We start from the raw sequence: 144,179 nt of genomic DNA, 5'->3' as shown, positions 1-144,179 counted from the left end.
TTCCACAGTAACATATGCTATTAAGTCTTGGGCATCATTTTTTTAATTCCAGGGCATCTATAGTCTTTTTTTTTAATGTTTTTTAACGTTTTTATTTATTTTTGAGACAGAGACAGAGCATGAGCAGGGGAGGGGCAGAGAGAGAGGGAGACACAGAATCTGAAGCAGGCTCCAGGCTTTGAGCTGTCAGCCCAGAGCCGGACGCGGGGCTCGACGCGGGGCTCGACGCGGGGCTCGACGCGGGGCTCGAACTCATGGACTGTGAGATCCTGACCTGAGCCAAAGTCAGACGCTTAACCAACTGAGCCACCCAGGCGCCCCCAGGCCATCTATAGTCTAAAAGGGAGTATCACTTCCTCTTTTTGGAATCAGCATGTTCTTGCCTTCCATTGATTACCCCGGTGTATCCAATGGTCTTGCTCAGTAATCAGTTGATTTAGGCTTTGTAGGGAATGTGTGAGGTGGTTATTCAGTTCATTTAGGGTAAACCCCAAAGCCCTTATTATGGCCCAAATGCTTTTTATGATCTACTGGCTAACTTCTCACCCCTTCCAGTCTCTGCCCAAAGGTGACTTCTCAGTGAGGACAACAACTCTCTAAATTCCAGCATTTCTAATGCCTCTTAGAATGTTCTCCTTTTTCTTTTTTTCCTCACGGTATTCTTCTCTTCCTTACCTTCAATTATTTGCTTATTTATTATCGTTACTGTTTGTTATCTCTCTCTCCCCTTAGAATGTAAGCCTCACAAAGTCAGGGTCTTTGCTGTTGGTTCATTGATGTATCCCAAGTACCTAGTACATGCTGGAAGCAAAGCAGGCACTAAATAAATATTTGTTAGTCTAAATGAGTGAATAATAATGAAATCATAGAAATCAATAGGAAATATTTGCCCAAATCAATCAATATTTGGGCAAATCAATCAATCAATATTGGGCAAATCAATCAATATTTGCCCAAATATTAAAAAATGGGCAAAAGGCTTAAATAGGCATTTCATAAAAGAGGATATCCAAATGACTAGTAAACCTAGGAAAAGATGCCGAAAACCTTTAATGGTTAGGGAGATGACAATTAAACACACAATGAGAAATACCATTACATACTCACTAGAGTGACAAACAATAAATAATTGGAAATACCAAGTGTGGCAGAGGTGAGAAGCAGTGGGAACCCTCATAGTAGCGTACATTGGTATAACGCTTATGGCAAACATTTGATATTATCTAGCAAACTGGAATATATACACGACCTCATGCTTTCATCTATTCTAGGAACACACCTTGAAGCAACACTTGCACATACCTACCAGAATTCAAATACAGGAACGGTCACTCCAGCATTGCTCACAAGCGCCGGAAATTGGGAGCAAACCAAATGTCCATCAGCAGTTAAATGGATAACCAGATTGTGGTATATTCAGGTAGTAGAATACTATCCAGCAATCAAGACAAATAAGTTGTTCCAGGCATACTATGGATGAATCTATCAAATAAAAGCAAAAAAGATGATAAAACAATTCGTAGAGAACCAATTAGAAAGTGATTTCATTCATACAAAGTTCCAAAACAGACAAAAATAAACATTAATAATTTAGGAATGCGCACATAGGTGGTAAAACTATAAATAAAAATAAGGTAATGAGGGCGCCAGGGTGGCTTAGTTAAGCATCTGACTTCAGTTCAGGTAATGATCTCACAGTTCATGAATTCAAGTCCCACATCGGGCTCTCTGCCATCAGCACAGAGCTTGCTTCAGGTCCTCTGTCCCCCTCTCTCTCTGCCCCTCCTCTGCTTGTTCTCTTTTCTCTCTCAAAACTAAATAAACTTAAAAAAAAAAAAAAGTAAGGGAATGATCTCCCCCCGCGCCCCCGACCGCCTGCCGCCCACATTTAGGCAGAGAGAGTTCACCCTGTGAAGTGACACTCGGGCAGGTGTTTTCTGTGTTGCTGGAGATGTCCTCTCTCTTTCCCCTCTGTGGCGGTTACGTAGATGTTTACTGTGTAATTATTTTTTTAAATGTACACAAATGTTTCATATACTCTTCTCTATGTTTGATAACACACAATTTTTAAAAGGACAATAAATTGCCCAATTTTATAGAGATTTCTTTCATTCAGAAGTTTTTCATGTTTTATTCCTTGTGGCAAAGGATCTTGATAGACAATACCCCTTTTTTGATACAGGTCTCTTTCTTTCGATAAGAATATAATATAATCACTTCCACAGCCCTTATATTGCAATTCACAGGAGATATTTCGTAAGGCGGCAATGAGGAGGAAGGGACAAAATAAGATCAACTACAGGCTTAGCTTTCAGGGCAGACCCAGTTTTGGACACATGGTAAGCACCCAATGGAAGCTTGCTGCTGACTAAATAGGCAGTGGCGGCTGGGGCTGACTCAGACAGGGAGTATTTCTCAATCTTTGTTTTAGGAAGAATTCCTTACAATAGGCCACCTGGTAGGTAAGATGTTGTGAAACTTAGGGTTCCCAGATGTTTTCCAGCCAGAGACATTTGTGGGGACGCTGTGTAGACATCTGTCTACAAATGTAGACAGTTGTATATAATTCTGTTTGCAGATGCTCCCTCAGGACTTGCTTCTTTAGTTTGTAGAGCATTGATATTTTGATCTATGGCTTTGGATGGAGCAAAGAGATCATGCCTAATCTTATGAGGCTCTGTAAACTGTATCGTCTTGCCTAACTCAATGCAGTGTGGAGTCATCTCTTAGAACAATATGGTTGTTTTGCAGCAAATATTATTAGCAGATGCTGTGTCTGAATCTCTTCTAAGCTGAAGCCTTTAGGGCAGCATAAAGCCAGGGTGATCATAAAGAATCAGTTGGTGAGCCAGCAAATAAATACAGTTGACCCGTGGACAACACAAATATGAACTGCACAGCTCCACTTGTACACAGATTTTTTCCAATACAGTATAATACAGTAAATGTATTTTCTCTTCCTTATGATTTTCTCACTTTATGATTTTCTTTAGATACAGTAAATAATACATATAACATATAAAATGTGTGTTAATCAACTGTTTATGTTATCATGAATGCTTCCAGTCAACACTAGGCTATTCGTACTTAAGTTTTAGGGGAGTCAAGGGTTATACATGGATTTTCGACTGTACGAGGGTCAGCACTTTGAAGCCCCAATTGTTCAAGGATCAACTGTATACACCCAGTGGAGAAATGCTTCGTAAGCCCATGATGTGGCCTGTTTGTGGCTGGACTCCAAGGAGTAGTGTGTCCTACCAAATAGTGGTGACCATGTTCCCACCATGAAATAACTTCTGTGTCCTGATTCCCTATGTTTATTCAAAGTGGTCTCAGGTATCAAGAGTTGCCAAGTTCCTGGATGAGATGAAAAATAGTAGGGGTCACTAAGGACATCTGCATCTTTTCTGCTCACAAGGGCACATGGGCTAAAAAGGGACAAAACTGGCCCAGGAATAAGGACAACAGGTGGCCACTCTGAACCATACTATCCAGACAGGCTCAGTCCACTAACTTTAGTTCTGCCTGCCATTGACTGTATGACCTTGGTCTAGTAATGTAACAACTCCAACCTTCAATTCCTCACTTGTACGTGTGAGTGATGTGTTTTGTGGGTACCCTACAACGTTGTAAAAATGAACTGAACAGAAAGATATAAAGCTTCCTGTTGACTGCAAAGCCCTACACCATTGTAAGGGTTCTTTTTAATCTTTTCTAACTACACAGTTAACATTTATTATTCATTACAAAAAACATCCAAAGATCAAAAACACATGAGGTTTTTGTTTGTTTGTTCTGGAGCGGGTTGTTTTTTTTTTGTTTTTGTTTTTGTTTTTTGGTTTTATGTGGGTTTTTTTGTTTTTTTGTTTTTGTTTTTGTTTTGAGAGAGAGAGAGAGAGCGGGGGAGAGGGGCATAGAAAGAGAGAGAAAGAGAAAGAGAGAGAGAGAGAGAGAGAGAGAGAGAGAGAGAGGATCCCAAGTAGGCTCCACACTCAGCATGGAGCCCAATGGGGGCTCAATCCATGACCCTGGAATCATGACTTAAGCCAAAATCAAGAATCAGACGCTCAACTGACTGAGCCACCCAGGTGCCCCCAAAACACATAAGACTTAAAGAAAAACTCCTCTGCCTTATTATTAGTCTTTTGCTTATCTTTATATACTTTATGAATGCATGTGTTTATATATATGTAGGTGTATTTTTTTTAACAAAAAAGGAAGCATAACTCTTTTCTAATTCTAAAAATTCTAATCGGCGGACTTTTTTATGAGAGAAAGTGTTATATAGGGACATGGAACAATGATATTTAATGTGAAAAAGTTGCAGAACCACATTTATAATACGATAATATTTGTGTAGACACAGAGCCTATGGCTTCCTCTGGTAAAACTATATTGCAAAGGAATGAGGTAAGAGTACGTTTTACTTCACATAGTTCTCTATTGTTATCATTTTTTTCTTAAGCATATATACTTGAACAATTAATAAAGACTGTGCAAGAGGAAGTAAACAAAATGGAGACAATATACTATAAGATGTAAGTGCCCATGTTAGACCAGAGGGGGGGAAAAGCACTGAAAGAGAAGAATATACAAAAGAAATGGGAAGATGAAATAAAGGAAGCAAAAATAAAGTAAGGATGATACGATTTTCAAAATTATTCATTAGGGAATAGAAAATAAAACTGATCATGTAGTTTCTGCCACTAACCTTCTTATAATATAGACTCACTAACAGGATATTCAGTTCTGCTGACAAGTTCTTTTAAACGATCCTGTGCAACAAAGGGCAAATAGAGCCCAAGACAGAGATCTGTTCAGAGAGGAAGAAGGGCTAAATAGGCCCAGTGCTCAATTCTTTTACAGTTTAAAGTTTTCATATTTTATTTTTTTTAAATGCACAAAACAGCCATAAATTTGGGAGATGTGCAGGAATGACAAGCTAATGTCCCCTGATATTGTCAAGCACCCGACTCTTGATTTCAGCTCAGGTCATGATCTCACAGTTCATGAGTTCGAGCCCTGTATCGTGCAGAGCCTGCTTGGGATCCCCTCTTTCTCCCTCTCTCTCTGCCCCTTCCCCCTACCTCTCTTTCTTTCTCTCTCTCTCTCTCAAAAAGAAATAAACTTAAAAAAAATAATTTTGTGGGGTGCCTGGGTGGCTCAGTCGGTTAAGCGTCCGACTTCGGCTCAGGTCATGATGTTACCGCTTGTGGGTTTGAGCCCCGCGTCAGGCTCTGTGCTGATGGCTCAGAGCCTGGAGCCTGCTTTGGATTCTGTGTCTCCCCCTTTCTCTCTGCCCCTCCCCCGCTCACACGCTCTCTGTCTCTCAAAAAATAAATAAACATTAAAAAATAAATAATTTTGTCTACAGATACTGTGGCTCTCAATAAATGTTTCCCTTCTCTCCATTAACAAATCCTGTCATGTCTATGTTCAAAATTTACCTTGACTCTATCCACTTTTGCTATCTTCATCACCATCGACCCACTTCAAATTCACTCCTACCTATTTTCACTGCAGTGGCCTCCTGACGAATCTTTCTGTTTCCATGTTGGCTCTGTCTCTTCCCCCATGCCATTCCTTTTTCCACAAGAAAATCAGAACAGTCTTCGTAAAATGCTCATGGGATGAAAACCAAAACCCTTCGCATGAAATCGAGGACCCGCACCACCTGTCTCTTGCTCCTTCTTTCCAGTCACCTCTAAGGCTTTCAGCTGCGCTCAGATCTTTCTCACCTTAGTCTTTGCCATGCTGTTCCGCAAACTGAAATGCTCTTCCGTTCCTCAGGTTTCAGTTTCTCACAGAGTTCCCAGCCCCCTCCTGTACTCTAAATCAGGCCACAATTGGTATTTCTATATTTACTTGCATGCTATGGGTTTCATCTGACTTCCCTACACTGTCAAAACTGTATAATGACTATACAGGGGCTCAGAACATGATCCTTTCTACTTTTGTGCATATTTGAAATTTACCAAAATAAAGTTTTAAAATCTGCCCTCTGACCCTACAAACTCAAACCAACAGTTAGGCTTGCAATTATCGTTTTCCATATTTTGTATTTTTAAAAAATTGACTTTCCTGTGCATGATAATTTTTTGTTTGTTTAGTACCCACATTAGAGCCGTCAGAGGCGGTATTTTAAAGTTTGAAACGATGTATTATCTTCAAGAAAGTGAATTTGAAACTAACATCAGATAACCTAACAGAAAGGTCAAAAGTTCAATCATTCTTCCGCTGTTTCTGCTACTGTCTCTGCTACTAAAGTCTTTTATTTGACAGCATTCTTATTCAGTAAAAAGGACCCTAAACCAGGGGTGTAAAACTTTTGATCTAGTTCCAGTTTGCCCCTTGGACAGAGTCATTTGACTTTGCTTCCTTTTTCATAACTAATATAATAAATAGGTAAAGTTCTCAATTTTTTATTTGATTTAAAATTGTTTCCACAATTTGAAAAATCGGGAAAAAAAGTCACAAAAATACCAAAGTTTATTTTTTAAAAACGAAGCGATAACTCAAAAGAACTTTCCTCATATCCATTAATAAGGTCATAAGTCAGCAGTAGTGTGCATTCCAGGTGTATCCACAAAGCCAAGAATGGGAATCACTGTATCTCCTTCTTTAGATTTGATGCTCTCACTCTTCTCTGTTCTATGAACATACTTGTGCAACATGCTATAGTACTGCTCCTTTGGATTGAAAGTATATAGTGATGAAATTTGCTGCCAGTCTCTAATGCTTGGGGTATTGTACTCCTTCGGATGTGAGCACTCAAAGAAACATTTAACATTCTGTTTGGCCAATTCTGTCGCATGCTCTGTGGCTTGACTCTTAAGGATCTGCTGCTCCTGTTCCAAATAGATTTTCCAAAATTTCAGCTGCAGAAAACTAACTGGAGATAGGCATCGGATGATAGATGTAAAAATCAAAAGGAAGATGATAACAACTGCGATTAGGATCCAGCCCAGCACCTGAGGAAAACACAACAAAACAGCAACTTAGTGACATTTTTTCATAACAAAATTTTAAATCCTTACATAAAGGTTGAACTACTCACAGTTATGCTGATGAACAAGCAACCGTTTTAGGTCTTAGTCTCTTAAGAGAAAGAAGAGACAACCTCCCAAACGCCTCAACCACTTCACAGGTCATTTTCCAAGTCCCGTCGAGGGCCCAGGGAAAAGCCTACTTACTCGTCACTCGGCTAGAATTCAACACGTGGAATTTCGGCAAATCCAATGAAACAAGCATTCGTTTTCAAGAGTCTCCGGGCTTTATATGCCCAGAAGCAGTGTGGGGCGGGGGCTTTAGAGCCAGGGAGGCCCATTTTATTGTAACAATTCTGCCTTCTTCCGGCCGGACAAACAACTTGATCTGGACTTGGTGTACTGGCTAAAAAGAGGGTAAGCAAGGTAGGACGGGAGCTGAACGGCCAGGCGCGGTATCCGGCACAGAGCAGGTGCCTTCCCTCCTTTTCGTTCGTTTTACTGAAATTGTCGCCGTTCCAGCTTGTCGCCCGGGGTCCCGTGTCTGGGGCGAGGGCACCGGCCCAGCCGGCCCCGCTCCCATCCTCCCAACAGCGTCCAGCGCCCGCGCCTGACCTGAGACTGGGCCTTGAGCTCCTTCAGGAGGTCCTGCGCGTCGGGCGCCCGGGCCTGGTGGCAGGGCGCCAGCGGCAGCTGGGCCTCGCAGGCGGCGTCGCGGCCCCGGCACAGCAGCCGCGCCAGTGGGGCGCTCCCGCTGGCCGCGCACTCGTAGAAGGCGCCCCCGAGCAGCGCCACGGCCACCCAGGTGAGCGGCGCGACGGCGGCGGTGGCGCTGAGCTGCACGCACACCAGGGCGGCCCGCAGCCGCGGCCCGCAGCCCCCGGGGCGGGCGCCGCGCGCGCAGCAGCCGGTCAGCAGGCGCCAGGTGCGCGCGCTCAGCACGTAGCCCAGCAGGAAGAGCGCCAGCGCGGGCACCAGCAGGAAGACCAGGCCGTACGGCAGGTTCCAGGCGGCGCTGCAGGGGCACTGGAACACCGCGACGGAGAACAGGCGCTCCCCGCCCGCCGTCAGGAGCGTCACCAGGCCGTAGCCCAGCGCGCGGGGATGCTGCAGGTGCAAGTTTAGCACCGCCTGAAACTTATCCATGGGCCTCGTGCCGTGGACGGGGCGCCCTGGCCGGGCCCGGATGCTTCTGCCTCTTCACCGCCCTGCACTTTTCACTGCCCTGCGCTTGCAGTGGTTTGGGTGGACTGAGGTCTAGGGCTTCCCACTCTGCGAAGCAGCAGCTTCCGGACAGGGGGAAAGGTCCTCTCCAGGCTCCGTGAGCTTTCGCTTTCTTATTTCAGGCAGAGCAGCTGTGGCCAACACACACCCTTGACGTCCGCAGGACCCCTGGTGACTTCTCTCTCGCAGTTCAGGAACCTGACTGAGGATAGACCCCATTCCATTGTTACCTTTGTTTCCCCCCAACTTATAAGAAACTAGGGGGCTTTCCTTGGCATCCTGATTCAATGCAGCTACCCAAATGAAAAGAATACACTTTATTTGGGCAGACAGGAAAACACTCCACCTTCCCTTATTGCAGCCACCCTACTTAGTTCCTAAGCCAACTCCAACTCAGATCAAATGATTACGAAAAAACCTGGTCATTTACAGGAAACATTACTCAAGGACAAATTTTCTAGTTTCTCTTTCATAAGCGAAATCACCACAAAGCCCAGCTCAAGTTCGAGTACCTCCGTGATCTTCTGTTCCCCTCCTGTTCTCCTTCTGGACAGAATCACCAGCATAATTCACACGGACTTCTCCTCTCATCTCCCACAGGTCGTTAGACTGGATATATTGTATTGACTTCTGCCTCCATTATTCCCCCAGGTATGTGCTAGCATTGGCAGTACTTTGACAAATGTCCAATTTTTGCCCAGTGACCACCAAGCTGATCAGAAGTGGGTGGTGAGGCAGCAGAGACATGGTTATTCAAAAAACACGGATTGAACCCCCAAAATTCCAACTGCTGCCACATCCAACTAACCTGTTTCCTCCACCTTTCTCAAAAAGCAGCATTGCTCTGACTCAAACTGTCACCATTTCGGTGAAATTGAGCCATTTTGGTGTGTGGCTCCAGAGTGAGGTGAGAGGTGCTTGAAAGAACATAGGCTTTGGGTCGGGTGCATCGTGTCTGTGCGTGTATTTAATAAGTGCGCCCCTCTGAGACTCTGCATCCCCATTTGTAAAGGCAGAATAGTCCTCACCTTTCAAGATTGTTGAGACAAGTAAATTGAGTAGCATATGTAAAACACCTTTATATATAAGGTGTGCCCATTAAATGAATTTTTTTTAATTTTTTTAATGTTTATTTATTTTTGAGAGAGAGAGAGAGATAAAGCATGAGTGGGGGGAGGGTCAGGGAGAGAGGGAGACACAGAATCCGAAGCAGGCTCCAGGCTCTGAGCTGTCAGCACAGAGCCCATCGCGGGGCTCGAACTCACGAACCGTGAGATCATGACCTGAGCTGAAGTTGGACGCTTAACCTACTGAGCCACCCAGGCGCCCCGAATGAATGTTTAATGTGAGGGATTGCCTCTTATATCGCAACGCTGGGAAGAGACAACAAATAACTGTGTTGTACATGATTTAAGAATGCGTATTAATGCTCAGTTTTAGACCAAGGATTGTATTCAGTGAGTCAATGATCTTCTCTTGCCTTAGGAGAATTGGTGTGCCCTTTGAGGTCCACCTCACTACAAGGAGGGTATTTGGTTATGGAGTCTGGGTGGACAGGTCATAGTGAACTGGTTACTGTCAGCACCCATCCACCAGGTTTGCCTTATTCACCTGGGAAGAGTAAGTAGGCTAAGGAACCATGTGGACTGTTAGAGAACAGAAAAGAAATGTATTATTCTTTTCTTAGTCCAGCGTGCCTTCTTAGCAACCTCCCAGTACCAGTGCCTGGCCCCAAATCACCATTCCCTAGCATTTTGATGAAGAGCTGTTCTCTCTGTGTGAGTCTTAAGAAGCTACCCCCAGATCACAGTCTAAACTGTCATGCAGGACAGTTGGGGACCATTTCTCTGAGATTAAACCAGGCACTGCTGGGCTCCCTGTAAACTTGCAGCTAAAGTCCGTATTTGAGGCACATCACTTCTTCTATGACTATCATCTCTTTATTCCTACATCTCAAAAAATTTTTTTTTCTCTCCCGTTGTCCTTCAGGTGATTCTTCCCTTTTACTGCTAGACTCTTCTTCACTCCCACCACATGTCTCCTAAAGATGTTGCCTTCCCCCTCCTCGCTTTCCATATATCACCATGAACAAATTCTTTTATATCCACCTTTATGCAGATGGCTTTATCCAAATCTCCCTTAACTGTAACCAAACTAAAATGTGCCCCCTCTGTCCTCTTGAGTGAGGTTTATTCTCCCACATTTCTCAAAACAAGGAGGAGGGTTGGCTGGCATTCTCCCATTACAATGTCCAAACCCAGGCTTTTCTGTCATCTTCTAATACTTTATTCTCCACCGAGAGTCAAGCTATTCAGCACAACTTCCTCCCCCCACTTCGCTCCTGCCACCCGTGCTCATTCCCTGCATTTATCAAGACTTTCGCATCTGGTGACAGCCTTCCTCATCTCCCTAGCTCCTGTTATTTAGTCAAGGATTTGGTTTCATATCTTTTTAGTTATGGAAACTTTCATTTTGCCAGTCCCCTATCTGTCTAATTTGTTTATTAACAGTTTATTTGTTCATTTGTTCATTCGGTCGCTCATCTAAAATGTGTAATAAGCCCCCATGATATGATAGGAACTTATAAAAGTGCCTGGTATTATTGGGTACCACAAGGAATAACACAAATAGATACCCTCCTTTCATTGAGCTTATATTCGTGAGGAGATAGATAGAGGAGGAAAGTCTCAAGGGTATGCAAATAATTAAAATGGAATCATGTAGTAGAGAGTCTCCTGAAAAAGCCTTTGTAACGGGAGGACATTTAAGGGTCCATCTGAATGACCAAGGCTCTGGGGTTCAAGGGATCTTGGCATTCTGTGGTTGGAAAGAAAGCCAGAGTGATGGGACATTAAAGGTGAAAAGGAAGTTGGCACATTTTGAGGGCAGAGGTGCAGGTGAATGGTTGTTTACGGGCTTTATAGACCAGAGTATGTGGTTGAGAACCCTGCCCCTGAAACTCATTACAGACTGAGCTGCTTCCTGACCGATTATCCTATCAGCTTGTGTCTCCAAACACTACCTCCTGGGGTTGCCACCACCGTACTCCCCAACTCTGCACTTATTACAGGTTACCGTAATTGTGAGTCTGGGTTCTGCCTGCCAGTCTGAATTTTCTCCCAGAACCAGCAGATGAGTCTAGTACCCTGATATCTATCCCTGCCATCTCTGGAGCAGCGGGTGGTTCTAGTTCTGAGTCTATTGAAGATGGTTCAGCCCTTTATACCCAGTTCCGTTTGGAGAAAGTATTGCTGAGAAGTTCAGTGTTTAGTGGAAATAGAGTAACATCCTAATGGTGTGGAGAGGATTCAAGAATTTTCTCTTGAGAGTAGACTAAATAATATTTGAAAGACCTTTACACTTTGGAAAATCTGTAATTTAACACCAATTTACTTTAGCTTTTAAAAAAATGCATGAGAGATTCTCATGGTAAGCATGTTGGAAAACCAATGGTTATGGGGTTTGTTTTGTCTTGTTTTAACTGTCATACTTTCTTTCTCAGCACTTTCATTACCACTGTCAGGAATGGGTTTCAGAAACCACAAAAAATTTCATGGAAGAGACAGGAAAAGAAACTCCTGAAAGAATTTCACACTGAATGGAAAAGTCCCTTCTAGTTGTCTTCGAGTGAGCTAGTTCACAAACATTATTCTCTGTAGTCTTCCTGAGAACTCAGACTACTGGTGTGACCCTGCTTGCAATATGACTGCTGGATTCTAGCAATGTGTTGATCCTGGCCCCAAGACCCGCCCACGAAAGTAAAGTCGAATCAAAATTTGTCTGTATTTTAAGTATCTACCATGTACAAGACAAAACTTTAGATGCCAAAAATAACAAGTAAATTTAGAAAAATCTGACAATCTCAGAGACTACCTTTCTGTGCGCCGTAACTTATGGATTTATTATTTATGTTATGTATTTGAAAATCTTAACCTGATATTATCTGAAGATTTTTGAATGTTTATAAAAGTTCTTCCAGTGGAAGTTTAAAGCAGAAGGAGGGAAAGATCATACCCTTCCCCAGACACAGGATGTCGTTTGTTAAATGGCAGTCCCATGACGTTTCAAGTAACCTTTTTACAGATTCTCTTTTTCTTAGCATGAATTTTCTAAACCTGTTACAAAATTTTAAATATTCACAAAATTTTAAATATTCACTGATTCACACACTAAGAATACTTTTTTTTTTTTTTTTACAAAAGATGATTATTTTAACCCTGAGGACCTAGATGTGGCCAGTCTTTGTTGGGACCACTGTTGTCATCGTCATCGTCACCATCTAACACCGTAAGTCTATTAAAAGTTCTAGTTTTCCCGCCGTGGTTCTTAGAACCTATGTCTATTAAGGATTTTGGTAAATTAAATTATGTTTTTCCTTTGACTCAAATTATTTCACAGGTGATTTTAATGTGTGCTAGAGTTTCATTGTCAATGGCCACTTACTTACACTTTGCTTCATCCCAAGCCTCAGTTCCCCTGCCATGCCGATTTGGTTTACCAGTTTGCAAACTATGATCAAAGGTTTGGATTTCCAAAGATAATAATGGTGAATCGCAAATAAGATTAAAGGACAAGAATAAAGAAGAAAAGTAATTTAATAGGAGGAAACTTGGGTTTCTTCAAATTATAAATAACATTATCGCAAAGTCTCAAAAAAATTTACGTTAACGGAGAACTTAAAAAGTGTTGTGGAAGGTCTTTCCTAAAAGAATATATCACATGAGGGGCACCTGGCTGGCATGCTACTCTTGATCTGAGGGTCATGAGTTTAAGCCCCACATTGGGTATAGAGATTACTTAAAAATAATAAGATAGATAAGATAAAAAATAAGTCACATGAAATATGCCACATATTGAAAACACTCACATGTATGCAAATGGAATACCAAGTAAGTGCACATGATTGAGGTAGATCTGTATGTGCTAGTATGGTGAAAAGGCAGAGTTGACATGTTAATTGGGAAAGGTAAACCAAAATTCTGCCTGTCATACATTTGTGTAAAAAAAGGAAAGAAAAAGAAAATGTATATATGTCCCTTTCAGATGTGTACGCTATTCTGCAAGATTAAAAAAATACTGTCAAGGGATGCCTTGATGCCTCAGTTGGTTAAGCATCTGACTGGGGCTCAGGTCATGATCTCACGGTTCGTGGGTTTGAGCCTCACATGAGGCTCTGGGCGATCAGCACAGAGCTCGCTTCAGACCCTCTGTCCCCCTCTCTCTCTGCCCCTCCCCACATCTCTCTCTCTCTCTCAAAAATAAATAAACATTAAAAAAATACTGTCAAATGTTTACCTCTGAGAAGTAATGGAGAGGGTTGGGAATGAATGCAGGGAGAGAGATTGGTTGGATATCTTTCTTCACTGTTTGCCTTTTTTAAAACATGCATATGTTTCTTCTACAATTAAAAAACACTAACATGAAATGTCTTGATCTAATGGAGAATCTCTGAGGAACAAGTCTGGAAAGAGGCTTTTTCACAGGCTCTTCTTTGTCCTTCCTTCTCTGTACACAGGGCTTTTATCAAGGGTTGCTCCCTGAGCCTGGATGCCAATCATTCACCTCTCCTTGGCAAAAGTAATAAATCATAGCGAGAAACTGACTGCTTTTGAAGAATATAGAAGATAAAGAAACTGAGTGTTTGAGAACTGGAAGGTGGCAAAAAGCAGCAGGAGGCGAAGAGGAAAAGATCAAGTGGAAAGGTTGGGATTGGGTGACATTTGTCCAAATTCTGAGGGAAACAAGATGGAAAGACCCATCTGTCTCCTTCAGAGAGGGCTTCCTCTACTCTGTAGAGTCTCCTATGTATCCATTACTGTCACAGAAACAAGGCAGAGAGGAAAGCCAGGTGGTAAAGAAAGGAGGTGGGTGAGAGTTTAGATTGTGGAGCTTTTGAAGGGCAATAGGGAGTTCAGCTTCCAGCAGTTTAGAAACCACTATTGCTTCTTTTAAATGTTGATCCAGACAAGTTTTTCCTGGGTTTCCAGGAGCTACCTGTTTTGCTCTAGCTTCCTTAAAAACCACGTATGTACGGGGGAGAATCCAGAAAACGAATAGTGTTTGGTGAGTTAAGATATTGTTTAATGGAGGCTGGGGACTGCTCCTAACTGAGCAACAGATTTAAGGAAAGAGAAGTGATTCCTAGTAAAAAGAATTCCAATTTATCCCAGGATCTCTTTCCTGGGGGGCTATTATCAAGTTGCAAGAACAGTAAGAAAAGAAATACCATTAAAGCACTACTCTCTTTCCATGGAAGGAGGAGGAAGTTGGGGCAGATATTAGAAAGCACTCTGGGAATTCATTACTGAATTGAAATGGCTTCTCATCTGTACACACTGACAGATAATCTTCAGGGATACTAGAAAACCAGGTTGGAGGGACACCACTGTCTTCTAGATGGAGTCTTGGCTTCTTCCCAGGAACCCCACACTCTCCTTGCTCCAGCTCTGGGAGCTGCATACTCTGCTCCTTTAGGAAGCAACTCTCTCCTCTTTAGGGATTGCTTTTCAATGATGAACATATAGATCATCTTCTCTGTGTCTACATTCTTCTACTAGGCAGCATTTGCATCTTGGGAAATTTGGGTAATACCATAATATCCTGTCTCCAAGACATTTTCTGTTCCTTCGTCCTGTTCATTATAGACAGTGATGTGATCAGAATATGTCCCCCAAAATTCATACATTGAAACCCTAACCCCCAAAAGTGATGGTATTAGTAAGTAGGGCCATTCTGAGGTGTTTAAGTCATGAGAGTTTTTAAGAGTAGGATTAGTGCTCTTATAAAAGAGGCTCCAGAAAGATCCCTAGCTCCTGGGGGGTGGGGATCTCCCAATAGCTATTAAATACTTCAGTGAATTCTTGTGGTTCACTTTACTGTACGGGGACAAGTACATGTAATCTTTCCATTTGCCAGAAGGAAAGGAATGATCATTAGTTCTACTATAGGCTACTCTCTTGTTTCACTCCTCTTCCCACTCCAGAACTCACTAACCTTCTTTCCACCCCTTCTAACCACCCCCCCCCCCCCCCCAATAAAAACACAAAGAACAAAAAAGCAGAAGTCCAAACATGGAGCTCACAGTCCAGAGTTTGGGTAGTGCATGGTAGTCTCTACATTAGGTCTTCATGTGGCCCCTCTTGGGCTACAGACCCATGAACTCACAGTAATAGATTAATCTGTCCCTCCACAGACAATGTAGAGTGGAGGAACAGGGCCAAAACGAGAAATACTCCATTCTGAAAGGGAAAAATGGAAGCCAGAAGCAGGCACTGATTGACCTCTTATGTTTCTGGGCAAATACCAGAAAGGCCTCTACCCGAACCAAGGCTGTTGAAAAATGTTCCTTGAATCTCGACTCTACCCTCTGGAGAGTCTTCTTATGTTACTGTCCTTGGCCACATACTCAATGAGTATATGCTCTTCTGGGAGCAGACTAGTGTTCTTAGTTCATGTGCTACTTGTACAATGTTGGAAGACCACAAGTCCAGTTGGGTTTATGATTCCTTTGACTGTAAATGTCTCCCCAAATTACTTAGTAAGCTTCTTGTCTCTGATTTCAGTAAAATATGCTTGCCAATACTGTTACAGTTCTTTTCAAAACATAGTTCTCAGATATACTATATGCTTTTGCTTTCTTGCCCCATTCTCTCTCTTCTTCCCTCTGCCCCCACTAATTTGTACATACCTGTCTTTATCTCTTGCCAGTACAGGTACTCTGAGTAAACATGAGACTATAGTTTTCTGTGGGAAAGCTACACCTTTATTTTGATCTTTCTGTGGCTCTTTGCCAATTGAATACCTTAATTTTATCTTTGCGCCAAAGTTCTGAACTTATTGAGAGGTATTGCCAATAGGTGTAGAAGCCACACTTAATTTGGCCTTTCCATGAGTTTATTTTAATGGACTTGGTCTTCCAAGCCTTCCCCAAATTCTCTCTTTGAGTTTGGCGTCTAAAACCTGTCAGGTTTTCCGGTTTTGCAAGTCCTCATTTTTCTGAAATATTTCTATTCCTTGTTATTTCTTCTTACAAATCAACCAGTTCTTTCTTAAGGTCATAAAGTCTTACCAAAATGTAGCCAGCAGCAATCAACACACACTAGAAACATTGTTTTCTAATTTTTTCTCCTAGAGCCACATTTTCTTTAGCTATATATATATATATATATATATATATATATATATATAAATAATCTTTCCAAATTAATGCAGAAGTTCATTTTATCAGCAACCAAATAAGAACTGTGGCCTCACTAGCCTCCATTATCAGCTTCTATGCTGTTCACCACTGGCTTGCTAAACTAACACCACCAATTTTAGGAAGGGAAGTGAAACTTTTTCAAGCAATCTAACAATAAGACATAGAAAAAGTTATTTCCTTTTGGTTGTTGTCTACAGCTGAAGTAAAAAAGAAAAATGCCTCCCTTATTTCATCCTCTTCTGTTTGGGTTTGGGAAGACAGGGGAACAATGGGGCAGATAGTGAGGACGATGACAAATGATTTTTATCATGGAAGTGCCCCACGTCAGATACCAATATTTGGTCCAAACTGGTCATAAGGCTCCACCAAACTGCAAGGGAAAGGGGGAGTATGGTCCTCTCCTGTGCCTTAAAGGTGAACAGAACTGCACAAACATGAATGCGTGAGGTCTACCGTGCGTTACACGATCAGTTTTTCTAAATTCCCCCATCCACCCCTGAATCTTATTACATATGACAGTTTTATCATCTTTTATTTGCTGCTTACGATTTTTTCCATCTCCCCAACTAGATTATAGGTTTCGTGACAGCGAGATCTAACTCCTCTTTGGTTACACAAGTCTTAGCACAGTACCCAGGACATTATAGGTGTTCAGTAAATATCTGTGGGTATAAGGAGTGAATCAATGGATGAATGAATGAATGAATGAATGGGAAGCAGACTTGGATTTTTCTCTTCTCTTACTGCAGACTCAGCACCATGTGTACTTTGCTCAGCTCGGAACTTGAACCCTTCTACAGAGATCACGTCTGTCTGAGCCTCTTGAATTGCCAACCTTGTGATAAACAATAGGTAAACGTATCCAGGGAGAAACAGGGCAACACCAAGGAGACAACAGGGCCATAGGACAGGTTCCAGGTACAGCTGAAGGGCCATCTGGACACCCACTCCCACCCACTTTTGTCAGAGTCACCAAGCACAGTGGGGGGTCGGGGTGGAGCCACAGGCGCTGACAGAATAGTGACTCCCCCACAACTTCCTCCTTCCTGCCCAGCTCAGCCTGTTTACTCAGCAGACTTGTCTGGTGTAAAGCTCTCATCTTCCCCACAACCGGCCCCATTTCTCCACCACCTTCCCATACCACACATAGCTGTATTTCTTAAGGGAGAGATTTTTCTTTTTACGTTAGCTGTAGACAGCAACCAAAGGTAAATAACAATTTGTCTATATTTTATTATTTGATTCCTTAAAGAGGTTTCACTTCCTTTCTTGGGAGCAATGAGCCAAGCATGAATAGGTTTTGTGGACACTAAGTCTCAAGTTTGACTGTGACTCCACTTTGGCACTCTACCTGACCTTCTCCGGTAGTGCCGGGCACCTGACTTACCTTATTAAGTTAATTAAAGTTTGGCTACTAATGACACTCTTCTGGTTCTCCTCCTAACTTGGTGGCTGTCCATCTAAGTGTCCTTCCCAGGCTCCTCCTCCAATCATTAATATTGGTAGTCACTAGAATTCAATCCTTTCCACATACACTTCCCGAATAATCTCCTTTTGGTGCACCACTAGCTAGATGTGTGACCTGGGGCAAGTTATTGGCCTCTGTGTGCCTCAGTTCTTTCATCTGTGAAATGAAAATAATAGTATTATGTGCCTCCTTGGGTTGTTGTGAAGATTACATGGGCTGATATAAGTAACATTCTTGTTTTGAATTTTACTAAGTTTTTAATTTTAATTCCAGTGTAGTTAACATACAGTGTTCTATTAGTTTCAGTTGTATGACACAGTAATTTAGTAATTCTATACACTACTCAATACTTATCGTGATAAGGGTACTCTTAATCCTCATCACCTATTTCACTCATCTCCCCACCCACCTCCCATCTGGTAACCATCTGTTTGTTCCCTATAGTTAAGGGTCTGTTTCTTGGGGTACCTGGGTGGCTCAGTTGATTAAGTGTCTCACTCTTGGTTTTAGCTCAGGTCATGATCTCATGACTCGTGAATTCAGGTCCCACATTGGGCTCTGCGCTGACAGCACAGAGCCTGCTTGGGATTCTCTGTCTCCCTCTCTCTCTGCCCCTCCTACCCCCCTCACAGTCTCTCTCTGTCTCAAAAATAAATAAACATTTTTTAAAAACTAAGTCTGTTTCTCGGTTTGTCTCTCTCCCTTTTTCCTTTGTTCATTTGTTTTGTTTCTTAAATTTCATGAGTGAAATCATAGGGTATTTGTCTTTCTCTGACTGACTTATTTCTCTTAGTATAATACTCTTTAACTCCATCCATGTCATTGCAAATGGCAAGATTTCATTCTTTTTTTTATGGCTGAATAATATATATTCTATTGTATATAAATATATCACCTCTTCTTTATCCATTCATCTATCAGTGGACACTCGGGCCACTTCCATAATTTGGTTATGGTAAATAATGCTGCAATAAACATAGGGGTGTATGTATCCTTTCAAATTAGGTTTTCATATTCTTTGGGTAAATACTTAGTAGCGTGATTACTGGATCACAGTGTAGTCCTATTTTTAAATTTTTGAGGAAACTCCATACTGCTTTCCACAGTGGCTGTACCAGTTTGCATTCCCACCAATGTGCACAAGGGTTTCTTTTTCTCCACATCCTCACCAACACTTGTTGTTTCTTGAGATACATGTAACGTTCTCAGACTAGTGCCAGCCACATGGTAAATGCTCAGAACGTGCTGTCAATTACTTGTTACTCTCTTTTCCCATGGCTTTGACAACCAACTGTATGTTACCATTGCCAAATCCCCATCTCCAGTCCTCCCCTTTCCTAAGTTCTCTATGGGTATTTCTGATTTCCTATAGCAGACATTTTTGCTTATGTCCAGCAATCATCTCAAACCCAAAATAGAACTCATTTTCCCCCAAAACTTACTTTTCCTCCAGAATTCTGATGTCACTTAAGGATACCAGTCTTTCAAGCTGGAAAACTGAGGGTCACCTGTAAGTGCCACTCCATTTCCTGTGCAGCTCGGTGCTGCCCCAGGACCGTCCCTCATATTGGACCTCTTCTCCACCCTCACTGAAAGTGGACCAGGCCCTTATTCCCTCACTCCACTCTAGCTGATGCCACACGGTCCTATCAGACAGAGTTAGCTTCCTGAAAGAAATCTGATTTAGGCTGGAGAAACTGTTGTGCACATGTGAAAAGTACAAAGTACAAAAGCTCATAGCAGTATTGTTTGTATTAGGAAAAAACTGGTTTAAAAAAAGTCAATAAGTATCCAACAGCGTCACACAGGAGAAATTGCAAAATATTCGAACAGGAGAATGCTATACAGCAGTGTAAATAAATAAACGCTGACACAGCGACAACCAACAAGGATGCATGTTAAAAACATTATGTTGTTGGGCTGTCTGGGTGGCTCAGTCAGTTAAACATCTGAGTTCAGTTCAGGTCATGATCTTGCAGATCGTGAGTTCAAGCCCCATGTCTGCCTCTGTGCTGACAGCTCAGAGCCTGGAGATTGCTTCAGGTTCTGTGTCTCCCTCTCTCTCTCTCTGCCCCTCCTCCCCCCTCTCAAGAAGTAAATATTAACAAAAAATATTTTTAAAAAAACATTATGTTGAGCAAGAAAAATCAAACACAAAGAAAAATTTAAGTATGACTCCATTTATAAAAAGTTCACAAACAGTTAAAATAAAATTTTATTTTCTGAGGATGTTTATAAAAGTCATGAAACAGTAAAGAAAAAGAAAGTGTTGAGGAAGAATCACAGACACAATGATTACTGTCTTTGGGGCTTGAACGGGATTATGACTGGGATAGAAAGAAGGGGGAGTGTTCACAAAGTTCTATTTCTATACCAGGGTGAGGGGCACAGAAGTATTTGCTTTATAACTATGCTTTATACAGTATATTTGTTTTACTAGTTTTCTGACTGTGGCTTATGTTTTCTTAACTTATCAGGCAGAAAAAGAAAGAAATACAGTCACATTATTTTCTGGTTGAATATCCTCAATATTCCCATTGTCAAGAGGACAAGTTCTGTATTCCCAGCTATATGGAATCTCTTCCCAGGCCTGTTCCAGACACCTCTGTCCCCTCCATCCCTTGCACCCCAGTTTCCCACAGCGCTGCCCCCTACATTACCTGCACTGACTTATCACAGTGTTCCTCAGTTGTGTCTTTTCATTAGCTCTGCTTGCTACTTGGAATGCCGTTTCTCTGTTCTTCACCTGGCAAACAACTCTCCTCCTTTAATACTTCGTCCAATGTCATGTTTTCATTGAGGCTATCCTTAAGACCCCCAAGTGGAGCTAGTGGTTCTGTTTCCTTGCTCCACACTATTAAATAAATAAATAAGTCTGCAACAGTCCTTACGGTGCCTACTGCAGCAATCCTTTCCAGAATTCTGTCTCCCCTACTAACCTGGGAGCTCCCAGAGGGCCAGGGCCTCTTCGTATTCATCACTGTGTCACTGAGCAAAGTCAGTCATTGCCTGTCCAGCGCTCTTCTCACTCCTGAGGGAGCTCTCACCACATATTAGCTGCCTCTCTTACTTGGCTGTCTCCATTGATCATACAATTTTTGTGAGAATTGAAGTGAGATAGTGGAAAGAACCCAGCACAGTACTTAGGTCATTTTGGTTTTACAGTTAGATTTTATAAAAGATTTTTTTTAGCAGTGGTGACTCAGAAATGTGCTAGAGGGCGCTAGTTCACTGCCATAATAGGCTCTTAGGCTCTATGGGGTGTTAACGTTTGACTTGATCATCTAACAGAGAATCAAAGACAGTTTAGTAAACAAATTATCAGCTATCTTTATTCAGGGGAATAAATGAATACAGTTCAAAAATTTAAGTCTGCAACTTGCTTGAAATTATTTGGGGGAAGAACAATCCAACAGCTGGATTGATGGCATCATAAACTTGTTTTCATCCCTGTTTTGTTTATTCTCCCCAACCAAGGGATGGTCTGACTTACAGTTGGAAATGTCAAAGCAGGCAATGTTGGTTTTGGTGACGCCTTCACCTGCACCAAAGTGAAGAAATGCCAAGCAAGGTGACTCCTTAACTGTGAAATGAAAGGATTGGGCTAGATCATCTGCAGAGTCCCTTTCAACTCTAACATTTTGTAATCCACAATTCTGGTTCTGGAAGGAAACAGGCATGATCTCCAGAAATTACAAACATTCAACCAAAAAGTGCCAAAATTCAATCAAAAGTGAAAAAACAAATAATTCTTTAAGTCTTCCAAAACAGGAAGATAAAACAAAACAAAACAAAAAACAGTTTCATTCTTTCCTTCCATTGAATGCTGGAGTTTAAAAAGCAATGTGAGTAACAAGTGATTGGCTGTCTCAAAGATGTATTGATTGTGAAGTATTTTCTAGCTTCTTTTATATCTTCACACCTGTTAATAATTATTTCAGACAAATATTTGTCTTTAAGAGAGGGAGATGAGGTAGACTTCTTTTATATAAAGTATTAGCCAGCCAATATAAGCCAGCATTATAGTTTTACAATGACTTCATTCATTTCAAACAACCTGAAAAACCCACAAACATTTATAAGTAAGAGCAAAATCCAGATAACAATATTAAGGGATGAATATGAAGAAATCAGTAAATAATTTGTTTTTATGTTTATGAAGCATTGCTACTTCATAAGAATCAAAGTGACTCGCAGTTTGGGTGTTAAGATGAGACCAGAAACAAAAAGCAGAAGTCTGATTCTGCACTGATGATATATCTGATGCCCTGTGTAAGCCGTGCTGCAGAATCTTAAACTACGACAAATAGTTGTAATTTCTAGAATATGGGGTTGTCTTTTAGAGGACAAGCCAGGCTGGGATCCGAGAACGTAACGGGGTAAAAATACTGCTCTGGTGGGCAGCGAGGTGCAGGTTCAGAAGGGCATTCGTTACAGTGTTGCTGAAGCATGGGGAAAATCCAACTGTGGCAGAAGATGGGAAAGAGCCCAAGACTGAGCCAGAAGTCAAGAAGAGTAAGGCAGGAGCAAAGGAAAATGGAAAAAAGGCAGCAGGAGAGGGGGAGTGTATACGAGGACCCCCATCCCCACAGATGGGAAAACCTTGCCCAGTGGCAAATCGGACACGTTCAAGATCTGCACCTGGAATGTGGGTGGGCTTCAAGTCTGGATTAAGAAGAAAGGTTGAGACTGGGTAAAGGAAGAAGCCCCAGATATCCTGTGCCTCCACCAGACCAAATGTTCAGAGAACAAACTACCAGCTGAACTTCAAGAGCTGCCTGAGCTATCCCATCAGTACTGGTCAGCGGCGTGAGACAAGGAAGGTACGGTGGCGTGGTCCTGCCCTCCCACCAGTGCCCACTAAAAGTCTCCAAGGGCATCGGTGGAGGAGCATGATCAGGAAGGCTGAGTGACTGGCTGAATTGGACACCTCTGTGCTAGTAACAGCCTAGGTACCTAACCCAGGCAAGGTCTAAGGCATCTGGAGTACCAGCCACGCAGGGGGGAAGCCTTTCACAACTTCCTGAAGGGCTTGGCTGCCCGTGAGCCCCTTGGGCTATGTGCGGCCTCACTGTGGCTCAGGAAGAAATGGACCTTTAAAACCCCAAGAGAAACAAAAAGAATGCTGGCTTCTCTCCACAAGAGCATCAAGACTTTGGGGGAATTGCTACAGGCCGTACCACTGACTGACAGTTGGGGGCACCTCTGGACCTACATGATGAATGCCTACCAAAATGTTGGTTGGCAATCTTGATTACATTTTTTGTTGTGTCACTCTCTGTTACCTTGCACTGTGTGACAGCAAGTTCTGTTCCACAATCCTGGGCTGTGACCAGTGTCCCATCACCCTATACCTAGCACTTTGACACCTTCCCTAAATTAAGCCTGGGAAGTAAGTTCCCCAAGCTAGCCTTAAAACATAACACCCATCCCCAACTTCTTTAAAAACTGCTCTCTGAAGAGGGGTGCCTGCGTGGCTCAGTCGGTTAAGCACCGGGCTCTTGATTTCCACTCAGGTCATGATCTCCTAGTTTGTGAGTTTTAGCCCCATGTGGGGCTCTGTGCTGACAGTGGGGAGCCTGCTTGGGATTCTCTCTCGTGCACATGCTCTCTCTCTCTCTCTCTCTCTCTCAAAATAAACTTAAAAAAAAAAAAAAACAACCCTGCTCTCTGGAGAAACCTGCACTGTATTTCCCTTCTAATATTTTTTTTTTTTTAACGTTTATTTTTGAGACAGAGAGAGACACAGCATGAACGGGGGAGGGGCAGAGAGAGAGGGAGACACAGAATCGGAAGCAGGCTCCAGGCTCCAGGCTTCGAGCCATCAGCCCAGAGCCATCAGCCCAGAGCCATCAGTCCAGAGCCATCAGCCCAGAGCCTGACGCGGGGCTCGAACTCGCGGACCGCGAGATCGTGACCTGAGCTGAAGTCGGACGCTCAACCAACAGAGCCACCCAGGCGCCCCTGTATTTCCCTTCTAAAAATGTGAATCCTTCAACCAGGCTCTTAGAGATACTCAGGTTTCCTTTAAACCCAAAATTTCTCTCTATTTTGGTGGGTTTTTTCTCCTTCTCCTTCTCCTTTTCTCCTCCCCCTCCTCCTCCTCCTTCTTCTTCTCCTCCTCCTCCTCCTTCTCCTTCCCTTCCTCTCCCTTCTCCTTCTCCTCCTCCTCCTCCTTCTTCTACTTCTCCTTCTTCTTCTTTTTGCATTAAACAAAAGCTACTGATGACTTCCTCTGAATTGTCCACTTGAAAATAAAGAGCCATAGTTTAAAAAAATAAGTAAATAAAATACGGGGGTGTCTTTTAGTCTTTTTTTTTTTAATGTTTATTTATTTTTGAGAGAGAGCAAGCAGTGGAGGGACAGAGAGAGGGGGAGACAGAGGATCCAAAATGGGCTCTGCGCTGACAGCAGAGAGCCCGGTGCGGGGGCTCAAACTCTAGAACCTGTGAGATCATGACCTGAGCTGAAGTCACTTAACCTACTAAGCCATCCAGGTGCCCCAAGTCTATCTTATTTTTTAAAGTCTACTTTGACAAAAAAAAAAAAAAAAAAACCCTTTTGTTGCTGTTTTCAGTTTCACAAGATTAAAGGTAGAAACTGCAGTGACACTTTAGTAGTTTTCACACAATTATGCTCATAACTCAATTAATAGTTTAAATTGTTACAATGAGGCATTTTGAACATTTCAAGTATTAGAAGCAAATATTAAAATATTGTTTTACCTTTTTGATTTATTTGGAGAGAAAGAGACAGAGAGAGAGGGAGAGAGAGAGAGAGAGAGAGAGAGAGAGAGAATGAATCCCAAGCAGGCTCCTCACTATCAGCACAGAGCCCCATATGGGGCCTGAACTCACGAACCGCACAAGATCATGACCTGAGCCAAAATCAAGAGTTGCCATTTAAATGATGAACCACCCAGGTGCCCCAAAACATTGTTGTATTTTGAGGTTCATAAAATAGTCCATAATGATTTCTGTACATCTCTAGTCCCATTTCTTAACTTTGCTGAGCCTAGCTTCCTAATTTATAAGATGGGGCTATAGCTTATATCTTTCTTACATCCTTACCGAAGTGGTGTGCAGATGTCTGCAAAATTCCTGCTCTACAGGTCTCAGTAAGATGGCTATTATTATCACTGCTCGCCCATATGCTTTAACATAGTAATGGTGTAAACATGGAGAGGACAGTGTTTTCATGAATTGTGGGCTCTTTATATCCTATTTAAAAATTTTTTTTCAAATGATTATTTATTTGAGAGAGAGCGAGAGAGAGAGCAGAGGAGGGGCAGAGAGGGAGACACAGAATCCAAAGCGGGCTCCAGGCTCTGAGCTGTCAGCACAGAGCCCGACACGGGGCTCAAAACCACGAACCTTGAGATCATGACCTGAGCCGAAGGCGGACACTGAACCGACTGAGCCACCCAGGCGCCTCTCTTTATATCTTATTTTAAAAACAAGACTTATTTTACAGAATTATCAAATGCCCTTTCATTCCCTTTTCTTCCCCTGGCATCCAAATTATTTTTTTAAATAAAAAAATGACCTCTCCTAAGCAGTAAATTCACAAAGGTCCTCTCATCATCTATAAGACTTTTAAAACATCCACTAAGCAACACAGAAACTCTATTTAGAAGTAGAGAAAACATGCAGTAACTTATATGAGCTCCTCCGCTTGCCAGTTTTCTCCAGGAAGTCCGATGTTCTCCTAGGTGCCCTGGCGTGACTCTCCACGCGTGTAGGTGTGGCTGCAAAGCCAGCTGAATAATCAACCCTCCTGGCCACACTGCCTGCCCACATCCCCTGCACCCACACCACATTGTCCTGTGTTCTCTAGGAAGTCAGCTGTGCTGGCGTCGCCTTGCTTGCTGCATTGCACAATGTCGTGAACTCAAAAGGCATTCTCCTGGGCAGTTCCTGAAGCTTAGCAACACTCTGTTGATTACTGGTGGTTTACAACATCCCACACAAATGGTGTGTTATTTTAAGTCGTGCTTTGGCATCTGGGCTTTCTATCCCACTTGGGACCACCACATGTATTACAGCCATAGCGCAGCAGTTCACATCTGTCTTTCTCATGTGGCTTGTCCTGGAGATTGCATTTTAGAACCACCGCATAGCCCAGAGATTTCAACGCTGAAACAGCTCTAGGATCTAGCTGGAGCATCTCTCAGGGCCAAAGTTCACCGCGATGTGGGAGGTTAGTGACGTTAGCTCATTGTACCAGCTGGAGTTCTATATGTTAAGGTCTTCTGAGACTACGTTCCATTCATGTATTCCGTCAGTCAGTTCGTCAGATATTGTTTGAATACCATGGATGTGCCAGGCACTGTGTAAGAATCATGTATATACAATGAGCAGGAGGGGCACCTGGGTGGCTCAGCTGGTTGAACATCTGCTTCTTGATTTCAGCTCAGGTCATGATCCCAGGGTCGTGGGATTGAGCCCTGTGTTGGGCTCCCTGCTCAGCATGGGGCCCACTTGAGATTCTTTCTCTCTCTCCTTCTCTCTCTCCCTCTGCCCCTCTCCCCTGCCCCATCCTCTCTCTCTCTCTTTCAAAATAAAAAATAAATAAAAATTAAAAAATAAAAAACACAATGAGCAGGAGACCTAATCACTGCCCTTAAGGTTTGTAGTGTAGTGGGGAAGTCAGAGTAGTGATTTTTATGTTCTCTTTATGTCTTCTAAGTGTGAGGTACCCAAGGGCAATTTTCAGTAATAGTGATGTTTTCAGTTGTTATTTCAATTTATAGTTCAACTTTGATAAAAAGTTCTGTGAATTCATCTTTCAAAATAATCACATTTTCCTTCCTTCAGTCCTTTTTGTATAAGGAACAGAGCTTTAAATATATACAGTGCTCCAAGAATTCTCCTCAGAACTCGAATAAATGGCATGGATACGCTTTGTCACTAAAACAGATTCCTTAGAGAGTGGGGCGAGGGAACTAAGGAATCAAGATTATCTGCATAGGAAGGCAATAAATGAGAATTTCCTGTATTTTACCTGTGGTCTCTTACCCTGGACAAAATTAAAAAGTGGTAAACAACAAATGCTAAAAAGTGAAAAGGAGAAAAGACTGCTAGTATGTCCCCTTCACAGAGAAGGGTAATTCCAATATCCTGTTCTTACACTTTCTTTGAAAGGAAAAGAAGGTGCCTAAACCATTGGAAACTTTTTTTATTCAGAAAATAATTCCTAAATATATACTAAAATCACTTCTCCTTGTTTAATTTGGAAAGTGTGAGCTGACTGAAATGTTTTTAGAAGCTCTTGCCTTAAGAAAATCCACCTTGGGGCGCCTGGGTGGCTCAGTCGGTTAAAAGCCGACTTCGGCTCAGGTCATGATCTCGCAGTCCGTGAGTTCGAGCGCCGCGTCGGGCTCTGTGCTGACAGCTCAGAGCCTGGAGCCTGTTTCAGATTCTGTGTCTCCCTCTCTCTGACCCTCCCCCGTTCATGCTCTGTCTCTCTCTGTCTCAAAAATAAATAAATGTTAAAAAAAAATCCACCTTAAACCAAAGCTTCAAAAGCCCACCCCCAATCATTCGTGTTTCCTTTGGGGCTCACCATTAAAGTCACATGATCCTTCCATGACAAAGTTGCCCTATAACTTCCAGAGACAGCAGGAGGAGGAAGGGGCACCTCTAGTTTTCCCATTTAGAAGGTATTTCAACTGCCTACATTAATCAAAATGCCCATACAATTGGTACTATTTAAAAAATTAAGGGGAGAAATTAAAAAATTAAGGGGAGAGAAGGGGCATCTCCTCTACCCCACTGTCTAATGTTTTTAAATTTTTTTAATGTTTATTTATTTTTGAGAGAGAGAGAGAGAGAGAGAGAGAGAGAGCAAGCAGGGGAGGGGCAGAGAGAGGGAGACACCGAATCCAAAGCAGGCTCCAGGCTCTGAGCTGTCAGCACAGAGCCCGACGCGGGGCTCGAACTCACAAGCTCTGAGATCATGACCTGGGCCAAAGTTGGACGCTTAACCGGCTGAGCCATCCAGGCACCCATCCCTGTCTAATTTTTTAGTCTTGTTTTCCACTACCCTCCATCGTACACCCTCTACCCCAGCCACACCAATCTATGTGGAGTCACTGAAACAGGCAGGCTGAAAATAGAGGTGGCAGGAAGACTTGGTCAATTTCCGAAGCTTATTAAGGGACAGTCAAGAGGATCGGAGCAGAGGTGTGCCAGGCAACTGCGCTCTTCTACAGTAAATGGGACGCAGAGACACATACATCCTGAGGGCCCCTGGACTTATCATCTTTTGACCTATCCTTCCACAAAATATATATCCCTTTGGTCACATGTTTTGCCTGTGAGCTGGATCTTAAATATTCCCTCTCTAGACTTAAAGAGCGAATTATCTCCTACCTATGGAAGGACTGTGCAAAAAACTTCCTATCTCTTCCCTATTGGGTCCATCCCGTGTTGAAGCTAAAGCTGTCTTTCTAAAATGCAAATCTGTGAGGTGTCTGGGTGGCTCAGTCGGTTGAGTGTCCAACTTCAGCTCAGGTCATGATCTCACAGTCCGTGGGTTCAAGCCCTGCATTGGGCTCTGTGCTGACAGCTCAGAGCCTACAGCCTGCTTCTGATTCTGTCTCCTTCTTTCTCTGCCCCTCTCCTGCCCATGCTCTGTCTCTTTCTGTCTCTCAAAAAATAATAAATAAATGCTCAAAAAATTTAATGAAAATAAAATGCAAATCTGTCTATTTAAAAAGAAAATCTTTCAATGGTTCTCCATTGCTTGCAGTGATTTCCAACTAGAGGGAAAACTTCCACTAGAGTGAACGGATGGGAAATGGGGCATATGAGCACCACTTCAAGGATTTTTCAAAACCTCACACACACACACATGCATGGATGTGTGCTATCATTACCTCCCTTCCTTCAAGTCCCCTTAGCCACCCTATCCACACATCCCACCTGGTGAAAATTACTGCCATGTTGGTTCAGTAATAGGCATTGTTTGTATCCCTCAGTTATGCTGAAGCATAAGAAAGGTTGAGGAGCCCTCACTGCAGAATGAAGTCCAAATTCCTTAACATGCCATACAAAGTCCTCTTTACTTCTTTATTTTTTCAAAGTCCACTTTAATATTCTCCTGGCTTTCCATTCCAGTCTCATCTTCAACCACTCCCCATTTCATGCCCTATGAGCCAACCACATCAATCTGGGTCAATTCTTGAAGAAGTCTTGGTTTTTCATACATCTGTTTATGCTATTCCACTTACCAAGAATGCATTTCTCCCCTTATACAGCTAGGGATTTTCCATTTAACCTTCAAAAAGATATCAACAACTGAGGCGCCTGAGCGGCTTAGTCAGTTAGGCGTCTGACTCGTGATTTTGGCTCAGGTCGTGATCTCATGGTTCATGGGATCAAGCCCCACGTCTGGCTCTGTGCTGACAGCATGGAGCCGGCTTGGGATTCTCTCTCTCTCCCTCTCTCTCTGACCCTCCCCCACTCTCTCTCTCTCTCTCAAAATAAATAAACTTAAAAAAAAAAAAGGCACCAACAACTCTATCTACAGCCACAGCCTCTTCCTGGATTCTAGGACCATTTGGGTGTCTAGAAAATACACAAGCTCCTGGACTCACCTCTCCCTGGTTATTTCTCCTGCAGCTGGCCACATATCCCACTGACTTCTCCCCCTCAAAATCCAAGGCTTTGCTACAATCCATGAGGGAATGTATAATCAGATCTTGCTTCCCAATATTCTCCCCTTTCCCATTCTGCTCCAGCCACACTGGCCTCCTGTTCTTGAAACACATCAAACACATAGTGACCTCAGGGCCTTTGTAACTTCTGTGCCATCTGGAACACACTTCTCCTAGAAATCTTCCTTTCTTTCAAGTGTCTGCTCATATGTATCACACATGAAACCACTTTTTATAGAATAGTACCAGCTCACCGTCACTTTACATCCCTTCCCATTATTCTCCATAATGCTTACCCTACTTGACATATTATATTTTTATTGTGGTTGTTACTTGCCTCTCCCACTCACCCACTCATATCAGAACATAAACTACCCAAGGACCAGGTTCTATTTTGTTGTTCTCTACCAAATTTCTAGCTCCTAAAACAGTACCTGGAACATAGTAGGTGCTCAGTAAAAGTGTGCTGTTGTCATTCTTACTTACCAACTCTCTTAAAAAGTGATATGGTGCTTCCAGTTAAACATACTGGGTTCAATATCAATTTATATCTGTTTCTTCCTGAGACTCCACTAAACTGACAGTAAAAGGATTTTAAAAATGAAAAGGAGAACGGGAGTGGGGACATCAATGGAGCCTACCCTGACCACCCTATTTAAAATTACACCCTTCCCTTCTCAGTCTCAATTACATCCTCCAGCACCTATCATCCTTTAATAGGCTATGTAATTCACTTATAAATTATGCTAATTTGTCAGACCTATCCCTAGAACATAAGCAACAAGAAGGCAGAATCTTTGTTTCACTAATGTAATATTCTGAGTAATAGAACAGTGCCTTGCACTAAGTGGGTTCTCAAAAAAATAAATAAAAAATAAAAAATAATATATACATATATATATATATTTGTAGAATGAATGAATGAAAAATGGAATAAGACTGTGGAAGCTGAGAGAAGATGGATGGATGGATGGTAACTAAAGAGGAGGCTGGAATCCAAGCAAGCAAGAGAATGAGGTTGTCAACAGAAATAAGCCAGTTTGCTCTGCAGCACTGCAAGGAGGCTCAGGAATTGGCAGGAGGCACCCCTGATTTTGGGGGGGGGGGGGAGAAATGCAGTTGGAAGTGGAAAATCCAACCACAGAGCAGGCAGAGGCACACTTGGACTCCAGCAGAAGATGAGGCTTTGCCTCTCCAGAGAGACTGAGAAGAGGGATTCTGAATTAAAGACACAACACAGCTGAGAGTGGAGATGCTGAGCTTAATCAGAGGATAAGTGAGACTTCTAGCTCCCTTCCTCCATGACCTTGAGAACACAGGCAGTTAGGTTTATTAAGCGCTTCCTCCCCCCAGCATCCCTCCGCTGAAGTAACCAGGGAGGAGAGTGGAGACTTTGCTGAAAATTGCTCTGTCGAGGAGAAAACTCAGTAACATTTGGGAAGTCATGGAGCTACGCCATCACAATTTTGAGGAAAAGTTATTTCCAACCTACAGTAGTTGTTGGCCAAGTGATTGATCAAAAGGAGAGAATAAAAATTTTTTTCAGATATGCAAAGGGGCAAGATATTTACCACTCACGTGTTCTTCCTCAGAAATCTCAGGGAGGAGGGGCAACTGGGTGGCTCAGTCAGTTAAGCATCCAACTTCAGCTCAGGTCATGATCTTGTGGTCCTTGGGTTCGAGCCCCACACCAGGCTCTGTGCTGACAGCTCAGAGCCTGGACCCTGCTTCTGATTCTGTATCTCCCTCTCTCTCTGTCCCATCCCCACTTATGCTCTGGCTTTTGCTCTATCTCTAAATTCTCAAAAATGAATGTTAAAAAAAGATATTAATGAAGAAAAAGGAAGCATGAAGTTCAAGCAGCAGAAGATCTACACAGAAAAAGGCACACAGAATCCTCAGAATGATGGAGAAAAGAGATCTGAGCACAACTAACATGTAAGGAGGGCTGGTCCCAAGAACACAAAGGGCTATCCGATTACATAGAGGTGACTGAACATAGAGGGAGGAGAGTCCCACTCCTATTGGAGAAACTGGGAGATGAAATGAAATTGCTTGACAACTAAGCAAATGGAAAAAAGAAATAGTCATTAACCTTGGGGAAACCAAAGTTCTACATGGAAAGAAGCAAGATAGTGCTCTACATGGCTAACCCGCAGGTCCTACTTATCATGGTGGTAAGTATGGAAATGCTGAATGGTGACTTAACCAAAAATTATGATAGCTCTGTTAGAAGGTTGGGGGTGAATGAAACAGGTGTGAAGAGAGAGGAGATGGACAAGGGAGCTAAATCCTCTTCTTCACTGGTAAGAAGTTTTAGACCTTATCATAAACAAGGACATAACGGACACAACAGCTAAGACAATCAGAAATTAGTTACTTCTGGAAAGCATGAACCTAGAGTGAAAAACGAGTGGGCAGGATGTGTTTAAAATTACATGCCTTTTGAGGCACCTGGATGGCTCAGCTGATTAAGAGTCTGCCTTTTTTTTTTTTAATTTTTAAAAAATGTTTATTTATTTAGGGAGAGAGCGAGAACACGTGTGGGGGAGGGGCAGAGACAGAAAGGAGAGATTCCCAAGCAGGCTCCTTACTGTCAGTGCAGAAGAGCCTGACACAGGGCTGGATCTCACGAACTGTAAGGTCATGACTTGAGCTGAAATCAAGAGTCAGACGCTTAACCGATTGAGCCACCCAGGCTCCCCTAAGTGTCCAAGTCTTGATTTCAGCTCAGATCATGGTCTCATGATTCATGAGATCAAGCTCTGTGTTGGGCTCTACACTGACAGTTTGGAGCCTGCTTGGGATTCTTCCTCTCCATCTCTCCCTGCCCCTCCCCCTCTTGCGCTTTTCTGCACTCTCTCAAAATAAACATTTAAAAATAAATAAAAATGCAAGCCTCTTAGTACTATTTTACCTTTTTAATCATGTATGTTTATAACTTGAGGAAAAAATCTAAAACTGAAAAAGAAACCCCCAAAAACCTCTTTCCCCAAAAGAGAGGGAAACTATACAGCCCAGAAGAACAAGAAAGTCACAGTGCAACTTCGACCTTTGTTCTTCAAGTGGTGATGTGTCTGAACCTGTTAAAATAGAGGACCGAAAATTAACTATTTAGACTATGGAGTGGATTGCATGATTCCTTGCAGTCATTTCCTGAGAAATGTCAGCAGTTCATCTGTGTTACAGCATAAAGCAAATAGCTGAAACACTGCTGGGAAAGTATTTATCTTTGCCAGTAAGCTAAACAAGCTGCAGAAACTGACCTCTTCTCAATGTGATCCTAAAGACAGGAGAATCAAGCCAATGGACTTTGCCAACGGAAATGGAATGAGCGCAGGAATAAGCATGACAGGAAGTGAGAGAGAGGAAAGCCCCTTTGCTGAAGACTGTTTCCCCACCTGTAGAATTTGGAGGCACAATCAGATCATCTCAAGTCCCTTTTTTAGCACTAAAGTACAAGTGAGACATTTGCATGCACCTCCCTAACCTCTTTCATTTCCTGAATTAACTAATTGTCTATGGCATAGATGACCATATGTCCTAGTGTTCCCAGAACAGTCTTGGTTTATATCTGTAGTTTGCTCTTCCTTTAACTCTCCAAAGTGCCTAGTTCAGATGATAAATTACATGGGCCTATTCCCCATCATCATATCCATTTTAATCTTGTTTATATTTCTAAGGAAAAACATGAATGTAGTTTTTAACTTACAAATACAACATTTCACAACTTGCTTTCTCTGAAAAATTTGGAGAAATCTCAAATTCCTTTGTGGGCAGTTTTGTAAACTATCAAGATTTTTTTTTTAACAGATTAAATCATAATGTAAATTTTTCTTTCAAAAAAGCATTCAGTGTGCATGATATTCTGTTAAAACTATCAAACTTAGGACATTTGCTACTTCTTTAAAATCATGACTAAATATTCGTGGAAGAATTAATTCAATATTCTAGGCAATACAATAAGTTTTAATCATTAAAACAGTTCCAGAACAAGGCCTGTCACCGACTTTATTAACAATTATAACAATGATCTCAAAAGAATGTTCTTAGTAGATACGTCTCATCCATCTTCATGGCTGTTTGTAAGCTAATCAGTTAACAACCAGGGAATATGCATGTCCCTTCCACTGCACAAAATGTGTATGCTATTAATTCCCAAACTTTTTTTAAGGTTAAGGCTAGAGTCCTGCCAATCCCCTGAAAAACAGCTTATATTATTCAGTGAACTTGAAATACTCCTTTCAGTGAGCAGCCCTGAAACAGATTCCATAATTGATTACTCCGTTACAAGGGAGATTTAACATTGCTTGGTTTTCTGGGACAAAGAGTTGCTTAGTTTTATTCAAATATGCACTATCCCTGATATAAAACATGTCTCACTATAAAGAGCTGTGATTTGTTTCAGCATTTTCTTTTTTACTTAACCACTTAAGACACTGCCTCTGGAAGTTTCTTTTAAGTGAAATATGAGGTCCAATTAGAAGGGGAAAAAAACCCAGTTAATGAATTTTGCTTCAAGGATGCATGATTACCATATTTTAAAAAATTGCTTAAAAAATGAGCTAATGTGTTAGACTGGGCCATGCTATGATGACTAATTCACTGTCTGCCCTAACCTAACGAAAACAAAAGGAGAGCTGAATCTGGCACTCACTTGCGCTTTTAATCCGTATTAGAAAGTATGCCTTGAGTTTTTGGATCTGAGATCAGGTTTGCTTGGTAGCCTCAAAGAGCAATTTTCCCTTTTTTTTTTCTTCCTAAATTTGCTTTTGATCATTTCAGACAATTCATCCTTTTGAATGAAAAACAGAAGAGAGGAATCTTGAATGAGGTTAAGTAAACGGAGAAACTGTCACATAAAGCAAGTTTAAATCCCAGTAACAGCATCCATGCAGGACAAACGGAAGCATTATTCTTTTGAAAACATTATTCTTTTAAACGGTGTGTAATGACATCCTCCCTAGAGACTTCTTCCATGAAAGAAGGAAAAATACTTCCTCAGAAGTCATTTTCTAGATTCCAAGTGTAATGAGTGAAGCACAGTTAAAAGTTAAAACCTGGGTTTACTTTACGTAAGAAGGTTCAAAATTGAACCGCAAAAAAGGTGATTCTAAGAGTTTCTCCATTTCCTTGTTTTCTGTTACTTACTGATATGTCCATGAACAAAAGGGACAAGTAAAAAGACTGCCATTACTATTTTAAACCTATAAATCAGTGCATGCGTTCTTACTGTAAACTTTGAGCTAAGCATATTTTCTGTTTTCAAGGAGGAAATCTGCAAGACTCAACTATGTGGAACATCAGATAATTTACTCTTAACTTCCCTGGAAGTAGATAATTTTCTTACGCTGAAATATAAACTGTGGAATATGTTTCAAGTACTCTGTGCTCCTGTTACCACCTGAGAACTTAACTAAAATAACTATAGCAAGTTTATGTTTTTAAGTTTGGTATTTAAGTATCAGAAGTTGGCTTTTGTTCCAAATGTTTAAAATAGGATTAGACAACAAAAAGGTACGTAGCAGAGAAAGTACTTCTTTCAATTCAAACACTACTTTATAAGTTTAAGTGATGCATGGTCCAAATAAACAGCTCTCTTCAAAGATTTCAAAACTGTTGCACACACATTTAATGTAATCCAACAATGAAGAAAGACACTATAGATAAATCATAATTATGATGTTTATTTAGCAAAATAAACTTAAAGTTTTCTATTAAAAAAACATAAGAATCATATCCAAACTTTAGCTTCCCCCATCTTCTTTGGTATTGAAATCAATGTTCGGTGTATAAAATATTTTATTCTGAAGTTGAGTCACTGGGTCTATAACAGTTTTCCATGTAAGGAAAATAGAAAATTAAATTGCCTGTAACTGTCTTATTTATTGAACAACCAATGGATGCATTATGTGTGTGCAGAGACCAACATCAAGGAAATATTCATTCACTGATGTGTTTTCTACAGAAAAACATATTTCAATTTTTTAATGATCATCTGTCATCATTTTATTATGCTGTCCGAATAGTAATCCAATATGCAGATCCTGCTGTCACTTCACTGATGAACTACCCTCCAAGGAAGTGAACACTGCCATCCCAGGACTTAGCAATACTTATTTTTCAACATGATTCCACCATTAAAATTTTTCTGAATTTCTCATTATTGTGGGCTTCAGTCTTTGCCATAAAATAGTATCTGGAAACTGCTAAACATCATTAAATTAATATTAATAAAACCCAACTCTATCTAAATCTTTTTATCTCAAGAAAAAATATTACTTAAAATCAGACTTGTTGTTTCTTCTAAGGGTATTATTATATGCATTGCTAAATTAGCCAAGCCAGTTACTTCCAGAAACACCATGGGACAACCAAGCTACTCTTCTTCCTCTGATAAACCTTTGCCTTTCCAATTCCGATTTCTCCATATCCCTGCTTTCTTGTATGAAAAAATCTTCCCCTTAATTTGTTAAAATGAATCTGAGATAAAAAGTCCAGTAACAAACTAGGGCAATTTTTATTTTTATTTTTTTTTTTGCATAGACTCTTGTGACCACACAACGATCTGGCAACGCATGGCTTTAGCGCTAACACTGTGACTGGGAACAGGACGAGTACAACCACAGTAAAATACAGCTGTCTATGAGAAGGACTGCGTAAAGGCATCTTTGGCCATGCAGGCTCTGGGCCCTCTGGAAATAAGTCAGCTGCATTGCCAACATGACAAAGAAAATAGCGATGTTCAGGATCAAGAACAGTTTGGTGTACGAAGCGGAAGGGGCTCTGCTGCGAGTTGTCATCATCCGCGTCTGTCCAAACCGGCCTTTCATCAAGCCCCCGTTTTTGTGTTTCTCATACGTTACATCTGCAAAATCTAAAAGGTCTTTCATCTCTTCATCTTCATCTATGGGCAGTTCTTTCTGTGCTAGAATCTGAGCTTTCTGTCGAATCTTTTTTTCATTGACCTCAATCTGTGCAAAAATATCAGGGACCGCGTCCACAAATTTGTAGCGTTTGCCTGCCCTTCGGTTTTTCTTTGACTTGCTCTGCTGCTGCTGCTGCTGCTGCGATATGGCAAAAATCCTATCAATGGCCTCCTCCGTCTGCCTCTTGTCTGAAAATCTCAGCAGGCGCTCAGCGGTCTTCCTAAAGCTAGCTGTGTTCCGGACTCGGGACAGGATCTGCTTCTCCAGCAGCTGGAACACTGGCTTAAAATGCTGCAGGTTCTGTTCCACAATAGCAGCGTAGTCCTTCACCTCGGGCACAGTGGTGCTCTTCATGGCTGAACTCCGGTCGAACAGAATTTTCTGACGATCTGCAATGACCTGTGCAAAGGCAGACTGTCCCGTGGTCTCTCCTGTCCAAAGGTAAGTGGCGTAGGCATGCTGGCTGGTGGCTACGAACACATCCAGTTGCTGGGAGTCCCCGTGGATGCTGAAACTCTGAACATCTACAGACGGCCCTATAAAGAGGTAAGCGGTCCTGGTGATGGGACTCCGGAGGTGCATGGTGACATTCACGTAGTTTGTCCCGTTGTAGGGATAGCCCCGAGGGTATGTCACTGAAGCAAAGGTTGCTTTCTCACTGTAGCCGGTATCATCCATCCAGTACATTTTGTACAGACCATCCCGTTGCCTGATAAAAGCCCCGTGGACCCCATCTACCACTGTTTCCTCAAAGGGAACATCCACATTGTGGAAGAAGCTTGCAGCGGTCTCCAAGGGGCTGTCCTCTCCCAGGTGTATTTGGTCCACGAGGAGAAGGAGCTGTGGATGAAGGAGGATCAGATTCCTCTGCACGCTCCTCAGATTAAGCTGGGGGTTATAAGCTCCCACACCTTCCCCTCGGATGAAAACCACTCCATTTTTCTCCACTGCTGCAACCACTCTCCCCTGGCAGCTGGCGGCCAGGTCATGCTTGTATTTAGACCATTTTGATGAGCAGTCTTCCGTGACCTGACCCTCCCAGGGAGAAAAGCAGCTCTTTGACACAGCTGGGGAAAACATCAAAACATTGTTGAAGAAGGTGTACTTTGGCCCATAGAGAGCCTCAGTGATGAAAGGCACACCATTGGGAGCAAAAGTAAATGAGTTTTGATCAGGATGCTCGTGCCCGGCATTAAAATTTCTCCATCCTTTGATCCAATCTTTGTATTTGTTTCTGTGGACAATGTCATATATTGCACGGCCCCCCAGTTTTCCTGACTTGAAGGAAAGAAACGATCTATTGATTTCTGCAGGCAGGGCACTTCCGTAAGTCACAACACCCCAGTCTTCAAAATAATGCAACGTAGGGGTGCCAAAATCCGGAGGAGGAACAGATTTCAAGCTGGCATCATACCTGAAAGGATTCATTTTTAAACAATGAAATGGGTTTCTGGTGGAAGTTAAAATAACACATCAGGACTGTGATGCCACTTTGTGACGTGGCTGGAGGAAACAACACAACACTCCCCAGAGGGCCGGCAGTGTATTCTGTATTCGGGACATTTCCGGAAACACCCGTGGATAAGCATGCACAGGGGAGCACCCTTGCTGAATGGGAGAGGAGTACTTCACACCGTGGGATCCTCGGGTTTGAGCCTGAAATGGCTGCTGCTGTTCATACTACAGGGACGTTCTTCACGTAACGATTTCAGAACTGCCATCCAAATGACCAGGGCTCACAGAATTAAGTTCCCATCTAAACTAGTCCAGGGGTGCCTATTCTAGAGAACCCCGTGTTAGGATCTAGACTCTAACAAGCCTCAAGTTGTTAGGAAGTACTGTTCTGTCATGGCTGATATTACTGAAAGTTTGGTAGAGTACTTTCACCCTCTAAAAAAATAGATTTAAATAGAATTGAATTTCACACACTAGATAAAATTTACTACCAATACCACACGTAAGAATGTAAGTGGATGACAGGCGCCTGGGTGGCGCAGCCGGTTAAGTATCTGACTCTGGATCTCAGCTCAGGTCATGATCTTGTGGTTCACGAGTTTGAGCCCCACATCGGGCTCTGTGCTGATGGGATGGAGCCTGCTTAGGATTCTGTCTTTCCTTCTCTCTGCCCCTCCTCCACTTCTGTGCACTCTCTCTCAAAATAAATAAATAAACTTAAAAAAAAAAAAAAAACGAATGCAAGTGGATGAAATTCAAGAAACTATTAATACCAGGAGATTTATAATTGTGGCTACTAGTGCCTACCTGGACCCACAGGTTTTGTTTTAATCTGCAGACGATGTCATGCATTTTGGACAATAAAAGGCCTCTCGTTTTTTTATTTATGACAAATGCTTATTGTCAAATTTATACAATAATTAACATTAAACTTTCACAGTGATTAAGAACACAGGTTTGTGGCTCAGAGAGGTCCCCAAAGTAATCATAAACAAGACTGTTTGCTTTTGATGATTTGAGATAACATTTCTGACAGGTCTGGATGATTTACTGCTCAAGGGAAGAAAAGCAGGCCTAGATTATTAGCTCTTAGATACTTTTCTCTGAAATGAGTCAATCACCAATGGTAGAGTTAATCTTACTGGTGTTTGGTTTTGGCCGTTTTGTCTCTTGTTCTAGAATCTCAGGCCATCAGAAATTGTGTCTCTTTTTAGGTCTAGTTAATAATGTTGACTTAATTATTGTGATTTAACAAATCCAGATACAAGACAAACTGGTAATACTTCTCTGACTTTGGTCACTTTGCATATTCCTATAAATGGCAGAATTTGAACCAAGTGAGATTTAGCATTAATCTGACTCCTAGAGTCAGCTTTATAGGGTTCTCCTGGTCATATATTTAGGGTAAGTGAAATCACATCAAATTACTATTTTATCTGTGACAACAGTCTTTTAAAATGCTGGTTAAAGGATAACCAGTTTCAACTTTATTAATGTCTTTGTCCTCTCTTAATTTTTTAAATTAAAAAAAAAATAATGAAGAGAAGTAGAGCAAACCACAGAAGCTTATCTTGGAGTTGAAAACACATTTCAATAGCTCGAAAAGACATCAAGGATTAATGATTAACCAGTTCCCTGTAATTTTCATTTTAACTTACTGGATGCCAACAATATACTTGGCAGAACTTTAAACAGGAGGCCCTGGCTTCTCTTTCTGGGCTTAAAAGATTAAGGCAAAAAAAATTACATGGTTCTTTTATTATCAAAGTGAAACTGTCAAATACTGTCAAACACTTTTAAATAGTTTTGAAAATTTAGTAACAGCTTTGCTATTAGAAGATTATAATGCTCCATTTGCTAAAACAAAACATTTTACTACCTTTATTTATTTATTTCTTTGGTGTGATTGTCGGAGTAAATCCCAGTCTAAATTTTGTGCTTTTCTCTTTATATGATTTCAAAAATGATGGAAATCAAAACATGCACATCTATTAAATATGTGAGCCTAAGACATCTCCCAGCGTGAGAAAATCAAAAACCGCAAACAGTGATGAGATCTTACATGTAAGGAACTGTTTCTAAATGTTTCTAGCAGTGTCAAAGGCTGTGATATGAATTGAAGCTGCAAGGCGGGAGGGGGCATGGAGAAAGGGTTACAAAGTACTTTAGACAGTTGTTCTTTTTAATTGCAATAAACTAGCACCCTGTATCCCCAGGGCCCAATTCCCCCCTCCCGGCCCCCGTAGACAGACCCACGTGTCATAGCACAATTCCCCCCCTCCCCGCCCCCCTAGACCCACGTGTCATACCAGAGAAATTCTGTGTGAAGAGTGCACCAACGCTGGCCTTTGGATGGTGTTCCTGGACCTTCCACCACACGGTTCCTCCTGATTTGGTCAGCCAGCCAGTTACCACTGCCATTACGCATGACAAATTTATCCAGGAACACTAATTGGCTTTCTGGACCATAAAACCAGTTGTAATTGGAGTCTGCAATAGCCACAGTTCTTTGAAACCCTGGGGTAAGAGGTTTGACAGAATTAAGATAAATGTAAAACTGCATACTCCCATGAAGATCTAAACAATGATTTTTCAATCCTGGTTGCAAATTAGAATCAATTCTGTATCCCGGATTAAAAAACCAAAAACACAATGTCCAGGCTTTACTCCAGCCCAGTTAATCAGAATCCCTCTGAAGCCCTTCCACAAATCCTGTGTACAAGTTTGTGTCTGTTATGTGGCAGCTTATTATTGGTAACAGAAGTGCCATAGTTCCTAATGCGTATGTATACGGCCCCTTTCCTCATTTTCCAATGTCCATGCTACGTGTAATTATATTTGCGTAGACACACAGGCTATCTATCCTCTGGTGCATGGTGAGCTCCAGAACCTGGAATGAACATCAGCCCTCCTACCAACTCAACCCACGTTCTATGCCAAGATAATGACAGAAGGTGCTTCAATCTTGCATCAAATAAAGTGGAAGTGATAAGGTTTAAGGGAGAAACTCCATTTCTATAGGAAGAAAACAATTCCCATAGAAGAGCCTGCTAATACATAATGCTGGAAGTTAGAAAATGCAAAGATCATACAGGAATAGGTCAGCAAAACAAAAGCAGGTAAGACTGGATATGATCCAGGTGTTCCTGAAGAATGGGAGGCAACTCTGAGCCAGACAGGAATAATCGGTACTAGAACAGACATTGTAGAGGGAACAAAAAGAGAAATGCTGTTGAGAACAGACTGACTTTTAACACACAATCCCTTCTAAAAAAGATGCCATGACTGTATTTACATAATTTACAGCTAGTGTTTTCACTTCTACCAGCTTCATAGATGCTACTGCAAATAAGTCTTATGATAAAATGTGACTTCTGAATCTTCTATTAATCTGTGAATTCCCTGCAAGCAGATGATATGCTTTATTTCTCTCTGAATCCCCTGCCTTGTACAATGCCTGGCATGTAGATGTTTAATAAAGATTTGCTGGATTAATTGGCACAAACACATTAATCTTCCTCTTAGAGGTATTTATACTGTCTTCCAGTTTAGGATGCAGTCAGGGACACAGCTCACAGCAGTGATGTGGCTGGCTGTTAGATCTCAGCTCAAATTACAAAGCAGTGAGACCTCTTCAAGATCCCTTGCTTTAGATGGCCTTTGTTTATCAAGATAAACTACAAAACAGACCTCTCCTCCATCTAAGAATATGCAGTGAAACAATAGGGTTCTGAATGTTAAGTCTCAACTAAACTTTAAGAATCTTAGGGTTCTTTTGCTCTGTAGTGTTTTCTAGATGACTAATCCAATAATGGAAGTACTATTCAGTTCATGTGTAAACAACCAGAGCAAAAATTGCATCTAAAAATTGCATTTCACTGGGGTAAAAAAAATCCCCATCCTGATGAAAATCTACATCCTAAACTTTTCCAAACATCTTAGTCTTGTTTAGAAATGAGAGTTATAAGGCTGTCCTAGAAATGAATGCGTTCTTGAATCAAATACATCTGTTTTTAGAGCCAGTTCTCTTAGAAGCCTAAGCTACATAGCAACACAGAATTTAGAAGTTTTATAGCAATTCATTTTTTTTTTTACTTTTCAAATGTTTATTTATTTTTGAGTCATACAGAGAGAGAGAGAGAGACACAGCATGAGCAGGGGAAGGGCAGAAAGAAAGAGAGAGAGAGAGCGAGAGAGAGACAGAATGCAAAGCAGGCTCTAGGCTCTGAGCTGTCAGCACAGAGTCCAACGTGAGGCTCGAACTCACAGACCGTGAGATCATGACCTGAGCCGAAGTCAGACCTGACTGAGTCACCCAGGTGCCCTTACAGCAATTCATTTTTTTATTTTTTATGTAATTTTTTTCAATAAACTGTTTAAAGAAAACACCAAAGCTCCAGCAAATACATAGGTGTAATCTTTCATTTTGAATATATATATATATATAGTTCGGAAATAAAAAACTAAAAACTAAAAAATGAAAGAGACTCAAGTTATGATCATTCGTCAAGGAAAATTACCATGTAATCATAAATGTTTATATTTTGTGAAGATTCATGAAAAGTAATTTGTATACGTACCCAAGTTTTACATCTACAAAAATAAAAGTACTATGGGGGCTATGAATTGTATCTGATCCATTATGCTCCAAGTTTTAGAGTATGTAAATCACAAATCCTCACATTAATTCCCCGAATATTCTGGTAATACATAACTCTTGAATTCTTTATTTTTTTGACAAAAAGTCTAACCTCAGTATGACTCAAACCTCACATTTCTTCTCCTCATCTAGCCCATTTTCATAATCAGAAACAAACATAATTGCTAATGCTTTCCCACTTTCCCACTTCTGATTCCTCACTGTACCTGGTAGGATAGTTCTATACATAAACGCAAAGTGTTGTTTCAGCCATGGGTGGCCAAAGTGGTTGATATCAAAGTGCCTCTGAACGAGAAACATATACTGGAAGAGGGATCGAGTGGTGTAGCTGCCATAGGCAACTCCTTCATAGAGGGAGCCATCCGTCACCTCTCGGAGCAGGACCAGAGACTTCTCCATGATGGTCAGAACTTGTTTGGTCCATAAGTATGCTTCTTGGAGATACCCTGAAGAATGAAAACACACGGATACAATCACTATGGCTCTAATAAAGCATAAACAAAATTTGGCAAAATGATAGCCGAATAAAACCCTCTGAGTCATCTGGCTAGTTTATATTACAAATGGCATTTTGCAAAACTCATTTATCAACATTACAAACAGCATTCTGCTAATCTAGGTTTGGGTCAGGTCCATGATGTGGGTTAAAAAGTTCTTGAATACAAGTCCCTTATTAAATGAAGATAAACCTTGAAATGAGTACCGCTGTTAAATAAACTGAAACCTCATCACATCTAAGATAACTTTATGTCTATATGTAAAGATCTTGTATATTGAGATTTAATTCAATTTTTCTAAATTAAAAAAAAAAATTTTATTTGTTTTTGAGAGAGACAGAGCGTGAGCGGGGCAGGGGCAGAGAGAGAGGGAGACACAGAGTCCGAAGCAGGCTCCAGGCCCTGAGCTGTCAGCACAGAGCCTGACGTGGGGCTCGAACTCACTAAGTGAGAGATCATGACCTGAGTCGAAGTCGGACATTCAACGGACTGAGCCCCTTGGGCACTCCTTCAAGTTTTTTAAAAACTACTACTTGAAAATATTTTTGAAGCTTAATACTTCATACAACTTGCACCATTATTTTATAGGATTTTTAATAAGCTGCAAATACGATAAAGCCTAAGCAGATAGTCTTCAGTTTGTCCTGTCATTAAAGACAGTTTCTCATTCTTCATGTGCTTTTAGATTCCAGAGGATCTCAAAAGGCAGCACAGCGGGGTAGAGAGACCATTGGAGTGACAATCTAATGGTAAAAATGATCAACTTGGAGTTCTGAACCCACCTAAAATGAGGTCCAAAATTTGGTTCAAGCACTCAAGCTGTCATATTTTTCAATTTCTGCAACTGAAAATTAAAGGCCTACAAACTTTATAAAATTCTTTTGACTCAAAAATGCTAGTTTTCTATAATTCTTGCAAGGCTAGCATTTTGGTAACAGTAACAACTCACATTTCTAAAACATTTATAATCTCCACAGCACTGAACACAATCTTACTTAATCCTTTTAACAATTCAATTAGGCATTGTTACTCCAAAATTACAGAAAGCTTGCCTTGTTCAAGACCTCTGACACATGACTAAAAGTGAACAGGACTTTGATCTGAACCTAGGTCTTTAGATTTCAGGTTTGTTTTGTTTGCTTATATTTAAAACATAGAACCAGTGAGGATAAAATTAAGCTCATTGCCTCCTGATGTGGATGGAGTTTTGTGGCTTCACCCCCACAGACATGTGTGTGATCACCAGTGCCAAACACTGCCACAGCTTACTACATGTGCTGGGGGTGAGGGCTTCCAGGGGCCCCGGGACCACAGACCCCAGCCTAAATCCAAGGTCCCAGGCTATGCAGGACCAGGCTCCCATCTCATGAGGGCAGCACTGTTCTCAGGCTCAGCTTTGCAGAGGTGACTGTTAATTGTACACTGACTCCTCCTATCCAGCTCTACACCTGACATGCCAGTCTTCTGGAGAGTTTTCAGTTTCCATTCTCTAATCATTAGGGTTTAAAATTCCAGGGGTGTCCGGGTGGCTCAGTCAGTTGAGCATCCAACTTCAGCTCAGGTCATGATCTCACAGTTCGAGGACTGCTGGAGCCCCACATCAGGGGCAAAACACGACAGCACAGAGCCTGCTTCGGATTCTCTGTCTCCCTCTCTCTCTGCCCCTCCCCTGCTTGCGTGGTCTCTCTCAAAAATAAATACACATTAAAAAAATAAAAATTCCAGTCATCATCTTTTTCTTCTCCATATCTACCATCTCCAAGTGATGCTTAAAATCAGGCCTGCTGATATCGCATTACCTAGCTTTTCCTTATTTTTTCCTTACAACAACCTTGTTCAGGAGACATGAGGCAATGTCTACCTTTGTAAACTTCAAATCTGTCAATATGAGGCGCTGGGATTGTTATTGATGCTATGCTCTGTGTTTATCTACCATCCATATAGACCTTGCCTGGAATGTGCTTCATTATTTTCATTATCCATACACCCTGTCAATCTTTCAAAGTGCTATGAACCTTCTTTAACCCACCTAAAGAAGACTGTTTTCCTGAATTCAAACTTAATACACTCAATTGATATTTAACCATAGCTTCATGGTACCTCTTACTTTATTCTCTGTTGCTATTATAACTATTGCATAATCATTTAAACATTTCACATCTATCTTCTTTGCAACTGATGTGTAAACTGCTTATGTGTGATCTTGCGGTCCCTGTGCACCGAGTTCGAATTCTCCCACTTTTGAGATTTTATGTGAGTCTGCTGAGAACTACCAATACACTAAGCTACCTAGTCAGTATCTACGAGGCTGGTCTGGAGAACGCGGGATTGTTGAAACAGCCTGTGAGGTAGCCCCTAAAGGTAGTGGGTATGCCAACAAAGCCAGGACTGTAAGCCTGATTATTAACTGAGATGTGCAGGGCCAGAGATTTCACCTCTTCGTCTGTCCAATCGTCTCATAAATGTGTACACTGCTGGGGCACCTGAAAGGCTCAGTCGGTTAAGCTTCCGACTTCGGCTCAAGTCACGATCTCACAGTTTGTGAGTTCAAGCCCCGCATCGGGCTCTCTACTATCAGCACAGAGCCCACTTCAGATCCTCTGTCCCCTTCTCCTCTGCCCCTCCCCAGCTGTCTCTCTCTCAAAAATAAACTTAAAAAAAAAAAAAGCGTACACTGCCTATGTGGGGGTTCTGTAAGACTGTATCCCATAGTTCTGAGCAACCAGAACTGTAATCACAAAATAAATGCACAATGAAAACTCCTGCCAGGGGAGAACTACACATTTTGATCCAATCTGAACCAGTATTTTCGATGCCTGCATACTTTCTGGAACAATTTTATCTACCACAAAGAATGAAGAAGTAAGCTCTCTTCCTGCTACTAAAGAACTAAACATTTATATAAAGAAATAACACTATATTGGGCTAAAACCAAGGATCCGGGCTGAGACCTAGCTCATCTTGGGTTCCTTCCACCATTTCATGATGATGTCATTCCACAGGCATTGGGATTTATAAATACTTTGAAGGTTTGCATTTTAATCTTTCATTTTTTAATTAATTAATTTATTTATTTATTTTCATTTTCATCTTTTAAATCTTGTTTGTTTTTGTAAGAGTAGGGGACAAAGGGAGCTAGGATGAAACTCTACCCTCTTAAAGCTTTCCTTAAATTATTATAAATTGAATCTCTATTCCAAGAGAGGCAACAAAATGTAATGGAAAGAGAGTAAACTTTGAGTTTGGCCAGAACTAGGTCCAAATCCCAGCTACCTTATATGGCTAGTGCGATAATTAAATAAAACAGGGAAAAGGATTAGCACGTGTCATATGCTTAGGTAATGTTAGTTTCTTTTCCTCTAAGACTAATTAAAAGTGATGGCTGGTTGGTAAGACAAGGGAGAAAGCTAGACTTGAGGAAATCTGATGTTGGATAATCTACAAAATGCATACTAAATCTCATGGGGAAGTAGTCAAGAGTTCTGTTAGATTTGCCTATTCCAAGTATATATTTAGTATCCTAATAATTCACTGTGATCTTAGGGTTGCTTTTCTTAAATACAGTCTTATTTAATCATTTGTAGACTTTCACAGGTGTTGTAATTAAGTCAGAATTATACAAGCAGAGAAAATGTAATAGCAGCAATTACATAATACATTAATGCAAAGTAGCTATGTGATCCACAAAAGTCACTTCCAAATTTGAGCTAAATGATCTAGATTGGTTGTTTGCAGTCTTTAGAGAAAAAAAGTAGTGTTGTAATGATAGACATCTATTTGCAAAGAACAGTCATTTCAAATAATAAACCACCCACTTAGGTTTTAAAAAGATGAACATATGGGAAGGGAGAAAAATAAAAAGGGAGAGAGAGAAGGAAATCACAAGAGACTCTTAAAGACAGGGAACAAACTGAGGGTTGAAGGAGAGACGTATGTGGGAGACAGATAAGATGGGTGACGGGTATTATGGAAGACAGCACTGGGTGTTATGTTTAAGTGCTGAATCACTAGGTTCTACTCCTGAAACCAATATTATACTGCATGTTAACTAACTACAATTTAAATACAAATTTGAATGAATGAATGAATGAATGAATAAAACTAAAAACTCCATTTATCCAGGATGGCTGTCTTCACTGTCAAAATTCTCTGGGAAAATGAATTTTCACCACTGACGGTGTGCTGTAAGGATATGGCTTGGCACAATCAGAAGCCTTACTTAAATAACCTGCAGGCTAATATAACTAGCAGAAATGAGGAAAGAGATGTGTCTCAATTCTCTAAGGGATGTCCTAGGTATTACTTCATCTCATGAACTTAGTTGGGATCTGACCATGAACATATATACTAAGGCTAGATACAAAAATGCTCTGCTCTCAAGGCAACTGTGACTGATATTGGCTTGGGCATCCCCTCGATTGTGTCCACACGCACCTTGATTCATCAGAACTAGGCTTCCCGTGAGCAAGGCCATGCAGTTGGTGGGTTGGTGATTGTGGAGGTACTGAAATCCCCATCCTCTTCGGTATGAAGTTTCATACATATATCCCGAGACATTGGCAATCACTTCAAGAAACTTCTCCTGCTGTGTCTTACTCAAGTAGTTGTACAAGAAGTCATAGGCAGTGGCAAAACCAACCAGGGAGTGAGCAAGCGGGACTTCATCCCAAGGAGCGTCTTTCACCAGCCTGCAGAGGAAAATCAACCACGTGACTGAGTGCAAGGGTCTTATAGCGTTCATCCCACTTTTCGAGTATCTGTTTCTTAGAAGGAAAGGGCACCACTGAAGACACAATCCAAGAGGTTTAGTGCCTCACAATTAGCTTCCTTCCACCGTAGACACAAGCATAAGGTTCATCTCATGGGAAAATTACAGAACAAATGATTTTTTTCTCTCAGATTTCTGGCAACATCAAGATGTTGAGAATTTTTACTTTTGACTTTTTACTTTTGACGAGAGGTAGAAGGATATGGTCAAAGAGATCTAAAGCATATAACATGTAGTGGCAGGGCAAAATTCTCAGGAGTACCCATTTCACCAATACTCACCCTCCCCTTTTTACCTGTGTAAGAGGTTCTCAGTTTTATTCTTAGGGCTTCCTTGCCAAACCAGTGGAACATGTACATCCCATCTTATTTCCCATAGGCAGGTCAAGGTGAAGGTATCATAGCCTATGAAATCTAGTTAAAGTGAGTGAAATGAACTGATTCTAACTCAGATTTCTACATCTTGTTCTTTCTCTTAAGATGAACTGCACTGCCTTTAGGTCCTTTGAGTAATAACTTCCAGAGAAATGTAAAAGCTGACCTGTGAAATATGAAACCGTCACTTTCTGGGAAGCCAACTTTCTGCTTAACTTGCTACATTATTCTGCAAGTGTTTTAATACTGTGTGGCCTGCATTACAGAGGAAGCTTTTTAAAAGGGATCTTTCACAATCACAATTCTACAGAACTATCCAGAAAGCCCAAACCATCTCAAGATGTATGTGACTAATCTCTAGGAGAAGGACACAAGTGAAGGAAGTGCTGTACGGTTGGAAGGTTGAAGAAAATTCTTGATTGGGGATTAAATGAAAGCTTAATATTTCTATGCCAGGAACCTCCTGACCTCTTGGCAATCTGGTGAAGCCTCAGCCTCTTAACGCTCTAAAATTCATAAGATAGATTACGTAGGGATATAAGGAAAACTATTACTTTGACATCTAACTATTAATACAGAGTTTTTAAAAATTGTGATCTCTGTGCTTCTTTATTACGGCACTAAAAACCAAGATTTAACAGTAGAGATAGGAACTACCATAATTTATAAGTCGTGACAAGCATAAGCAAGAGTGTCTATAATACCTATAATGGGACACGAAAATATCTCTCTGCAACAAAGTTACAAGTTCTCCCAATATTACTATAGCGGTTACCTATGTACATCATTTGGAAGAAATGCTAAATTTCAGTCAGAGTCCGTGAAAACTAAGATGCAGTATTTCTCCCATGCAAACCCCAGAGATCCCAGGACAAGGATACTTAAAAATGTTCTGAAAGGGGCACCTGAGCAGCTCCGTCAGCTGAGCGGCCAACTCTTGATTTCGGCTCAGGTCATGATCCCAAGATGATGGGTTCAAGCCTCACGTCAGGCTCTGGGCTGACCATGGAGCCTGCTTAAGATTCTCTCTCTCTTCACACACACACAAATGTCCTGAGAGACCACTTCCTCTAGACTATAGCCTTCTTTTAGGAGTTTGTATGAAAGACATGATCTTAATGTTGCCTTCTATGGTCACCCTGCAGAATTCCAACTAACAGTATCTCATTTCCCTTTGTCACTTTTTCTGTCCTCTTTGCATTTGTGTATGTATATATGTATGTATGTGTGATTGCGTATGTACATGTACATGTATATGTATGTATACATATACATATGTACATGTATCCTCTACCAGGTGTTAAGTTCTACAAGTGCAGGGTTTTATTTTTGCCTCTGTTGTATTCACTATAGGATCCCTAACCCTACAACAGTGTCTGACACACCGCAGATACTCAGTAAACATTTTTGGAAAAAAAGGAAAAAAGAAGGAATAGGCCTATAAGACCAGGCCACACTGTTAACAGTGAATATGCGATCATCATGAAATCAGGCATCCGGAGAAATCTCTTGGCATTTGATAATTTCAGTGTTTAGTTAGCTGTGGTGATATAGCCTGGTGCTAAACTAACTAAGGTTGATGAGTTTTTTAATCGTTTGGTCACAGACAAAGCAACTAGCATGTACTGGTTGTAAACACACTATGAAGAGTATGAATGAACCCTCCACTTCCAGGGAAAACAACTTATCCTGCAAGCTCACTGTTAGGGAGTTAGGAATACAGTCTTCACTGACTCCTGGTGGTTGCTAAGCAAGCCAGGCAGAGAGTCCAGGCCATTTGTTTCCCAGCCCCTGTCTCTGCGCCATGTCACGATGCATCTATAAACGACAGCATACGTACCTGGCCATGGGAGAGCTGACATCAGTGAACCGCTACCATCGCCCCAATCCTGACACATCTGATTGACCAGGGAACTTATTTTCGTAGATCAAAGAACACTTATTATTATAATTCTCATCCTTCAGGAAGTATTATTATGCAATTTATGAAATTAGGCGAACTATGAAATCTCCAAGATGCCCCCATATACTTGCTTATTCCAGGCAGTTCCCAACTCAACAAAATGCTAGTATACTGACTTTGAAAAAAAGCTGATACCATCCGGCTCATCACTGTATCATTATGAAATCTGACCTGTAAGATTATATTTCTAAAAGGCTGTCTAAATACTTTACCAATACAATTTGACCCAGCCACAGATTCAAAGTGCAATGATGGGAGAGAGCATATTTTACTGTCATGGAAACCAAAGGAAATTTGCTCCTAGCACATGGATAGCAGCAAAGTAACTATCTGATTCAATGTGACTCTCACTACTGGTCAGTAAATCTACTGGAAAAGTTGGTTAAGTGGTGAATCATTAAAAAAAAAAGATACAGGTATTAACTTATGAATTTTACTTCAGCTTAACATATCCGTATGTACATACATTCATCAATCTTTTGAAGGTGAGATAAAAGCCTTTTTTTTAAAAACTGTGAGTCTAAAGATTGGTTTCATTGTTCTTTCCTGCAAAGAACACACACAACACATCATCACAATTGCAAGCTTTAGTTTCTTTATAATATAGAAATTAAAGATATTAGTGAAGGAATGCAGAATCCTTCCAGATTTGCATATTTTTCCCTAACCTTTTACAAATCTCATCCACAGTAAATTATATGATAGCAATCTTTTACAGTAAGTCATTCCAAAGCATTTAAGTTAGTTTTAGAAACACTAAGTTTTTTCTTTTTGAACTCCTACTTACTCACATAATATTAAAATTGTATAACTACAAGTATTGATGGCATTGGCATAAAGTCATTTGAGAATACAACTGGTATTTGCAAAAACACTTCACTCTGCTGGTGGGAACAGAGATGAATGGACATAGCAGAGGACAGCTGACCAACCTTGACATTAAGCATTTTGTGAGAGTTGCTGCCAGTTGACACAAGGAATGGAGGCTAATTTCACTGGCGAGTCAGTTAAGAGGAGGGTTAGAAAAATGTTTACTGTAGCCCTCTTGTTATAAACTATACCTTCTTCCCTTACGGGCCAATCTTAAAGTAAGGTCCATGGATCTCCAGGGCCTTAGAGACTCTTTGAGGGAATCCTCAAGTAAAAATTAGTTTCCTGATAATACAAATACGTTATATGCTGACATTTGCACTGATGGTGCCACAGCACTTACAGGTTAAAAACACTGGCACCTTAAGCAAGAGTCCAGCAGAGGTACCAAACTGCTCTAGCAATCCTTGCCTGATTCTGCATACTGTCATGAACTCTAAGCTACACACACAGACACACACACAAGCCAGTTTCACTTAAGAATATTCTTGATAAAGGGGGCACCTGGGCGGCTCAGTCAGTTAAGTGTTTGACTTAGGCTCAGGTCACGATCCCACAGTTTGCAAGTTTGAGCCCCGCTTTGGGCTCTGTGCTGACGGCTTGGAGCCTGCTTGGGATTCTCTGTCTCCCCCGCTCTCTGCCTCTCCCCTGCTTGTGCTCTCTCTCTCCCTCAAAAATAAATAAACATTAAAAAAAAATTAAAGAAAGAATATCCTTGATAAAGTGTGAAGATTATTAATTTTATCAAATCTCAAATCTTTGCGTATATCTCTTTTCCATATTCTGTGTGATGAAATGAAAACTATGTAAAAAGCACAGTGGACACCAAAGTGCAGTAACTATCACAATGAAAAGAAACTATGCATTAAGAGCTGAAGTAGCTCCTTTTTTTTTTCCCATGAAACATCATTTTTATGTGAGAAAATGACAAACTGACAAATTGCAATTATTTAGACTTAGGTATTTAAGTGGAAGTTTTCTTGAAGATGAAGAAGCCTGCTGGCTCAAAGAAAATTGAAAGCCTTTGCTGCCAATGACTAAATACGAGCTTCCAAGAGAAAATAAGAATTTTAGAAAACGTGTATCTACTACCATGTGCTTAAGAGTTTACCAATACATAAAAGTTTTTCTGATGAGGTCAGTAATAACAAATGTAATTTATTTTTATACTGTATAACTAAATACATCAACACTTGGAAGACTGGAATAACTCAGCAAGCAAACATTCAAAATACAAAAGGCAAGATATTATAAAACCATGCACAGATAAAAGATCCCCTGGACGTGCAAAATCTACCAATGGATTATTCTACTAATTAAAAGATGGGAGCTCATTAACATGGCTTCAGATCCCGTACCTTTATGAATCAGAGTCCATTTAAAACCAACTTTTATGCAACGTCTACTTGTCAAGTTCTAGTATAGAATCAAAGAATATCCATAATTTTCTGAAAAGATTCTTAAAAACTCTGTCCTTTTCAAGCACATATTGATATGAAGCGGTTGTATTTTCTTCATATATAGAAACCAAAACACCACACTGCGACAGACTGAATACAGTAGGCGTGCAAAATCTGCAAGAATGAGCAACAAAGATCTCTTGTGCTAAATGCTTTGTTTCAAAAAAGTATAGTTCTTTCTTCCTAAAAATATGTTAATGTTAATACAAAATGGACCTCTCACCCTAAAAGGAAAAAAAAATGAACCTTTAAAATGAATGCATACATGTTTTAAATATCTTTCAGCTTTAATTTTTAACATAGTAAATATCAATAGGTATAGTCTTCACAAAGCTCTTTGATGGTTTCATTAATTTTTAAGAGTGTAAAAGAGTTCTGACTCTAAAAAGTTTCTAAAAAGCTGCCTAGACCACTTTCAGAGATAAGTTTAAGTGAATTTATGTGAAACAGAAGGATATGAACACAAAAATGAACTATTAATGGCCTAGGTTGGGGGTATGGTGTTGGTGAGGAGAGGAATAGAGGTTATCAAGATATGCTGCTTCCATGAATCAAGATGGCTACAAAAGGAAGAAAAGTGGCATAAAAATCTTTCCAAAATGCAATAGCTTCATTGATCCAAATTTTTATAATAGTTTTATATGAACAGACTGCCTCCATTATCATAAACGCCTTTTGAACCATCTATTATGTACAGAGTACAGTGGGCATCCTTAGAAGTCATACTTAAAATTGGACAGTTTACTTGATAAAACGAGTAAAAAGAAGCTTAACAATAATATTGGCATCTATTTTTATTTGTATAGATTTATGATCAAATGACTGTATTTAAATTTTTTTCTTAAAGCTCTAATAGATACATAGTCTTTCAAAATAACCATCTGTGAAAAGATTAACATTTAGTATTACAAGGTTTACAGAATACTCTACTTTTATGCTATTTCATTTACACAAACACTGTTAAGGTAAATGCTTGGAATAACAGATGTTTGGTGTTTAAAATCTAAGAGGGGTCAAAAAATCACTGATATTTATTTAAATGAATCAATAGTATAGAAAAAATAAATACTAGAAACAATGGGACAACTTGTAACTCCCTTTACAATGTTATTATGGTTATTAGTCCTGTTTTCTAGCACATTTTACAGCCAAACAATTTTATGTCATACTTTTCCATATGTAACTATATCTTGAAGGTCATGATTTGATCCATGCTATAGGCAAATTTATACATTTTTATAAGCATGTTTAAATGAAGCTCTACTGCTTGTTTAGCTTTTACAAAAAGCAGAACTCAAAAACAATCCTTTTTCTCTGAGGTAACATTTAGTTTTATTAACCTATAAAATATTTAGTAAATTCATACAGAAGATTCATGTTAAAAAATCTGGCTTTAGGGGCTTTTGGGTGGCTCAGTCGGTTAAGCATCCAACTTCGGCTCAGGTCACGATCTCACAGTTCACGAGTTCGAGCCCCATGTCAGGCTCTGTGCTGACCCCTCAGAGCCTGGAGCCGGCTTTAGATTCTTTGCCCCTCCCCCGCTCCTGCTCTGTCTGTCTGTCTGTCTGTCTCTCTCTCAAAAATAAACATTAAAAAAATGTTCTTTTTATGTTAACAAAATCTGGTTTTAGACACTTGATATTTATAGCAATATAAATTTAAGAAAAATGAAAGAAGCTTTAAAATAATTAGGAATTTAAATGTAGAACATAGCAATGAACACTTCAGAAATTATTCCCAAGGGTAAACTTTACAGGCTGGAGCAGTACCAACTTCACTTTTACCAGCTTCACGGCTGTTGTGTCTACTGTATATTAGCCACACCTCTGCCCACTGTGTGCCCTGGGTCACACCACCCAATTATGCCAAAATAAGGTCAATTCTACCTTAAGATGTAAATTAGTCTATTCACTCTAAAAGCACCCTGAAGACAGTAATCTGACAGAAAGTCATTCAATTTTCAATCAATTGCCTTTGTGTGCTTAGAAACAGCTTCCAATAAGTTAGGAGAGTCATGTAGTACCACTGTTTTTAAAACATGACTAATGGCAGCTGTGATTCATCTTTTTTCCTTCCGTAAGTTAAACATGAAAACTAACTATGAATGTTAAATGTCAGTAATACATTAAATATCGTAAGTTATTCCTATAAAATTAAGCCAAAGGAAGTGGATTTCTAAGCTGTGTGGCCTTGCCTGTGAAGCACATTGGGGCCTCGACAGTGACTTTCCAAGGAGAGCAGAATAAACCTGGAATTTAGAGAGACTTGATGTGGGGGCCTCTGAGTGGGTGGCCAGGTATCCAAGGGGCATATTCAGCTAAATTCTGGCCTGCCTTGGTGTCCATATTCTAAGTGTTTGATCAGGTGGCTAAGAGTGGCATTTGCATCATCAAGCAAAATTCACTATTTATAACTGGGAGGAAACAGAGATGTTGTACTTCATATTAAGCGCATAGCATGTGCCAAGCCCTTTATGTACTTTATTTCATCTAATCTTCAAAACTCACATTAGGTATTACATGTCCATTTTATAAGCTGTAAAAGTAGTATTTAGAGACAGGAAAATTACATGCTTAAGATCACACAGTTAAGTTAAATGGTGGAGCCAAGAATGGCATCCAAGATCATCTGAATCTAGAATCATTTTACTTCTTTGTGAGGGAAAGCACAGTGCTTTCAAAGAAAGTCACCAAGTTTGCAATAAGAACCCGGCCAGAAGAAAGTGCTAGCGTTAACACACCTACCAAGAGCCAGGCAGAAGGGCACTTAGGCTGAAACACATTACAGGGTTCCAAGTCCTGCCATTTTCACGACACCAAGGAAGATACAAGGTAAGAAATGTGGGGAAAAAAGGCAGACATTAGAAGAGATACCATGATTCTGTGTCCATATGGTTGCTCAACACCCACCCAAGGAACATGAGATACCAATCATGAAGAATGCCTGAAGCAACTCTTTCTCTCTCCACAGACATCCACTGAGCCTGGGGCTCCCAATATTCTACTCTAGGTACGGTTGGTGAAGGGGATAGTGGGCCTGAACTTGCATGCTCAGAACCTTTAGCCCCTTAAGCAGGACAGGGCTACAATAAACAGAAATGGTCAGTGAGCTTCCTTTTTAACATCTACTTTATTCCCTACTTGGTAAAAAGTATTGCTGGAAGGAATATATATACATTAAGAGATCTTCAGGAAAAATATCTTATCACCCCTAAAAAATAAAAGACATTTTCTCCCACTATCTGTATTTCTATATTCATTAAATTACTAGATTCAGTACAGCAAAACATTACCACTTAATTTCATTTTAAAGATGAGAATTCAGTATCCCAAATTTTAAAATCTAAAATACAAAAATTTAGTTTAGGTTGGCTTCACTCAAGCAGAATATTGAGGAATCACTTATGTGAAAGCAGAAATTAAAGAGAATATTCTTTTTTACTTAAAAAAATATTCTAAATAATGTGTAGAGAAAATTAATTAATTTGAATGTCAAAATATACTAAGCTAAATGAGTAGTGTTGTTCAATGGGAAAAGGCACTGCTATGCCATTATTCCAATGTTTAGTTCACTGACACAAGTCTTAACCAAACATCCAAGTGTGCCATCCAAGCATAATCTATTTAAATAGAATCAAATAGCTTTTATGATTTTAGTCCCTTTTAGCTGACCAGTGGGGGCTAGTGTCCAGCCTGAAAAGATAAGGGGGAGAAACATGATAGGCAAGATGATTCGAATTTGATAACAAGACCTCTGTTTCATTGGAATGGCAGAGCTCAAAGGACCCTAGTCCTTACCTATCAAATTCTAATGAAAAACTATCAAAGAACCCATTATAATGGAAAAATTGGGAAACCTACAAAGACTAGGAGAGAATAACACAGACTTGCCTATATTGTTCACAAAGTTTATTCGAATGATTTTTGCACATTTAAAAAAGTATCTTTGTATTTTATAAGTAGAAACACACTTATATGTTACATACACATTTATACGTTAACAATGTAAAATATGTTTCAAAGGGTTCAGCAGGACAGCTTATTGCGTCATTGCTTCAGTCAATGACTATGCAAGCATACAATGATCATGTAAGAAACAATGCCTTAAAATTGTCAATTTGATTACAAAAATTAAGCATGCAAGAATAGCCAAGGAGGTCAATTAAAAGAACAATGATGGAGGGTAACTAGCTCTGCAGAGAAGAAAACATGCTCTAAAGCTTCACTAATCAAAACAGAGTGGTGCTGACATATGAACAGAAAGACACACAAATGAAGCAAAACAGAAATGTGGAAATTTGGCACATGATAAAGGTGGCATCAAAAATCAACAGGAAAAAGAAGAATCTTTAAACAAGTTTTTTGGAACAACTGGACAGTCATTTGAAAAAAGATAAAACTGAATCCAAACCTCATGGAATACAACAAAATAAACTCTAAATAAATTAGGCATCTAAATGTAAAATATGAAATCACAGTACTCTTAGAAGAAAAATGGATGAATTCCTTTGTGACCTAAGGAAGGAAAACCTTTCCAACCATGACTCAAAAACAGAAAGCACAGAAAAATAAAGTGATCGTTTTGGCCATATAAAACTTTAAAAAGAACTTTTGCATAGGGGAAAAAAATACCACAAGCAAAGTCAAACACAAATGACAAATTGGGAAAAAATACCTGCATCATATACCTTGAATACAACTACACTTATCCAAACATACAAAAAACTCTTAAAATTAAAAAAAAAAAATCATGTCATTAGAAAAATGAACAGAAGACAAGACAGTTAACAAAAAAGAAAGGTAAATATATCTCCCCTCCCAAATTCTCATCTCATAATAAAAGAAATGTAAATGAAATCAACAATAAGGTAACATCCAGATTAGTAAAATATCAAACTATGACAAACACTCTAGTAAAAGCTGTAGAGAAATGAGGTCACTGTCAAAATGCTGTTAGAGGTGCAAAATAGTACAAATCCTATAGGATAGAGTTTAGCAATAATTTAACAAAATTATACAAACATTTTATCTTTTGACCTACTTCTATTACTTACAGAAATACAGCTCCACAAAGACAAAAGCACATATGTAGGTTGTTTTCTCAAGGATCGTATGTAATAGGATTCTGATATGGCACATTGTGAACTATGTAAATGTTTCAAATATTTCAAATTAAATATATGTCAAATAAATACTAAAGTGAAATGAATGTTTGGGATTTGATTCAAAACGAAATGAACAAACAGGGCAATATGTTCCCCAAAAGAATGAGATAAATCTCTAGGAAGCAATCTTAATGAAATACAGATGAATGCTTGCCTGATAGAGAGTTTAAAATAATAGTCATAAAGATGTTTACCAAAGTCAGGAGGGCAATGTATGAAATAAGTAAGCATTTCAACAAAAAGAAAATATTAAAAGTACCAAACGGAAATCACAGGGCTGAAAAATATAACAATGAAACTGAAAAATTTGATAGAAGGATTCATCACCAGACTAGCTCAAGTGGAAAAAAGGAACAGTAAACTTAGAGACAGGGTAGTGGAATTCATCCAGCCAGAGAAGAAAAAAAAGAAAAAAAGGAAAGATAGCTTAAGGGACTTAAAGGACACTATGAAGAGGACCAATAAAAACATTATAGGGGTATCAGAAAGAAAAAAGAGAGAAAGGGACAGAAGTTTATTCAAAGAAATAATGGCTAAATTGGGGGAGAAATGAACAGACATCCAGATACAGATAGCTCAAAGGGTTAAAAATGATGAATCTAAAGAGACCCACAAGATACATTTAAATTGTCAAAAATAAAAGATAAAGAAAGAATCATAAAGCAGCAATAGAAAAGTAAGTCGTTAACATACTTAGGAACCCCCCTAAGACTATGAGCAGATTTATCTGCAGAAACCTTTCAGGTCAGAAGGGAGTGGGATGACATAGTCAAAATGTTTTAATAATAATACTAACAACAACAACAACAACAACAACAACAACAAAGACCCTGCCAATCAAAAAATACTCTACCCAGCAAAGTCGTCCTTCAGAAATGAAGAGATAAAGCTGACTAAAACAAAAGCTGAAGGAGCTCATCACCACTAACCAGCCTTACAGGAAGTATTAAAGGGAATTCTTCAAGTTGAAACGAATGGATGCTAATTACTAACACGAAGACATAGGAAAGTATAAAACTCACAGGTAAAAATAAATGTACACCCAAATTCAGAATACTCTAATGTTGTAATGGTTGTGAGTAAATCACTTAGAACTTTAGTATAAATTTTAAAAGAACATAAAAAATAATTATATAATAATTTTTTAATAGATGCACAATATTTAAAAATGTAAATGGGGGTAAAGAAATGTAAATTTTGACATCAAAAACATAAAATGTGGTGGGGAAGAGTGTAAAAATGTAGAGCTTTTGAATGTGTTAAAAGTAAAGTTATCAGGGGTGCCTGGGTGGCTCAGTTAAGTGTCCTGACTTCAGCTCAGGTCATAATCTCACTGCTTCAAGTTTGAGCCCACGTCAGGCTCTGTGCTGATGCCTCAAATGGTAACAAGAGACAAAGAAGGTCGATACATAATGACAAAGGAGTCAACTCACCAAGATGATATAACACTTATAAGTATGCACCTAACGTAGAAACACCTAAACGTATAAAGCAAATACTAACAGATCATTAGCAATACAGTAATCAGCAATGAACAGCAATACAGTAATAGTAGGAAATTTCAACACCCCACTTTCAACAATGAATAGATCATCCAGACAAAAAAAAAAAAATCAGTAAGGAAAATTGTACTTAAACTACACATTAGACCAGATGACTCCACATATGCATCTAGAAAACATTCCATCCAACAGTAACAGAATACACAGTCTTCTCAAGCCCATGTGGAACATTCTCCAGCATAGATCATATGTTAGGTCACAAAACAACTCTTAATAAATTTAAGAAAATTGAAATCATAGTAAGCATCTTTTCTTTTTTTAAATGTTTATTTTTGAAAGAGAGAGAGACAGAGTGTGCATGGGGGAGGGGTGGAGGGAGAGGGAGACACAGAATCCGAAGTGGGCTTCAGGCTCTGAGCTGTTAGCACAGAGCCCGACTCGGGGCTCGAACTCATGGACCACGAGATCATGACCTGAGCCCAAGTCAGATGCTTAAATGACTGAGCCACCCAGGAGCTGGACCAGCAAGCATCTTTTCCAACCACAATGGTATAAAACTGGAAATCAATTATAGATGGAAATTAAACAACATGCTCCTAAGTAACCAGTGAGTTAAAGATGAAAACAAAAGGAAAATAAAAAAACACCTTGAGACAAATAAAAATGGAAACAAAACATACCAAAACATATTGGATACAGCAAAAACTGTTCTAAGAGGGAAGTTCACAGAGGTGCCTAGGTGGCTCAGTTGGTTAAGTGGCCAACTCTTTATTTTGGCTCAGGTCATGATCTCATGGTTCATGAGTTTGAGCCCCACATCAGGCTCTACGCTGACAGTTGTGGGCCTGCTTGGGATTCCCTCTCTCCCTGTTTCTCTGTTCCTCCCCCAATTATGCTCTCTCTTACTCTCTCTTAAAATAAATAAACTTAAAACATTTTTTAAATAAAAATATAAGAGGGAAGTTCACAGCGATAAAAGCCTACACTAAGAAAAAAGAAAGCTCCCCAATAAACAAGCTAACTTTACATCTCAAGGAATTAGAAAAAGAACAAATTAAGTCCAAAATTAATGGACGGATGGAAATAATGAAGATGAGGCAGGAATAAATAAAACAATAAAAAGACCATAGAAAAGATCAATGAAACTAAGAGCCGTTTTTTTTTTTTTGAAAAGATAAACAATATTGTCCAACCTTTAGACTAATAAAAAGCAAGGAAGACTCAAAATCAGAAATGATAGATGTTACAACTGATGACACAAAAATACCAAGGCTCATAAGAAATTACTATGAACAGGGTGCCTGGGTGACTCAGTTGGTTAAACGTCAGACTTTGGCACTGGTCACGATCTCAGGGGTTCATGAGTTTGAGTCCCGCATTGGGCTCTGTGCTATACTGACAACTCTAAGCCTGGAGCCTATTCCAGATTCTGTGTGTGTCTCTGTCTCTCTCTGCCCCTCCCCCACCTTTGTCTCTCAAAAATAAACATTAAAGAAAAATTTTTTTAAAGAAATCACTATGAACTATTATACACCAACAAATTAGATAACCTAAAGGAATAGACAAATTCCTAGAAATACACAACCTACCAAGACTGAACCATGAAGAAACAGAAAACCTGAACAGACCAACTAGTAGCAAGGAGATTTAATTAGTAATCAAAAAGCTCTCAGCAAAGAAAAGTCCAGGACTAGATAGTTTCACTGATGAATGCTTCCAAACATTTAAAGAATTGAAACCAATTCTGTTCCAATTCTTTCAAAAAAAAATAAAAGAGAATGGAATACTTCCAAACTCATTTTATAAGGTCAGCGTTAGCCTGATACTAAGGGAAGACAAGAACGTTGTAAAAAAAAGAAAATTATAGTCCAATATCCCTGATGAACATAGATTCAAAAATCCTCAACAAAATATTGGCAAATTGAATCCAATGGCACATTAAAAAGATCATCACCATGACCAAGCAGGATTTATTTTAGGGATGTAGGGATGGCTCAATATGTAAAAATCAATAAATGTGATATACCACATTTACTAAAATGAAGGTAAAAATCATATGACCACTTCAACAGATGAAGAAAAAGCATTTGACTAAATTCAGTATCTTTTTATCATAAAAGTTCAACAAACTGGGTATAAAAGGAACATACCTAAACATAATAAGAGCCATATATGACAAGCCCACAGCTAACATTACACTCAACAGGGAAAAGTTAAAAGCTTTTCCTCTAAGATCAGGTACAAAACAATGATGCCGATTCTCACCATTTTTATTCAATGTAATGTCAGAAGTACTAGCCAGAGCAGGGGTGCCTGGGTGGCTCAGTCAGTTAAGCATCCAACTTCGGCTCAGGTCATGATCTGAGTTGGTGAGTTGGAGCCCCACATTGGGCTCTGTGCTGACTGCGCAGAGCCTGGAGCCAGCTTTGGATCTGTGTTTCCGTCTCTCAGCCCCTTACCCACTCACACTTTGCGTGTGTGTCTTTCTCTCTCAAAAATAAATAAACATTTAAAAAAAAAAAAAGTACTAGCCAGAGCAATTAGGCAAACAAACAAAAAAAAAAAAACAAAAAAAAAAAGAAGAAAAAGAAAAAAAGAAAGAGTATCCAAATCAGAAGGAAGTAAAGCTGCCTCTATTTAAAGATGACATGATATTATATAAAGGATACTTTATAGGTATCCTTTAGGGATACTTAAGATTCCACCAAAAAAAAACCCCAAAAAAGCAAAAAAACAAAAAACAAAAAACAAACAAACAAAACAAAACAACCAAACAAATCTGTTAGAACTAATAAGTGAATTAAAGTTGCAAGATACAAAATCAATTTATAAAAATCAGCTGTGTTTCTGTACACTAACAACTATCAGAAAGAGAAATTAAGAAAAACATCTCATTTATAATAGCATCAAAAAATTCTTAGGAATAAATTTAATCAGATAAGTGATCTCAACACTGAAAATTATAAAACATTGATGAAAGAAATTAAAGAACATACAAATACATGGAGAACTATCCTATGCTCATGAATTGAAATAACTAATATTGTTTAAAATGTCCAAAACCACTCATAGGTTCAATGCAATCCCCATCAAAATTCCAAAGGCATTTTTCACAGAAATAGAAAAAAAAAAATCCTAAAATTCATAGGAAACCACAAAAGACTGAATAGACTAAGCAGTCTTGAGAAAGAACAACAAAGCTGGAGGCATCATCACACTTCCTGATTTCAAATAGTATTACAAAGCCACAGTAATCAGACAGTATTGTCCTGGCATAAAAACAGACATATAGACCAATGGAGAATAGAGAGCCCAGAAATAAACCCATGCGTATACAGCAAATTAGTTTCTGACAGAAGAGACAAGAAGATACAATAGGGAAAGAATAGGGTTGAGAAAAATGGATAGCTTCAATGGATGGTGTTGAGAAAACTGGATAGCTTCACGCAAAGGAACTATACTGAATCTCTGTCTTATACTGTACACAAAAATCAACTCAAAATGGATCAAACTTGAACATAAGAACTAACACCATAAAACTACTAGGAAAAAAACAGCAAAAATGCTCTCTGATACCGGTCTTAGTAAGGCTATTTTGGATTTGACACCAAAAGCACAAGCACATAGGACATCAAAACTATACGCTTCAGAAAAAAAAAAAAAAAATAGCAAAGGAAACCATCAGCAAAATGAAAAGGCAACCTATGGGATTCAAGAAAATATTTGCAAAATACTTATCTGATAATGGGTTAATATCCAAGATATATAAGGAACTCACACAACTTAAAAAAATAATAATAATAACCCAATTAATAAATGGGCAGAGGAACTGAACAGACATTTTCCCAAACAATGTATAAAAACAGGCAACATGTAAATGAAAAGGTACTCAAATCATTAACCACCAGGAAAATGCAAATCAAAACCACCACGAGACATCACCTTACACCTATTACAATGGCTGTTATCAAAAAGACAAGAGAAAAACGCTGGTGAGGATGTGGAGAAAAGGGAATTTTCCTACACTGCTGGTGGGAATGTAAACTGGTACAGACACATGGAAAATGGAATCGAGTTTCCTCAAAAAATTAAAAACAGAAATACCCTATGATCTACCAATCCCACTTCTGGGTAAATATGCGAAGGAAACTAAATCAATATCTTGAAGAGATATCTGTACTCCCATGTTTATTGCAGCATTATTCACAATACCCAAGGTATGGAAGCAACCCATGTCCATCAGCAGAGGAATGGATAAAAAAAATTTGACACACACACACACACACACAAACACACACACACACTCTCACACACAAGAATATTATTTTCAGCCATAAAAAGAAATTTATCATCTGTGACAAGGTGGATGAACCTGGAGGACATTAAGTGAAATAATTCGCACAGAGAAAGACAAATACTACATAGTATAACTTATATGTAAAATCTTAAAAAAAAAAAAAAAGTCAAACTCACAGGAACAGGGTAGAATGATGGTTGCCAGGATCTAGGGAGCAGGTGAAACAAGGAGAGACTAATAAACAGGTACAAATTTTCAGCTATAATATGAATAAGGTCTGAGGAATTAAAGTGTAACATAGTGACTATGGTTGACACAACTGTGTTGCATAATTGAAATTTGCTAAGAGCGTAGAACTCAAGTGTTCTCATTTTAAAAAAGGTAAATATGTGAGGTGATGGATGTGTTAATTAATTGGATGATGGGTATTTTTCCACAATATATACACATGTCAAATCATCATGTTGTACACCTTAAATACATTACAATTTTACTTTTCAATTATACCTCAATAAAGGTGAAAAAATTGAATATGAAATAAAGAATTTTAAGATAAATTAAAAGGTGACAGAATTTGTTACCAGCAAACTTGTGCTAAATAAAATGGTAAAAGATTTCCTTCAGGCTGATGGAAATGATAAATGAAAACCAGACTCTATTCAGAGGAATCAAGAATACCAAAAAGGATAACCATGGGGGCAAATATAAAAAGACATTTTTCTCTAATATTTATATTTATATATGTGTATGGATATTCATTCATTCTAAACTTTTAAGAAAGATGAGTGTCTCTTTGAAGAGAATATAAGTAACAATGTAATGTGAAGTCTGCAACAAATGCAGAAGCATAATATATTATAGGAGCAAAAAGGGGAGGGGAAATAAATAGAATTATACTGCTGTAATGTTTCTACATTTTTTTCTGATGTATAATTTGTATCTTGTAAATAATGTAATTCATAGCAAGCACTGGGGTAACTCAAAGTAGTATAGCTAAAAGTCAAAAGAAACAATAGAATGAAATACTAAAAAATGCCTTACATAAAAGAGGACAGGAGAGGAAAAACAGAGGAACAAAAACAGAAGGGATAAATAGAAAACAAATACCAAGTTAGTACACTTGAACCCAATCATCAATGATTACAGTATATGTAAACAGACAAATCCACCATGTAAAAAGATTGCCAGGCTGTATTTAAAAAAAGCAAAATGGAAACTTACAGATACAACAAACAGATTTTAAGCAAAGGATGAGAAAAGATAAACACTGAGAAAAAATGTGGGAATGGTTATATTAATGTCAATGTAGGCTTTGAGATAAGGAATATGACCAGAAATTAAAAAATATGTTTTATAATGAAAATGTGTTGATTCGCCATGAAAATATAACAATCCCACGTTTATGCACCCTATGAATTGGCCTTCAGAAATATATAAAGCAAAAACTGGCAAAACTAAAGAAAGAAAAAATAGATCTGCAATTGTGGTTGGAGATATTAATACTCTTCTACAGATTGATAGAACAAGAAGGAAAAAACTAGTAAGGATATAAAAGATTTGAACAGCATTACCAACCAAGTTAACTGACGTTTTTATTTATTTTTTTATTTTAAATAGGCTCCATGCCCAACATGGGGCTTGAAGTCAATACCCTGAGATTAAGAGTCACATGCTTACACTATCAACAATAGTCTAAGTATGGAAAGAGCCCAGATGTCCATTTACTGATGAACTGATACACACACACACACACACACACACACACGTATGTATGTATACATACATACATACATACGATGGACTACTACTCGGCAATCAAAAAGAATGAAATCTTACCATTTGCAACAATGTGGATGAACTAGAGTATATTATGCTAAGCAAAATAAGTCAGTCAGAGAAGGACAAATATCATATGATTTCACTCATATGTAGAATTTAAGAAATAAAACAGGTGAACATAGGAGAAGGGAAGCAAAAATAAGACAAAATCAGAGGGAGACAAACCATAAGAGACTCTTTAATACAGAGAATAAACTGAGGGTTGCTGGAGGTGAGGTGAGGAGGGGATGGGCTAAATGGGTGATGGACATTAAGGAGGGCACTTGTTGACATGAGCATTGGGTGTTATATGTAAGTGATGAATCACTAAATTCTCCTCCTGAAGTCATTATTACACTATATGTTAACTAACTTGGATTTAAATTAAAAAATTAAGAAACTTTTTAAAAATGAAAAAGAGTCACATACTCTACCAACCAAGCCAGCAAGGTGCTCCTTAATTGACTTTTATAAAACACTACATCCAACAACTGTAGAAAGCACACACATTCTTTTTTTTTAATTTAATGAAGTTTTTTCATTTAATTCCAGTATAGTTAACTGAAGTGTTATATTAGTTTCAGGTGTATAATATAGTGATTCAACAATTCTATACATTATTCAATGGTCATCATAACTGTACTCTTAATCCCTATCAACTATTTCACCCATCCCCCTGACCTACCTCCCCTCTGGTAACCTTCAGTTTACTCTCTATAGTTAAAATCTGTTTCTTGGTTTTTCTCTCTCTCTTTTCTTCTTTGCACATTAGTTTCTTAAATGCCACATATGAGTGAAATCATATGGTATTTGTCCTTCTCTCACTGACTTATTTCACTAGCATTATACTCTTGAGCTCCATCCATGTTGTTGCAAATGACAAGACCCCACTTTTCTTATGGCTGAATAATATTCTATTTCATACACACACACACACACACACCCCACATCCTCCCCAACCGCTCATCCATCATCCATCAATGGACACTTGGGCTGCTTCCATAATTTGATTATTGTAAATATGCTGCAATAAACATCAGGGTGCATGAATTAGTGCTTTTGAACTTTGGGGTGCGATTACTAGGTCATAGGATAGTTTTACTTTTAACTTTTTGAGGAACTTCCATGCTGTTTTCCAGAGTGGCTGCACCAGTTTGCATTCCCACCAACAGTACAGGATGGTTCCTTTTTTCTCCACATCTTCACCAACACTTGTTTTTTCTTGTATTTTTAATTTTAGTCATTCTGACAGATTGAGGTGGTATCTTATTGCTGTTTTGATTTGCATTTGCTGATGATGAGTGATGCCTAGCATCCTTTCATGTGTCTGTTGGCTATCTGGATGTCTTGTTTGGAGAAATGTTCATATCTTCTGCCCATTTTTTAATTGGATTATTTGGGGTGTTTTGGTGTTGAGTTGTGTAAGTCTGTTATATATTATGGATACTAACCCTTTATTGGATATGTCATTTGCAGTATCTTCTTCCATTCAGTAAATTGCCTTTCAGTTTTGTTGATTGTTTCCTTCAGCTGTGAAGAAGCTTTTTTATTTTGATGTGGTCCCAATTGTTTACTTTGACTTTTATTTCCCTGACCTCAGAAGACATATCTAGAAAACTGTTGCTACAGCCAATGTCAGAGAAATTACTGCCTGTGCTCTCTTTTAGGATTTTTATGGTTTCATGTCTCACATTTTAGGTCCATGACCCATTTTGAATTTATTTTTGTGTATGGTGAAAGAAAGTGGTCCAGTTTCATTCTTTCACATGTTGCTGTCCAGTTTTCCCAGCACCATTTGTTGAAGAGACTGTCTTTTTCCCATTGGATATTCATTCCTCCTTTGTCAAAGATTAATGGACCATATAACTGTAGGTTTATTTCTGGGTTTTCTGTTTTGTTCTATTGATCTGTGTGTCTAAGATCTGTGTGCCAGTATCACACTGTTTTGATGACCACAGCTTTGTAACATAACTTGAAGCCCAGAATTGTGGATTTCAAGCTTTGCTTGAATGCCTCCAGCTTTACTTTTCTTTCTCAAGACTGTTGTGGCTATTCGGGGTCTTCTGTGGCTGCATATAAATTTTAGGACTGTGTATTCTAGTTCTGTGAAAAATGCTATTGGTATTTTGATAGGGATTGCATTAAATGTGTTAGACTGCTTTGGGTAGTATAGACATTTTAACAATATTTGTTCTTCCAACCCATGAGCATGGAATGTCTCTCCATTTCTTTGTGTTGGCAATTTCTTTAATATTTTATAGTTTTCAGAGTGCAGACCTTTGACCTCTTTGGTTAAGTTTATTCCTAGGCATTTTATTACTTTTGGTGCAATTGTAAATGGGATTGTTTTCTTAATTTCTCTTTCTGCTGCTTCATTATTAGTGTATAGAAATGCAACAGATTTCTGAACACTGATTTTGTATCCTGTGACTTTACTGAATTTATTTATCAGTTCTTGTAGTATTTTGAGCATACACATTCTTTTAAGGGTACATGGAGTATTCACCAAAACCTACCTAATGCCGGGCTATAAAAACAAGTCTCAATCAATATCAAAGGACTGAAATCATTTTAAGTATGCTTCTGCAACAAAGGCAATAAGAAGATAGCTAAAAGTTGAATGTATATAAAAATCAACCCACTTATTTTTTTTTAATTTTTTTTAACATTTTTATTTATTTTTGAGAGAGAGAGAGCAACGAGCGGGGAAGGGACAGAGAGAGAGGGAGACACAGAATCCAAAGCAGGCTCTAGGCTCCAAGCTGTCAGCACAGAGCCCGACACGGAGCTCGAACCCACAAACCGTGAGATCATGACCTGAGCCGAAGTCGGACACTCAACCGACTGAGCCACCCAGGCGCCCCCAAATCAACTCACTTCTAAATAACTCATGGGTCAAAGAACAAATCACAGACAATTATAAATTAGTGCAAAAACAAATGATAATGAGAATAGAATGTATCTGAATTTGGGGGATGCAGCTAATGCAGTCCTTAGAATAAATTTTATGACACTATAAAGTTTATATTAGGAAACAAAAAGGTATAAAATCAATGATCTAAGCTTCCACATTAAGAAGCTAAAAAGGAATTAAATCCAACATTAATAGTAGTAAACAAATAATAAAGACAAAAATCTATGAAATACAAGAGACAAGTAGTAAGAGAAAATCAACCAAGGGAAAATTGACTCTAGAAATACAAATAATTGTTGAATACAGGAAATGAATATGTAAGTAGATATAACTACATAATTCCTTAACTTCTATGCATTTATGAAAGTTTTCAAATTAAGTTCAGAAAAAAACAAAAATTTATAAATGTTGGCTCTGACAGTGGCTCATCATTTATAATAATTGTGTTTATCTTTATATATTTATTTTTCTTCTAAAATTCAATATGAATTTCATGACATACAAAATTAAAAATGTCATCTATTGCAAACATAACATGATACATAAAGCTTAAGTACTCTATGACCTAGATTAAAGATCTAAAGATTCTGACATCAAAGTTTCCAAAGGAAAGAGGTGGAACCAAATTGTTATCAACCTTATAGTACATGAAACTTCCTCCCCAACACAAACATAGAATGGATAATCAGCTGTTTAGAACTTGTGGTAGGCAGAACAATGGTCCCCTCAAAGATATCCACATCCTAACTCCCAGATGGTGTGATTATATTAAGGGCTGTGGTGGCAGATTATCCTAGTTTATCAAGATGAACCAAATCCAATCACATGAGTCTTCAAAAACAAAGAACCTTTCCTGGCTGTGGTCATAGAGACATGTGACCAGAGAAAAAAATCAGAGAGATGCGATGTTGCTGGCTTAGAAGATGTAGGAAGGGAGCCAAGAGCAAAGGAATTTATGTGGCCTCTAGAAGCTAGATAAAGCTCATCCCAGAGCCTCCAAAAAGAAATGGAGTCCTACTAACACCTTAATTTTATCCCTGTGAGACCCAAGTCAGAATCTAACCTTATATCTTGTCTTGTGTAAGATAAGTCTGTATTGTTTCAGTCACTATATTTGTGATTTGTTTCAACCACAACAGGAAACTAATATAAAGCTCCACACATATGAATAGGCAGTCAATTCCTACCAGAGACTTAAGGAAATCCCATAATAGGAAAGAAGAGGCCCAGATTAACAAAATGATAAATGCAGCTAGAAAAAATTTTAAAACAAAAAGGAACTCTTGAAAATGAAAAGTAACAGAAAGACAAGCTTAATTAGAAAGGTTAAATGAAAGTTGAAGAAATATCAAGAAACAGAGATATGAGACAATGACATAGAAAACAGAAAAGAACACAAGAGGATTGGTCCTAGAGGTTGAATATCTCACCAAGAAGAGAAGCAAAAAAAAAAAAAGAAAGAAAGAAAGAAAGAGAGAGAGAGAAAGAAAAACAAAGAGGAAGAAATCAAACGTATCAAGAAAATTTCCTAGAACTACAATGCAGGAGTTTCTAGACTGAAAGAGTCCGTCAGGTGCAACAGGACAGGGATGCAAAGAGAACCATTCCAAACCAACACCCAGAATTTCATAACAGTGGTGACAGAAAAGACCCAAAAAAGCCTCAGAGAGAAAAAAAAGTTTCGTTCAAACCATCAAGAATCAGAGTGACATCAGATATCTCAGCAGCACACTAAAAGTTCGAAGACAATGGAACAACACCTTCGAAACTCAGGGAGACAATTTCCAGAGTATAATTCCATACCCAGCCAAGTTACATTCAAGCTGGAGGACAGAATAAACACATGCAGATATGTGAGGCTTCAAAATCTACCTCTCGTGAACACTTTCTCTGGAAACCAATGGAGAATTGCTCCACTAAATGAGGATATGTACCCCAAAAGAAGACAGCACAAGGAATCCAACACAAGATAGAAAAGGAGAACAAATCAACAGCTTTACAGCAGAGCCACATCATCACAAGTCAAAAGGCTCTGGCGGCTACTTCTTCAAGATCAATGGTTAAGAATACAGGCTTCTCCCACCTTTCCAAAGTCTGGATTATGCAACTTTACTTTTACGAAAGACCTACATTAGTACGCATTTTTTGCTAGCTGAAGGAAACTTCAAGATTTTCCCTTTGACAAAAAAAAGTGGAAAAGCGAAAATAGCGTTCAGCACTTGTCTTGTAGCAAGCCATTAGAGGCAGCACACGCCCCAAGCAGCAAGAGTGGCACCACCAGGATCCTTCCCTGGGAACCACACTTGGTATCTCAGCATCCACATGCCAAAACTTGAACTGTGTCTGTGAGCATCTTTGCTTTATTTGGATGTCTTTTGCACATCATTAGCAAGACGTGCCCTAAGTTATCAGAACAGCCTAAGACAGGTTATTTTTTGGGTCTGGGAACACTAAAAAATATTTCCATATAAATTAATGGAACTGGTTCTTTGCTTTATGCCATTCCAGCATAAAGAATTCAGAATTTCATAAAGAATTTCAGATCCTTTTCTACCTGAACATGAGGTTACTCCCATTTATTTATAAACGTTTTTTTAAATTATGTTTATTTATTTTTGGGGGGGAGGGGCAGAGAGAGAGAGAGGGAGACACAGAGTCCAAAGCAGGCTCCAGGCTCTGAGCTGTCAGCACAGAGCCCGACGTGGGGCTCAAACCCACAATCTGTGAGATATGTCCTGAGCCAAAGTCAGATACTTAACCGACTGCGCCACCCAGGCGCTCCTAGTCCCATCTCTTTTAAAGAGCAATCCCCGGGGCGCCTGGGTGGCGCAGTCGGTTAAGCGTCCGACTTCAGCCAGGTCACGATCTCGCGGTCCGTGAGTTCGAGCCCCGCGTCGGGCTCTGGGCTGATGGCTCGGAGCCTGCAGCCTGTTTCCGATTCTGTGTCTCCCTCTCTCTCTGCCCCTCCCCCGTTCATGCTCTGTCTCTCTCTGTCCCAAAAATAAATAAAAAACGTTGAAAAAAAAAATTAAAAAAAAAAAAATAAAGAGCAATCCCCTAATATTCTGGCAACACAACATGCAAAAAAGTAAAGAATTATTTGCAATAGAAAGTTTAAAAAGTAAAGGACACCTTAACAATGGCAAAAACTGTATTCAAATTGCTAAATCTTGTTGCCCTAATGGTAGGAAAATATCAAAACCAAAATGAGGCAGACTTTAAGGTGTTAGGATACATGAAAAGATATTTAACTTTCTCTTATGATTTCCTCAGTAAGGTTAATATTTACTCCAAATTCCCATTTTTTAATGCTTTGTCAAAATTTTTCTATTTTACAGTATGCCTTTTTAAAGGTTTTATAACAGTAAATGAGCTGTGGCTGATTTTATTCTGGGCACCAATTGGAAACAACGTGTTGCAGAATTTATTCCACTTAGTGCTGGAAACCTGAAATGTAATCATTAATCACAGATTTGCACTCTTTCCTAATGAATAAAAGATCCTTCCTAATATATTTTAGGAACAAGTACTCTAAACACTCAAAATAAGGAATAAAGAGGCCACCTCACAGAGTGAAACAGTCCCCTCACTGGTGATATTTACGAAGAAGGATATTAAGAAAGGGTTCTCTGAAAAGGAATCATGTTTATCAGAATGTTAGGGAGAGTTTTCAAATCTTAAATCAGAAGCTATTAACAGATTATGAAGTAAATATAATGGGCTATGACCAACACATTTTAGTAGAATTTAATGAAATGGAACAGAATAGAAAACTGTAGAGTGCGAAGCATGACTTAAATGCAAGGGCCAATTCGTGCAACTTTCACTTACATATTTACAAATGTAGAGTTAAAGGTACCTGTGTATTGAGTTGTGATGCCAACATTTTTTTCTTCCTATGCGTCACAATCAGAAAGGTTTGCAAAGGTCTCAGAGGATAAACTCTACACCAAACAAGCAGCTGGCCAGATGCATCCTGCAGGCAGAGAGGACCTGGGCCCAGGGCCTGCTTCAATGGGTGGAGCTTGGTTGAGACCCAGCCTGCCCAGAACACTTTCCAGCACAGGGCCAAGCCAACACTGGGAAATCCCATCGTGAGATCACCAGGAAGGAACCCAGAACACTAGACAAGTTCAGTCGGATTCAAAGTAGAGGGCAGAAGGTACCGTAGGATAAAGGCGGACAGAATACACCACACAGGCACAGGCAGTCAATTCAGGAATGAAAAATAATTTATCACTATGTTTTTCTGCATAGCAAAATGCTTTGTTTTTCCCCAAAGCAATTGTGTTTTGCTTTGAAGCCAATTACATTCAAGAGAGACAATGAAATAATGCCTATGAACAGCGGTCGGTACCAATGTTTATTTTATTTCATGTCCTCAAGACACAGTTTAAGTACTTCTTAAAAAGTAATCTGGCAGTAAAGTGGAAAAAGTCACTTTAAGATTTTTCTTTGTGAATCATAACAAATTTGGAAGATGTGCTAGCTCACATGTTGCCAGAAAACAAAATTAATGAATAAACTAAATTTCAATTGTGAGCCAAACTTGTAAACTATAGACAACATGCCATGAGCATTAAACACTCCCAAGTTTTAGATCTAGAGTTACATCATTTTGAAAATACAAGTTGACCCCACCCCAAATGTTGAAAGCAACCACATCCTCTCCATCTTCTGTGACCAGTGACAGGCCATAGTAGAAAAGTAAGAGGAAAAGATTCAAACTGTATTCAGTAATACTTCAAAATCTCTCCCAGGTCAACAAACTCTCTAAGGAAGGTAAAATAGTAAACTCCATCTTTTTCAAAATTATGGCCACAAGTTTAGGGCAGGAAGATATTCAAGTTAATATAAAGTTTTCAGAATATCTCTGGATTTATTCTTTTGTTTTGTTTTTAGTTATTTTCATTTCTTTGCGTGTATTTATTATCTTTTTCCTTTCCCCAGATTTTTTCTTCTAAGAGTGAATTTCCTGTAAATGAATCAACAAAAACGAACTCAAAATTGCTCACTCAATTGTTATAAGCCCAGTGGTTATCCACACTTCCTCAAGAATCTTTTCTTTTTCTTTCTTTAACTTAAAAGAAATTTTTTTTTTAATGTTTATTTATTTTTGAGAGAGAGAGAGACAGAGTGTGAGCTGGGGAAGGAGCAGAGAGAGGGAGACACAGAATCTGAAGCAGGCTCCAGGATCTGAGCTGTCCGCACAGAGCCTGACATGGGGCTCAAACCCATGAACCACGAGATCATGACCTGAGCCAAAATCAAACACTTAACCGACTGAGCCACCCAGGCGCCCCTCTTCCTTTAACTTTAGAACAAAGAGGCCAATCCGCTCCAATTGATGCTTTCCTCCTGCAGTGCCTCCTGTATGATGTTTCATTTTGGTTTCAGCTCCAAAAGAGCAACGTGAAGACACCCAAGTGGCTATAATTCTCCATTAGGGCCTTGCCTTTTCATTCTTCCAATTGTTATTCATTTATTTATTATGGTAGGCCTACTTTAATTACATCTGACCTTCTTTGAACTTTCCTTCTACATTTTTTCTATCATCAACAGAAACTGTATATTGTACTTGAAGCCCATTTTTCTCTTGGAAAAAATCTTTTTTTGTGGTGACATTTTTTTTTAAGTCACAACACTGACGATAAACAGGAAGTGGCTAAAAACATGCTTGAGAGGGGGCGCCTGGGTGGCTCAGTCGGTTGAGCGTCCGACTTCGGCTCAGGTCACGATCTCTCGGTCTGTGAGTTCGAGCCCCGCGTCGGGCTCTGGGCTGATGGCCCAGAGCCTGGAGCCTGCTTCCAATTCTGTGTCTCCCTCTCTCTCTGCCCCTCCCCCGTTCATGCTCTGTCTCTCTCTGTCTCAAAAATAAATAAACGTAAAAAAAAAAAAAAAAAAAAAACATGCTTGAGAGTGGCAAACTCGACTTCTCCTCTTGGGCTCACAGGTGCTTCATACTCAGTATATCTAGAACCAACCTTTTATTGGCATTCTCTAACAGTTCCAAATGTTGCAATCTCACTGAAAGGTCTGGCCATTCTCTCAGCATCCCAGAAAGAAATTCCTCTGTCCTGTCTTCCCATACAGTTGTCAAGTCTTATACACTTGAATTCTTGAGATTTTCTGGAGCCCAGCATTGCTTTCCATTCTCAGAGCCCCTATTCCAGGCTCTCATCTGGATAAACACAAAAGGCCTAACTGGTCTTTCTGGTCTGACCTCTGCAAGCTAGTCTCCACATGTGGCCAGACTCTTCCTAAAACACATATCTGTCACATGGAGAAAACAGCAGCCCTTTTATGTCCCCTGATGAGAAAACAACCACCACCTACGCTTGTGTCACAGTGATCACAACAGTTGGCTCCAGCTCAGCACCCTGCCGTCAGTTTCAAGAAATACCCAGGGTGAAGGGACTCCTTGAGCATACAATCAGCAACATCCAGACTGCGGGAGGCTGCGTAGATCAAAGGGCCCAGGTTCTTCCACAGATAAATTGTAATAAAACTAAAGAGATGGTGGAGAAACGGCACATAGAAAAAAGACGAAACCTTTAAAAAATGAGCAAGACTGAAGACTGAACTTGTACCTAGGGAGGCACAACTGAATGAAGTATAACAGAACACGAGTGCACGATGACTGAAGTCAGGGTAAGCTTTGTGGGGACAGCTATGACTTCTCAGCTGTGGAGGCAGGCACAGTGCTGCCTTCTCAGGATGGCAGGCAAAGTGCTATTTCTGGGTCTGTGCTGTGGTTACCAGGTAAATTTCCTTCAGTTACCTTATGAAACTACGCACTTGTTCATATGGTATTCTCTTTTATTTTGCACTGAACAGGTTAAAACATGCACACACACAGATTGGACCATGTCACTGCCCTGTTAAAACCCTTCAACGGCCTCACAGTGCTTGTGAGGAAAAGTCCAAGCTCCTTCCTTCACATGGCAGAGGAGGCCTTGTAGCACCTGGCTTCCTACTCAAAGTCTCCACACATGCTAGTCTCCTCCCTACATGACATTTTCAGTTCTTCAAAAGCATTCTGCTTTCTTATGTCATGGCCTCTGAACATCAGGGACTTCTGCTTGAAACAATCAAACACACTCTCTTTCCCCTTCACTTGGCTGATTCCTATTTGTCTGCCAGGTCCTAGTGCGAAAGTCTTCCCTGATGCTCTAATGTTGAGTGAAAGTACCTCTCTACCTACCCATTACACACTGTACTTTCCCAGTCACAGCATTTATCATCTGCATTCATATTTGTTCACTAGTGGCTATCTTCCATAGGTCAACAACAAGGCAAGATGTAGAACACGCCCTCAAATTTTCATATCGCCAATCCCTAGCACGATGCCTAGAACAGAATAAGTACACAGTACACATACATAAAATGAATATGTACATATATTTATTATAAATGAAAATTACCTCTGTTGGCATCAACTTATAAGAAAACAAAATATAAGCAAAGTAATAAAGGTAACAACCTTATGCTAGGTAATCTTTCATTAACTCATTTAATGCTCTACTATGACGTATTATATTTATCATCAATTCATAGGTGAGGAAACTGAACCATGAGAGGCCAACTAACATGCTACAGGTCACAGAATCCATAAATGGGATTAGAACACAGGCAGTCGGGCTCCCAGCCCTTGCTCTAATTCCAATAAATTATCACCTCCCACTGCCTAATATCACTACCAAACATTTAGAAGACTGAAGCGGGTGGCTTTAATGGGAAAACAGAAACAAAAACAAAATGCCTACTGAAGTTACCTGATAGGGAACACCCATGAATATTACATACATATTAAGATGCCAGATGCCAAAATTTGAGGACCTGGGGAGAAGAGAATACCAGGTTCGGGAGCACTTCAAAGAGCAGGTAATCTGACTCTCCTGGTAAACTATCCACTGAGATGTCAAATCCTGACATACCTTCTACTGGCCTTCAACTGGGCCAAGGAACAATACCTCTGTGATTACAGGCTGATGACACGCAGGCCTGAGGAGCTAAAGTGAGGCAGACAAATAGGAGCATCCACGGTGTACAAGGTACCAAATCTGATGCAAAGATGTATACAGATCCAGGACTTCAGCTCTTGGTAAGCTCAGACTCTCAATAAAAATTCATTCATTCATTCCTTCAGTAGAATTTATTAGCATCTTGGTGATCATATTATAGCTCTCAGGACTCAAAAGTAAAACATGATGATGGTGCTACCCTCATTAAGCCTATGTGCCAGTAGGATAGGCAAACAAATAAAGCAAGAATTACTGGACAGACAAAACATCCTATAAGAAGTCTGCATGGCTCCCTTGGCATATCTGAATCAGTGGAGAAGGTATGGGTAGAAGCTACAGCCCGGGATGTTTCTGGAGAAACACTGTGAGTGGGCTGCATCTTGAAGATATATATTCCTGATCAGAGAACCAAGTAGTAAACAACCCACTTACCATTGCAAACCCACAAGTCACATGAAAAGTAATAACTGTGGGATTTGAGAAGGATAACGGGCTAGAGAAAATGTTATGGAGAAAGGAGAAATTAAACTGGATTTTGAAGTCTGGGTAGGGTTGGAGGGGAAGGAGGAAGGAAAGGAACAGATACATCTTTCTGTAGGCAGAAAGACCAACTCAGAGCTGGTTTGTAAACTTACTGCCAGTAGACTAAGGGCAGAGTTGAAAATGCCGGTCCCGTATGATCCAAGTGGACCACGGGGGAGATGCACATCAATGCCTGTCAGTGAAAAGCTTAAAACACTAAAATCACAAAATTCTAGGAAAAATAAGACCAAAAATCTGTAAGCTCTGGACAGGGACATGTTTCATGATGACAATAGGCTGACCTTTTTTTTTTTTTGACACCTAAAGATATTTTTTCCTGAGAAGCTTACCCACATTCAACAATGACACAAACAACGATAGCAAAATGCAATCACAGAGTGGCAAGAGTGAACAACAGAATAAACGAGGGAGGAGAAAAATGGTGGAGGTAGAGACTAGCAGTGGCAGTGCAGAAGCCACAGGACAGGTGAAAGTGTAAGACACTGAACTTACAGGAGGCCCAAGTATGTACAGTAATAAATACACACAAGATATCCACCAAGGGTATCTCTGAGCCTCTGTGCTGGTTAACCCAGGCAGAGGGCTTTGAAATGCATCTGTCCACATCATTGGCTGATATCAACAGAGACAAAGTGAGACAGATGAAGTAGACAGAAGAAATAGTGACGCCAGAAGACGTGAAAAAGTGAACGATCTTCTCTCTCCCATATTCCCTAACTCATCTGGGCATCGGTGTGCAACCATTTCACCCAAGACAAAAGCCAAGTACCATTTTTTAAAACGTCCCTTTCCTTCCCTTTTTAAATTTTAGTGTGTCTCAGAATCACATGGGGTTGGGGGTGGTTTGGCTGGCTCCAAGAGACGGTGATTCATGGAGTCTGTGTAGGGCCCAGGGATCTTTTTAAGAATACCTATATGTTACCTCATATCAGTCAGAATGGCTAGTGACAAAAAGACAAGAAATATTAAGTGTTGGTGAAGATATGGAGAAAAGAGAACCCTCATGTACTTTTGGTGAGAATGTAGTTTGCTACAGCCACTATGGTAACAGTATGGAGGTTCCTCAAAAAATTAAAAATAAAAATGCCATATGATCGAGTAATTCCACTTCTGGGTATTTACCCAAAGAAAACAAAAATACTTATTCAAAAAGATGCATGCACCCCATGTTTATTCCAGCATTATTTACAATAACCAAGATCAGGAAGCAACCTAAGTGTCCACTGATAGATAAATGGATAAAGAAGATGTGGTGTGTATAGAGACGGAATATTACTCAGCCATAAAAAGAATGAAATCTTGCCATTCTTGACAACATGGATGGGTGTAGAGGCTATTATGCTAAGTGAAATAAATCAGACAAAAAAAGACACATGAATAAACAAACACACATACACAAAACAAAAACAGACTCATAAATACAGAGAACTGGTAGGTACCAGAGGGGAAGAATGTGGGGGGGATGGGCAAAATAGGTAAAGGGGATTAAGAGGTACAAACTTCTAGAAATAAAATAGTCACAGGGATGAAAAGTACAGCACAGGGAATATAGTCAATAATATTATAATAACTTCATATGGTGACAGATGGTAACTATACTCCTTGTGGTGAACATTTTATAACATATAATTGTTGAGTTATTTGTTGTACAGCTAAAACTAATATAATATTGTATGTCAACTGTACTTCAATTCAAAAAAAACTTGGGGCACCCGAGTGGCTCAGTTGGTTAAGCAGCTGACTTCAGCTCAGGTCATGATCTCACAGTTTGTGGGTTCAGGCCCCACATCAGGCTCTGTGCTGACAGCCTGGAGCCTGCTTCAGATTCTGTGTCTCCCTCTCTCTCTGCCACTCCCCTGGTTGCTCTGTCTCTCAAAAATAAATAAATGTTAAAAAAAAAAAAAACCCTAATCTGTTTGTATATTTGTTATAAATGAATTGGACCTGTAGTATGATTTTTTGCAGATATGAAATAGACCATTGTTTAATTTTCATTTTTTAGGTAGGCTCTGTGTCCAATGTGATGCCCAAACTCATGACCCTAAGATTAAGAGGAAATAAAGACAATTTTTAACTCCCCCTGCCCAAAAAAAGGACATCTATAGAATTCTGATGAAAGAACTACATGGTGAGAAAGTATCTCGTATCCAATCAATCCCTGTGCAGCTTCTCTGTCCTAAGTGTCTTTTAAAATCATTCCTTCTTCTCTCCACCCTCACGGTCCTTTTTTTTTTTTATATTTATTTTGTTTATTTATTTTGCGAGAGAGGGTGGGGAGAGAGAAAGAGAGAGAGGGAGAGAGAAAGAGAGAGAGAGAGAGAGAGAGAGAGAGAGAGAGAGGGGAGAGAGAATCCCAAGCAGGCTCTGTGCTGTCAGCACAGAGCCCAATGCAGGGCTTGATCTTGCGAGCTGTGAATCATGACCTGAGCTGAAATCAAGAGCCAGATGCTTAACCAACTGAGCCACCTAGGTGCCCCTCTCCACCCTCACTGTCTTAACTGTGGTCTTCATTTCCTTCCTGGACTAATATTATAAGCTTCTACCTATTTTCCCTCTTCCTGATACCTCCCCTCCAAGCCATCCCACACACAAAGCTTCTAAACCACAGGCTTATGTGGGATAAGCAGTGATCTGGAGGCCCCTGACAATGTCTCCTCCTGCTGTCCCAATGCAGTATATTGACACTGGAAAGGAAAAGGAAAGATGGATGAGGCAGACTGTGTTAAGCATGGCTAAAACATGTTCCCTCAATGGATATGGCAGGAGAGGAAGAAATAAAAAGCCACTCTGAAGATAACTAAGGTAAAATCAACTATTCACTTATAAGAGACTCCACAGGCATACTCACGTCATTATTACTCTCTAGGAGTTAGAAATATCTGTACGGCGTTAGTAAGAACCTAATGTTGGCAAGACCCCCCCTCCTTTTTTTTTAAGATTTATTTATTGTTGAGAGAGCATGGGGTGGGGAGGGGCAGAAAGAGGGAGACAGAGGATCCAAAGCAGGCTCTGTACTGACAAGTTGACAGTGGAGAGCCTGACGTGGGGCTCGAACTCATGAACCGCGAGATCGTGACCTGAGCGGAAGTCGGACGCTCAACCGACTGAGCCACCCAGGTGCCTGAAGACCCTACATCTTAAGTAGTATTAAATTGATTGCTATTTTACCTAACAGAGAAAGCCAACTTTTAAAAAAAATGACTATGAAGCATCACTGGAACAGAATACAGACACATGAGCAGCGCTTGTCAATTAATGTTTTCCCTCCAGATAAGGGGCAAGAAATGCAAAAAATTCAAACATCATGCTTGGCAAGTTTTTCATATTAGAAAAATTTAAGCGTCCAGATTGTAAAGACCACATGGACCACTTGTGTTGCCCTGTTTGTATATATGGGGTGAGGAGCACTGACTTAGAGCTCTATCAAAAGATGAACAAGAATTCCTCTGGCCTTAAGCATGGCTCCCTCTGGGAACTCTAAAAGCCCATGTTACACTTAAAAAGGCAAAATGACACTAAAAGGGCAGGAGGGGTAGGAGAGAGAGTCACTCATCACCAATACGGACTCTGAGAGTCAAACAACAAGAAAACCAAAAAATTGGGATTTCTGCTCACTTGTGTATGATCATAGCTGCTGTAGAACGTCTAAATTTGTTGTTAGAAAGAAGCGTTGTTAAAACTACTTTATCCTCACCAGCAGTTGAAATAATAGGTGGAGAACACTTTGCTTGTTGTGTATCGAACAATCATACCCCAAAGGAGATGCTCGGCTAACCCGCACACCCGACGTCACCTCTCAATTAGCCGCTCTTCACATGATTCCTCCCACCGTAGGTCATCTGACCTCAATCCTTACCCAATGTCTTCGTTTATTATTATACTGGCAACAACCCGCTTATTAAATAGCCTTCAAGAAGAGAATTCCCAGTGGCCAGGTTCCTAACATGTGTTTCTATACATTTTTAAGAATTTGATCATCAGGGAGCCTGGCTGGCTCAGTCAGGAAAGCATGCAACGCTTGGTCTCAGGGTCATGAGTTCAAGCCCCACAATGGGGGTAGAGTTTACTTAAAAAAATAAATAAATAAAATAAATGTAGGCTCTCTTTTATAAAACATCGATCATCAAAAGCCTTATAGTCATCAGTTTTAGCCTTCTATTTTCAAGGATCTGAAGTAGGGTAAAAGGGATCACTTCTTTTAGATCACAGAATGAGAAGAACAGAGAAAAAGAGTGGCAAATCGAGAAGGGAAAGGGTAAAAGGAAGGAGAAACAGGAATGACAAAAAGGCAGGAGAACTGGGGGCTGGGTTTTCTGAGAGCCCAACATTTGTTTCCCAGGAATCCAATGGTTTCCAGGTGCATTCTGGGCTAAGCCTCCCAGTCTTCACCACTGTAAAGTCAGGAGAGGAAAACCTGATCTTTTTACTCACAGTGCTGTGGCTGCGCGTGTTGGGACCCAGCTACACCCTCCCCCTTCCTTTGATTCCCAGCCTTACCGAACAACTTAGAAAAGTAAAAAGTCTGCAAAACAGCTGTAGGGAACTGCACTCGGAGCCAGCAGGCCACACGGAGAAAGACAGGCACACACTTCATTTTGGAATGTACAGGAATAAGACTGATTGGTTCATTTCCATATGCCAGAGGCTTTCCTTTCTTTTTTCTTTTTTCTTCTCCTTCATTTTATTATTTTGTTTTATTTTATTTTGCAAATACACTCTCGGATATCATTGTCCAGAAGTTGCGATTCATAGGCAAGGATTTAGTACTCAGTCTGTTGCAAATCAAAGTACAATTACTTCTCTGTCCCAAAGTTCAACTTTCTTTGTTTCCCTCACCAGTTCTGATTTCCTGTAGCTGACTGGCTCCAATGCAAGAATGAAGTAATTTCTTTCCTCTGTGATTTATTTTCTGACGATAAGTAAGCAAAAATACTATAAAGAAAGGAAGAAAGCATGATTCACAATGAATCCTTCTCAAAAACACAACTCCGGAGTGACAGAGCAGGTAAAATGGAGTAGTGTGTATCAAGAAACTTGAGAATCAAGCTGCATGTTCATATCTAAAGATAATAGACTTTTTAGTAAAGCTACAGGCCAGGTACATAATGCTAAAAGTTTTACGTGCATTATCTCATTTAATCCCGAGAACTATCTTGCACAGGAAGGCTCATCCACATTTTATAGATGAAGAAACTGAGGTTTCTACAGGGTAAAACACCTGCCAAAGGACGCATGGCGAATAAAATGGCAGGTTTTTAAACCTGTGTAAACCTCAGTTTCTTGCCAGCACTGTTTTGCCTCCAAAGACCACTATGCAAGGCCCGTTCCCCAGGGTGTACAATGCTTAGACAAAAAAGCCTGTTGCCTGGAAATGCACACAGGATCGCTATATGCTATCAACTAGAGCTGAACAACAAATCCTTTTTGTTACAATCTTATCTTAAATCTCTTTTAAATGCATCCATCTCTTCATGTTATTAAGTAAAATAGGATCAACTTAACTGCGCGTTTCTTAAGCAGTTAAGGATCTGTAGTGTTTTCCAATAATCACGAGTGAGTTTTTTTCTACTTCCTTTGTTTGTTTTTAGCTATAGATCCCTGCAAGAACTTCCTAAGGAGTGTAATGGTATCTACTGATCGCTAGCTTGAGTGAGATACACAATGTACAGGGAGCCTGCCCGATACATATACAAAATTCTACTGAAGGATTAAGCTAGACTAGGGGGAAAAAAAGTGGTCTGAGGCTGAACCATACGTCCCTGTATTTCAATGAACTTCACTTTGGAGATGCTTTATCCAGGGATGCTATGGTATATTCATTCACTGGACAGAAATCTACTTAATGCCATGCTACGAGCTGGAGGATACATGCGTGAGCCAAAGACACAACCCTGCCTTTAACATTAGTCTGGTCTGGCGTAAAAAACAGCACCATGCAAGCAACTCATCACACGTGCACTGTAAGGGTGTTCATGAGATCATTGGGAAGATTCTTCCCCAAAACCCCAGGAGACATTTCTGTCTGGCGCTTGGGTCAAAGGTAGTAGTTCTGTAAAATAACTGATCTGTTTTTGATATCATGGACACCCTACACTTCAGAACAAACGAAGCCTACTCTCTTTGCTGTCGTAAAACGCCAGGCCCACTTTGGCCCACCCATGGTCTGTGAGGGACAACATTTTACAACGGTCTCATTCTTAATTCAGCTGATATCCCCAACCTTTTTCTTTCCCTTTCTTTCTCAGCTACTTCTAATTTCAATCTTATATTTTGTATTTTGTTTCCTCAGTCTTGTGGGAGGAAAGGTATAGTAGAAATAAGTAAATGAAAATATACACATGAAAATTTTAGGAAAGTAGAGTAATATATGCTGACTCCCAAAACTCCAAAAATTGACTTTCTGGATATTTCTTTAAATTCTTACTAACAACTGCTTTTATTTTTTTCCTACCTTAAATTTTAAGCTTCTGGGAGGTGCGGGGGGTACTGATGGAGAATATTTATTTGAAGTCTAGCTGTGTTCTTTTTTTTTTTTAAATGTTTATTTATTCATTTATTTTTGGGAGACAGAGACAGAGAACACAAGTGGGCAGAGAGAGAGAATACCAAGCAGACTCCATGCTGTCAGTGCAGAGTCCAGTACGGGGCTCAAATGTGGGGCTCGGACTCACAAACCGTGAGGTCCTGACCTCAGCTGAGATCCAGAGTCAGATGAGTAACCAGCTGAGCCACCCAGGCACCCCCTGGCTGTGTTCTTTTTAACTATGTAAGGTCTGAAGGCAGAAAGCAACCATTTATAAATGAGAATACCCCCACAGGCCAATTGACATACACAGAACTTGCTCTAGTGACTAGGTGACACTATATAAAAATTGAATTATACAAAAAATGAATTTACTTTAAGTGAATCAAAATGCATTTCTATTGTTACCAGCTCTGGATTTAGGGTATCAGGTCATTAAGCTTTCTCCAAATGATTTCATATTAAGTTCTTTTTTTTTTTTTTTTTTTTTTGAGGTAGGGCGGGGCAGTGAAAGAAGGAGAGAATCTCAAATAGGATCCACGCTCAGTGCAGAGTCGGATGCAAGGCTCGATCCCACAATCATGAGATCATGACCTGAGCAAAATCAAGAGTTGGATGCTTAACCGACTGAGCCACCAGGCGTCCCAAGCTCTCATCAAGCTTTCATCTAATACAGAGCCAACTGCAGCCCAAATTCTAGCTCTCATTTGGAAGATGAGATCTACAACTGAAAATGATTTGCCACTTTATATAGAGGTTAAAAATGACATCTTTTCAAATTTGCTTTTATTTTAAATTTTTTTTAAACATTTATTTATTTTTGAGAGACAGAGACAGAGCACAAGCAGGACAGGGGCAGGGAGAGAGGGAGACACAGAATCCGAAGCAGGCTCCAGGCTCTGAGCTGTAGCACAGAGTCTGATGCGGGGCTCAAACCCACAAACTATGAGATCATGACCTGAGCTGAAGTCAGACACTTAACCGACTGAGCCACCCAGGGGCCCCTAAATTTGATTTTTAGAACTAAGTTAAGAATAAGCTTAAATTACTCTGCTACTTTTACTACTATGAAGAAGTCAGAAGAACCAAGGAGAGTGTGAGAGAGAATGTGGCATCTCTGCAAAGGCACATACAGCACACAGACAGGACTCATCTTTCTGTGGAGCCCACGCATTGGGGTACTGGGAGACACACGCAAGTATGATGCTAAAAGAAGAAAGAAGTTTTGCACGCTCTTGTTTTTCAATCACTACCACCCTTGGGATCAATCTTTCAGACTCCCTTTGTATTTTATGGTATGCATTATATAAAATGGACACGTAACAGTTATATCAGTATAATTATATTAGTATTATATATTATATCAAATATATAATTATACATAATATTATATATTATATCAGTATAATTAGATAGTTTTTTCCTTTAACTTTTCTTTTACGATGGCCCCAAAGCCTTAAATAAGTGAATATAGAGATGTTACCTTTTAGCTCTTTACCTACAAAATACTCAACTGAAAAATAAACCACATTAAGAAACTTATATGCATGTACACCTCCGATGTACTTCTTCTTAATACCAGATAAAAGACACACCACCATTATGTTCCCCTAAGCCTTCTTCGCTGGCGTTACCTTCAGATTCTTATAGGCATAAGAAAAGGGCCCAGGGGAGCATCACTGAGCATTTTAATGGAACAAGGCCAAAAGGAAAACTTTGTGAATTAAACAGATGTTCTAGTTTAGAAAGTCACTTGAACAATGAGTAAAATCTCCAAATAAATTTCAAACACGGGGGCGCCTGGGTGGCTCAGTCAGTTAAGCGTCCAATCAGGTCATGATCTCACGGTTTGCGGGATCAAGCCCTTGTCAGTGTGTGAGCTGACAGTGCGGAGCCTGCTTGGGATTCTCTCTCTTCCTCTCTCTCTGCTCCTCCACTGCTTGTGCATACTCTCTGCCTCTCAAATTTAAATAAACATTAAACAAACAAACAAACAAACAAGAAAGGGCACCTGGGTGGTTCAGTCAGTTAAGTGTCAGCTCTTGACTTCAGCTCAGGTCACGATCTCACGGTTTGTGGGTTCAAGCCCCACATCAGGCTCTGTGCTAACAGTGCAGAGCCAGCTTGGGATTTTCTCTCTCTCCCTCTTTTTCTACCCTTCCCCATCTTGTGTGCGCTCTCTCTCTCTCTCTCTCTCGCTCTCTCTCTCAAAATAAATAAACGTTTTTTAAAAAGAAAAGAAAAACAGCTTTATAGGCAACAGTTTTTTTTTTCCTAAATAAAGTATTTAATGGGTGCCATTTTTAACCAATGGCACAATGTCAAATGAGTAATTATAACATTTGATAATATAATCCCATAGTTCAAATATCAAATAAATTTCACACATATTTTGTTTTCTTTCTTGGTGTCAGGAATAGAGTAAAATCAGTTAATTAAAATCAAAATCAGAAACTACTGCATACATGGCTCAATTTTGAAACAAACCAAAAAGAAAGGTTGTTTTCAACCTAAAATATTATAAGCTTCAAAATGATTATACGCACCTAACAACGAATCTTAAAAAGTCAGCTCTGATATGGATTTAACACCAGGTCTTCCGTAATGTTTTTCATTAAGAAATTCCAGAAAACCCTTCAAACTCTATAAGCAAACAGCATTCTTGATGATACTGGCAGAAATTTAGGAAGAATTAAATTTCATTACCATATTGACTGAATTCAGGAAGCTTGCAAATGACCATTTTTCACCCCTGTGATGTGTGGGATATAACTCATCACAGCATTATATGTATTCACTGATTTTTTTCTAAGCATTTAAAAATGAGCTGTCTATAGCCCTATAAAAATGTAGCAGCCTCTGTAATTTTAAAAGGATATTTCATATAATTTGTATTTTTTTGGTGCAATTATACCATGAATATGCATTAAAACACAGTTTAAGTATGCAAGTGATGAATCACAGGAATCTACCCCCAAAACCAAGAGCACATTGTATACACTGTATGTGAGCCAACCTCACAATAAATTATATTAAAAATAAATAAATAAAATAAAAATGTGGTAACAGCAAAAAAGAAAACAAAACAAAAAAAAACACAAAAAAACAAAAAACACAGTTCAAGTAAGAATACCCACAGGATCCCTAATCAACTCATTGCCTATCTTTCTGACAGCAGGTAGACACATTCACTATAAACAAATAAAATAAATTTAAGCTAATCAACAAGGAAGTAGTAAGTTTGTTTTCAAATCTTGGAAATCTGAAGTAAATTATTATGTAATTAGAATTCCTCACATAATTACACAACACTGGTTTTCCTAATGTTGGTAGTTCTTGGATAAGTATAGTTTGGTAGTTATTGGATAAGATCTTGTTTATAAATTGCCAGTTAATCCTATCACATTCATTTTTAGCTCCTAATTGTCATAAAATGTAAAGAGATCTTAACTGGCTAAAATCTCTTGTTGGCAAAAGTCTTAACCACTTGGGGCTCAAGCAAAATCTGAAGCCAGATGACCATAATACATGCTTGTTAAACAGGGGGGAAAGAATTCTCAACAATCGAGATGATAGTATTTACTCAATTCAACAAATTATGTTTTCTTTGGCTAGGCTGTAGCTAAATATTTTCCTGCTAACTTTAAACATGGACGTCACTGGGTCTTCTGAAACTGTGGACCATTCATAAGCCGCTGACACCACAAATAACAAGCAACTCCTCCCCTCCACTCACATACACCTATGTGAAAATCTGGCCTCCGAAATCGCATCTGAGTATGAATTCATTTCTTTAAATTACAGAGTTAATACAGTAAGAAGAAAAAGACAAAAATCTACCAACTAGGCTGAGCTGCCATCCTCTCCATGTAGTCTTTGGCCATGTCTCGAGCTTCAATGTTTTCAGGATACAGCACACAGAACATTGCCAAGGCGCCCAGGTTGTTGCCGTAAATTTCATTCCAGCGGGCGCTGTAGTCCTTGGGGTCCCAGGGAGGGAGGTACTCCAAGGGGCTGGACAGCATGGTGTGCACGGCCTCGGTAAGCCGGGCGGCAATGTGCTCATGGGAGCCCGCAGCCCTGAGCTGGAGCTCCGCCACCTCGTCCCTGGAGAAGAACAGCATCGGGTGGCTGTCGTAGTGGGCATTGGTGAAGGGAATCATGACTTCTGGGTTCTCGTCGGTGACGTAGGCTGACACAAAGCAAAACAAATATATGAAAAACACACTGGGAGCCCCCCGTGTGTGAGTCCTCATCGTGGCATCAGATCTCCAAGTCTCCAAGGCAGCCAAACCATCTTCGAAAGATCCTACATGAGGAAAAAGGAAGAAAAGGGTATGTCAACCAGGGGAACATGACCAATAGGAAACACAACCTTGCTTGTATTATGAGGTCTAAATATTTAAAAAATAAAGCTTATGAATTTAGATTTTTTTAAAAGAATGCAACAAAAATCTGAACTAGAAGAGACTTACTAAAACCTAATGATTTAGTCACGGGAATAAAAGGTACAACATAATAGGTAATACGGTCAATGATATTATGATAGCGTTGTATGGTGACTGATGGTAGCTACGTTTGCGGTGAGCACAGCATTATGTCCAAAACTGCCAAATCACTAAGTTGTTCACCTGAAACTAATGTAACACTGTGTCTCAACCATACTTAAGTAAAAATAATCTAATTAATCAATTAAACATGATATATCAGATATATATTCACTGAGGGAAACAGAACTTTGGACTTGGGGAAACCATGTAATATATTTGCTCAAGCAGGGAAGAAAAACTCTCCTTGGTATTTTTCTCATACTTTGTCATACAAAAAAAGTTTAGATTTTATGGTAGTTTTTAGACATTAATATGAAAACCACAGTAACCAAAAGCTGGTGGTGAAATGTTGTCTGGGAATCTGAATGGACATTAGGAAAGAAGAAAAATCCTGTCTTTCCTTCTTTCTTTTTTTAAGTAGGCCTCACCCCCAGTGTGGAGCCCAATGCAGGCCTTGAATTCACGACCCTGAGATCAAGACTTGAGCTCGGATCAAGAGCCGGATGCTTAACCCACTGAGCCACCCAGGCATCCTAATCCTGTCTTTCTTCATATAGGCTCCTTTACTCTGGCCTCTCCCAGCTTCCTAACAATCTGCATTCTAAAGCAGGGATTAGGATCAATACATCTGTAAGAATGTGAGCAGACAAAATATTACGGGTAAGGCTATATTCTCTTTGTGTCAGCAGAAGGTGGGGACGGAGAAGACAAAGCAGGGTAAACCGTCAGCCAAGCCCTTGCAATCCCTGGGCTGACATCAGCCAAGTATGCAGTGAAAGACCAGACAAGGAGCTGCTGGGACTAGAAACTGACAGGCCTTCACTCAGAAAATAAAACCCCAGAATCAAAAGGCTGAAAGAACATGTGTGCATTTTCCCCTTATTATTTGACACCGCTGCCCACTTTTTTATTTTGCACATGGGATTTTGGTATGTCATCCAGTAAGTCAGACATTGAAACCAAGCTCATATTTTCTTAACCACTTAACTTTCTTAAAAACCCTTTTTTCAGTGGCACAGGTTAAAAGAACGTCTTTCAAATACAAGAACATTTTAAAAAAAAGAGAGAGAAAAGAAAAAAGAAAACCTCAGCCTAGTCTATGTCCTACATCTGGGATAAAGCAGGCATAAAATCCCCCAGAGGAAAGTCAGGGAATTCTTAAAATTCTTTAGAGGGGAAAGGTTATAGAAAGCAGACCAGAAAAAGACAGTTTTATGTAAATAATGAACAGTAGTTTTCAATTATTAAAGAGAGAAACTGATGGAGAAAAATCAACCTCCCCAGCTGAACACAAACTATTTTTCCAAGGAAAAACTGCCTCATCAAATTCACAAGAAAGAAAACTAAAGATTTAACACACATTGGAGATCAATCCACATTCTCAACTTGCTGTATCTCCAAGAAAAAGGCAATATGGCATCACTTATGGACGCTGCCATTAATTCTAATACTCTTTATATTTCTGAATATGTTTTAGACTATATGTATGAAATTCAATGGCAGCAATTTTGCAAAGCATTTTAGATGCATTTCAAGAGTAGAACTTGTGATGAATTTAAAAAAAAATTGGTATAGCCATGCTAAATAAAATATATAAAATAGAAATAACTCTTGGAATCTACTCATATTATGTCTAGCACCCAAAGCTTCACGGCGGCTGGCTAGACCCTTCAAGGTCAGAGGCCTGGCCAAAAGAAATAGTCCTCTGTGGTTATGTCTGAGGAGGGGTGTGGTCTCTGGCAACACAGAGACATGGCTGGGTCTGAAGTCATGCTTAGTCCCCACTGCCCCCACCTCCACTCCGAGGCTTACTTTTTGCTCTTTTTCATTGAATATCCGTGCAAACAATTAAAACAAGAGCCTGCGTATGTTAAATCCCCCAAAGTCTAAGGCTGGATGCAGTTACCAATGCAATTAACACTGTGGAGGTTTTAGGCACCCAGTGTGAAGATGGATTAGGAGTTTTTCCTTTGATGCTTAATTGAAGATCTTCTCTCAACTACTCATTTTTGAATGTGTAGCTCACGTTCTAGGTGTTTGTGAGGTGCTGGATTTTGGAGGGATGGCTAAGAACCCACTGGGAGACTAGAATTTGTCTTAGATCCTACACCAACATTCCCTAAACGTAGCTACAGGCAGATTGGTTTTATTCTCTTCCTCCTCCTGTTATCCATACTATCCTCCTACCCAGGTCCAGAGTTACTGAGGTAGTGGAGCGCTCCAGAGGATCCCTTACAATGTAGGACTCACGATGTGATCCCAGGCACTTCTGCCACATTGCGTCCAGTTACGTAGGTCATGGCTAAGTGTATTTAAACAAGAAGAGTTGCTCCTGAAGCACAGAACCTCATTAAGATGTTGTTTTGGGAATGATGCCATCTCAACATGCCAACTGTTATTGAAAGTTCCCTAGTTATTGCTTCAAATTCACATGCGGGTATGAGGGCAGAAAGGCTGTGAGCTACCTACCACACATTTAAGACATTAATTCTTGTTGGAATACCATGTGGACCAATGCAGAACCCACAGAAATTCCACAGAACAATCACAAAGACTGCCTGAAAAGGACCACAGCGTTCATCGTGTCACAGACTATGTTGCCTTCTTATTACAATGCACTCAACCACCCAGCCTTCGCAGCTCTCCCGGTGATTAAGGCCTTTGTTGACCTATCCAAAGAGTTCATTTCTTCTGTATTTGGCACATCCTTGTATCACATGGAACTATTCTGGTGGTTTATATGCTGTGCCTCACAGAAGGTGGGACCATAGCTTCCTCTTTGTATCACAGGGCTTAACAATGTGCTTGACGAGGAAAAGGCAGCTCCTGATGCTGGCTGAACTGAATTAACCCTTGGGCTTAGGACTGGCAGAGTAGATATCATCACTAAAAATGAGAAAGGAGAAACCTTATTCCCCCTTATTTGAAGCCAAAGCAAGTTTAGAATTTTTCAGAAAAAAATTCTGCTGGGAAACTTATAGAGGAAACAAACTATTTACAAGGCCTAGAAACTCCTGCAGCCTAAAAATAATTTTGAAAGAAAGATAAAAAAGAAAGAAATTAAACCTAATTAAAGCCTAACCCAAACTACTGAGGCTGATAACCTAAAAGGAGACGTCTACCATCTTAAGTCTGTCTAGAAAATTCCATCGAAAAGCCCCTATTTCTAGTCTTTGGGTTTCCTCTTTAAACTTCTACCTTCTGGGGAGCACTTGGGTGGCTCAGGTGGTTAAGCTCTGACCTTCGCTCACGTCATGATCTCACAATTCGTGGGTTCGAGCCCCTCATCAGGCTCTGCATTGACAGCTTGGAGCCTGGAGCCTGCTTCAGATTCTGTGTCTCCTCACTCTCTCTGCCCCTTCCCCGACTTGTGTTCTCTGTCTCTCTTCTCTCTCTCTCTCAAAAATAAATACGTATTAAAAAAATTATTTTAATATATATATATATAAACTTCTACCTTCAGCATTCTGTGTACCACTCTGTGAAGAGTTGGAATAACATGAAAGGAGCATTTCTGAAGATAATTTTAGGTAGACCACAGATGGACAGGTTTTATGCCAACTTATTTCAATGTATGTTAGGAAAAACTATAACTAGTACATCTAACCTGAAGTTTTAACAGCAGATATAAAATTCCTATTTACAACAAATTTAAGTTTAAAAGTTTATATTAAAAAAAAGTAAATAGATAAGGCAAAAATTGTTGAAGGTGATAGCTGAATGACTACTGGAAGATGTTGAAATGCTGAGTAAAACAATGGCCACTGAGTTTACCAGAATGGACAACTCGGGGGCATCTAGGGCACTCAGTATGTTATGCATCCGACTTTGGCTCAGGTCATGATCTCACAGTTCCTGAATTCGAGCCCCGTGTTGGGCTGTGGGCTGACAGCTCAGAGCACACACACACACACACACACGCACACACGCACACGCACGCGCGCGCGCACACACACACACACACACACACACACACTCATTCACACACAGACACACGCTGGACAAGTCTATACTTTCAGAGGTGTGTGGATGATCTCTCAAGCCATTCTCCCCCCAGTTCAGTGTGTTGCAGACACAGCACAGCACTGTCTCTCCCTTCAATCTTCAGGCTGCATTTGGCCCAGCTCAGAGCATAGCATTTTCTTTTTTTTTATTTTTTTTATTTTTTAATATATGAAATTTACTGTCAAATTGGTTTCCATACAACACCCAGTGCTCATCCCAAAAGGTGCCCTCCTCAATACCCATCACCCACCCTGCCCTCCCTCCCACCCCCCATCAACCCTCAGTTTGTTCTCAGTTTTTAACAGTCTCTTATGCTTTGGCTCTCTCCCACTCTAACCTCTTTTTTTTTTTTTTTTCCTTCCCCTCCCCCATGGGTTTCTGTTACGTTTCTCAGGATCCACATAAGAGTGAAACCATATGGTATCTGTCTTTCTCTGTATGGCTTATTTCACTTAGCATAACACTCTCCAGTTCCATCCATGTTGCTACAAAAGGCCATATTTCATTTTTTCTCATTGCCACGTAGTATTCCATTGTGTATATAAACCACAATTTCTTTATCCATTCATCAGTTGATGGACATTTAGGCTCTTTCCATAATTTGGCTATTGTTGAGAGTGCTGGAGCATAGCATTTTCAATACGGCAAAATCACGAGCAACCCTCAGCAGGTGCCGCTAATATTTCAGTTTACCCATAGTTCCAATTCTCAGGATAGTTCTGAATGACTCTCCTGAGCCTCATTTCCCCTAAAGTCTTTCTCTTCTCCTATAACACACTAACTTTCCTTATCCAGCTTTTCTTCCCATTCTTTTGTCTCACTCAACACAGCTCGGAAAGCAAAACATTCCTAAATTTTGACCTAATCAATGACTATAATATACTGTAGTCATTTAAGAATTAACCTGTCACTACCAGATAATTGAGACAGCAATTTAATCATCTCCACCCTGCTTATATCCGTAGCAGTCCAAAGTTTGACATTATGCTTAGGCCAAGCCAAATAACACAACAGGTGTCTAAGAAGATGCCTGAATTCTAATTATTTTAAGTAGGTCCTCACAAAGCAACAATAAGCCTAAAATTATTTTGCTTTAATCCTGGTTCCAACAATCCACTGCAACTGTTATGGTTACTGACACACAGAGAAATTTTGTGTAAAATGCTTTTCACACATTTGATCTTTTACTTTATGATAACTTAATATTACAAACAGTATTTAGAGTTGGTGTCTACTGATACTCTAACAGTATCTTACAGGCAAAACTAGAACCCAATCTCTTAAATGCTAAGCCAACATTCTTTTCTTTAATGAAATTTTTAACAATATTCAGTGACATTAAAAGTTCCATTTTTGCCATCCTTACACAAAGCAAGCACAGAAAGAATATGCTGAGAAGAAAAAGAACTAGAAACTAGACTAGTAACATCGAGTTTCAAAAATGAAGGTTTCCAAATGGTTGGGACAGTTTATAAATGAAACACATGATGATACAAAAGGTCTTTCAATTTCCTTGGCTTCAGAAAATGTAGAAAGTATAAGGATTGAAGACTGGGATTACCCTGTAGAAAGTAAAACATGTCCCAAATTAAGATGGATTAAAAACACTCTTACATTATGATTAACACCGGGCCTGGAGCTGGGCAGACATGAGTATAAACCCCTGCTCTGCTGTCTGCTAGTTTTGATTAACTGACTCCTGCTCTCAAAGTCTCCATTCTCTCATCCATCAATGATCCCAACTTCACAGAGTGATTAAATATTATGTGATGCACTTCACATAGAACCTGACATGAAGGAAGGGCTCTATAAATAATTTTTCTAATGTTTATTTATTTTTGAGGGTGGGGAGAGAGACAAGGAGACATAATCTGAAACAGGCTCCAGGCTCTGAGCTGTCAGCACAGGTCTCGAACCCGGGAACTGAGATCATGACCTGAGCCGAAGTCAGACGCTTAACCGACTGAGCCACCAGGCACCCCAGAGCTCTATAAATATTTTTAATAAAAGGGAAGAAGTTTGGGGCATGCAAGGTTATATTAATCCATCCATAAAAGTTTTTTTGAAAGAAAAAGGAGCAAAAGAAGGAGAATCACAGATATTAACTGAGTGAGCAAGGTCAAGCGCTTGTTAGAAACTTAGCTGAAACTCAAACACAATGCTCCTGACTCTAACACATATTTCATTAGCTCGCTCAATACTCACTGGAAAAAAATGAATATAACCCTTGAGATTTTTAAGTACTGGGCAGGGGTTTGGCCCTCAAAGAAAAGAATAATGATTAAATAAATGATTATCTGAGTTTGACTGCCTCCCAAGGTCTGTAATTCTTGGTGTATAAAAGGTGACTGCTTCTTACTGTATTCTTTCAAAAGGGCCAGTATATAACAGGGACTAGAAAAGAAAATCTCTGGCTGGGGAGTGTTTCCTAGTAACAAATTTATATGACTGAAGGGATGCGTGAGTACTTGGGAGACATCTGTTGCCACTGCCTGAGTTGATAAGACCCTAACCTCAAGGGTCTGCTGTTGGCTCAGGCAATGTCATCAGTATTCCAGCTGATCATCCTGGGATGTGCTATCTGATGATAATAAAACTAAAACCCTTCTCTCCCAGGATATCAGTGCATTCATTCATAAGAAATACAACCATCAGTCAGATTGGGAGATATTTTCTGACTTCATCAGAAATGTACACAAGGAGTAAAATTATTAGATAATTGCTGGGGGAGAGGCCCTGGGATTGGGGTAACTCAACCAGTCAGGAGCATAATTTGCTTGAAAGGATGCTGTGTTGTCAGCATATATCACAGATGCCCTTGGGATATCATTAAGAACAAAAAGTTTTTAATTGAATCATTTAGGAAAGAAGAGCAAAATATACATGTCCCACAGCTCCTGCCACCAAGCCCATCAAGCTCAGCTCAAGAGTACTGGCTCCAGTTTGCTCAAGCCAATGGATGGGCCCAGCAGTCAGTTAGTTACGTGATTAGGACAAATACCTCCCACAGTAGAACTGGATGTGCCCATATCCATGAAGGGCTAAAGCAGTCCTGCTGACCAGACAACAGAACACTCTTCCTTGGAAAATGTATAGACACTGTAGAAGTCAGCAATTCTTTCTCGTGTGTTCTTCCACTGAAAACCAAGTTCCCTCATTTTTAGGCCTCTAATTGGGTTTTAGGCAACTCTGATGCCCTGAGAGCACTAACGTATTGTAACAGAGCCGCACATTTCCCTCTCTGATCTATTTTGGGATTTAACTCTCAGAGAAACCTATTTCCAAGTATTTGAGAAACAACTTGCTGTGGTCTCACACACACTACTCCACTGTTTCCATGGATTTTTTAACTAATGGAATGTACATATTTTTAAGGTTCTCCTTACTTGTCTATTTCAATTTTTATTAAATGTATAATTTGGATAATTTTTTGAAAAATAATTTTACCTCTATCAAAATAAAACCTTATATGTCCTTCATAAGTTTCTGTAGTGAAATAAATCTAACATTATTCTTACATACATCAAATCCTAAGAAAACATATGGTTTTGGTACTATACAATCATTCCCTAAAATTATACTCCCTGATGTGTAAAGCCTATAGACTCAGCCAAAAAAGAAAAATTTAAAAACCAAGGGCTCTTAATCAAATTGAAAGTTCCTTTTACTGAGGGCTTATTGTTTTCCTTATTTAGGATGAAATGAAATATATCTCCCCAAAAAGTCATTTCTAAACAAAAATCCGCGATATGAAATTACAGCATATGGAACCCCTAAGAATTTACACGCACTACTGAGGGAGTAATTACAACCCTGAACCCACACAGCAAAACCACACCATGTATAATCATGGCACACATCACCTTCATGCTCAACACTGGAGGAACTTGAAGTTAGGTTTGTAAGTTAAGTGCAGCTCTGTGCAGTCCAACACTGTCCCCAGGAAAGTGTTTGTGAAGATAACACATTTCCTCACAATATAATCTGGACCTCACTTCTTTCTTAGGCCAACAATGATAACTATAACTTTCTTCTGTGAGAATGGTTAACCGAAATTATGTTTAAAATGAAGGCTCCAGATCCCATTCACCAGAGGGCTACTTGAGTAAGTAATTTAGTGGTTCTCAAACTGAAGGCATCATTTAGCAGTAGAGTTCTGTCTGCCTGGTGCACCTTACCACAAAACTAAGAACCATTAAGATCCAGCTTTCGGGGCACCTGGCTGGCTCAGTCGGTAGAGTACGTGACTCTCGATCTCAGAGTTGTGAGTTCAAGCCCCATGATGGGCATAGAGCTTACTTTAAAAAACAAATAAATGAAGGTATTACCTAAATAAGTAAGTGAATAAGTCAGATCCAGCTTTTGAGAGCATGGCTGTCTTACAGAAAATAGAAAGAAAGTAAAATCTGTACTTTCACGGAGGCAAAGTGAAAGCAGGGTAGAGGTGTGGTGGAGGATCTACAAATCACTTGGGAGAACACTAAAGTAGCTAATTTTGCTTACAAAGAGGAAATGAAATGGTTATACTTTTTTAAAAGTTGTACTTATTTAAGTAATCTCTGCATCCATTGTGGGGCTCAAACTCATGACCCTGAGACCAAGAGTTGCATGCTCCTCTGACTGAGCCAGCCAGGAGTCCCCAAACGGTTCTACTTTCTAAGCTATAAGTCAGTTGTAGTTTATCTAGCAGTCTAACAACTGGACATCTTCTAATTGATACCTCTTCATTACAATTTTGATTTTCTTTAAAAAAAATTTTTTTTAACGTTCATTTAATTTTGAGAGAGAGAGAGAGAGAGAGCGAGCAGAAGAGGGGCAGAGAGAGAGGGAGACACAGAATCCGAAGCAGGCTCCAGGCTCTGAGCTGTCAGCACAGAGCCCAACGCAGGGCTTGAACTCATGAACCATGAGATCATGACCTGAGCCCAAGTTGGACACTTAACCAACTGAGCTACCCAGGCACCCCTTGATTGATTTTAATGATGGTATTGGAATGCCATGTCCTACAGTATTTTCAGAACTTTTTACTCTGATACTATTTTCAGAATAATATAATGCTGAGTATAATTAACTGTATTTCTTTTTGGTATTCCAAAACTTTTAAGAAGTAGTAACTTATGAACATGAAGTTTTCCAATGCACTTTTTTCCACAACTGGAATATCCATGTAGGGGCTGAGAATTACTTGTAAACATTAATTAATTAACTCAGTTATGTATTGAGCAGCTATTAAATCAAAGAACCATCCTAGGCATGGGGTAAAAACTAAACAAGACGGGTGCCCAGGTGGCTCAGTTGGTTGAGTCACTGACTCTTGATTTGGGTTGGGGTCACGATTCCCGCGTTGTGGGATCAATCCCCACACCAGGCTCTGCACTGAGTGTGGAGTCTGCTTAACATTCTCTCTCTTTCAGGGCACCTACGTGGCTCAGTCGGTTGAGCTGTGAGTTCAAGCCCTGCATCAGGCTCACTGTTGTCAGTGCAGACCCCACTTCAGATCCTCTGTCCCCCTCTCTCACTGTCCCTCCCCTGCTTGTGCTCTCTCTCTCTCTCAAAAATAAATAAACATTAAAAAAAGATTCTCTCTCCCTCCTCTGCCCCTCTCCCCGCTGCTCACATACTCTCTCTTTCCAAAAAAAACAAAAAACAAAAAACAAACCAAAAAAATGTAAACAAGAAAAACTATGCTCTTCACTTAATAACTATAGGATAAAAATCTAAGAAAATGATGTTTCTGAGTTGTGTTTTTTTAACTTCAGAGCTTATATTACTCTGACAATAAAGATGAATAGAATTCTCCCTTAGTCCAACATAATTTATTTAACTGATTATTGACTATACCTGGTCCAAAAAGAAAAAAAAAATCTTTTTTTTTTTCCAAAATTTTTCTCAACAGTAAGTAATCAAAGCTTTCCTGGAAGGGTATGAAAAACCACCTATGGCCTTCCCAGCAATAGCTTTAACCATGAAAACACTCTTTTCTGGCATTACTAGCTAAAAATATAAAGCATAGAAAGGAAGATAAAGATACCGAAGCCCATGGCTGAATGCAACTGCTTATAGCTTCAAATAACAATTAAACTAAACCATAAATACTCATGAAAACTAAAATACAATTTTTCTTCTTGCCATAGATTGATGACGGCAGACTGGTGAGGTGGCTAAGAGGGGTATCAGAGTGGCCTTGGTTTACTGCTCTGTGACTCTGGACAAGTCAACTATAACTATCTAAAAACCTAGTCCCTTATTTCAAATGAAGATAAAAATAGTATTTGTGTCATATAACAGTTGGGAGATTAAATAACACCTATAAAGCATTTATCACTTTCTGGTAAGAGTTCCCCCAAAATACTTGTCCATCACCATTCACCTCAGAACATGATTAGTGGCTGAGCACCTGGGTGGCTCAGTCATTAAGCATTTGACTGGCTCAGATGATGATCTCACAGTTCGTGAGTTCAAGTCCCACACCGGGTGTGCTCGAGCCCTGCTTAGGGTGAGCTTGAGCCCCGTTTCAGGTGAGCCCCACTACTCTCTCTCTCCTCCTCCCTCTCTCTTTCTGCCCTCCTGGTATATTCTCTTTCTCTCTCTCTCTCAATCTGGCTTTCGCTCACTTGCACCTTCTCTCTCTCTCTCAAAAAAAAAAAAAAAAAAAAAAAAAAAAAGGAAAGAACGTGATTGGTGGCTGTGGGCACAAGTTGGAACCAGACTTCCAAGGTCTGAATGAATCCCAGCACCACCACAGCCCTAGCTATGCCCCTGTTTTCTCTTCTGTAAACTGGATAATACCTTCCTCATAGGGTTTCTGTGATCTTTAAGTAGCTGATTTACTTAAAACATTAAAAGGGTGTCTAGGATTTAGGAGGTGTTCTGTAAGTGCTAGCAGTCATCATCTTCTTATCGATGAGACTGCCAAGGTCAGTCCAACTGAGAGAGAGCAAGGGGGCCATGGCAGCAGGAGGAAACGCTCACAGAACTAACACACGAAGAATGTTATTTTTAAAATAGGTACAATGCATTGTGTGTTCAGAATCTTGCAGAGTCATCAGGAGCCTAAAAATATCAAAATATTTTGACAAATATAAAGTATGTGAAGCCAAGAGGTTTCTCCTTCCTGCTCAACTGCACATTTACAATTTTTAGGCGACATATTCCAAGTAACTGAACACATCTGAGAAGAAAAGAAATCTTCAAATCTAACACAATTTCTTCATCAACCAATATTTATATAGAGAGATAAAGCTTACAGATATACCATAATGACACATGTGTTTACAGTCAGAAAAACACCCTAAACATAGAAACCCCAGTCTTGATGAAATTTAAAAGATGAAAAGAATCACTTCTAAACCTAAATACAACTTCAAAAATCTGATGTTTGATTGAAATACATTTTCTACTTCCCTTAAATGGCAATATGCATTAACTTTCAGTTGATAATGTAATTCCTTGAATTTGTGGATAAAACTACCTTTAATTCTGTGACCAACGCTCCCCTTTGATTTTTAGGTATGTGACTTCCTTTCTTACCATTTGTGATGGTTAATTTTATATGTCAACTTGACTGGCCATTTCTGGATCGTCTGTGATGGGGTTTCCACGAAAGTTAGCATTTGAGTAGACCAAGTAAACGAGACTGTTGTCTTTGATGTGGCTGAGCCTTGGTCAATCCACTGAGGGTCTGAACCGAACAAAAAGGTAGAGGAAGGGAGAATTCATTCTCATTCGTGTGCACACTCGCTCTCCTGCTCTCTTGTCTGCCCACCTGCCTGAGCTGGGCCATCAGCCTTCTCCTGTCCCTGGACTGGGGTTGCACAACCAGCCTTCCTCGGCTCCAGCTTGCAGACAGCAGTTCATGGAACTTCTCCAGAGTTGAATGAACCAATTCCTCTGCCTCGACATTAACTTCAGGGCTACCTTCTTCCTTTCCACCTCTTCCCTGATCTTAGTCAATACCACATGTACCTGCAGGTTCATTCTTCTAGTAAACTTCTGTATCTGCAAACTTCTGTGGAATGAGTCATGACATCAATTATAGATTCTCAGGCTAAGTACCACAAAACACATTTAACCTCTCACGTGTAATCTACTTAGTTTCACTCATTTATGAATTTAGCTAAGACTGTATATTTTGGGTATGTCCTTATATCATTCTCCTCCAAGATCAGGTCCTAGAGGTTTACCCTCTAATGATAATGACTCTAAGAAACACTAATACCATGTTCAAAGCCCTACCACACTATGCAGGAATGGGTTAACTCAATAGGCCTGCTGCTCAAACCCTACAAAATTTCTAAGAAAGGCCTGTCTTCAGGATTGGCCCTTGTCTGGCTCATAGGAGATGAGCTCTGAGCCTTTGTAATATTTTGCCTGATAAAAAGCCTTTGTATACCTGAGGCCTCAGGCCATCTAGTACCAGCATGACCAGATGGTTTGTACTAACAATGTGACTTATGACAAACTCCTATCTTTGCTCTGAGGGGCTAGAGTCTGAAGAGCCGAAGTCAGCCAAGCCGGTACTGCACGTCTACATGACTGGACCCCAAGCTGGGGTGAGCTTCCCTGGCTGGCAACACTTTGCACCTGCTGTCCCATACTGTTGCCAGAGTACAACTCCACTGAGAGAGGACACCTGGAAGCCTGTGCCTGGTGTCTCCTGGACTTTGCCCCATGTACCATGTCCCTTTGCTGATTTTAATCTGTATCTTTGGCTTTGTTAAACCATATTCATGATTAAAACAGCTTCTTGTGAGTACTTTCTAGTGGATCACTGGGCCCAATGGTGGTCAGCGGGAAGCCCCCACCCAACCTTCTTTTTAGTCCTATCATCTAAATTCCCATTAGAATCATGAAAGTCTTGCCACACACTTTGCCCCATTAGAAAATGTGGTGATACTCTTCACCAAATCTTCTTTTTCACTCAACTTTTGCTGATTTTTTCTCCCCAGGAAAATGATTCTGTCTCTGTCCAAGGATGTTGCCGTTGAAGCACAGGACACAGCAGAATATACAGTGTTGTACTTACAGACCGCCTGAAAGCTTTAGGTAGTATCTAAAAAAAGAAATACACAGGGGCGCCTGGGTGGCTCAGTCAGTTGAACATCGGACTTCGGTTCAGGTCATGATCTTGCGGTTCGTGAGTTCGAACCCCACATCAGGCTCTGTGCTAATAGCTCAGAGCCTGGAGCCCGCTTTGGATTCTGTCTCCCACTCTCTCAGGCCCTACCCTGTTCACACTGTCTGTCTCTCTCTCTCCAAAATAAATATTTAAAAATATTAAAAAAAAAAAAAAAAACGAAATACACAGAAGTTAGGCAAAAAGCTTAAAAGAATTCCATGGAAAAGTAATTTGCTGGCATCAAACCCATAATTCCAGCATAATCAAAATTAAAATTTCATTTACTGGATACGTATATACATTCATGAATATGTCTACTGAGTATATACTGCAGAGTGATATTTTCTCGCTATATTTAAAGTTCTTTTTCATTCCTTACTTATATTCAAGCACTCTTCAATTTTTCCAACCTTCAAATACTCACCAATGACAAAATTTAATTTTTTCTTTTTACTGCCTTTCACATTCTCAACTATTTTTATATGTACTTTTTTTGATTCTCATTTTTGTCTCACAGATCATAGTTCTTTGGCACCAAAATCCCTGAGTACTTTCCAAATGTCCTCTCATGAATCATAATCAAAACTCAGAATACCACAGACTTGGTCTGTGAAACAATGATACATACATGTAATTAACCCAAAGATGCAGGCACTGTCTTCTCAGGACTTGCCCATCTCAGTTATTGGCAACCAATCCTGCCAGCAATTCAGGCCCAAACTCCCGCTCCTTCCCTTACCTACTCTGTCTCTATGTTTAAACCATCAGCCAATTTTGTTGACTCCATCCTCAAAATATACCCAGAATCCAGACACTTTCGCCACTGCCATAATGCCTAAGCCACACCATGTCTTGCCTGAATCACTGCAAAAGCTTCCAAACTAGTCTGCCTGACTTCACCCTTACCTCCCAATGGCCATTCTTAACACAGGAGCCAGAGCCATCCTTGTTTGATCACAATTCAGATTATGTCACTGCTCCATTTAAAACCCTCCAACGGCTTCCCCATCATTCAGAGTAAGAACCAAAGTGCTTACAATTGCTCTCAAGATACAACATGGCCTGGCCCCATTGCCTCTCTGCCTTCACAACCTACAGCTCTTTCTCTCTTTCCCCATTCTAGCCATGTGGCATCCTTGCTCTTCTGGTACACATGGGACACGCTCCCTCCTCGGCATCTGTGTGCTTGTTCTTTCTGCTTAGAACGCTACCCCCAGATATCTACATGGCTTGCTCTCTCACCTCCTTTAAGTTTTTGTTCAATGTCACCTTCTCAGTGAGGTTCGCTGTGTTCATTTTATTTAAGTCAATCATCACCATCCCCTAACTCCCTTCCGGGTTTTATTTTTTCTTTATAGCACTAATAATCTTCTAATCTACCATATAATTTACTTATTTCTTTTATGTGCCTAGCTCCTCCCTCTAGAATTAAGCTCCAGGGGATCACTTTGCTTCCTGCTATATCCCTAACACCTAGAAGAGTGCCCAGCTCTTAAGAAACATGCAAAGATCATTTACTGAATAGATTAACGTGTCAAGATGTAAACCTCTAAAAACTGAGGGATAATTATGTATATAATCATATAACTATACAAACATAACTACATATAGAGAAGTGATAAAATTCTTTGTGTACCAAGACAAACCCTTTGGAGGTAAAATGTACTACAACCTTGACCCTTTCAAGGTTACACAGGGCAATGATTACGGTTTACTGACAGCTGGCACCATAGTCGCTGCCTTCTCAACCCTCCCTTGAGCACAAAGCTCACACTATAAGTGAGAGGTACTGCTGTGCCCCTAAGTCTTGCCACGTCCTTGTTAAGGTGCCTGGCCCACCTCAGATCTCACTCCTCACCCAGAGGATCTCATTTGGTTTCCCAACAGTCCATGGATGGTTTGCATGGGTTTTTCTCAGAGCCTTTTTCTAAACGCCACCTCAAAACTTTCAGCCCATTTTACATGGGGTTAGACATTCCACCACTTTTCCCATCCACTCCTGCCCAGACCAGGCAGGCCTCTCCTTCCACTGGCTAGTTGTCTTGGTGCTAAGACTTTCACTGAGGTTGTTCTGTTTTGAAATTTAGAGTGATTCCCTTCATGTCCCTCCTTTTAACTATATTCCCAAAGATGATTATTATTATTATTTAATGGTTTGGTCTAAGGGCTTTATTAGTGCTATTTACAAATAAAAAAAAATTTCCTGTACTGCTGACGTTTCTTTTATCTGGAGAATTTAAAAGAATAAAGATGCTTTCTAATGAATTATTTCTTGTACACTTATACCACTCCTGTTATTTTGTGCTAAATATCTTATTATGGTGAGTTTCTATAGATATATAAAGTGTTACTGCTAGGAAACAATCTTTAAGGAAAAGAAAAGCTTTACTAAACTGCTGGAGACTCTGATAACTGGGCAGAAAAGAATAAGCACTGGCCACTGATCCACAGGCCAAAAAAAAAAAAGTGTCCTGCCAGAAATACCCCAAGTCAGAGCCTATAATATGGCCAGATATTTAACATTTGTGTCTGTACGTCCAAGGTCATGCATGCTTAACTGGATATCTTGGTGAATATTCAGTTGACTTGACTGTCTACATTTCATACTATCTTTAGCATCTGGGAATCTGGCCCCATTCTCCACATCTCCTAATCTACGCATATGCCTCTCATATCTGCCCTACCCATTTCACCCAATCTTGCTCACAGCCAGGTCCCACCTAGCTGTTTCTTTTGGTCAAACCTGATGGCATTCTCTTCGTTGAGCTGGATGCTGGAGAAAACTCCTTTTGTACTAATCTCATTTTGTAAACTTTCTTCTCAGGTCTAGTCCTAAATGAATGTGGAGGCTAGATGACCACTTGTCAGGCAATTCCTGAGTTAAATGAGGCAGGGGAGGGGGACCAGGTGTTCATTCTACCTCAATCCCAACTATAAACCTGAGGCATCAACTTCTATCTTACCTCTGCATATCTACCCACTCACTCATCTCCAGTTGACTCTTTAGTAAAATCCTTGCTGTTGATACTGTGGATTTTTGCCCCTTTCCAAAAGTATTCACTTCTTCCTTTATCACCTATACTTTGGGACAGTGATATATCTTTCAAATTTATAGGGAAGACTGAAATTATCCAGTGCAAGTATAATGTCCCTAAACTTATCTCTAATCCCCAAATGCAAAGAAGTCACAGAGACTGCCATGCTGAGAAGAAGAAAGAAATGCAAAAGATCCTTTCAGAAGACAGGGACATATTGATATCCCAAGGCTCTTTGTGACATGTGCATCACTGTGACTATTCAGGGAATGGTGCAGGTCTAAGGCAAAGAGGAGACAGAAGAGCCAATGAAAGCCTGTTGTTTCTCATATAGACCTACAGATTCTTCCCCTTTCCCACAATCCTTTTGGCACACCGTGGTCACCGTATGGTAGACTCAAAAGATCTGACTTGGAATCTGTTATGAGTTGAACCATGTCTTCTAAACGTTCACTAAGTAAAAGTCCTAATCCCCAGTACCTCAGAATGTGACCTTATTTGGAAACAGGGTTGTTGCAGATACAATTAAGATAAGGTCATACTGGAGTAGAATGGGCTCCTAATGCAATATGACTGGTATTTTTAAAAAAATAGGAAATTTGGAGACAGAGAGACACACAGGGAGAATGCCACATGACGATGAAGGTAGAGATAGGAGTGAAGTATTGCCAAGTCTAGGAACACCAAAGATTGACAGGAACCACCAGAAGCTAGCAGAAAGCCGTGGAATAGAGAGGCTCTTCCATGGCCTTCACAGGAACCAAACGGATCAACACCTTGATTCTGGACTTCTAGCCTCTAGAATTGTGAGACGATAAATTTCTGTTGTGAAAGCCACTCAGAAGCACTTTGTTACAGCAGCTCTACCAAACTAACATACAGTCCTAGCTCCACAATTCTCTCATTTCTAAAGTGGAGGTCGTATTTCTTATATCTGAACCAGAGGCTGCTATAAACAATAAATATATATAGCGCTTACCAAATGCCAGGAACCATGTTAAGTATTTCACATGGCTTAACTCATTTAATCTCACCACAGCCCATAATGTAGATACTAATATCATCCTCTTTTTACAGATGAGGAAACTGAGGCATAGGTGGTTGAGTTCATTACCCAAGGTCACATAGAAAGCAAAGGAGCTGAGAGAGAAACCCACAGTCTGACCATACTACCTACAAAACAAGTATCTTTGTAAACTACAAAATTCCTTATAAATTAAAGAATCACCATTATACCACTTTCCTACTCAAGAGCCTCTATTCCAACAACAAAACAAACAAATTTCTCATGCAAGAGCTTCCATAACCTAACACTTACCTACCTTCATTTTATCACTCATTTCTTCCCTATACAAATTCTCTCTTCACACTTACCTGCTCTTCCTTGAGTACAACTCACATTTTGTTCTTTATTCCCACTATCACTCTCTTTCATGGGGCTCCCCCTCTGTGCTGCTCCACACCCGACCTCTTTTCTTTTTCAAAGAACACAAGGTTCTTGATGAAGCCTTCCCTGGCAACTCCATCCATAAGTGGTCTCCCCTGTGGCCTCATACCTGCATTGTTCAATATTCTTTGAGAAATCAGAAATAATGCCAGCCAAGAAGATGCTTACACCATCTTAGAAGATGGCAAAAGAAATAAAATTTTTACACACACACCACTAAAATAATAAGGAGGATGTATGCAAGAGAATGACAAACTACTACTGAGATTTAGAGAAGTTAGCACATCTGGCTAGGGTGGAGAAAGAAGGATGTACTGAGAAGGGGGTACCTGAATTGGACCTAAAAAGGTGTCAATAAAAATGTCTATAGCTTTATATGTGTTTACTAATGTATGCATTTAGTACTAATTGGTCCTTTCCTATAGTGTCATGTACCACTGACTACATGCAATAGGACCTTCAAGAAGTACTTGTGGAAAACAATGAAAGAGTAGGTGCAGAATGAAGAAAGGAAAGAGAATGTTATAGAAGTGAACTCCCACGCTTCTCCCATGTTCTCCCCAACCTTCTCCTTTCTCAGCCACTCCCTTTCTCTGCTGACTCCTCTTCCAGTGCTGTGGTTCAGCTGCCCTGTTTATGATGCTTTCTCCCTTCCCCTTTTTGGCATAAAGTCCCCTGAGGCCCAATGCATTCTCTGCTCCTAGATGCGTATTCTCTGCCCGTGTAATCCTACAGCTCTCTCCTTCCTGCAATTCTACTGCATCCATTCGGCCCTTTCAGCACTTAGTTGTTCTCATAAAGTTTCATACTTGATTATCCTTCTCCAACCAGATTTTATAGCTCCCCAAGGCTGGAAACCCATGTCATATTTATTTTGTATGTTTCCCCTCTTTGCCTCCACACAGACGTCCCTTCAAACACAGAAGTACCTGGCAAATACTTGCTGAATGACTAAACCCTTTCAGTATTTCTATCGCTAAAGTATAATGCTCTTTCATCTAACTCTCCAGGTTCAAAAGTACACTGGAAGAAGTTATATATCAAAGCATTCATTCCTAAGTAACACAGACTTATCTCTTCTAAAACTTGCAATCACTGAACCAAACTTCAGTGGCTTCGCCAACAAAAAAAAAAGGTGTAGGCACACAAAGAAGGATCTGTTATATAACCACCCTGATGCTGCCAGCTCAATTCAGCTTCTTTAGGCACAGGATTTATCATTTTATGGCAATTTAGTAGTATAAATACTATACACATTGCTTCCCCAAGAAAGAGATACTGAGTGGACAAACTTAACCTGAAACTTGGAAGATGAAATCCAACAAGTAGAAGTGAAATTGAATTTGTAAAGTTCCCACGTTCCTACAGCAGATACTCAAAATACTATTAGTTAATTTGAATCTTATATGGAATAATTCTATACAAGTCACAGTAAGTCTAAAAATGTTAACGGTGAAAATCCTAGAACTCAAACATAGCACATGGTTATTAACATGTGATGAATCCAATCTGAACAATGCTGATTTTCTCAGAGGAAACAGAGGTGCTTAAAATTTCACACCAGTGTTTAAAAACATTTTTTAATGTTTATTTATTTTTGAGAGAGAGAGAGACAGACAGACAGAGTGCCAGCGGGGGAGGGGCAGAGAGAGAGAGGGGAGACACAGATTCTGAAGCAGGCTCCAGGCTCTGAGCTGTCAGCACAGAACCGAACACGGGGCTCAAACTCAACCAACGTGAGATCATGACCTGAGGCGAAGTAGGACACTTAACTGACTAAGCCACCCAGGCACCCCTAAATTTCACACTAATGTTTAAGAAAGGACAAATTGAGAGTATTGCATAAAAGCAACAGATTGATTCTTATTTTGCTCTCTACTTCTACTGGGTTTCTCAGTAGAATCAATAGGCTCTAACTTGTGGAAGACTTAAAAGTAAAGATAAAGGAGGGAGAGAAGAAATTAACCTTACCACCAAAGGGGCCAGCAAAAAGACACTTGCACCTAAGATAACTCTGCAGGTTTTTCAGTGCTTCCAAGAATCAGAGTTTTCTTTGAAAAGGGTCATGGTGAAAACATTTCAAAACTGCTTTAAAACCATGGGCTGTAAAAGTAAGTTGAAACACTTAATTCCAATTGCCTAAGACACTGACTTTGCTGGGCTTCACTTCTTGCCCAGTGACCCAATAATGGCTGAGAGTGCTTTTTCCAACACCTAACATTGCATCCAAATGAACCTGCTTTTAAGATAATTACATCTTAAGTACTAATTTTAATATCGAGAAAAAACAGAACCACCGGCCTGACACCACAGAATCAATTCTCTTGGAGATTCTATCTTCCTAAAGAAAAATGAAGTTCACATTCTGTTTTTATAAATACCATTATTATTTTTAACCATAAATACTGTAATAAGAAGTCTGGTAAATGAGAAAAGTTTCCAGACTCTTTCTGACATAGGCAACCTCTGTATTTTGACCAAATAACTGATGAATGCCCCATATGTTCCTGTGGCCACTACTGACAGTCTAGTTATACTATAAAAAATGGAGCAGAAAAACAGAAAAGATATTACTGAAAATCCCAAATGGAATACTAGAGTCTGATGCCAAAATCTTTTAAGGTTTTCTAGATTAAAAAAGAAGTGTGGGGAAAACTGACCTGTTTGGGGGAGAACAGATTAAGCAGAGAGAAGAGGAATTTTCAGATATTATAATGTGTACCTGAAAAAGGCTGCAGGACTCTTACACATGATCAACATTTAGCCAGTGAGCAAATACTTTGTTCTAACAAACAAAAATGCTAAGTAGAAACTATGAAGGCAACTTGTGTTTCAAACACAAAAACTGACCATTTCTTCTATATTCCTATACTTAAATCCTTTTTAATTCCTATGATTTTCATATCCAGATGAGCCAAACTCATAAATTTAGAACCTGAGAAGACAAAAGCTAATATCCCTCCAGGACAGCCTCACTTAAATCTTTCTAAACACAGAAAAACTCAAAGGCCTCCTTCAGAAAGCCATTCTAAAGGTTAAAACATTCAGAAAAACTTCCCTGTATTTAGCATAAATCCCTCTTGATGCTTGCTGTAAGTCGATTTCCTCTATTTTTTCTTCAGGGAAGATGGAAAACAGCTGTTCAACATTCCCTTTCAGGCTACTTTTTCCTTCCGGCCAGGCCCATTCCCCCCCAGGGAGAAGTGTAAACACTGCAGGTGATTCCAAAATGCAGCTGGCCCCCAGGCTGCATGGTTGGTGAGTCTGGCCCCTTTTGTACCTCCTGGAATGATATCATTAAACAGCAAAGGCCCCAAGAAAAGTTCTTCACTAGAATTTGTGGAATTCTAGAAATCCATTACTTACAGTCTATTCTCAGTAGACTCTAACAATAAAAGTGCTGTTCAAGAAGAAAGAATTACAGTCAGAACTGTGAAGAAGGTAAGCAGTATTGTCCCGCAGCCAGGCTGTCTTCACTACTGCTCTACCGGTTGTGTCAGGGTGCTGAGTGTACCTTGGCAGGGGACACTTTTAAAGTACTTGGTGATTTTTATCATGCAATTCTTGAGTTTCTTGCCACTGACGCAACTTTCTGGATGCAAGCTAACTTTAGCAATGCAATAACCCTTTCCATACTTCAATCTAAGGGAGTACCCTAATTTTTTAAAATTTAATTTAAGGAAGCTCCACATCCAACGTGGGGCTTGAACTCACAGCCCTCAGATCAGAAGTCACACTCTCTACCGACTGAGCCAGCCAGGCGCCTAAGGGAGTATCCTAAATCAAAGTGTCAATCTGTAGTCTGTTACTTTTGTAAATCAGTAATTCCTGCTAGATTCACAACATAATCTGGAGATTACTATGTTTTACACTAAAATTTATATAACCAACCTAATGTTTTTACCTCCCACTTCATGAATTGCTAACAAATACCCCCATTTTTCTTGCAATAGCCATTAGACTCCCAACAGTAAAGCCAGTATATGGCCTGTGTACTTCATCAATAAAAATATTATAGACCCACAAGCTTGGTAAGCCCATTTCCTTTACAAATTCCTTTTAAGAGTTATGAAATGCTGATTCAACTTTGTTGTGGTATAACATCTGCATGCATTAAGTGCCTTTTCCTTAGTAGCTAAGTTTGTTACACATGAGAAAAATGCAGAAGCATTGATTTAATCAACAAATACAAATTTACAACGCTAAGCCATCTGCGTATGCAATGAATATTTCAAATAGAAAGATTTCAATGACAGCAATTTAACTGAATGCGGACCTATTCAATTTCTATTAAAAGAGCAATGTGTACCATTTTAAACACACACAGGGAATCCTACTAGGTTTATCTTGCTACTTTTTTCACATTAACTGGGGGAAAGAGAGGCACTATTAATTCCTTAAATAATATGAAAAAACTTTGGTGGGGTTGGGGGGCACCTGGGTGGCTCAGTCTGATGTCTGCTCAGGTCATGATCTCACAGTTCATGGGTTTGAGCTCCACATCAGGCTCTCTGCTGTCAGCACGGAGCCTGCTTCAGATCCTCTGTCCCCTCCATCGCTCTCTGCCCCTCCCCTACTGGTTCTCTCTCTCTTTCTTTCTTTCAAAAGAAATAATAAACTTAAAAAAAAATTTTTTTGGCATGCAGACATATACGTTCAGTTGCAAACTCTCTCTGACCCTGTCTAGTACAAAGCAGACGGACACAAATAACCTACAGTGGATACGTCATGTATATGTTAATTAACTGTATATATGCCTTCTATTTTTTAAAAACAGGACCATACTTACCTGATGGTTATAACCATTCCCAAATATAAAATGTCAAACAAACTACACTTATTATCAGTATGTTTATAGTTCTACATATTACTGAAGAGGCAAATTCTGTTCTTTCAGGAATTGTTTACTAACATTTGAAGACACCAAGTTCATGCTTACAGAATCTCTCAAAGGAGTTGAAACAACTAGAAGGAAATCCAGTGGTAATCTTAACACACATTAAAACTCACAGTGTTATTCTGAATTAAGAACTGAACAAACTATTTTATTCAAGAAATAAACAGATGGCTTCAACTCTCTTTTCTTCTCTTGCCAAATTAAAATCATTCCCTTTTCTCCTTTGTGATCTCCACCAGGCTCTGCGAACACTCTGCCTCCTGCAGGTTTATACTCTTCTGGGCGTCTGAAAGAGGATCTGGATTCCACACCCTCAACAGGCTGGAGCTTGCCTTGAGAGGCAGGAGCAAGCCACGCCATGGGTAAAGCACCCAAAGACCTGAAGTCAGCTAATGAGGACTGAGCGGTGAGCCTAGGGCTCTGCAGGAATTCGAGAATTAGAAGAGAATTCCATTCCCACAATGGAATCCTTACAAAGCCCAGAGTGGAAGTGGAGGGAGCTGTAGGAAGGGGATCTGTAAAAGGCCAGTGTACAGAAGTCTGGAAAGCGCATAAGCATTTGACAGGAGCTGACAGTCCCTGGACAGTAGTGAGTAGTAAAGGAGATAATAAACTAGATCTGTAGGAAAATGAAATGTAAGAGTCTTTAATAACATGCACTTGGAGTCATAAAGGAGCAAAGCAGAATTAAATGCGCAACATAGTTTCCTCTCATATTTAAGGTAGACCACTAATTACTTGTAAAATGATTGACAAGTCTCTTACCCTCACAGTACTTCCATTTCCACACCCCTAAAATGAGGATAAGACACCTGCTCTATATCACTCCCCATTTCCACTATGCTAAAATATGAAAATGTAAGATTTGAAAAAAATTTTAAAGTACTAAGCGATTTTTAAATGCAAGTATTAGTATAGCCATATGATCTATCAGGGACTCTTCCGTTCCTTCAATTGTCTACACACATATGAATTTGTAAGCAAGAATTTATTAATCCTAATGGCCCCTCTTGACCTAATACATTCCACTCGTTTGAATCTTTTCTGTAACACTTCTCCACTGCGAGCTAACCAAACCAATCTTCTATACGAGACCAGAAGTTCCTAAACACTAAGTTTAGATGGGCCAGAATATGGGACTGAGTTTATTCGGTAACAGATTTTCTTCAAAGAACAATTACTTCAATTAAAGATATTATCCACTTAATGCAGAGTTTAATTTTTAAAAGGGAATTTCCTCTTAGAATTGGGCATTAGAGTTGGCAAGACTTTGAAATTCATCCATTTCCAATTATTGCTGTCACCAAATGGACGCATGGATCAGTGCCTCAGGAATCTGGGATTTTTAATCTCTATTTCCTATTCTGCCACTACTAACTCACCAAATGAATTGCATGGGGGAAATAATTTCTCTTTATGGTGCTCTGGGCTTATACACTTGCCTAATTGCTGTGTTGGGCACTGATTCTAGGTTTAGAGAATTTTATTGTGTCATCCAAACATCTGCTGGTAATTTGGTGACCCCCAGTTAGGGGAAGATAATGTAATTCCAAGATGAGAAAACCCTAAGGCATCAGTAACAAGAACTGTTCTGTCCTCTGTTTGCACACACTCCTTCAGAAGGCTGATGCCCATCGAACCTCATCACGTGCCCTACCCAATCCTTCAGAATAGTAAAGGTCCAGCCCCTTTCAGTACATGAAATACCAATATCCACCATGATGATGTTCTTCACCTCCTCAGAGACCTGCCACAAACACATCCCAGGACAATAACAGTATTTCTCTGTTTCACTGGGGAGGAAGGGTTGAAAAAGAGTAAGAATACCAATTATATTTTAGACTCAAATAATTCATATATGCTGTAATGATGAAATGCTAGTCTTTTACTAGTTCTTTACCCCCTTTGAAAACATTGATTACTGATATACTGAAATGTAAATTTAAATATTTTATCCTTTATTCCTTTCCAATCATTGCTGTAATTGTAATACTGAATGGGAATAATGTAATATCATTCACACAACACAGTGTGATCCAAAGCAGTACAAATAAATACCAAAATAATCCACTAAAGAGTACATTAAGATATATATAAATATTTTATTATGTAATTGCAGAATGCATTTTCACCTATGATACAAAACACTTTTTCAGAAATTAAATAATCTTTAAAAAAAAAGCACAGCAGGGGAGGGTGCCTCGGTGGCTCAGTTAGCTGAGTGTCTGACTCTTGATTTTGGCTCAGGTCATGATCCCAGGGTCATGGGATCAAGACCCACATCAGGCTCAGTGCTGAATGTGGTGCCTGCTTGGGATTCTTCCTCTCCTTCACTCAAGGGCAAGCATACACACACACACTCTCTCTCTCTCTCTCTCTCTCATTCTCTAATTAAAATAAATAACAGACAAACAAAAACAAGCACTGGAGGAGGAAGGACATCTGTAAAGTTAAGAACTTCATGGATGACCACCATGTCCCCTCCAGGCAGCACTGCAAGATACTGAGTAGCCAGACCACAAATCTCATTGAAAACCTGTATTTGCTAATCTGTGGACTAATTTTATAAATACTAAAGTAGTTGCTCACATAAATGTTAGTCACTATAATGGTCCTGACCTCATGTGGCCAACCCAGCTGACTTCTCACCAGGTGTCTGCCCACACTAGGCCCCTAACCTCAGAGGGAGGAACATTAAACAGCTTTCACCCAGCAGAACCAGCAAAATCCTAATAATCCTCAGGGTGGCAAAGGCCTATACTGTGTTTGTTGCAAATTTCCCTTTTTGTCCAAATTCCTTTTTTTTTTTTTTTTTTTTGGAGAACTCCCTTTTATTTGATGACTGTACTATCAATAGTTATTAATCTGAATGTAAAAATGTACTTTGCAGGCCACTGTTTTTATTTAATTAACCAAAAATTGATGAAACTGATACTGACATGAAATGCCCATCAATGGACAATGAAACTTCCCAAGCTCAAACTCTCAGATGCTTTTTATTTATGTTTTCTCCCTTCCCACGTTGGAAGCTTCAGGAGGATTAGGGCAGTTTCTTATACATCTCTGTATATCCCCTCAATTACCAGCAGTGTCTTGCACTTTTTGCTGTACTCACACAAAGGGGTCACTAGATGCTGGAGGCATTAAATTTCATCTTTTCTCCATTTATACTAAAACACATCTAACCTACACACTTCATAAAAGGACTTGTGCCTGTATGGTGAACTTGAAAGAAAAAAGTTAACACATGACAGACAAATGGTCAGATAATCCTGTATTTTATTCTTTCATGAGCATTACATTTTTGTGATCCCATTTTGGGAGTACTGTCTGAACATTCTACCAAATATTGCACATATAGCATTTCAGAGGTTATCACTTACTAAGACATTTAAAAAAAAAAAAAAAATGAAGAGGACTCCCGAAAAATTAAATGCTGTCAAAATTCTAAGTGAGAACGTCCATTCTCAAATTTAATGTATCATTAACTAAGCCATGACTAACAACAACAAATTTAAGAACTTCATTACACGAAGATCCCTAGAAATTAAAAGTGTCACTTCCTGACCTAAGGAATTCCAGGTAAAGTAGGCTCACCTCCTGCTTTTAAGCAGTGGATTTGGTTTCAACCTTTAATGCCAGCCGGCCAGCCTAAGCGGAGGCTGCTGCCTCAAATGAGCGATGAAAACGAGAAAGTTCTCGGGTCACAAACTTAGCTCGGATTCCAGCCGCGACAGATCTCGAGCCCATGTGGCATTGCTTACAGAGCTTCCCAGCCTGTGAGTCAGGCGTCCCACCACCACCACCACCACCAGGAGCTGCCTGCGAGTGAGGTTTACCCACAATTTCTCCCGGTTCGGGGGAGCCAAGCGGCGCTGGAATCCAGCATCTGGGGGGGGGGGGGGGGGGGGGGGGCGCTCGGGACAGGCTCCCCGGGCTTCCACAGCCGCACAGAGAGGCTACCCGCGCGGGGGTCCGCACACACGACAATCACCAACCCCTCCCCAACTAGCAGGGCACGCAGGGAAAGCAGGGCGCGAGGCTGTGCCACCCAGCTGGCCGAAGAAGCTGGAGCCCCGTGGGCTGGCCGGGCAATCGCGGCGCCGAGGCACCGAAAGCGATCTCGGGGTCCTCACCGTGCGCCGACTCTGCGCTGGGCGCTCAAGGGCTGGGAAGGGGCTAGGAGCTGCCCGGACGCGGGAAGCCCACGGCGCCGGCTCCACGCCTCGCGCGCCCTCCAGCAGCCCAGCCGCGCAGGGCCCGGGCGCGCAGCCCGCGCCGCTCCGCGCGGGGCAGGGGACGTGGCTTTCCGCCTCCCGCCGGCACCCTACGACCCGCCCGAGACCCCGGAAGAAAGATGAGCCGCGCGGGGCCCAGAACGGCGACCGCCGCCGCCCCTCCGCTTACCGCTCCCCGCCGCGGCTTCGTCCTCCCGGGCGTCGCCTCCCCAGCCTCGGCCCCGGCTCCGCGGCCCCCTCACACCACGGCGCCCGGGCCCCCCGGCGCCCTCTGAGCCGAGCCCTCAGCGCGCCCGCAGCGCCTCGGGTGCCGGTGGGCGCCGCGCCACGGGATGCGCCGCTTCAGCCTCGGGCGGCGCTACTGCGAGCCGAGCGGGCGGGTGGGTGAGGGGTGTGGGCGAAGGAGGAGGAGGAGGGCGGGACGCGGCGGGCGCTGAGGCTCGGCTAGAGGGAGGAAACCGCAACGTCACCAGAACCCGGGGAGGCGAGATGGGGAGGGGGAAACGGGGACCCCCTTCCCCGCCGGACCCCGACCTCCGGCCCGCCCTCCTTCTTCTCCGCTCCTCCTCTCCTGGGACTCGCGGCTCGGCGCTGAGTTCGGCCTTCCCCTCCACTGGGGCCCCAACTCCAGGCACCCCTGCCTTGCCGGGCCTCTTTGGCTCCAACTTGCTCTCGTTTCTAAGTGACCCACACGTTTCGGGTTCGACTCTGGAATCGCCCCGAACAGAAAGATACTTTTGGAGGCCCAGAGGGGAGGAGCTGATGCTTCCGTCCAGCCCGGGGAAGGAAATCGAGGAAAACGCGGAGAACCTTGCTTACCCGGGCTGTTGCCCACTCCCTCCCCTTCTCCACAACAGTTACTCCTCCTTTCCTCCAGCATTTGGTTTTACTCTCAGGAGTAAGGGAGGAAATCACCTACTTAGACGCAGTTCTCCCCTTTAGCTGCACTAACGATCTTAAGATCACTAAAGCCGAAAGCACTGAACCCCGCAAACTGAACGGATTTTAATCATCAAAGGTAAAGGGGTCAGGGACAGAGCAGTTGTATGCAGTTTTTACCTTATCGCCCAGGCCCGCATGGCGGGGAGAGGGAGGGAGTAGGAAGGAGAGGACAGAGATCTCTTATCCAACAGTTTTTCAGGTGGAGGATTTATAACCTTAGTAGTAGTAGTCGTCGTCGTCGTCGTCGTCGTCGTCACAATCCCCCTTGGAGAAGTTTCCACTCTTTTCTTAAAGCAGCCACTGAGCGCAGCCTGGTCTAACCTGGCTCCAGGGAGGTGTTCTAAATGACCTAAGGCCTAACTTGCTTCCCTCCGTATTAGCGTGTAATCAAACCTACCAGAGCCAGGCTGTACAAAAGTGACAGATGTTTACCCATTCATTAGAATTGGAGATGTTTTACCTGAGAGCAGTGTCTTTTCTTCGTTCACTTCCAAGTGCTTTGTTTGAGCTCTAAAGGGCCACCTCCATTTCCCCTGTCCTCGCAGGTTCTCAAGACCTTCAGAGAAGTTTCCACCAGGCCACATTAGGAAAAAAAAGTGGATGTCTCCTCTTATGCTTCTCTTTTTCAGAAAATGCATATGAAGAGAGATTACTTACCAACAGGTCAAGAGGAAGTGGTTTTATTAAATTTTTAAATGTTCACACAGGTAAACCACTGTTTTGCATAAACTTCCAAAAGGTTTAAAGGTGACCTGTGGGGCTGAGGAGAAAGGACTTTCTAATTTAGATCTGGCTGTAATCTGGTTTAAATGCTTATCTTGCAGTTTCCTATCAGAGGACTTAGAAAACTGACTGCAGAGCTTCAGTTTCCTCATCTGTAATGTAGAGATACAATCCCTCCATTGAACCGTTATACCGAGGATACAATAAAAATAGCTAATATTTGAGAGTTACGACATGCCAGACACTGTGCTAAGGGATTTAAATGTATTAATTCAATTATTAGGATTAATTGTGAAAGTGCCTAGCTGTAAAAGGTAATCCAGAAGTTAATCTCCACTGATCTTCTCAAACTTGGGAGACACTTTAGAAAAAGCATCTGGTTTGATTTATTTAATTTCTCAACAAAGTAGTCATCTAGTTCAGTGTGTTTCCGACCTAGATCATTAAATTAGCAGAGGGGCTTTGATAAAAATACTTTTTTAATGAGGGCTCCATACCAAACCAATAAATCAGAATCTCTAGGGGTAGTATCTAAGCATAGGCATTTAAAATCTCTTCCCAGGTAATCATAATGTGCAACCAGGATTTAGAACTCTTCAAAAGTGTCAGTACCCGTTGTCATTTGCTCCCCTCTTCACCCCCAGTTTTGCCTTCAATTGATTGGAATCTGTTTCTGGATAACATCTACTCTTGCAAAGCCTGCCCCACACCCCCCACCCCATACAACAGGCCTCAAAGATCTGCCATTCTGGTGTTTTCCAGGAAGCATCTGGCACATCAGTTCCACAGAAGAGTGCTTCAGTGTGCCTAGGTACCTACCAACTCCATCAGCTCTTCCTCATCCTTTCTGAAAAGCTCTTGGAAGGCAGTTTCTTTTGTCATCGTCCCTCTCAAAATGTGACCCCAACAATAAATGCAAGGTTTCATCCCAAATAACACAGAGTAAAAAAATGGTTAATGGCTTTGTTCTAATTACGGTATTTCCTCAAGTAAATCCTGTGGGCTCATATGGCAGCAGTATTACCCTGATGACTCCTATATTACAATCCACTAAAATTCTGAAGCAGTCGTCTTTTTCACAACTGCCCAGAAACACACCTTCCTGACCTATACTCATTATTGCTGGTGTTCATCACTTAACATGTGATTGATTCCATTAAGTTCGATTGTGCTAAGTCAGGCCTCTTCTTCTAGCTTGTTGACATGTTGAATATCACTGATGTAATTGAGTAATTCTACCTTCCAATTTTGTCTTCTGCAAATTCGGTCTGTGTGCCGTGTCATCATTCAAGTCCTCATTCCCAGGCACTTTCCACTGCCAACTGACACTGAATCAGCACGCTGTTGATGAATATTCTCATCAATGGAGAATCCATGTGTTAATTATATTTTCTTTTGTCGTCCCAGAGCAGCAGCTAACGTGCATCTGTGTGTGGTGTCTTTGTGGAAATTAGTAAAAGTTACCCATCCTTACCCAGGCCAACAGATTAGGAAAAAGCAATTTCCACCACCCAGATACAGCTTAAACAACAGATGTGTTTTGTCTATTAGATGTCCTTGCTCTACTGGTGTAGCAATATTGTCAAAAAAAGGAAACAACTACTTAGTGAATTCTTGTTAACTTCTGGATTTCTTCCTTTTCTAAGTGCCCAGATACCATTTAAGAATTGGTTTATTAATTTTGTTCAAGATCTGTAAAAAGCCCCTTGTCTTGGCTTCAGGAATCTCGCGGCTTCTTTTTTGAAAATTGGAACTCTACTTCTCCATCTCCAGTCCTTTACTGTTCATCTCTCTCTGTGCTGATTTGAGATGAAAGTGATTATTTACAAACTCTTGGCTGAGATGTAATTTTTGGAGACGAGAAGTTAAGCTTTATAGAACTAGGTTATTTCCTCACAGATTCTTCACCTAAGTTTTCAAACTTTTCCAATGTTCATTTCACTCTTTCGGTTAAAGGATTATTTTTTTCATGATAAAGAAGAAAAAAGGAATGAGTTCTGTTTGTCATCTATCTCGAGTAGGTGCATTCCTTCTATGTTCTTTTTGTCTGAACAAAACAAAAAATATATATAAACAAAATAAACTGTATATATTTTTCTCCTTAGTTTATTTTTGGCTCTAGCCTAATGGACCCCAATTTTATGGGGCTGTTAAAAGTACATGGTTTATGTTCTCTTGTTTAATTCATTAAACTGAAATTTGCCCTTTAGGTTTTACTAACCAGCCAGCTGGTCCGTGACTGTACAATTGCCTCAGTCCTTGAAATGCTTCTTTTTTTCCTCCCTGAGGCCAAATTAATCTATTTGTAAAACCGCCTTATCCTACACCTAAAAGATTCATCCTTGAGTCACTGAAAAGGTGTGATCATTTTGGTTTGCTCCAGCCTGACTGCACTTGAGGTATACTTAGTAATAGTCTTCAGTTCCCCATTTCTGAGCATTCAGTCCTGGCCAAGACACCCACCAGATGTTTTCTCCAACCCCCCATACTCAGGCCTGCAGTCTCCCTGACTTGTCCAGTGCCAACCTGCCCCTCTCCATTACCTAGACTGTTCTCTTGCTACTGCTTCACCTCTAGATGACTCAAGCTTCCTGAACTTAGTTTTCATCAGTAAAACAAAACATTTACCTATGTTATTAATCATAACTGAGTGGCACCTTCTCCATCCTCAGTCACAATTTAAGGCTTTTATATATAATTCTTCTTCAGGTACGTATCTCCTGGCTTCACAATCTTCTAATAGATGAAGTATGCCAGCCACTTCCATATGTATCTCATTTTACCCTCACAGGCATTGATGTCAGCATTACTATGCCCATTTGAGTGGAAACAGGCTCAGAAAGTGGAAGTGAATTTCCCAAGCTATAAATGGCTCAGACCACATAGGATTAAGTTTTCTGGTGTCAAATACAGGCTCTTTCCACTAAATCCTTTGACCTGTACTAACTTCATATCTAAAACCCCACTTACGGTTTGAATGTCCTCAGGTGAAAGTTTTTCTCCATTCTCAACCGACTTTTGAAATAGATGATTTTTATATCACTGATTTGTTTTAAACCACCCACAGTGTCCCATACACCTACTAAGTTACAGCACTATTCTCTGAAATTAAACAAATGATTATTGATACTTGCCACACGAATGACTGAAATTAAGTTTTTTTTTTTGAGTCATGAAAAGAACCAAAAGTAGTTTAAGTATTTAATATTTTTCTTAAGCATGGCTTTTGAGAACTACAAAGAATGTTTAGAGTTTAGAAAGTTTAGAAAATGGATGTTTATTGAGGCTTGATTTAATTTGGTGATTCCTTATAGCAGGAGCTTGGACAGTATTTAATCTTCTTCTTTTTACCAAACTCTGGCTTCTTCTATTAATTTTTTTTTCAACGTTTTTTATTTATTTTTGGGACAGAGAGAGACAGAGCATGAACGGGGGAGGGGCAGAGAGAGAGGGAGACACAGAATCAGAAACAGGCTCCAGGCTCCGAGGCATCAGCCCAGAGCCCGACGCGGGGCTCGAACCCACGGACCGCGAGATCGTGACCTGGCTGAAGTCGGACGCTTAACCGACTGCGCCACCCAGGCGCCCCTGGCTTCTTCTAGAAAAGTGCAGTTAAGGAATTGCCTTAAGAAGGTTCTATTTATTTCTAAGTACTATTGTTGGAAATGCAGCCTGGGGAAGTAATACTTGATTTCAGTATTGGCTGAACTAGTTTAGTTGTTTTCAGATTGTTTCAAGTTTCTGCTGCCCAAGTACTAAAAAATAATAAAATACAATGAAACATTTAACAGCCAGGCTATTCAGGACTTTGTCTTCTGCCAAATGAGATTAACTGTATTAAGCAAAGAAAATCTTGGCTGTTTTGCATTTATAGTATCTTTCAGATGATCTTTTGGGTAATAGGAATAATTGCCAGTTTGCTGATGTTAAACCTAAATATGTAATCCAACGACATTTTCTATACCTTTTTTCTAACCTAACTCCAAAGAACAGATTGTTTCCTCTAGTTCTAGTTTTTATCATTTTTATAAATAATGCCATTTTGGAGTGGCCATTTTTGCTCTTCGTGGCCAAATGGAAAAATACTGGTGTTTTTAAAACATGCTAAAACAGCAAAATTTAAAAACCCAACTAAAGTCTAACAGAGAACCAGCATTTCTTAGAAGCACTAATCATCTATGCAAGAAAGAGGAACACTTGGAATAATCATATGTCAACCCTTTCATTTTCCAAAGAAACTGAGGTTAGCATAGGTGGTGATTGCCAGTTCCTGCTAATTACCGGTAGAGATGGGAAAAGAAGTCAGGCCTCCTGGTTCCTGGTTATGTGTTCTTTTTCCCACTTCTCTCTGCTGCATCATTGGCCAAGAAAATGTAACTAACTTCTCCTTTTGAGGTTCTTGTATTCTACATGAGCTGTGGCAATTTATTTAAAATTTTGATTTTGCATTCTTTCTATTAACAAAATGTGGATGCACAAGGAAAAATAAGCTTTATTTTTGGAGAAAATCAAATGTCTACTCAAATATAAATATAAATGGATGGCACCCTTTGTTTAAGCATTGTTAAACTAGATGCTGTATGTTACATTTCCCACTGACAAGTGGGTGAAATATGCTCATCACCACCTACTTAACAATTGCTATCTAACCAAGTTCCTGGCCTTGAGGTGAGATCCTCAATAAAGTTTAACCTCAGTAAAGTTTTACCTCAATAAAGTTTGAGTCATTTATCCTCATTACCTCACTATACCTGGAATTTTTAAGGCATTCAAAAGTTTTAACAAACTTTCATGTTTTTATTGCATGAACCAATTGTCTACATTTCCTGCTATTATACAAGAAGGATAATGCTAGATGGCAATGTTTCTATTCATAGTAGGCAGATTACCACTACAGTGTGAAGATCAGCCACATGTATGTACATCTATACACATATGTGTATACGTAATGCACACACACACATTTTATGATCAGTCATTAAGCATGTGTCAACAAATAGCAACTATTATGGAACACAGAACACAGAATACAACATTCTTGGATTGTACTGCAACGAAAAAGCCACTTAAAGTGAATCTGCCTGAATTAAACAAATTAAAGTTGTTTGGGGGAAATGAATGGGTCAATGCTGGAAATGGAGAGTGTTGAGTTCTAGGACTAAATCTTTCACAATCCAGCATATGACCCCAGAAGAAATTTTTTCTCCTCCTATAAATCTGGAAAATTCAGCAATAGCATACATGATAACTAGGGCAAACCGCTTAACCTCTTTGAGTCTCGGTGTCCTTAGCTGTAAGTTAAAGCAATTGGCCTTGATCAGTGGTTCTCAGTCCTGTTTATATATCAGAACCACCCAGGAAACATTAAAAAATAATAACGTCCTGCACTACCCTCAGACAAATTGAAACAGAATTCCTGAGGGATGTGGCTTATGCTAGTAGTACTCCAAATGTGGTCTAAGGACCACCAGCATCAGCATTACTTGGTATATTAGTCAGTTTGGGCTGCCACAACAAAATGCCATAAACTGTGTGTCTTAAACAAGAGAAGTTTATTTCTCACAGTTTGTGGAGGCTAGAAAGTCCAAGATCAAGGTGCTGGCAAGTTCAGTTTCTGAGGGAGCTCTCTTTCGGTTTTCTCACATGTGTCCTCATGTGGCCTTTCCTTGGGGCATGCATGTATAGAAAGAGCTCTTTCTCTCTTCTTCTAAGGCCAATACTCCTATGGGATTATGACCCCACCTTTATGACCTCATATAAAGGTAATTTTCAAAGGTAATTCAGGTTAATTTATTTTTCTTTATATTTTTTTCTTTATTATTTGTATTATATTACAGTATTGTAATCATTTTTATATGAATATTTTTGGGTTGGAATTAATTTTTGGAATTAATCATCTGAGTTTCCATTATTTCTTATGGGGAAATTCGCTTTCATATACAAGTGCTTTAGATTACAAGCATGTTTCTGGAACAAGTTATGCACACAAACCAAGGTTTTACTGTATTTAGAAAATCTCACAAAGGTCATTCAACCATATAAATAAAGGAACTATGAGTATTTCTTAGTATTAAAACTTATGTTCTGAGTTATATAATTTTAAATTCTCTTTTGATACGAGGACATAAATGGCTAAAACTGTAGATGCCACTTCACTCACAAACTTATAATAATAGTTGTATACAAATGAAGTTTTAAAATATCTCAAATCACCAGAGGTATGACCAGTGAATTTAATTATGTCAGCACAAAAGTTAGCACATAAAAGTAGAAAACACAACCCCTTGATATTTTTTCTTTTCTCTTCCAGGCACATGAAACAGTTAAAAACTCAACAGTTAAAAACTTCAAACTCATCAGAGAGAGACAAGTAACTAACGAATGAAAACTAAAAATCTCCATAATAGTCCTAGGGTTTAATAGGAGAGTTATTAAGAATAGTATTTGAGGGACACCTGGGTGGCTCAGTCAGTTAAGCATCTGACTTCAGCTCAGGTCATGATCTCACAGTTTGTGAGTTTAAGATTCGCATTGGGTTCCATGCTAACAGCTTAGAGCCTAGAGCCTGCTTCAGATTCTGTCTCTGTCTCTCTGCTCCTTCCCCACTCGTGCTCTCTCTCTCTCAAAAATAAATAAAGATTAAAAAAAATATTTGAGTAGTTGGCTTAATTAGAATTCTGTTCTGATAAGGCTAAGGTGGGAACATTTCCTTTTTTTTTTTAATGTTTATTTATTTTGAGAGAGAATACACATGGGGGGGGGGGGGGCGGGCCACAGAGAGAGAATCCCAAGCAGACTCCACACTTTCACTAACCATGAGATCATGACCTGAGCCGAAATCAAGAGTCAGACACTTAACCCAGACACTTAACTGACTGAGCCACTCAGGAACCCTGATGGCAACATTTTCACACATATGAATATGTTAAATATCCATACTGGTGGTCACAAAGCAACTGGAGAGTTAACATCAAACTGATCCATCTACTCTGAAATCCATAGTCTGTTGGAAGGGGGCTAATGGTGTCACCTCTGTTTACAAGTCCTTCAAACACTAGCTTTCAAAGATTTTCTGCATCTTTAAATAAGTAAACATTACCAGGGAAATTATAAGTAAAATGCTAGAGTACATGTCGAAATGTAACTTTCTTTCCAAATGCAGATACAGGATAATATTCCTTCTCTATAAGCAAGTTTTTAAGTAAAACATAATTTGGTAGCGAGTTGTTTGAAAACAATGCTGCCACATGAATTCTGCTTTTATTGGATGCTGCTAAGAATGAACATGGCCTCACAATTTAACCTAAGAGATCTTGCTTCACAAGTCAAAGATATCATTTTATGAGGAAAGCAAGCTATATTAACACTTAGAACCACAGACAAGCTGAGATTAACCAATGCTTAAGGGAACAGGAAATATTATGGAATTTTGATTTGTAATAATATTGCAAAACTACCAGCCGTTTCCACTTAACTACATGACCTGTTATATATACTGTATTGAAATGAAAGATCTGTATCACAGTTTCTATTTTGAGTGTGAAAGAATAGTACTAACTTTTACATGTCCCTGAACTATCAGATGTCATTCTCTGAAAGCTAAGAAGCTTCTGAATGCCACTAATATGAAAACAGTATTTACTACATATAGGAAACAAAACCTATGACTATAGTAGCCAAACTAAAATTATAAATAGGAAGATATATTTAAATTTGATCATGATGGCTTATAACTACTGAAATCCACAAACTGATAACAATGGTTATTTTTAAATTTTTTAACGTTTATTTTTAAGAAACAGAGAGACACAGAGCATGAGCATGGGAGGGGTAGAGAGAAGGTGAGACACAGAATCCGAAGCAGGCTCCAGGCTCTGAGCTGTCAGCACAGAGCCCGACTTGGGGCTCAAACTCACAAACTGTGAGATCATGACCTGAGCCGGAGTCGGCTTCTCAACTGACTGAGCCACCCAGGTGCCCCAACAATGGTTATTTTCAAATTGTATTTTACTACTAGGAAGCTGAGCAAAATATACTGTTCATATTCAGTGAGGAAATTGTTAAAATACCATTGTAAACATAAAATTTTGTTTTTATTGCAAGAAGCATCGTCAGAACTGTATGTATTTTCTTAGTTCAGAAATCCATAAGCAAGTCTTATTTGCCAGCTTTACCAGAAACTGAAGCAGAATATGCCTGTGGCTTTCTTTTCCCAATTAGCAGAATAAATGTAATGAAGGATAAGTCAGAAAATGTAAGTAATTTTTGGCCTCCATATTTGTAGGTAATTTTTGTTGCTTTGATATTGAGATGGCAAATGATAGCTCAATTATTCTGGATCAACAATTTAAAAAGTACCATATTCTATATCCTGAGTGGGTGAGTGAAGTGTCAGAACTGTATAGGGAAGCAATATTTCTCATGATACCTTCTCCTTCTGCTTTTACATATTAGAAAGTTTTCACTTTAAATTTTTGTTAATGGTTTGGTAGTCCTGCTCAGAAGTATAAACAAGTCTCATTGGCTACTGATCTCCAAGCACATGCTTGAGGTATGATACATGAAAGACAGTATCGGCACAGGTGCCCAAACTTTTCTACAACATTTTTCATTTAATGCACTGTTGACAGTCTGTTCCCATCAAGGCAAGCCTTTTGAGGAGCTGACATTCTATTTGCCTCTTCTGCTGGATGGCATCGGTGGGGAGGAACATCAGCCAGGTTTGGCCCAGAGAACGTGGAGCCATCCAGGCAAAGGCCTCTGATAATTCATCAAAATGTCTAGAAGACTTAGTAATACCTCCTCTTTGTATGTCTCTACCCATAGCTTTAAAAGGCAAAAAAACAATATAGGAGTTGTGGGAGGAAGAGGTTGTGAAAGAAGGATGTCATCGCACCAGCAAACTTACAGGAAGTCTTCCCCTATTCAGTCTATCAAGAAATCCTAAGATTGTTACAAAGTCTAATAATCTATTTCTGATAGTTCCCCTGAGGCGGATTTTCTTCATGATTTTTAAAAATTTATTTAATTATTTTGAAAGAGAGAGAGGGGGAGAGAGAGAGAGAGAGAGAGAGAATCCCAAGTGGGCTCCCTACTGTCAGCACAGACCCGGATGTAGGGCTCGAACTCACAAACTGGGAGATCATGACCTGAGCCAAAACCAAGAGTCAGACGCTTAATTGACAGAGCCACCCAAGCACTCCTCTTCAAGTTTTTTGTTTGTTTGTTTGTTTGTTTGTTTGTTTTGGAGAGTGTGAGCAGGAGAGGGACAGAGAGTGGGGGACAGAGGATCTGAAGTGGGCTCTGTGCTGACAGGCTGACAGCAGCAAGCCGGATGTGGGGCTCCAACTCCTGAACTGGGAGATCAAGACCTGAGTCAGAGTCTGGCACTCAACCAACCGAGCTACCCAGGTGCCCCAAGCTTTTTTAAAGCTAAAAACTAATACAGATATACAGATGATAGACAGTAGATGATAGACAGATGATAAAGATATATACATAGATATGTATAAAACAAAGGTCTAGAAACCAATATTTATATTTTTTTGTTTTAGTGTATTTCATTTAAAAACAGATTCTGGTTGACAAATAGATTTCAAGACCAACTAAATAGATTGCAACTTGTAGCTTAAAAACACTGCACTGGGCGTATCCTGTATGTGAAGAAAATATCTTTCATGTTTACTTTTAGAGTTTAAGGGTACAGGCCTCTAAGAAATATGAAACTGAAACAAAGTCTTCTGAATTCTTTCCAACTCTAGTAAATCTGGCCATTAAACACATAGGAAGATACCTTGATGCTTTACCCAAACAAGAAGACAAATTTGCTTAAAAACAAATACCGTGTGGCATTTAGAAGCCTACTCATACTGGCTGGAAGAGAAGGAAACAGTGGTAAATAGGTAAGGTTTAAAGGGCCTTTATGATTTTCCCAAGGGCCACATAGATCTAACAGGAAGATTATGTATTTGTGAAGCACACCAATAAATTGTGCAAGAGTTAGAGCTGTAAGTCACCTGGGGTTCCCTACAGCCTAGAAATCATTCAATTCATCAAATGAGAAGTTCATCAAATGACAAGATCCACCTGGATGATCATGAGTCATCAGTTCTTGCCACTGGGAAAGATACTTCCAAAGACACCTCATCCCAGACTGTACCCCCATATTCCCTCACTACCTCATCTCCGGTTTTTAGTAACTAAAGAATAGCTCTTCCCCTTGACAAAGCTAGAGACTTAAAAACTCTTCTCACCTCCTCCATTTATAAATAATTGTATGGTAGTATGGTGATGATATTGTGATCTCTAAACATGTCATCTATTGATTATTATTTTCATTCTTTTCATTGAGTAAATATGTTTATGGCCAGAAAGAATCAGCAGCAGTAAAAGACTCCTGTAAGCGATGAGAGAAAGAGGGTCATGATCAGAAAGTTTTGCTACATTCGATACAGACAGGACTTTGGAGTCAGGCAAGGAAGACTCTCCTGCCTTCTGCCAGAGGCAAGAATTCAACTAGACAGTAAAAGTACTGAAACTAGAAATTTTTTTGTGACCTAGGCCTGAGAAATCCTGAAACCAGATTTATTCACATATTCTTATTTATGTGGGGCATTTTAATTTATCAGTGACTTGGGTTGATTATTCTATAAATTCTATACTTGACAGCTAAGCTTAAATCTAAGGAATCCAGAAGGATATACATCAAAATGCAAAGACCTCCGCCAGGTATTTCTTTTCATCTTCACTCACTTTGACACACATAAATGGATTTTCATACATTTTGGACTCATACATACATGGATCTCAACAGACTTGGAATCATCCAGGGAAGTAGATCCCTGGAATGTACCATTGAGAACAGCAAATATTCCTATGGGGGTCGGGGAGGAGGATTCTAGAAATATTTTGGATGCTACCAATAATATTATTTTCTTAAAATTCTCAAATTTTTTATTAAAGGATGAGAGAAAAGGAAAAAATAGTTTTTGCCTTTTAGAAAAAGTCTTATACAAGCAAGTCTCTGCTGATGCCATGTAAAAAACAACTTGTTTTTATGTCTAAAGGGCAAGAGCCAGGGAGTGGCTCACCACCCATCAGCACTTGACCCTTCTGAAGAACGAACTAGCACCGGAGAAGGAAAGAGAAGAAACACTGTGTTGTGGATGCCAGAGAAAACCAGGATGTAATAGACATTGGGGGGAAAACATTATTAAGGAATTTCTAAAGTTCACACTTCTTAATTAGCTAGACAGTTTTTGTTTGTTTGTTAGTTTTTTGAGCCATACTTTGGAAAAATACCAAGACCTCACTAAAACCACAGTTCTGTGTAGAGTCAAAACTAGAAATTAATGTGAGATGGTGAAAAGAGGAGATAGTAACTTAAGGCCAAAATGTGACTCTTTAGTAATGAATTTTGGAAGCACTACCTATGCAGACAGGAGCCCATGAGCAGAGACTGCAATAGAGGCTATGGATGGTGAAACTTTCTATGCACCAGACTTACAGGAACCCTGAAACACTCAGTATAGCTACTGCAGCCAAACACAAGCAGCAGGGGAGAGAGAAGTTAGCACTGGACAGGGATCCAGGTATATGGGATTCAGGAACATCCTGGCTCTGCCATCAATTAAGGTGACCTAAATAAGTCACTTCAAAAAAAATAAATAAAATAAGTCACTTCACCCACCTGGGTGCCAGTATCCTCATTTATGAAACGAAAGGGTTGTATCATCTACAAGAGTCCTTGAACTTTAGAATTTTATGACTCAAAATTCCTGAGCCATGGGACAAATGACTTCCAGATCAGAACTATCCAGCAGAAATATAATGCAAGCCACATACGTAATTTTAAAAGTTTAGTAGCTACATTAAAATATGCAAAGTGGGGGGGGTGGCTCAGTCAGTTAAGCGTCCAACCTGGGCTCACGTCATGATCTCACACTTCATGGGTTTGAGCCCTGAGTCAGGCTCTGTGCCGACAGCTTGGAGCCTGGAGCCTGCTTTGGATTCTGTCTCACTCTCTCTCTGCCCCTCTCCCACTCGTACTCTATCTCTCTATATCAAAAATAAATAAACATTAAAAGAATTAAAATAAAAGGGGAGGGGTGCCTGGCTGGTTCAGTCAGTAAAGTATGAGACTCCTCATCTTGGGATTGTAAATTTGACCCCACATTGGGTGTAGAGATTACTTAAAGTAAAATCTTAATTAAAAAAATCGCAACACTTTTGTGATGTCGTCTATGTACAATAAATAAATAAATGGGAACAGGTGAAATAAGATTTTATAAAATTTTTGCACGACCCAGTATGTTCAAAATATTGTTATGTCAACATGTCTTTGGGAGAGCCTGGGTGGTTCAGTCATTAGGCATCCAATTCTTGATTTCAGTTTGGGTCATGATCTTGCAGTGTGTGAGATTGAGCCCCTAGTCGGTCTCTGCACTGACAGTGAGAAGCCTGCTTAGGATTCTGTCTCTCCCTCTCTCTCTGTCCCTTCCCTGCTCATACTCACTCTCTCTCTCTCTCTCTCTCTCTCTCTCTCAAAGTAAATAAATGAATGAATGAATGAATAAATTTAAATGTCTTTGAAGTCTCCAAGTATCCGCCCACACTTCAACTGCTCAAAAGCCATACATAGCTAGTGGCTACCATCTACCATACGGGACAGCACTACTCTAGACAGTAGTGTAAAGTTCACAAGATGAGAGCAGGAGCTACATTTCTCTTTGATGCTCTGGGCCATGGTTCCCTGGCTATTCACCAACATTACTGGAGGAACTTAAAACAATATTTCTGAGCCCACCCTGTTCCTTGGGCATGAGTCATATCTTAGGAGAATCTCACCAGATAAATCTGCTGCTGTGCAGCCAGTTCATGCCAGTCTGCAAGGTAATGTTTGAAAATCTCTTTACTGACCGAATGAAGCCTTCATGCTGTTCAGAGGTGGGTAGAATAAAGGAAGCAGTGGTCATGTGGCTCGTATCCTCTCCAGAGAGGCTCCAGATAGTTATCAGAGGACTATCTTCTGTGTATTCAGTGGGATGGAAGATTTCAACACTCGTCTTGATAGCATAGAGTGCTTTTAGTTATTAAAGGCTGTCAAACTTTTTCAAGTTAAAATGTACTAAAGAACAATGAGCTGATGCTGCAAAACAAAGAAGGCCAAGTGTGGGGTGTGTCAAGCTGAAGACTTGATGGAGCTGCAGCTGTAACTACACAACTATTTTTGAGCCCATTGAATGTTTCTGTGTACATTAGTTGCCCTCAACGGAGGACTGATTCTCACCCTCTAGGTGTCTTTAGTTGAGTGGTAACCGAGCAGTTGAGAAAACTTATCAAAGTGAAGAGTCCCATACTTTCATTTTACTGACATGAAAAAAAAATAGGTGTATGTATTAGAAGTCTCCCTTCTAGACTCCCATAATCATTTAAGCATGGACAAAAGAGGCTACTATATTCAAAAAACAGATACATTGAAATAAGCTGGTTGACTGAGCTCTAGCCAATGTTATCCCAAAGGGAAAAGAAAGGGGTCTTAAATGTAGACGAGGGTATTTGTGGCTTAACTGGAGGAGAAGGTTGGAAACTATCAGCCAGAAGATAATAGAAGAGACCAAAATGGTGACATAGGAGAACCCAGCCTCCTTCCCCACCTCCTCCCGGCCAACAAAGATCAACAATTAGACAGCTATCTACAAACAAAATGAGTTCTAGGAGAGCTCTGGAGTTAACTAAAGAAACTTTGGCAACATAGTGGAACAGAAAACCTGAAAACTCACAAGAACAGAATGAAGACAGCTTCATTTTTCCTGCATCATTCCATCCACCAGCCAGCACTGTTCATGAACCAAGAGGGAACTTCCCAGGTAGAAAGAGTTCCCTTTGTCAGGAAAGGGATAGTGGGGTGAACAACAAGCTTACCCAGTCTTTTGGAACACTACACGAAGATCCTGCTTTGGTTTCACTCCACCCAGACCGCGCGGCTGAGAGAGAGACAGCTAGGAATGAAGAAGGAAAGCAGGCGCTGCCATTAGCAGCTATTCAACAGGAGCAGTCACAGTTCACAGGAACCTGATCTGCAGACAAATGCAGCAGATTTTGCTACTGAAAAAATGAACGGCCAGCACAGATGCAACAGAACCCTTGTGGATTTTGCCAACTCTCATCCCACAGGTGTTCTCATTTGTTGATGCCAGCCAGCTGAGACCCTCTGCCCTCCTCCTTCCCCTGCCACACTCCCATCAGAGCCCGGAACTACACCAACAACCAGCCCAGGCCTCTACAGCTGCAAGAGTGCAAGACACCAGCAGAAACCCCCACAGCTGACCCCCACTGCCGTGTGCACAAAGTTAGCCGCTCTAACTGTGCACTTGCACACAACGGCCTGACAACTGTCCCTGACCTCAACTGCAGTGTGCATACCCAGGGAGACCTCCTGGAGCCACAGGAGGATAAACTGACAGCTAGGGCCTCCATGCCGTAGCTTGTGGGCCCACATCAGGCCCTGTCTTTTGTCCTAGCTTCTCCACTGTGTTTCCTGCAGCTGGCCCCTCCAATTATGCACCTGTATGCCCCTGGATCAATCCCCATCATCAACCTCCCCTGCAGGCACAAGTGTAGGGGGCAATTGTGCAACCACAGGAGAGCACACCCAGAACCAGAGCCCCTGCAGATGCCCCAGCCAATGCTGCCTGCCTCCCCAGACCCCCCCATGTGTATGTCTGCAACCAACTTCTGCCACTGCACAGGCACCTGCAGCTGGCCCCTGTAGCAGACTCTGTGCCCATCACCAGCTCCAGCTGCCACTTCTGCCTGCCCTGCTCCCTAGCCACTGGATCTGGAAGCCATTGAGAACCCTAACAACCTTTGCAGCCACTATGGACTACTGCTGTGCTTACTAAGCATCATATATTTGTCAACACTGTGGACCCCAGTAGCCTGAGCCAAAGAGACATCATGTATCCTCCTACCCCCAACACAGTGCTGTCACATGCCTTCACACTTGGTGCCCAGTACCAGCAGACCTGGGATCACAATATGCTCCAGTGTGCCCCACCCACAGGTGAAAGTTTTCCCTTAATGAAGTCAGTCCATAATATCTGGAAGAGTGCTGCAGACAATGAGTCTGGAGTTCTTTCTTGTCCAGCAAGAGAGAGAATGCAGAATTGAATACAAGAGAGGCTAATGTCCAGGAGGAGGCAAAAGCCCAGAACAGGGGTTTCATCTCCGTATTTATTGAGCTCAAGATCTTACACACGTGGTGAACATGAAGAAAACAATCAGATAATCATTAACTTGTGTGTGTAAGAAGCACAGGGTCTGGAGGGCAAGTGGAGTTTGAAGTGATCAAAGTATATTGGCACCAGATGGAAAATAGTTCCCCGCAGGTGATATAACAAGTTACTCGTGATCCCATTACAATATCTCACTAACTAACCTTGGGTGCTTTTGTCCTGTGGTGGCAGCTTTTTTCCTAAGCTTTTTTAACCCATTTATGTAAGTATAAGGAATTCTTGAAACTATTTCCCCACAGAAGAGGTGACTGTTTCTTCAAATGCATAGATACCTACACAAGGCTACAGAGATCACATAGAATCAGGGACAAATGATTCCACTAAAGGAATACAGTAGAACCCTTAGTAACTGGCTCCCCAAAAATAGAGATCCAGGGATTTCCCAACACAGAATTTAAAATAATTGTCCTAAAGGTGCTCAGAGAGCTACAAGAGGATACTGGAAGAAAATGTAATAATATCAGGAAACAATACATGAACAAAATGAGAAGTTCAAAGAAGAGATATAAAACATTTTAAAAAAGAAGAAATTTTACAGCTGAAGAATACAGTGACTGCACTGAAGGACTGGATAGAGAGTTTCAGCAGCAGAGTTGACCAAGAAGAGAGAATCAATGATCTACAAAACAGATCAAATGATCTAATGAGAGAAAAAAAAGAAAAAAGAAAAAAACAAGAATGAAGAAAGCCTATGGGCCTTATAGAGCATGATTCCAAGAACAATGTTTGCATAATTGGAGTCCCAGAAGGAGAAGACAGGGAGCAAGGGGTAGAAAGCTTATTTAAAGGAATAATGGCTGAGAACATCCCAAACCTGGGGAGAGATGTGGATATCCAAGTTCATGAAGCTAATTGGTCATCTCAAAAATGTAAATCCTAAACAATCTTCTCCAAGGCACATTATAATAAAACTGTCTAAAATTAAAGACAAGTAAAGAATTCTAACGGCATCAAGAGAAAAGTAATTTATCTCATACAAGGGAAAAACTGTCAGCAGATTTCTAAGCAGAGATTTTGCAGTCAGGAGAGAATGGGATGATATATTCCAAGTGCTAAAAGAAAGAAACTGTTGATGAGAATACTTTATCTGGTGAAACTGTCCTTCAGAATGAAGGTGAGATAGACTTTCCCTAACAAACAAAAGCTGAAGGAGTTCATTACCATTTAAGAGAAACGGTGAAAGAAGTGGATACACAATATAAAAAGAGGTAGGGGTGCCTGGGTGGCTCAGTCAGGTAGGTATCTGACTTAGGCTCAGGTCATGATCTCACAGTTCATGAGTTCAAGCCCCACATCAGGCTCTGTGCTAACAGTGTAGAGCCTACTTCAGATCATCTTTCCCCCTCTCTCTGACCCTACCTTGCTCATGCACACTTTTCTTTCTCAGAAATAAATAAACATTAAAAAAAATAAATAAGTAATAAAATAAAAAGAGGTAAATTGTAACATCAAAAACATAAAAGAAAGACAGTAAATGGGCATAGTTCTTGTATGTGATCAAAGTTAAGTTGCTATTAGCATAAAATAGATTGTTACATCTATAAGATTTAAAAAAATTTTTTTTTAATGTTTATTTTTGAGAGAGAGGGAGAAACAGAGTGCGAGTGGGGGAGGATCAGAGAAAGAGGGAGACACAGAATCCAAAGTAGGCTCCAGGCTCCAAGCTGTCAGCACAGAGCCCGATACGGGGCTCAAACTCATGAAACGTGAGATCATGATGTGAGCCCAAGTTGGATGCTTAACCGACTGAGCCACCCAGGCATCCCTATCTATAAGATGTTTTATGTAGACTTTATGGTAATCACAAAGTAAGAACATAATAGATTCACAAAAGGTAAGAAGAGAATCAACGCATACCATTATGGAAAATCATCACTTCACAAAGGAAGGCAGCAAGAGAGGAAGAAAGGAACAAGGGAACTACAAAACACCAGAAAACAGCAAGATGGCATTAGTAAGTCCTTACCTATCAATTATTCTAAATATAAATGGATTGAGTTCTCCAATCAAAAGACCTACAGAGGCATGTCAGCTATATTTCAATAATAAAAAGTAAAAAAAAAAAAAAAAAAAAGACTTACAGAGTCTGGATGGATAAAAAAACAGACCCAATCATTTGCTGCCTACAAGAGACTCGCTTCAGCTTTAAGAACACATGTAGGTTCAAAGTGAAGGGATAGAAAGAGATATTTCATGCAAATGGAAACCAACACAAAGCAGGGGTAGATATACTTTTATCAGACAAAATAGACTGTAAGCCAAAAATAGTAACAAGAGACAGAGAATATCATTATATAATGATAAAGGAGTCAATTCATCGAGAAGATATAACAATCATTAATATATAGTATCCAACATTGAAGCACGTAAATATATTAAGCAAATACTAACAGATCTGAAGGGAGGACAGACAATAATACAATAATAGTAGGGGATTTTAATACCCCACTTTCAACAATAGGTAATTAACAGATGGAAAATCAACAACAAAAACTTTAGATTAGACCCATACTTTAGACCAAATAGACCTAACATATACAGAATATTCCATCCAACAGCATCAGAAAACATATTCTACTGAAGTACCCACAGAAGATTCTCTAGGATAGATTATATGATAGGTCACAAAACAAGTCTTAGCAACTTTCAGAAATCTGAAATCACACCAAGTATCTTTTCCAACCATAATGGTTGGAAACTAGAAATTAATAACGGGAGAAAAGTTGAAAAATTCACAAATTTATAGAAATTAAACAACACACTCATGAACAACCAATGGGTCAAAGAAGAAATCAAAAGAGAAATAAAAATCTCAAAACAAGCAAAAATGAAAATGCTACATATCTATGTAAAACCTATGGTATGCTGCAAAAGTAGTTTTAACCTACATTAAGAAAAAAGAAAAATCCTAAATAAACATGCTAACCTTAAACTTCAAGGACTAGAAAAAGAAAAACAAAGCCCTAAATTAGCAGAAGGAAGGAAATAACAAAGAGCAGAAAGAAATGAAACAAAGAACAGAAAAACAATAGGAAAGATCAATGACAATGGTTTTTCAAAAAGATAAAATTGATAGACTAAGGACTAGACTAAGAAACCAGTCTGGCAAATTAGACAAAATTAGGGGGGAGAGTGGGGGTGAAAGGGCGGGGTGGAAGAGAGAGAGAGAACTCAAATGAATAAAATTGGAAGTGAAATAGAAGATACTACAACTGACACCACAGAAATACATAGGATCATTAGACAACTATGAAAAATTATAGGCCAACGAATTGAATAACTTAGAAGAAATGGGTAAATTCCTGGAAACTTACAACCTACCAAGACTGAATCATGAAGAAACAGAAAATCTGAAGAAACCAATAATGAGTAAGGAGTTTAAATCAGCAATCAAAACCCCTCAATGAAGAAAATCCCAGGACCAGTTGGTTTCAGTGGTTAATGCCACCAAACATTTAAAGAAAAATTAATGCCAGAAAAATATCATCCTTTCCTGGAGTGGAAAGAGTGAGTTTCTTGAACTACTTCCCATTCTGACAGAGTTCTGACTGAAGTTCTTATAAGGTTTTATTGTACAGCAATACCATGAATTTCTTGGCTCCCTTATTATATAAACTCTCCATCCATCCTTAAAATAACTTAACACTTTTGAGACATCACGAAAAGAGGAACTCTGTTTCTTGCAACCAAAAGAGCCTGGTTTGAGAATAATAGCCAATCCCTAGAGTGGTGGTAAGGTCTACCACAGGTTTGTGTGGTCTAACACGTAAATAGCACATAGCTTTAAGAACAGGCTTTCAAGAAATAAAAATTTATTTATTGGTTGGAAATAAAATATTTTCCAACCTTAAACATATTTTTTAAAAGGGATTTTGGGGGCGCCTGGGTGGCTCAGTCGGTTAAGCAGCCGACTTCGGCTCAGGTCATGATCTCGCGGTCCGTGAGTTCGAGCCCCGCGTCGGGCTCTGTGCTGACAGCTCAGAGCCTGGAGCCTGTTTCAGATTCTGTGTCTCCCTCTCTCTCTCTGACCCTCCCCCGTTCATGCTCTGTCTCTCTCTGTCTCAAAAATAAACGTTAAAAAAAAAAAGTTTAAAAAAAATAAATAAAAAAAAATAAAAGGGATTTTGACCATTAAATTTATGTACTTTGGGTCAACATTTATGCAATGAATCCCCCAATCCTTGCCTTACATCTCAAGGACAAATGTGAGGAAGGAGACTCTCTGTTCCTGTGTAGACTGCACTAAATATTATCTTCATTCTCTTTAAGAGAACTAGATACCAGGAAATATTACCTCCAAATATTGCTGCAGACACAGGTGTATTATTTGAAAGCTATCTTAAGTCTAGAAAATGATGCTATGTCACTCTTTAAAAGCAGATAACCATTATGATTCTGCTGCTTACATCTACTCTAAAACCTTTTCTAAGAATTTTTATAGGTGGCCTATGAGTATGTTTAGACTGACCATAAGATAATTACTTAAAATAGTAATTATCAACTTATTTTACATTAGCTTAAAATTCACCAAAAGCAGCCATCTTCACAGACAAGCTCTCATTAAATAAGCCCCCTATCTATCTTTATGTCACAATGGTAGGTGTCCTGTGGCTAGAGAGAGATCTCTGTTCAACAGCTAAACAACTTATTTGCTCTATAACCTCAGGGAAATTGTTTAGCCTCCCTAAATCTCATCTTTCCTGGGGACATTAATGCACATCTTTCAAGGTTATGAGGATTAAACATGAAGAATGTAAAGTGTTAGACAATGCCAGACAGAGTAAACGCTCAAAGGTAGCAATTACTGTTAATGAAGCAAAGACTATGTAAATATATTATCAATAGACACTTATAAGACTTTCTGGAAATTAAGAAGGACTTCATGAAGAAAGATGTTTATTCCTAGTAACTATCCATGACACAAACAGATTTATTTGGAATACTACAAAGGAAAAGATCCCTAAATTTTCCACCCAATATTACCTAACACTCACATACTCATACACAAATATGCACAATTCTGCCCCACCACCACCCTTAGTAGTCTTTTAATTTCTCCAGAGGAAAAGTAGGACATAAAGTTCCTTCTGTTAAACCACAAATTAGAGGTCATCATCAGTTCATTTGGAAAAACATCCATCAGTGTTTATACAAGCTCAGACTCACGTACATATATACTTCCATGTACACACGTACATATTTGCTCATATGTGTATTTGAACTATAAATTAGTAAAGATCTTGATTTTAGTATTTAACTAACATAAACAAATGAGCTGGTGGGGAACCCCAAGCACTTATCATGACGACAAAACTCATGTCTCTGGCTTATGCTTAACTGTCCCTGATGCAGTTGTCTGACAAACACATTCCACATTTCCACAGATCATTCTGAAAAAGAAAGAGAGGAACAGACAGATTGGGGGTGGGGGTGGGCTGTGAGGAGGAGGCCAGGAGGAGAAGGAGGAGGAGGAGGTTGAAGGAGGAGGCAGAGAGGCAGGATGTGAGAAATGAAGGGGTAGGAAAGAGGAAAGAAAGGAGGGAAAAAAAGAAGATTCCATGTGTGAGGCATGTATGTGGGTTAGCTTGGCAAACCAGGTCAGTTTTGGGAAGCCAATTTTTCGCCCACCCAAAGCTTGCCCAGACTTGCCCCAAGGCTATGCTGCAAAACAGGTAGTAATTTCTCTGCCAGGGATATTATTGGAATGAGTGGAGTCCCAGACCTGACTAATGTTTTTCTTCTTGGCCCTCTTACTTCTTGAGCACAACATCTGAGGCTGTCGTGGTTTGACGCGCACTCCTCAAAGCATCCCAAAGTTCCTGCTTTATATGTCTCAATTCTTTGATATTTACCACCCAGTTCAAGAGCTACTGACCTCTGCTCTACATAATGTTAACCCTGTGGATGTTAAGTCTTTGGCTTAAGAACAACCATTCCAAACACAGTTACCTCCATGCAGAGTCTAGAAATTAGGGTTGATGACCCATGCCAATTCAGTACCATATTGAGAGATTCTTCTAGGGCAGATACTTCATCATTTTAAACTGCTGTGTTTGGGGAGCTCTTGTGATTGAGAGAAGAATGGTTCTGACTGGTCACTTCATTTGAACTGACCTTTAGATATAATAACAGGATAAAGTAAGTCTGAATGGATTGGTTGTGCCAGGGAAGCTACGTGTAGATAGATAATAGATTTGCTCAAGGTAACATTCAGTAAGGCACCACTATGTATTCATACTAATTCCAAGAATGTATAAACACCTAAAATCATAAAATGTTACGGCTGGACATCTAGTTTAACCCTTTCATTTTACATATTTACAGACAGAATTGAGGTCTGGGGATTTTAATTAACTTTTCCTAGATGGTAGGAGAGACTGGAATGAAATTTGGTTACAGTCTCACGGAAACTAAGTGTAACCAAGGAGGTTACAGACAATTAGTAAAGGTTTAATGATGGGACTTAAAGTTCTCATAAACTAAAAAGTAGCGCTCTGAAGAGGAGAAATGAAGCCACTAGAAGCATATATTATAAAATATGAGAGACAACGCTCCAGGTTTCACCAGAGTTGAGATGAACATTCCTCAAGATCTTTGTCTCCATTCATAGCCCACCAGCTACGTATTTTATGTTTGTATTTGATTACAAAGTCAAATTCTAAATGCCATAAAATTAGAGTTGGAATACACCGAATGATACAGAATACTATTCTAATCAGCAAAGACTTCATTTGAATTAAACTGATAAACTTGAGTTTCTAAAATTACATACTTGAGGATACTGGATTCATGAAAAATAATCCAAGATAGTCAATAATCCTAATTTTCCCTCTCTTTGTGGAATGCTATTAAAAGCTGCAGTTTATATAGCTACTTGATGAGGCAAAAATAATGAGTTATTAATAAATATCAAACACCACTATAAAATATAATAGAATATAGTTATGACACAACCAAAGAATATAATGTAAGAAGCTGCAAAAATAGTTCTTAAGAATTTAAATATCAGTAAGGTTACTAATTTATTAGATTTCCTAAATAAAAAACAAAAGTTTTAAGATGTGAAATGAAGTACCAGGTTTATTTTTCATCTTCTACCATACTCAAACAGACCCTTTGTTTTCTCTCACGGGTACCAGCAAGGGTTACTCTGTGGCTGCCAGGAGATCTGGGTATGGGATAGCCAAACTGAGATCAGATGACTGTTCTGTTAAAATAAGCGTTCTGAGACTGTGGATTCATGAGACTGAGGATTCAGCAAGAGGAAAAACATTCACATCTCTGCTGTAGAAAAGTTATTAATGGTGTTAAGTATTTTGAAGAAAGAGAAAGCTAGGCAACTAACTTTGAGTTCAATCACAACAAAATTTTCTATTAAGCTCAGTATAAAAACAAACGATAGTATCAATAATATAAGCCAATTTCAGTAGCTTTTAACAAATGAACAAACATTCTTTTCTAAGACTATAAGCTCTGTGTAAAATAATACCATGCAGAACAAAGACTGGAATATTTCATGAAACACAGTGACTTTCAAGACTTTTTTTTCTGAAAGGAAGATATGCCGGGGAAATCATTATGCAATGAAAATTTATCTTCATCATGTATAACTTCACACAAAAATACCCAAATATTGCTCTAGTTTTTTTCCCTACTTGGAGGCAGATTATATGTGTACATGCAGTGTACATTTAGTGGAAATACATGTTTGGAACATAACTCCTCTTTGAGAATACCATCACAACAGTGAGGACCTGCCTGATATTTAGAGAGCCATAAACTTTGCTCTTTAAGGCATCGTTTTAAATAATGTAGTTAACAATTGAATAGAACACAATGCCTGACTGGATTTTTTGCACCCTCCGAGAACAAACAATTGTGTCAGGGGTTTGTCCTTGAGAAAATGTGGATAGAAGCTCAAAATGGGATTTGCAGATTGGTTTTTCCAGGGTTCTCTGGCATAAACTTTTATGATACAAAAAGGAGAGATGCCAAGTGCCTTTCTCTGAAGAATGAGTTCTGATACAATTATGCTTCTTTAAGTGAGGTTTACTGCCACAGGAGTTAGAGAGTAGAAGGTTTCTCTTCTGTGAGAAGTAGTAAGTAGCTCTTGGAATAATGTAGAATGGTACTACATTGACCTGCAAAACTATTCCTCAACCATACCCTCTTCAATAGTTTTTATTAAGGCATCTGAAATGGCCTGATCACTTTTCAGTTTTCTTATTATTTTATTCCTTTATGACACACAAATCACTTTGAAATAGAGAAAAAATAAAACATAAAATTTGAAAGTAAAGTATGAAACCTCTTTCCAAAATGCAGTTATAAAGTTAGATAAAATTGACAAAACCAATCATTTCAGCACTCTGAAAATCAACCAAAGGTATACAACAATTTGAGAAGTGTTTAGGCTGGAAATTTTGGGAAGTGTTTAGGCTGCTGAATTTGGAGTAAGAATAAAGAGCATGTGGCATTCTGGTCTAGAGCTTCTCTCCATCCCCTGTTGCCTCCTCAGTAAGGACAGAGGTTTTGTAGAGGCAGGGGAGGCCATAAGGACTGGCAACTTCTCTTGTCAGGGTAAGTGTGAGCTCACTCAATTTGGAGTGGTGGGAGAGAACCACTCCCAAGACCACTATTAGTAGAAGTAATGATTTCTTAGGTGGGTGAACAGAGAGAGCCAACAGCTCTACTAGTCTGAGGCTGTGGTCACTGTTGAGGCATATTCCTGTCTGTGTATATGTGGAGAGCAGAGAGGGCCCGAGCTAGTCACCCATTCCTGGCCAACCCTGGAGCTGTGTATGTGCACAGCGGAGACAGGAAAAGGCCCACTGGAAAGTAAAAGCTGAAGTTGAGCAGACTTGAAAATAGCCTAAACTTAAAAAAAAAAAATTTTTTTTTTTTGAGAGAGAGAGCACAGGTGTGTGTGCAAGTGGGTAAGGGGCACAGAGGATCTAAAGCGGGCTCTGAGCGGACAGCAGAGAGCCCCATGCCTGACTCACACTCATGAACTATGAGATCATGGCCTGAGCTAAAGTCAGACACTTCACCAAATGAGCCACCCGGGCACCCCCAAAAATAGCCTGAACTTTCATTGAGCTCCCCTACTCACACAGAGATCCATTGACAGAGGACAGAGACCTTACTGGCTCAACATGTTGAGCACAACCTGTCAAATCACTAAGTCGAGCAGACACAGGGAAACCAGGCTTAAGAAATAAAAGCAACTGTGTGTGTGTGTGTGTGTGTATGTGTGTGTAAATAATACTATATATACACATATGTGTGTATACTGATATGCAGATATAATGTATATATGTATATAAATAAAGCTCTGCTAAGTTAAAAAATAGAGATATACATATATATATGACATATATAATACACAGATATATATATCATATCTGGAGACATTAGCACATGCAAATGGTAGAGGAGAAAAATTACATAAATTTAGTTCAGGCAAGTTACTAAACTAGCAAACAAGAATCAACAACAACAATAACTTTCTAAAGTAAACAATAAATAAATAAATAAATAAATAAAGCAATGAATCTAGACAATATGCTGTTTAATACGTCCAGTTTCAACTAAATAATTATGAAGTATGCAAAGAAACAAGAATGTATAACCCATATTCAGAAAATAAAGCAGTCAATATAAATAGTCTCTGGTTTAAAAAAAAAGTCTCTGGTTGTCCCCAAATCCCAAAAGTTGGATTTTGTAGACAAAAAAATACAAAGCACTTATTTTAAAAATCAGCTATTTAATTCAGAGAACTAAAGTAAACCATGTTTTAAGAATTGAAGGAAAGTATTACAGCAATGAATCAACATAGAAATTATCAGTAAGGTGGCAGAAATTAGAAAAAAGAATAAAATGCATATTCTGGATTTGAAAACCAAAATGAAACATTTACTAGAAGGACTCAATATCAGATTCAAGATTACAGAGTTAAAAATCAGTGAACCTGAAGACAGATCAGTAGAAATGATCCAAGCTGAAGAACATAGACCTTAGAACAATGTATCCATTTAATGGGAGTTAACCAAGAAAAGAAAAACGAGGAGGCAGAAAAAATATTTGAAAAAATGACTGAAAACTTACCACATTTGATTAAAAACATTAATCTGCTTATCCAAGAGGCTCAATGAACCCCAAGTAAATAAATTTGCATTAAACTCTCCTCCCTGGCTTTCTGTGATTGTGTACTCTCATGCTTCCATGACTGCTCCTTCCTTGTATACTTTTCTTTCTCAATCCTTTTTTTTTTGCCGTGAGTGTGTGTATATGTAAGTGTATTTTGAAATCCCATGAAACTCTTATTTTTCTATATCACATACTCTCACATAGAAATTCCATCCATTTTTTGGGGCACCTGGGTGGCTCAGTCAGTTGAGAGTCCAACTTGGGCTCAGGTCATGATCACATGGTTTGTGGGTTTGAGCCCTGCATCGGGCTCTGTGCTGACAGCTCAGAGCCTGGTGCCTGCTTTGGATTCTGTGTCTCCCTCTCTCTCTCTCTCTGCCCCTCCCCTGCTTGTGCTCTCTCTGTCTCTCAAAAAATAAACACTTAAAAAAAAATAAAATAAATTCTATCCATTTTCACAGACTATCAGTAAAAAGACTATTGACTCTTACAACCAGATTGTCCTGTTAAATACCTCTTCTTGGATATTTCACTAGTCTACTGACTGCAGAAGAGAAATTCTTCTGTAGTACCATATTTCCATAATAGTATTAGCACTAAGAGTGGGAAACAGGAAACCTGAAACCTCAGTTGCCTTTGATTTTCCTTCTCCCCCAACTTTACTCAGTTGCCAAGCTCTGACAATTCTACTGACAATTTTCTTCTTATTATTCATTTCCAATAATACTACTTCCCTAGTTTAGGATTTCATTGATTCCTCACCCAGACTGATGTTACAGCAATAACTGGTTTTCATGACCTTGTTTTCTTCTTTCTTTAATCCATCCAAAATATAGTATTCAGGTTGATATTCTTAAAACCCAACTCTGATCATTTCACTCCCTGTTAAAATGACAACAAAATGATAGTTTCCCATGGCTCAAAAAATAAAATCTGAGTTTGTTAACAGAACATTGCTTTTAAAATAATTTTTTTAATGTTTATTTATTTTTTAGAGGGACAGAGAGAGCATGGCGGGGGATGGGAAGAGAGAGAGGGAGACACAGAATCCAAAGCAGGCTCCAGGCTCTGAATTGTCACCACAGAGCCGGACGTGGGGCTCAAAGTGAGATCGTGACGTGAGCTGAAGCTGGAGGCTTAACCAACTGAGCCACCCAGGCGCCCAACAGAACATTGCTTTTTAAATTGTATTTAGCACTTCCCTTCACCAACCTAAAACTCCAGCTGTGAAAAAAAAATTGGAGACTTTCTCCAATTCAACATAAATAAGTTTTAAAAAGAAGAAAGAAAGGGAAAAAATGGGAAAAAAGATAATTACTTGTGGGTGGGTACATGTTCCCTGACAACTTGTAAATGTTCTAAGATTTAACATTATGTAAGCTCTTGGAAGTGTAGAGTGGCCACATCAGCTATGGGAGATGAAAAGTCCAGGACACGTGGCCATGGAATATGGCAAGCAGATGGACAGGATTGGGGTGGAGGAGATCACACCCTGGACTTTTTCAGCCAGTTCAAGACCAGAAGACAAACTACTTTATCTACTGAGAAAAACCATGTTAGTAGTAAATGGATACAGATGAATAGAGATTCGAGTACAGGGTGCATGAGAAAAATAAAACAAAGATTACAGCAAACATTTCTGAAATACTGTTTTGCTATTTGGAACCACAGAGGAACTTGCAGTTCCAGATGGACCTGAGCAAGGATGTCTGGGCAAGCCCTCAGCAGTCCAGAGACCCTTGACAGTAGGAAGCTGGAGACTCTTGATGAACTGGCATGAAGCTGCTTTGTTTTTATAAACATGTTGCTGCCTGTACAGTATTTTGCTGGAAAATGGAAAAAGCTTTCTATTACTCTACAGCTTTGTGAATAGAGTAAGCTACATGAATTTTGCAAATTAGGTAACAAAAACTCTGCAGATGCTGGTTGGGTGTGGGTCAAATTGTTTAGCTAAGCTTTCCACTCACTCTGTACTCATGCCAAAGGTAATCTTTGGTTCAGTTTCTGAATTATAATGAATTCTAAATTCATATGATCCAAATTTAAAACATTTCACTATGAAAGAATGCATATTAATTAACGATAAATAGAGTCAAAAAGGAAGGTTAATTGGGACACCAGAGATGTGAAGTATGACAAGAGTTTTGTTACAGGAAGGAACTCATGACTTTTATTCTTTGTGGTTTTTGTTATTTCTCTCACCAGACAGAATCAAGGTAAGTGCAAAATTTCTGCTGGAGTTTCTAAAGGTCTTCAAAGTTATATCAAATTTCATAATATCCTACAAAACTGCCAAAAGTGTTATTGAATGCAGGAGTAAAAAGTCTACATAAATCAAGGCAGACTTAATTTATGTTTAAGGTTCTCAGAGCCATTTCTAAAAAACCAAATCACACAGGTCATTTTTGCTAATAGCCATTAAGAAGTGTGTCAAACCATTTTACTCTATTTATCTGAAATCTCAGATTTCATAACATAATT

General features: G+C 39.8%; 2 protein-coding genes, 3 long non-coding RNA genes and 1 pseudogene across 8 annotated transcripts; 4 read left to right on the top strand and 2 right to left on the bottom strand.

Moving 5' to 3' along the window:
• Positions 1-6,471: 6,471 nt before the first annotated feature.
• On the bottom strand, positions 6,472-8,398 carry CALHM6 (calcium homeostasis modulator family member 6). The gene is made up of 2 exons (XM_049654205.1): positions 7,602-8,398; positions 6,472-6,971 (listed from the first exon to the last, which is right to left on the bottom strand). The coding sequence occupies exons 1-2, from the start codon at positions 8,130-8,132 to the stop codon at positions 6,549-6,551; spliced, it is 954 nt and encodes a 317-aa protein (XP_049510162.1). The 5' UTR covers positions 8,133-8,398; the 3' UTR covers positions 6,472-6,548.
• Positions 8,399-12,360: 3,962 nt separating this feature from the next.
• LOC125938834 (uncharacterized) lies at positions 12,361-18,548 on the top strand. Its single transcript, XR_007462831.1, has 3 exons — positions 12,361-12,497; positions 13,726-13,912; positions 17,160-18,548. It is a non-coding gene; the product is annotated as an uncharacterized LOC125938834 (long non-coding RNA).
• A 3,445-nt stretch (positions 18,549-21,993) lies between these two features.
• On the top strand, positions 21,994-23,470 carry LOC125939130 (DNA-(apurinic or apyrimidinic site) endonuclease-like; annotated as a pseudogene).
• A 12,568-nt stretch (positions 23,471-36,038) lies between these two features.
• On the bottom strand, positions 36,039-115,753 carry DSE (dermatan sulfate epimerase). 4 transcript variants are annotated; one of them, XM_049654197.1, is made up of 6 exons: positions 115,648-115,753; positions 87,139-87,607; positions 47,513-47,766; positions 42,788-43,027; positions 40,231-40,438; positions 36,039-37,880 (listed from the first exon to the last, which is right to left on the bottom strand). In XM_049654197.1, the coding sequence occupies exons 2-6, from the start codon at positions 87,552-87,554 to the stop codon at positions 36,128-36,130; spliced, it is 2,871 nt and encodes a 956-aa protein (XP_049510154.1). In that variant the 5' UTR covers positions 87,555-87,607; positions 115,648-115,753; the 3' UTR covers positions 36,039-36,127. The 4 variants fall into 4 exon arrangements, with proteins under 4 accessions (XP_049510154.1, XP_049510153.1, XP_049510155.1 ...); XM_049654196.1 differs by lacking the exon at positions 115,648-115,753 and adding an exon at positions 114,758-114,967; XM_049654198.1 differs by lacking the exons at positions 87,139-87,607; positions 115,648-115,753 and adding an exon at positions 74,193-74,544.
• Positions 74,773-76,348, top strand: LOC125938835 (uncharacterized). Its single transcript, XR_007462832.1, has 2 exons — positions 74,773-74,859; positions 76,196-76,348. It is a non-coding gene; the product is annotated as an uncharacterized LOC125938835 (long non-coding RNA).
• A 9,795-nt stretch (positions 115,754-125,548) lies between the features above and the next one.
• Positions 125,549-127,937, top strand: LOC125938833 (uncharacterized). The gene is made up of 4 exons (XR_007462830.1): positions 125,549-125,664; positions 126,015-126,155; positions 126,922-126,981; positions 127,320-127,937. It is a non-coding gene; the product is annotated as an uncharacterized LOC125938833 (long non-coding RNA).
• The last annotated feature ends 16,242 nt before the right edge of the window (positions 127,938-144,179 follow it).

Source organism: Panthera uncia (genome assembly GCF_023721935.1).
Source record: "Panthera uncia isolate 11264 chromosome B2 unlocalized genomic scaffold, Puncia_PCG_1.0 HiC_scaffold_24, whole genome shotgun sequence".
NCBI classification, from domain to species: Eukaryota; Metazoa; Chordata; class Mammalia; order Carnivora; family Felidae; genus Panthera; species Panthera uncia.
This window is presented reverse-complemented; position numbering and strand designations above follow the sequence as displayed.

Bases quoted from the DNA above. Each gene is read 5' to 3' on its own strand.
- DSE (XM_049654197.1), bottom strand. From the start codon at position 87,554: ATGAGGACTCACACACGGGGGGCTCCCAGTGTGTTTTTCATATATTTG. The intron at 47,767-87,138 runs GTAGATTTTTGT...TTTCCTCTGCAG, and splicing joins ATGGCAGCTCAGCCTAGTTG to GCTGGTGAAAGACGCTCCTT. The intron at 43,028-47,512 runs GTGCGTGTGGAC...TTCATTCTTCAG, and splicing joins CCTAGTTCTGATGAATCAAG to GGTATCTCCAAGAAGCATAC.
- CALHM6 (XM_049654205.1), bottom strand. From the start codon at position 8,132: ATGGATAAGTTTCAGGCGGTGCTAAACTTGCACCTGCAGCATCCCCGC. The intron at 6,972-7,601 runs GTCAGGCGCGGG...TGTTTTCCTCAG, and splicing joins AGCTCAAGGCCCAGTCTCAG to GTGCTGGGCTGGATCCTAAT.